At 39.6% G+C, this 144,179-nt stretch overlaps 3 protein-coding genes across 4 annotated transcripts; all 3 read left to right on the plus strand.

The window, feature by feature from the left end:
• Positions 1 to 926: 926 nt before the first annotated feature.
• On the plus strand, positions 927 to 14,302 carry scrn2 (secernin 2). The gene is made up of 8 exons (XM_052098956.1): positions 927 to 1,026; positions 4,286 to 4,448; positions 4,651 to 4,832; positions 6,239 to 6,438; positions 8,364 to 8,579; positions 9,894 to 10,059; positions 13,076 to 13,244; positions 13,656 to 14,302. The coding sequence occupies exons 2-8, from the start codon at positions 4,287 to 4,289 to the stop codon at positions 13,806 to 13,808; spliced, it is 1,248 nt and encodes a 415-aa protein (XP_051954916.1). The 5' UTR covers positions 927 to 1,026; position 4,286; the 3' UTR covers positions 13,809 to 14,302.
• A 1,299-nt stretch (positions 14,303 to 15,601) lies between these two features.
• On the plus strand, positions 15,602 to 27,088 carry mysm1 (Myb-like, SWIRM and MPN domains 1). The gene is made up of 20 exons (XM_052098765.1): positions 15,602 to 15,727; positions 16,114 to 16,186; positions 16,330 to 16,400; positions 16,520 to 16,585; positions 16,698 to 16,770; positions 16,889 to 16,987; positions 19,314 to 19,788; positions 19,886 to 20,105; positions 21,750 to 21,880; positions 22,822 to 22,925; positions 23,087 to 23,164; positions 23,333 to 23,418; positions 23,524 to 23,578; positions 23,700 to 23,750; positions 23,874 to 23,948; positions 24,110 to 24,298; positions 24,427 to 24,559; positions 25,745 to 25,850; positions 25,960 to 26,017; positions 26,501 to 27,088. Exons 1-20 carry the CDS (start codon positions 15,669 to 15,671, stop codon positions 26,795 to 26,797), a joined length of 2,499 nt encoding a protein of 832 aa, XP_051954725.1. The 5' UTR covers positions 15,602 to 15,668; the 3' UTR covers positions 26,798 to 27,088.
• Positions 27,089 to 29,764: 2,676 nt separating this feature from the next.
• On the plus strand, positions 29,765 to 52,268 carry oma1 (OMA1 zinc metallopeptidase). 2 transcript variants are annotated; one of them, XM_052098952.1, is made up of 8 exons: positions 29,765 to 30,292; positions 32,386 to 32,614; positions 33,295 to 33,468; positions 34,494 to 34,601; positions 37,888 to 38,016; positions 39,810 to 39,884; positions 43,937 to 44,086; positions 50,709 to 52,267. In XM_052098952.1, exons 1-8 carry the CDS (start codon positions 29,922 to 29,924, stop codon positions 50,955 to 50,957), a joined length of 1,485 nt encoding a protein of 494 aa, XP_051954912.1. In that variant the 5' UTR covers positions 29,765 to 29,921; the 3' UTR covers positions 50,958 to 52,267. The 2 variants fall into 2 exon arrangements, with proteins under 2 accessions (XP_051954912.1, XP_051954913.1); XM_052098953.1 differs by lacking the exons at positions 37,888 to 38,016; positions 39,810 to 39,884 and having other exon boundaries at positions 50,709 to 52,268.
• Positions 52,269 to 144,179: the final 91,911 nt, after the last annotated feature.

Raw genomic sequence — 144,179 nt, forward strand, 5'->3', positions numbered from 1 at the left:
TATTACTCCTAATTAAAACCTCTCAGCTATCCTTCTCCTTTTTAGCTTTACGTTTTGTGGCTCCGCTGCTCCACCGTTTTTTATCCATTTTGTTTGTTTTTTCGATGTCCTCAACTCTCTGTTTTTCACACTATCTTCTACCGCCTGTTTTGCCGCTATCAACAGTTTCCGCGGTAACCTGACTCGTCATCATCCGACACAGCCGAAAAACTGATCATGATACTTTTTTGCGTGTAAATAAATTATTGTTAACACACATACGCACAATTACACACGCATTCATGAATTTTAATTTAATTTATTACTAATAAAAAAATTACAAAAAAGGATGAGGCCACACAGTTAGTGGGGTCTTGGAGGCCCCCTAGAGGTCGGAGGCCCCCGGGCACCGGCCCAATCGGCCCGGTGGTAAATCCGGCCTTGGGCAGACGCTTTTATCCAAAGTGAATTACAGAGCCCTTATTACAGAGACAATCCCCCTGGAGCAACCTGGAGTTAAGTGCCTTGCTCATGGACACAATGTCGGTGGCTGTGGGGATTGAACCAGTAACCTTCTGAATACCAGTTATGTGCTTTAGCCTACTACGCCACCACCACTCTAACTCCTCCACTCTTGTAGCTGGGCGTAGCAACAATCAGCACAGAATCTGGGCAAATTCATATATTCAATATTAGCCAGATAAACACGTTTGTTTAATATATATTTATATTCCTGCACAATGGGCACATGAGTTATTTTCCTTAGTGTTTTTCCGTTAAAATGTTGCGTCAAATTTCTCTGTTGCAAGATTTCGGGTTAATATACAGTATAGAAACCCCTGTCAGTTCAGTGGGTTCAGAGGACTTTTATTTTGAAGTGTCTCTGCCCGTCGGTTCAGCAGATTGTGCCCCGCCTGTCTCGCTGTCAGATCAATCTTCGTGTATCGGTTTATTGTGGGAAGGGGACTTTTCTTTTGAAGTGTAGCAGGTTGCTCAACCTCAGCCCTGCCTCTTAAAGTCTTGCAGACAGATCTGGAGCTTATAAAGGTAATAACATCATCAAATCCACTCGATCACGCGCTCGAAAATCAGAGTAACGCTTTAAAAAATACATTTAAAGCATGCTCGTGGATGTCACGCGTTCATTTTCATGCATGACATAGATAGTTAAATTCATATTAGTGATCCGCTCTCAGACACAGGCAAGACAAGACTAAAGGATGTAAAAAAATAAAATAAAACATCTCTTCTAAAAACATTTATGATTGTTTAAAGTGTAGATTGTTTTCTGATGTGCATGCAACTGAATATCGGAGCTGAAGAATGGAGGTCAGGCGATAAGCCGCATGTACCTGTCCAGCACAGCAATCCGCGTCACTGCATGACATTTAACTACATCTACTCAAACAAGAAGGTTTATGATAGATTTTAATATATATATATATATATATATATAGAAATATAGGTGTTGGTAGAAACATAACATTTCTACCAACACCTATATTTCTTATATTTCACTTACTGCATCCAAAAAATAAATGAACAAGTAATGAATAAATAAATACTGCATCCTTTGTCAAATATCCTGTAGGAATACAGCTTATTGTTTGATTCTTGAAAAATTGTGTATTGCATATAGACTATATTATTATTTTTTATTTTATCTTTAAATATTAAAACGTAATCCAATTGAGGATTACCACTTTATGTTATTTTATTCAATAACATTATTGAATATATTATTTGATATTGTGGAATTCTTTACAGAACCCTTCTTTTATTGTAGTGGAATAATTAAAGGAAATTTCATGGGATTTTAAAAAATTGAAAATAATTTCTTTACATTTATTTTGATATCAGGGTCATTTATCCCATTGGTAGTCATAATACTCCCATTGGGAACTGTAATTTATTCAGGGGTTTTCAAACTGGGGTCCAGCTAGCCCCGAAAGGAGATTAAATGCGAAAGGGGCTGCTGGGGTGTCGCGATTATTTAAACAATCGTCTGATCGCGGTTATTTTCTCTAAATGGTTATTTGAGAGAACTGCGAGTATTGTGCTCTTCAGTCCAATCACATTTTAATGCCCAAATAAGGGAATGTTAAGCTAAATTATAAATGCCATCAACGGCACATTTGTTTGTCATTCAGTTGAACTCCGAGTGTCTCTGGGCTGCACTGCGGATGTTAAGTGCTCATTAAGTGCTTCTCAAGCGCTTTGATTCGCGTGCTGTCAGTAGAGGCTTGCGCCAAACTCCCATGAAAATTTAAACTAAGAAATACAAACTTTGAGAGTGAATGTAAAGCACTCTGGCTTCACTTTAGATGATCGTATAAGGCCAAACTGGGTAATTGTATATATAGGAGTGTGTGTGTATGTATATATATATATATATATATATATATATATATATATATATATATATATATATATATATATATATATATATATATATATATACTCAAATGTTCCTGGTCATAACGGATTAACGTATGCCATGTTAATGACACACATGTGACACAGGAGGAGACGCAGTGATAAATGATGAAACAAAATTTCAAAGGTTTTGTTTCATGAGAAGGTTTGGTGGTTTTAATCAAATGATGTGTGAGAGTGAAGAAATTAGGACTGAAATATTTTTTATTGCTTAATATAAAATAATAGTATGTAATATAAATAATAATACAAATATCTATTTTATATTATATACATTTTGTATTAAAATATAATTGTTTAATGATTTCCAAAAACAGCATTGTAAATGTTAAAATTTACCAAAACTTAAATTGACCAAATAGATTACATGTTTTTAGGTTTTAGAAATCATATACCTCAATTTTATTATTTGACTATTATATTTGGATATATGTAAAAAATACCAGCTGTATGAAGTACAATTGAACAAGAAATATGACCATTAACAGTATTTGACAATTAATTGTGAATGTCCTAAAAGAGAAAAATAATCGTTATAACCTTCAATTAAACAGACAATTAATCATCATAATCGCAATTTTTTGTTTGACAATTAATCGTTATACCCTTAAAACATACAATTAATCATCATAATCACAATGATTTGTTTGACAAGTAATCGCTATAGCCTTAAAACAGGCAAGTAATCGGCATAACTGTAAATATTTGTTTGACAGCTAATCGCTATAGCCTTAAAACAGACAATCAATCAGCATAATCGCAATTAGTTGTTTGACAATTAACCACTACAGACGAAAAACAGACAATCAAGCGGCATAATCGCAATTATTTGTTTGACAATTAATCGCTATAGCCTTAAAACAGGCAATTAATCGCAATAATTGTAAATATTTGTTTGACAAATAATCGTTATAGCCGTAAAACAAACAATTAATCGTCATAATTGTAATTATTAGTTTGACAATTAATCGGCGTAGCTTCAAAACAGACAAATAATCGTCATAATCGCAATTATTAGTTTGACAATTAATTGTTTTAGCCCTAACACAGACAAGTAATCGTCATAATCGCAATTATTAGTTTGACAATTAATCGCTATAGCCTTTAAACAAACAAGCAATCGGCATAATCGCAATTATTTGTTCGACAACTAATCGGTATAGCCGAAAACAGTCAATAAATCGACATAATCGCAATTATTAGTTTGACAATTAACCGTTATAGCCTTAAAACAGACAATTAATCGTCATAATCATAATTATTTGTTTTATAATTAATCATCAGTCAGTTGTCATAATTATGACAGCCCTAGGTGTCAGTGAAAAAATGTAAAGATAATTTTTGTTGTTATTATTACTTCCATTCTGAAACAATGATATTAATCCTAATTATTTTATTCTAATAACAGCCATAGTTTAAACCATATGCAATAAAATCAAATCTGCATAAGTCATACATTAGAGATAAAAAGCATTTCTTATTTGTAAGAAATAACAGTTGTACTTCACTATTCTCTTTAAGATTGCATAAAAACAATAATATTATTGTATTATATTTATTGTGAAAAGTGCTATAAAAATTTATTTGAACTGAATAGAATATGTTTGTCTTTAGGTTTAATCAGGGGGTCCTTCACAAGGGGATCATGATATTTTGGGGTGCTTGGTATAAAAAAAGTTTGAAAACCATGTTCTAAATGTTGTAAATTTAGTTTTGTGTTTGACTGTGTCAAAGATTTTATTTAGCCGTCTATGCCTTTTTTCAGTCCTTAATTTGTCCATCCTGTATTACATCAAGTATGGGCCGGTATGTCCATGTATCATTTCGAAATGATCCACTGCATTGATCCCTGTGTTTTGATTTGCTATAGGATGGCTGAACCACCTCGGTCATGTGATTGTTTTGTATCTCTGCCTCCGGGTTCAAAAGAAGATTATGTGATATTTGGTAAGAACTCTGACCGCCCGAGAGATGAGGTACAGGAGGTGGTGTATTACCCTGCGAATTCACATGCTTCTGGGTCTAGAGTCCAGGTAATACACCCCAACAGCTTCCTTTATGTACCCATGCTTACACATATGTTTAATGCCAAAATAAGTGGTGATCCTAGTGGTCCTTTGTGATTTTCAATTTGACTGATGTCTCATGGCTTTTCATGACCAATTGTAATATAATGTAAAATGGTGTTATGGCCAAACCATAAGGAATTTACAGAGGATTTCCTTTTGCATGTAGTGCACATACATTTCCATCCCTCAAGTAGAGCACACCCTTGCAGTTGTACTGAGCAGACCTGCATGGCTCTGGGGGGCTGAGATGGGGGCTAATGAACACGGGGTGTGTATTGGAAATGAGGCAGTTTGGACCAAGGAGCCCGTGAGTCCAGAAGAAGCTCTACTTGGAATGGACCTGGTTCGGTGAGCACAAAACAACTGATTGTCTTTTTTTTGTTTTCTAGCCTTAAAGGGGAAGTGTGTAATATTTTTAGCTGTTACAACAATACCTCCTGCAATCCCAGCATTAAGGAATATTCCAGGTTCAATACAAGTTAAAATGTTGAATGCTAAAATACTCACTGTTAAACAAGTATAGCCACAAGATATTAACAATATGCATGTTAACAGGATTTTAGTGTGATTAAATCACTTACACACCTTTTCTGTGTAAAGTTGTAGCCAGTTTTACAACTTTGTAGCTCTAAAACACTAAATGGATTTTAAAAATGATTTAATCAATTTAACAGCTTAAATAATACACAAGTTTTTACAGAAGAATTAATGTTAGTGCTTTTATAAAATGATAAGCTTCACATTTTTGCTTATAAATCTAGAAAATTGGCCACATTCACTTCTATAGTAAGTGCCTCACTGTAACCTCGATATTTGCTTTTTTTAAGAAAAGGAGGGACAAATTAAATAAATTTTTATGGTAATCAACATTATCCCACAAATGCTGTCAATTAAGCTTAACTTGTATTGAACCTGGAACAATCCTTTAAAATGCTGAGACTGTACTGTATGTAAGCCTTTTGTAGGTTGATTTAACCGGAAAATGTAAACACTATGGTGCTATCAAAACTCTCCTTTTTTATTTATTTGAGTATCCTGACCAACTCGACACAGCAACATTGGCTCAACCAATAGTGTGAGTTGGGGGCGGGACTATCAGTTTGTTGCCCAATGGCATTTGTGAAATGGTCTTTATTTATGCATTTCGTTTGGTTGCGCAGAAATGGCATACATTTCCTTCAAATATTGACCATCACTGGTAATTTATAACTATACAACAATTCATTTCTGTGCTCGAATTTGATTGGCCTGTAGGCGTTACAAGAGTGCTGATATTTTATAGAACATCATTGGGATGCATCACTATTGGTATCACTATGTTTGTCTGTGTTTGCTGCTTTTCAAACGGTTGAGATGATTTTGATTCATCCCAGTGACTCTTTTGAATCCATTTACCAAAAAAAGATTCATTCAGATTCGTTCACTGTTACCATTTCTGCAGAATACATCTTTACGCCAATAGGTGGCAACAAACGAGCATCTTTTATGTTTTGAGTGAGTACTGACCCATGACCCGAATATATTACTTAATAACAACAGCCGAGATAATAACTAGCTCTGGTTTTGTTTCTTTTGGACCAATTTTCACTGGCGCAGAGGAAAACGAACTGGCCTGTTTTTATCTGAAACACATGTTATTCTATAATTTTGTTAAATATTTACGTGCTTGTTGAACTGTTGTATAAAAGCAATATGGCACTTGCAGTCATGTTGTTGTTCTGAACATCAGAAGCAGGTGTTGTGTGTGTATTCAGGCTGGGTCTTGAGCGGGGGGTCAGCGCGTGGGCCGCTCTGAATATCATCACAGGCCTACTGGGGCAGCACGGTCAGGGCGGAGCCTGCAGGGAGACCACCGAACCCTTTAGTTACCATAACACCTTCTTACTGGTGGACCGACAGGAAGCTTGGGTCCTAGAGACTGCTGGGAAACTGTGGGCTGCACAGAAAGTCACAGGTGAGGGAGAGAGGTGCTCCGGATTAAACATTATCATCAACTGTGAGTGGCGTTTAAGTTGCACAGGTTTGATTTGATGCATAGTGTGTATTTTGTATCTGAGAATTCCAAATCAAGTGCGTTTATGTTTTATTCTGATCACGCATTTGAGCATAAATGATATGCATTTGGGGTCCAAAAGTCCAAGACCACTTGTGAAAATGCTTCCATTTTGCATTTTTCTAATTGAATAACATTTTTTATATTACAATTGATATTATTAGCATAGCCGTTTGAGTGAAAAAGTATTTAAAAATGTATATGAATTTAGGTCGTCACGCTTTTGCTTCAATGACAGCCTGCACTCAAGCTGGCATGAACTCCACAAGTTTCGCAAAAACTGATGATCCATGTTGTCCTAGCAGGATTTGAAAATGTGCATCTTGTGTGCTTCAATCGATACAAGGAAATATGACCTTTTGTACAAAGGAGTTAACATGCTCACAAATTTGCTTACATTTGATAATTTACCTAGAAATTGAGTAGAATCTTAAATATTTCTTCTTCGTTTTACATCAACTTTTATTTCTTTAAGAATTCTCCAGGTTTTCAATGTGGTCTCAGACTTTTGGATCCCACTGTATTTATTTAATATATACAGTAAATGTATTCTAGGACTGTCAATCAATTAACATTTTTAATCAAATTAATTATTTAATATGCAGATTAATTAATTGAATCAAATATATCAATATTTGTAGAGAAAATTTAATATATAATGATTAAATAATTATAAATAATTGTATTTAAATAATTATAAATATAATATGCATGAAAAAAATAATCAAAAAGCATTATATTATTGTTGTAGACGAGTAAAGCATTGACTAGTAAATACAAAAGCAATATAGTGTTTATTTTAATTTCATTGAACAATGGGCTACAGTTCACAGCAATTCATTTTGCAATTTATTTCATGAATCTGTCCGAGGTAGACTTATTAAAAGGGCTTTTCTAAAGACACCTCTATGTACACATTCTTCCAACTGATGCTTTTGGAGCATCTCACTTTGGTTGCGTTGCATCGTAAACAGTGTTTCAGGATGCTGTATTCAGTTAAAGGTGCGCTCAATAATTTTCTCATATAATCTTGGGCTTACAGTGACACCTAGTGGTGTGGATGCAGCATCATTCAAAATGAATTGTTTTCAGTTACAATTCATTTCAGTTATTGTAGAAATTCGCTTTTCACAATCAGCCATGATTCATTTAATCCAAGAGTGAAAGTGTCCAATAACAAGATGGTTAGTAGTATTTAGCTGGTCATGTGATGCTAAAATGCTAGCCCTCATGAGGGCACCCCTGCCCCATATAGAATAAAACAGCTTTTATAAGGTTACCGATATGACTACAGTCCTCATCTCAGGAGAGTGCTCATGATTTTATATATGTTACAAAATTACAATAAATTTCTTTAGGAGTAAAAAGTTTTAATGGGGAAAATACTGAGTGCACCTTTAAACATAGTTTGAAAAACACATCTCAAGAAAGGTACGTGCATTTTGGAGTTGCGCTCCATCTAGCTGTGTTCGAACGCAAAAATGCATCCTCAGCTTGTGCTGTCTGCGGTCAGTAGTGTGGCTTTTTGCCTGTTCAGATGGAGTTGCACTTACTGCCCCCTGCTGATAGGGACTCGTAAAAACAAAGGTGGGACTTCAAGCTTGAATTTCTCAGATGGCTGGACAATTCTTTATTTATATTGCTTAATTTTTTTTATAGAATTAATCACATTGAATTAATCCTTAAATCGACAGCCCTAATTTATTCTCAAACTATATCAAAATATATAGGATAAATGTTTCATTGTGATGTAGTGGGCTTGTCTTGTGTTAAAAAAGCTAATAATCTGCCTCTAAAAATAAACTTGGGTTTATTTATTTTGTCAGAGGGAGTCAAGAACATTTCTAACCAGCTGACGATAGGCACAGAGATCTCTGCAGAGCATCCGGAGCTACGCAGTGTGGCTCAGTCTCAGGGCTGGTGGAGTGGTGAGGGGGAGTTCAGCTTCACTGCTGTCTTCAGCCCTGACAATCCCCCTGCTAGGATGGAACTGGCGAAGCAGCGCTATGAGGGTGGCACAGCCCTGCTCCAAGAATGTGACGGTAGATGTACTTCACTCTGCCATCATGACTAAGGTGTCACTGAGGGGTTACATGAAAAATAATGAGCTTGAATGTTCTATTTGGGTTCCCGAAATCATTATTATATTTTTAAAGTTAAGTTGGTGTGATTCTGAGGACGATGCAGAGGATTTTATTATCCCCAGTCTTGCGGTCCAGCATTGGATTTTGTTACTTTGAAGAGTCTTTTTATTAAAGGCGTTGAACAGCATCATCCAGTGTTTGGATCACTACACTTACAATCACTGCTGTTTGGTTTTGGCAAATAAATTAGTGTGCATAAGCTAATCTGGGAAAGAATTACTAAAGGAAACATGAAATAAATAAATCAGTGAAATTTTTTACATTTAAAACATGACTGTGGTTTAGATGGGGAAGGAGGACCCGAGAACCGGCTTGACAATATAAATAATAGTTTTAATATAAAACTGAACAAAAAGACACAAACACACACATGACGGTCAACTGACCGTAAACGATCTCTCATCGCACCACCATCCGCAGTCGGACTTTATCCCTCTCGGAGGCTTAAATAGCCTGATAATGGACCGGGTGTGTATGATCACTACCAGGCCTGCCCTCCGCCCTGTCACAGTGACATTCGCTGGTGACATTAATTTCTTAAGGATATAATAAATTAATGAACTGTTACTCTGAATCCCACCAAGAGGAACTTTTTTCCTGTCTGGTTTAACAGTTTGGTTTTCACTTTTTTATGCCATTGGCATGTGGTGTAACACATTAAAAATGATCTGATTCACCAGTTCATACTTACATTTCTGGTTTGAAATATTTCAGCTCTGTAGGTACTTACAATGCAATTGAAAGGTGGCTAGAACTTTTAAGATAAAACAAAGAATATAAATGCAGTATAAAAGTAATCCATAAGACTCAAGTGGTTAAATCCATGTCTTCAGAAGTGATATGATAGGTGTGGGTAAGAAACAGATCAATATTCAAGTCCTTTTTTACTATAAATCTCCACTTTCACATTTACTTTCCCATTCGTCTCACAATGTGCGAGATTTTCTGAAATGTCAGAATAGGTCACAAGAATAGAGCAAGTGGTGTTCATTTGTTTGATTTTACATCATAACTTTTCTTTGTTTTATTTACATTTCATCAAAATCCTAAAACGTTTTTATTTCAAGATTTCAATGGGATTTCAAATGTATTTTATTCTTTATTTGTTTGATGTAACGCTGCTAAAACTCGGTGTATCCACTATATTACAGATTAATAATTCCATGCCCATTGTTCTCCTTTCCTGACCTCTGACCCCTACCGCTCATACAGGCTCTGTGACTGCAGAGGTGATGATGAGCATCCTGAGGGACAAGGGCAGTGTGATCTGTATGGACTCCGAGGGCTTCCGTACCACAGGCAGCATGGTGTCAATCCTTCCACGCAACCCAGACGTGCCCTGCGTTCACTTCCTCACTGCCACACCCGACCCCTCCAGGTGTGACCCTGACTGCCACAGCTGTGCCCTAAAGATACATCTGCTCTGCACTAGATCAGTTACTTAAAACATGAAATATAAAACGGATAGTTCCAGCTCTATAATATGATTGGAATAGCTGCATTTGAAATCTTTGTGAAATAGCCGATATACGCACATTTGTGACCACACATCATTTGAATTATATTTTAAGTTAAGCTCAATTAAAAATGTATTATGAATCGAGGTTAAAGTGAGTCACTTACAATGGAAGTGAATGTGGCAAATGTGAATGAGGGTTTAAAGGTACAAAATTGTAAAATTGTTTATAACTTTACACAGAAAGGTTTAGTAAGTAATTTTATCACACTAAAATCATGTTGACATTCATATTGTCTTGTGGTTATACTTTTGAAACTGTTTTTAAACCCAGTTTGAGGAGGGGTAAGTAAAAAAATGTTTTTGTGGTAATCAATATTTTGCCACAAATGCTGTCGATTGAACTTAACTTGTATTGAACCTGGAATATTCCTTTAATTTAGCAAAACGGTATAAAAGGCTGTGCATCATGAAAATAGTCACAAATGAAGGGTGTTGTTAGGCACAGTGTGAAGCAGAGTATCTGCAACCCCTTCAGATGTGACTAAATTAATACTATAGCGGCCTTGAGGTGCTTATGTTTTTATAAAAAAGTTACTACAACTCCAGTTCTGAAAAAGATGGGACATTATGGAAAATGCTTATAAAAACAAAAAGGAGTGATTTGATCAATCCTATTCACCCTGTGCTGTTTTGGAAGCACTACAAAAACACCTTATTTTATGTTTTACCTTGTGAATGCCATTGTTTTTTTTTATATAAAGTACACTAATTTCAAATATGATGATTGCAACACACTCCAAAAAAGTTGGGACAGTCAAGTGCTTACCACTCTGCAATATCGCGATGGGAGAAAGGTGCCATCTGTTGTTCTCGCAGGCTACTCCGCCTTACAGGCTCCATATGGTTAGGATTAGGGTGGGGGCGGGGTTAGGGTATCTTCTGTCTGCCAGGAACAAACTGTGGTCACTATGTACAATGTGCGTCATCATTCTTCTATTGAGACTTAAGCGTTTAGGCATTGAAGACACCAGTTTTTTAAGTTTAGCAAGCAGAATCCCATTCATCCATTATGCAGGTCTTCAGCTGTGCGGGGCCTACAATACAGATGCCATATTGTGCGCTTCATAATGTGCCACACATTCTCAGTTGGAATGGTCAGGACTGCAGGCAGGTCAATCTAGCACTCTCACTCTCTGCTTACACAGTCATGCACTTGTAATCTGGCAGTATGTGGTTTTGCGTTGTCCTGCTGGAAAACCTCTTCCGAATGAGTGTGATCTCCGATCCCTCAGACGTAACTCTCTTAAAAACCGTCATTTGTCTGTAATGGATATCATGACATGAGCTTGGTAATACTTCTGTAAACATTTGTCAATCAACATAATGTGCCGCTGCATCCACAGATGCAAGTTAAGGCTTTACTATGTAAAGCAGAAGCCATACATCAACACTGTCCAGAAGCGCGCCATCTTCTCTGGGCTCAGTCTCATCTGAGATGGTAAGTAGAACAGTGAAATCTTGTTTCGTCATCCAACGAGTTTTTAGAAAAAACACAGTCTTGAACTGTGGTGTAAATTTTGCTTCTTAAACTTTACAAACTTGTACCTTCAGTGCCCAAATGATTAACAAGTGTTAGAAGAAATGATGATGTTATACAACTTTCCCAACTTTTTTGGAGCTTGTTACAATGATGTGATTTGAAATTAGTGTATATTGAAAAAAACAACAAACAATGAAATTCACAAGGTAAAACGTCAACTATTGTGTTGTTGTACTGTAGTGCAATAGCCGCTTTTCCACCATTGGCCCAGACAGTCCTCATTGCAAAAGCGTACCGATCCGGGCAAGCTGGCACTGTTAAGGTTTAATTCCACTGTGGTACGTACCAGATCCATCTTTTGGCAAAGCACTAAGAAGTAAACATGGAGGGAGTCCAGCACGCTATGGAGGATGATCGCATATTCCGTTTTTAGGACTGATTTTTTCCCTGGTTTTACTCTGCTAACAAAACAGCAAAGACACGGACCATATCGCAAAAAGGAAAGTAAAGAGAAAAAGGCGAGAGGTTTACCATTATTTGCTGAAGGGTTGGTTGTGTTTACCACCAGACACGAACATGCAGAAAAATTTATTGACAAAATGTTATATACTAATTATATGAAAATTGTTTATGAGAACATATTGATGTATTTTGAGTTTAAATGAGCTATTAATCTACTTTCCTGACAAAAAAAGTGTAGAAAAATAAATGTAGTCTGCAATACTACTTAATCTATCAAAAAAAAAAAAAAAATCATGAAGATACACTAAACGAGTCGTCACGTACTAAAGCCATTCTACCAGCACGCTTGAGAACAGTTGAGTACGGTTAGCTAACCATGCAGAGAATTGCGAGCCAAGAACGGTTTATAATCGCACCGTGCTGAACCTGAAGTGGAAATGCTAATGTAACCGTTCCGTACCATGCTCAGAACCATTTGGCCCTATGGTGGTATACATAAAAATATTATGGACAAATATTCAATAAAACTGTTATTTCAGTAAACAAATTCATTAAGTGCCATCTTTCAGCCAGATGTTACAATCCCTAAAATGTAAATTAACTTTAATAGTTGGCCTCTCTGGGTGTTGAGCAGTGATATATACAGTTGTGTTTTATTATACCTGTATTTTGTATTTAACTCTTGATTAAGCAATCGGCATCCAGGACTGGAGCTATCTGTTTTATATTACTTGTCAAAAAAAGGGTTTATTACATTTATTATATATTTAATAATAAATGTAACTTTTTCATGGTTTTTAGCGGCATTCTATAAAAGCTTTGTGCCTAAGAACACTCCTTACCCATTGACTTTACTGTGGTAAAAGCCTCAAGTGGCTTATTTCATCGTTCTCATAGCAGACACATCACACTTTCATTATTCTTTACTTGCAGGTCTGTATTCAAGCCTTTCATCTTCTCGGAGAGCATGAGGCCCGTCAGCATGGTGATGTCACCACAGTATGGGCCTGATGATCCTGTCAGGACGCAGCCTCGATTCCAGCACCAGGTGGACCGCAAACATGAGCTGTACAAAGCCCACCAGAGTGCCGTAAGCAATCCTGTAAGTCTGAGAACAAACAGACTTTAAAGCATTTGCATTTAGAACACAAAGCATCTGTTTTAAAGCCGTTTCTTGCTAGTGGTGATCCTAAAATAATATTTGGTCTGCATTTTTCAGCTTTAGGATGTTCAATGCATAGTTTACCATTTACTCACTCTTGTGTTGTTCCAAACCTGTATGAGTTTCTGTCATCTTTGGAACACAAAAGATGTTAGCCTCAGTCACTATTCACTTTCATTGCATCATTTTTCAATTCAATTAAAGTGAATGGTGACTGAGGCTAACATTCTGCATAATTTGAAGAAAGAAAGTCATGCGGGTTAGGAACAACATGAGGGTGAGAAAGTGATGAGAGGATTGTCACTTTTGGATGAGCTCTTCATTTAACGTATTTATATGTGTGTGTATCAGGATGCTGGAGGCTCTCTACAGGAGACTATGAGACACCTGGAGTATCAATGTCTTGAGGAGATAGAGGCCATGCTTAGGGGAGAGATACAGGGCCAGGAGCTCGGTGACCTGTTCTTCGACTGCGTGGACGCAGAGATCAAATTCTACCAGTGAGACAGAGAAGATAAACTCTCAGTTAAACATGCAGCATATTGGGAACCATGTTCCTGCCTGATCTGATCTCTGACTTCAGTCTTTTTCTGTCTGATATTGCCTGTAACTTGTGGCTGTTTTGCAGTTTGTCATTGCGAATGTCGGTAGTGCTTTCTGATCTGCCTGGAGAGAGAGAGAGAGATAGAGAGACAGTCCTGAGTGCACAGGTTCCTGCCTGCTCAAATCCTGCTCTCCTAGTCACCTGACGCCATGCCAAACTAATTGTGATATCCATGCCACACTAACTGTACATTTTGAAGACATGCTAGATGTTCATTTGAGTAATTGTCACACAGTGCACTCATATATGCATAACATTAACCAGTTAGATTACGAAAGCATGTATATGTAGATGTGTGAGAGAAGAGATGTTAGTGAAATTCCATTCAGTCATTCCAGTAAGTAAAAGGGATCAGCTACCAGACTGACCCTCTGAGGAGAAATACAATAAAATGTCAATGATTGAACACGTCTGTGTTATTTAATATTACTGAAACTAGGTATTTCAAGTATGTCTGGAAAGGCAGTGTTTTATTGTATCTAGTACATTATTGGAGTAAATGAGAGGATTATAAGCCACAAGGAAAAAACGGGCATGCTCCTGAAATATACCCCATTAGTGGTCTGAAATGATAATTCAAATAGCTTTCCTAATGACAAAAATGCTCTGCAAGAATCTGATAAGGACAAACTACAACATTACATTGTTTATGTTGAAACTTCAATTGCCACTTAAAGAACCACTTAAAGGAATATTATGGGTTCAACACAAGTTAAGCACAATTGACAGCATTTGTGGCATATTGCAAAAATATGGCATAAATAAAGTTTAAATCTGGATTACAGTGAGGAAGTGAATGGGGCCAATCCGTAAACGTTCAAATAAACAGTTTCAAATGTATAGTCACAAGTCAGGAACAATATGCAAGTTTACATGATTTTAGTGTGATAATATCACTTACTAACCTTTTCTATGTGAAGTTATATCCAATTCGATCCAATCCAACTATGTTGCCATGACGATGTAACCACATAAACCCTAAAACAACCATAAACACGACAATGTAAACAACGTTACAGCTCAAATAATACTTGAGTTTTAACAACAGAATGAATGGAATTGCTTTATAAAATGATAAGCTTCACATTTCTGCCTTTTAAACCCTCCAAATATTGGCCCCCATACACTTCCATTGTTAAGTGCCTAACTGGAACCTCGATTGAACCAAGAATATTCCTTTAACCAGCAATACTGCAAACGCATCACTACACCAAGCACCAAAATGCTTCAAAATGTCAAACAGCCCCACTAGCCAATGTAAAAAAAACTTGTGAAACAGTACTTGTGATTCTGAAAAATAAGTGAAACAAATATAAGATTAAAAATAAGAAATATTCTGGTAATTGGTTATATGACTGAACAAAATGCTAAATTAAATCTGACAACAATGGGATCATAAATTGTTATCCTTTACCTAAAATAACAAAAAATTCTGTTTTTCATGCTGATTAATCTAATGCGCACGCGCGTTCTCGAGTTAACTGACAGGCGATATCTGTATCTGAAAGGTGAGTGGCTATTTTATCTGTAAGGCGGGACTTACTTTTCTACATCCGCCATATTTGGCGTACCAATTTGTCCCATTCGTTTTAATACAAGTGGTCCGTCTAGTCTAAACAGTCGTTGTTATTTTGCACTCACGCTTATGTGCCAGCAAGATGCAGCAGTGGTAGCAGTAGCATCATCCGGCCAGTGGGAGCGCTGTGAGAAACACACTCCTCTAAGTGTCTCCTCTCGTCTCTCTCATATCCCTAACAAATATGGCAGATGAGTGTGATGTTGTTGACATCGAGGGAGATGAATGTGATGAAAGAGTCGGGTAGGACTTTATTGACGCATATCCATCTTTCTGGAGAATATTATGGGACATGAGTGAAAGAAAAGAGACAGGCAGAAGGATTACGAGATCTTCTGCTGAGATGAACATATTTACTCTAGATTAACATGAGCAAAGAAACTTCCAGCAAAGATACAAGCTGCCAATATACACTATTAGCATGTACTATGGATTTCTAATACGATCAAACTAATTTGACTGTAATGCACTTACTGTACAATGGAAGTCTATGGGCCAAGGCATTACACCGGAATAGGCGTGATAAAATTGCTAGCTAAATTTGTTCAGAGTTAAATACATTTTTTAAACGCCTGTCATGGCCATGTAAAGCCAGTAAACCAGCAACTGGATTTTTGCTCTCTTTATAGTGACCTGAGCAGTGCTGAGATTCTCCAGGATCAATACCTGCAGTCTGCATGGAAGACGAACAGCAGCGTACTGGTACAGCAACATTATATCCGTAGACTGTTGTTATCTAATTAAACTATTAAAGAATATGACGCAATCAAAACATCATAACTGGTCGTGGATATGTATGTTGAGTATCTGAGAAGGTCATATTGTTTGTGTGTGTTTGTAATCAGCCGTGGATGCTGGACAGCTCCATCACTGATGAGAACAGACAGGCCATTGAGAGCATGCTGATGGAGGAACAGTATCCTTCACTCTTCTAAACATCACTCAGATGCTTGTTTTGTTCACATAATCTAATGGACATTTTAATGGATGCAATCATTCACTAAAAGCATGTGGTTGTTTTCTTAATAAATTAAGGTATTATTTTGCCAGTAAGAAAGCACCAAAGGTGGCCTGGAGCAATGAGAAGACTAAAGTCAAAAAGTGAGCTAAGATCCCTCATTCTCATTTTATTCCTTTATGTTCATTATATTTAAACAAATCAAAATGAATGAATTGGAAACTGGTATAGTTTTTTCTTTCAATTTCTTTCCAGGTCATTGGTGAAGAGTTCTGGGGCACCAACTCGTTGGGCTGAAGAAGAAAAGGATCTCTTTGAGAAAGGACTGGTATGTTTTTGAAAAATTGTTTTTTTAAACTAGCGAAGGTATGAGAAAAAAATAATGTTCACTCTCATGAAAGGAATCTCATGAAAGGAATCAACATCACCTATTTTATGGTTTCTAGGCTCAATATGGCCACAGGTGGACCAAGATCGCCATGCTAATCGGTACTAGGACGGTTCTACAGGTGAAAAGCTATGCACGGCAGTACTTCAAAAATAAGGTATGAGGTCTTTAGCCCAAATGACCATATGAAAAGTCATATGCCCTTAGTTCGAATGGTTGAAGCATCTGTGTTTGTTGCTATATAATTAAAGCAGTTGATGCATAAATAATAGGGCTGGGCAATTTTAAGCATTCATTTCTGCGATTAAACGCATTCAAAAAATGTACGCAATTAATGCAATATCTGTTTTTTTTTTTTACTTCGTGAAACTTAACGTGATAGGAGAAAGGTGCCCCAAATTGTTCCTGCCAATTTTCAGGAGGTACTCGCTTGACTCAACTGCACATACTCGCACAGAAACTGATTGTGTAAAACACTGCACGCTTATTCATTACGCGCAATGCATGCCCCGGCATAGTAAACACGGGAGCGGATTTACTGTACGGAGAATGAAGGCTTCATCCGCAAGCGGGCGAGTGATATGGGCAATCTACTGTATCTTTTCTTTGCATCTCACGAAAAAATCACTGACTTTCGTCTGAATACTGTTACATAAAGCGAAACTACCAGAAAGAGTCCCAGCATGTGCATGAGAAGCACCTGGCTATTCAGCAAGCTGCAGCCAGGTTTACTTGTAGAGACTGAATGACAGCCAGAGAAAATAATAGTTTTGAGATTTTAAACTTCAGCATTCAATATGTTTTATATCTGTATAGTGTCTAAAATGCATTGACAATGTACACTTAATTTTCTCTTGCCAAAAAAGATTGATATGAATTTAATCTGCCCATTTGATCCTATTATTTAAAAAGTCCATTGGAAAATGCCAGAAGATTTTGCCCAAATTGTAATTAACATGTCCACTGATTTTATGGCATGTACACACATAATTGTATCAAAGATGAATACCTGTAAAAAAAAAAGTTGAACATGTACATAATTAAATCATTAATATAAATGATTACTAACAAATGTCCTGCATGTTCTTTGAGACAAAGAATGAAGTAAATATTTGTAATGTTTGTTGTAGTTTTTACCATAATTTAATCTTGATTAATCAGAGAAAATAATGCAAGTTATTAGTTAATTTTGTTTTAGCAATTCACAGCCCTAATAAATAGCTGAACAGTTTCATGTAGAGGTCGACCGATATATATCGGGTTATACTGATTAATCGGTCCCAATAGTTCCATCAGTTATCGGCAAAAATCTATGCATATTTTGTTTTTAGAATTAGATAATCAAAAAGTGAAGTGTGGGCATGTAAAGAAAAATGCAACTGCATACTTCAGCACATATATTGTGTCTCCATCTTGTGAATAATAATAATAATAAAATAAAAAACTATATATATATATGGCTTTAAAAAGCTTATTTTTGTAAATAATAATTCCTTACATTTATATAGTGCTTTTCTAGGCGCTTAAAGCGCTTTACATAACATAGGGGGAATCTTCTCAACTGCAACCAGTGTGCAGCATCCACCTGGATGATGCAACGGCAGCCATTGTGCACCAGAACGCCCACCACACATCAGCTATTGGTGGAAAGGAGAGAGTAGAGTGATGTAGCCAATTCAGGGATGGAGATTAATACGAGGCCATGATAGATAGGGGCCAATGGGGGGGAATTTGGCCAGGACACCGGGGTTACACCCCTACTCTTTATGAGAAGTGTTCTGGGATTTTTAATGACCACAGAGAGTCAGGACCTCGGTTTAACATCCCATCTGAAGGACTGTGTCTTTTTACAGTATAGTGTCCCCATCACTATGCTGGGGCATTAGGACCCACACAGACCGTGGGGTGAGCACCCCATTCTGGCCTCCCTAATACCACTTCCAGCAGCATCCTTGTTTTTCCCTGGGAGGTCTCCCTTCCGGGTACTGGCTAGGCTCAACCCTGCTTAGCTTTAGTGGGCAACCAAGCAAGAGCTGCAGGGTGATATGGCTGCCGATTAGCCACTATATTTAAATACTTAAATATTGACTTTAGAGCATTGTAACGAAGTACCCGGTGAATTTCAGGCTTTAATTTAATGCTCTAAATCTTCATTTTTTTCATAGCAGGGAAACACTTTTTAAAAAATAATAATGAAAGACTAAGAGAGTTTTTTAACATATAAACGTTTTTAAACTGTTGGCCGATTAATCGGTTACCTGCCTTTCCCACCACCTTAGTTATCGATCAACCTTTAGTTTCTAGTATATAGAATACAACTGATGTGTGATCACAGGTGTTTGTACATCATCTAATGTACAATGGCTCTAAAAGTGACTTATCCAATATGAAGCTGTTTTTGAGATATACGATTATAATATAAGATTTTGGCAGCTCCACTCACCCCTATTCAATAGCAATTTTATCCTGTGTTTCCCCTGTAGACTAAAACGGATGGACCTGCTGAAGTGTCCTCCACTAAAGTTACTTCAGACTCAACATTCCCCTCTACAGCTATAGTTTCCTCTGTTCAGCCTCATTTCTCAGCACTGACCAATGCTGTGCGCATCGAACAACTCTCTGACGACGAGGATGTCGACATCACAGATGACTTCTGCGACGATGGGCTTCAGCTTGAAAATCAATTAGAGCCTTTGGGTACACATAAAGGATCATTAGATTGTGATGGCCAAGGTGAGCTCAGTACATTGCCACCTACAACCGACAGATCCTTCAACCCTCCATCTGATTCAGATTCCATAGCTTCTGATGGACCAGATGATCTAGACACAAATGGGAATTCTGGCATCTCTCACACAATTGGTCCAGAACCAGAAGAGGAAAGTGTGACCCAACTCTCTCAATCAGGCAGCTCTAGCAAACACAGCCTGTCTGGGGATGAGGGCACTGAAGAAGCAGGTACATGCATCAGTACCATTCATTTTTTTTACCCTGTAACATTAGCGACACTTCAGCGTTAGCAGAATAATGGATGATTCATCTTTTTGTACCCCAGAAAAGACTGAATTTGGTGAATGTCCTGAGGAGGAGGATGAGGAGGTGGAGGAAGACCAGGAGGATGAGGAGGAGCTCAGAGCTCCAGAGCAGGAAGTCATAATGGATTTTAACACAGTCACAGAGGAGGAGAAGCAGGCCATCCCTGAATTCTTTGAGGGTCGTCCATCCAAAACCCCTGAGAGATATCTGAAAATCCGCAATTACATCCTGGAACAGTGGTGAGGATTTAATGCACACTGGAGGAGTAGGTCAGTTAGGCGCTGTTTATACGTGGTATTAATAGGTGACCAGACGAGACACATCCATCAAGTGCTCTCTCATTAATATGCACTCATTTACAGATGCACAGTACAGAGTGGCCAGTTTTCTTAAAGAGACAGTACCAGTTTTTTTTTTAATGCAAATGAACAAATTAATGCAAATACTTGTAAATGGTACAAATTATGGAATTTACTTATTAACACGTAACAAATTATAAAATACTGTATGCAATATAATTTCATATTTATTGATTTAATACATAATACATTTGTTCATTTTTAACAATTAAAAAAATGTAGTTTTAGTATTATTAGTCAAAATGTAATTTTCAGAATGTTACTAGTTAGAAGGTCCCCTGTATAATTAACTGCATTAGCTGGGAGAGAATTTCTTTCAAATGTAAGCAAAAGGCTTTTAAAGCCTCAGGAAACCGGCAAAGTTTAAAACTCTTGATTTATTGCAGTGCTTGAAAATCGCAGTTTGATTGAAAAGTGTGATTGCTGTCCTTTGCTGTTATTTCAACATTTTGGACCACATTTAGACCTGTATTCATTGTCTTCCCATTTCAAAGAGATTGCTCCAAGTGGATGTTAATACTAGAGGTTGATTGATAGTGTATTTTGCTGATACCGATAACCAAAATGCCAAAAGCTGATTAATCGTCCGATTTATAGAACATTAAAAAAGAAAAATCTTAGTCTTTTCTTACTATAATGGTCACAGACACATAGTCTACAAGAGTTAATAAAATCCCAGATGTAGTTTACAATTCAACCAAAATCCCAATAATAATCAGACAAAATTATTTTGTGCATTACATGCAACTTTTAACTATAAACAAGCCTGAAAAACACCATGGACATTTATTTTGAAATGATGGAGTCTTGGCTCCATTACAAAGCTTTTAAAGCTCATATATTGTCCAGATTAAGGATTTTGAGTGTATATACCTCACAAAATGAGGTTTAATGAAGAATAAGATTATTATTCACAAGTTATGAAGTTGGGGACACAATGTTTGTGCTGACGAGATGTTTCCATACCGTCACATTTTAGCATGCCCACACAATTTAGAACACTTAATTATTTAATCAAAAGATGCAATGAAGTAAGGATAATAATATGGATGATTAATGTCATTTAGATACAGTAAATCCTCACAAGGTGTCAGAGATTGTTTTTTTTTTTTTACTTCTAGAGTCTGCTATTATATTGCAGAACCAAGCTGTTTTAACTGTAGAATCTTTCAGGGCCAGAACACAAGAATAAATAAAAAAAGGAAGAGAAGAACTATCAGCAACTATTGACATAGATTTTTGCAGATAACTAATTAATTGTTAAAAGCGATATATTGTTCTACATCTTGTTAATACCAGGTGTAAATGGGGCCTTAGATATAGAAAAAAGTTTCTAGACCTTCTTCTTGGGGACTTGTTGAACATTTTACAGAATTTTTCTTTGCATTTAAAGCAATGGAACAGTGAATTATCTCACAACTATCCAAGTTGGGATGTTTTTATTGTTGTTGCATCATATTTAGACTTTAGATGTTTAAAAACATAATCTTTTCTTAAAAACGATCTTCTCAAATGTCTGTTTAGGGGGAGAAGTAAACCCAAGTACCTGAACAAGACATCAGTGCGTCCAGGCTTGAAGAACTGTGGGGATGTAAACTGCATCGGTCGAATACACACCTACTTGGAGCTCATTGGAGCAATCAACTTCAAATGTGGTAATGTTTATTTCTTTGTCTGTTTTTCGAATGTTCATTGAATTTTAGATAAAAATGCACAGTTGAATGTAAAATGAGCATTTGAATATTGGAGGCAGACTGATATATTCATTTTACTGATTAATCGGTGCTGATAGTTTATTTTTTTTGGAGCTTTTAGTTATCGGCAAAAAAATCAATGCAGATACTTGCCTATAGTTCTTTTTTTTTTTTTATTCCACCGTGCGACTACATAGAAATGTGCCCCGTCATCGTATACATCATGTCTCAAACTGAATATCTTCTGAATAATAATAACCTCATCTGGTGAAAAATTATATAAATGTATAATATACAAAACCTTCCGTCAGGTGAATATAGGCTATAAAAAGCTTAATTTGGTAAATACTTAAATATAGAGCATTTTAACAGAGCCTAGTCTGTCATTTCAAAATAAGAGTCCCGAAATAAGTAAGTGTATTTTGGGCTTGTTCATAGTCCTATTTTATACTCAAAATCTTTTTTATGATTACTGGGATTTAGGGTGCTCCTTTAACTGCATCTGAGAATTTTTTTTTATTTTGGACATTTGTAGCCTCTTTGTCTGTGCCTGTCAAAGTAATGAAATGCAAAAATCCTTTCTTAACATTCAATAAATCGATTTTAAATCGAATTCAGGGGTAAATTGGCCATCGGGAGAACCGGAACTAAGATGAAATGAGCTGCCAATTTTGGTAGCATTTCAGTTTGAAATTTGAATTGAATTTATCAGCTCTGTTGACAGCCCTAGTTCTCACATACCTGTTTTGTAGGTGTAGATTTTATTTTGGTGTAGGCTCAGAAACCTCATAGCCTGGACATTATCCTGCACACTTTCAATATGGACACTTTCACTAATGGAAAAAACAAGAGTACCTTTTCCTCAAACTTTTCTTTCTTTCTTTCTCATACTTCCTCTGTAGATCAGGCAATTTATAACCGTCCGCGGCTAGTTGATCGGTCTCAGTTAAAAGAAAGCAAAGACAGCCTGGAGGCTTATCATCTTGCCCAGAGACTGCAGTCTATGGTAAGAGAGAATGGATTGGAATGAGCTGAATCAGCTTAGTTCCCTACCGGTTACAGTTCTCATCATCATTATCTGCTTTTGATTATTCATAGGGGCATAAGCTTTGTTTGTATGGCCCATTTTATGATCGATCTAATGTATTTTGGTGTGTTGAGTTGCAGCGCACAAGGAAGCGTCGAATTCGGGACGTGTGGGGAAACTGGCGTGATGCTAAAGATCTGGAGGGCCAGACGTACGAGGTATAGTATCTCCAAAAATGCTTTGGATCTTCATGGAATTGAAATGTAGTATATAGACAAGATTCAGTTTATGGCCCGCTACAGCCAATGGTTACGTGTCAAGATAGTTGTGCATTGAAGATGCAATTACATTGTTTTAAAAAAAAACAACAACAATGTGTTCTTCAGCATCTGAGCGCAGAGGAGCTGGCCATCAGAAGAGAAGAAAGGAAGAAGAAAGGACCAAAAGTATCTAAACTCCCCAAGCGAAGAGGGTAAACCCACAACTCATATCTGTATCGTCTGGAACTGATCATTAATACAGCAGCAAAGAATTGAGTTGAATACTCTTTCTATATAATTCCTTTTTTTTTTTGCAGCTCTTTTGATCCATTTCAGCTTATTCCATGCAAGGCATTTGGAGAGGGAATACAGGTAATATTGAAAAAAGCAAAAATAAAAATCGTAATTCAGTCCAAATTTATACTGCAGTGCTATTTGTTGACGTTCTGCATTAGGTCACATTTATTTTGTCTCTTGTTTCTTGTTCTGTCAGGAACCATACAGAGTGATAGTTTGTGCTGAGGCTTTAATTGTCATGGATATAGTAAGTGAGAAGTGTTGTTGGTTATGAAATATTGACCTCAATTTACTAAATTGAACCTCCCATTCATTCCTCAGTATTTGGTCATTCTGTTCTGCTAAACTGAACTTTACCCAATTTTACCAGCATGCTCATGTGTCTATGGGAGAAGTGATTGGCCTTTTAGGAGGGACATATGAAGAGGAAGAGAAGGTGTTAAAGGTAAGTGAATACATGGGCTGATTGGTTCAGTTTGATCTGACACCCAGACATCAGTTCCCTCTTTCATTGTTTCTTTGGCTGTGCGTTTAATGTAGGTATCGTAGGACACTCGATTCAGTAAATACATAACCGTTGAGCATTTGTAATGTTGCTGTGTGTAGATCTCTGTAGCAGAACCATGTAACAGCCTGAGCACCGGTCTGCAGTGTGAGATGGACCCTGTCTCTCAGACTCAGGCCTCTGAGCTGCTTGGGGTCAAAGGTCACAGTGTGGTGGGTTGGTACCATTCTCATCCGGCCTTTGACCCCAACCCCTCCCTCAGAGACATTGACACTCAGGCCAAATACCAGGTAACAGATCTTTGTATTGTAGTTAGACTGCCACAGTGGAGGTTTTTTTTGGGGGGGGGGTTGGGGGGCGGTTGTTGGATGATGTCTTTGTTTTTATCTCATATTCTGTCTATCTGTCTTGTTTGTAGAGTTATTTCTCTCGAGGAGGCGCTCCATTCATTGGGGTGATTGTCAGTCCGTATAACCCTAGTAACCCCTCCCCCTTCTCTCAGACCACCTGTCTGCTTGTACAGGAAGAGATTGGACCCACTGGACCTCAGAGTATGTTATAGCATCTCTACAGCATGTGCCTATTGAATGCAGTTAGAGGGATAGTGCACCCAGATTCTCATAATTTATTCATCATCATCCCAGATGTGTATGACTTCTGACTCTTTTGCTGAACACAAATGATGATTTTTAGAAGAAAATTTCAGCTCTGTTGGTCCATACAAAGCAATTGAATGGTGACCAAAACTGTGAAGCTCCAAATATCACACACATTCACCTTAAAAGTAATCCATAAGACTTTTCAGATGAAATGTGATAGTGTGGGTGAGAAACAGATCAATATCTTTTTATTGATCTATATCTTTTTTATACCATCAGTGTCCACTTTCACATTATTCTTCTTTTCTTTTTGGCTGTTCATATTCTTCATGTATATCACCCCCTACTGGGCAGGGTGGAGAATTTATAATAGTATAAAAGGACTTTAATATTGTTTTATCTGTTTCTCACCCACAACTATCATAGCACTTCTGAATATATGGATTTACCACTGGCGTCTTATGGATTACCTTCATGTGGCAGCTTTTTATAAATGATGAGAGAATTTTCATTTGTAGGTGAACTATTCCTTTAAAGGTGCTTTTAAGAAATTTCAGCTTTTTGGCTAACTTTTGCTAGACTTGGCCACTTAATTAGGCTGCCCACACGCCCTCGTTCCAAAACCCTGCTCTCCAAAGACATTGTCAACAAATCTTAACATATGATTAACAGTCAAAGAGCATTTATTGTTATTAATTTTTGCTATTTGCAGGTGTAATTTTCTCAAAGAGACATATTTCAGTGATAACTGTCAGGTGTTAGGGACATTTTATGTATGGTATTAAAAAATATGCTTACAGCAGCAACAGCACCCCTAACTGTAGGTCATCTGTATTAAAGGAATATTCCAGGTTCAGTACAAGTGAAGCTCAGTCAAAAGCATTTGTGACACAATGTTGATAACCACAAAAAAACAACTTGTATTGAACCCGGAATATTCCTTTAATAAATGTGTGTTCTGTAAATGTTTAATGGTCTTAGACATGAGTGAGATTCTTAACTGTAAAAGAATAAATGAACCGAGGTGTAAATGATCAAAAATAGCAACAGCTCAATCTAAGTCTGACCCATCTGGTGATTGAATCTGAACTCTCTCTCTTTAAAAATATGTGAAAAAGTGTATTGTTTGTGCTTTAGAGCTTCCATATCGGTTTGATATCCAAAATTCATCTGAGCTTCCTGATTGGTCAGAGGTGATGAGGAGAGCAGAATGGGTGGTGTTCAAGTACATGCACAGTCATGGGTGAGTGGTGTGTTTCATGCGTGTGTTTATGTGTTGGCAACCTTCTCTTTGGCTAGAAGAGGAAAGAACAAATTATAAATGTAATTTTGTGATTGTGATTTTCTTTCAGGAGAGTACCAATAGACAGACTTTTCCGTAGAGACTCTTCTCTCACTTGTCTGGAAAAGGTAATACATTTCATTGAAACAACCTCTAAATATAATGTCTCAGCCTCGTGTGGCAAGGCCCACAGACCCTTGACTGACCGTCTGAGCTCAACAATGACAAAAGCTTGCCAAACTAGCTAATCCCATTTCTTGGTTGCCACACACTTTCCGGGAGTCATGGTGCACAGGTTTTTATCAGTGTGCTTGAAAACAAAGTTGTGTTTCCAAGTTCCCAGGCTGCTACAATGGCAGAATAAACTGCAAAGTGGACCAGACTTAATGCCTGTAATCAGAAGTCTGGCTCTGCGATTTACTGATGATAATCTAGATGTAATATTTCTGAAACAGCAAATTATGTCTTTGAAACATTGGGACAGTTTCACAGTTATGCCAAACAAAGGGTTCACAGTGTGTAGAATGGTGTAGCTGTCTGTTAATTAATTTAGCATGTAAATGTTTTATTAAATAGTAAATGATGCATCTATCTCATCTGTCTTTCCATAGATGCTTGCATCAGTCCGGAAATCTTTGGAGCAGGTCTCAGAGGTTGACATAGAGACTTACCTGGTGCAGATTGAAACCTTGTTTCAAACACATTTTCTCCCTGAGACTGGCTCCTCCTCGTCTCATTTTCATGAACCAATAACACAGCACCATTTACTGTCATTCTCCACCTCTGATCCAATTAACAGCAGCCAAGTGATGGATGAGATGTGTATTATTGAAGAGCAGTGCATTGTTGAGTCTGACAACCAAGATGAATTGTACTCTACAGGAAAGGTCAACCATATTATAAGCTGAAATGAAGAAGAGGATGCATCTGTTACACAGTTTGTCAGCGCAGAAGTGGTGTAAATAATTCCAATGAATTTGGCAACCTGAATGGAAGGACTTACAGTAAAGAAATCTGCTATTGCAGAAGATGAATAGAATTGGTTTATGTATACACACTGTACAGAACTAATATTACAAAACTGTGTATGTAACATTGCTTTCATGTAGATTTGTATACTATAATAGAAAAAGTGTTATCTAGTTTTTGTGAATGTTGAGTATTTAAAACATATTAGTCTGAATAAAGACAATGGTTATAAACGGTTTAATCACAAAGCTGTATTTAATGTACCATACATTTTTGATAAAAGTCCTGTTTTTTATTTTTAAGTGAAACAAATAGATTTTAATTCTTAAAAACTAAAATGTATTTAATGATATAAGATATTTGTAATTGTTTTCAGAGTAATTTAATAAAATGTAGGAACTTTTATGCTTAGAACACTAAAGGAAAAAAACTTAAATCAAAGAGAAAACAAGTTTATTTTTCTTACCCCATTTGCAAATAGTTTTTCGTGTTTAAAAATAAGGAAATTAGGCACTAATATTTGGAAAGATTATTTTAGATGCACTGGGTTTGTTTTGATCAAGTCGTCTTTGACTTACACTGACACCTAGTGTTGTGGATGCAGCATCAGTCAAACGCAATAGTTTTCAGTTACTGATGCCGTTCTTCAAATTTGCAATTCACAGTCTGTAATGATAATTTAATCCATGGGTGAAAGTGTCCAATTTAACAGCGTGGTTATATCATTATGCGAGTAGTATTCGGCTGGTCATGTGATTTGAACATGAGCCTTCATGAGTTGGACCCTCTCCTTGCAGAAACAAAAACAGCTTTTATAGGGTTACTGATATGACTGAAGTCGTCATCTCATGTGAGCAATCTTGAATATATACACTTGTTTTAAAGTACTAATTTTTTTATAAGGAAAAATTGTCGAGTATACCTTTAAACATTTTGATTGCATTTATGTAGGTTGATTTTTTATGTACAAGAAAGAGCATATGGAAGTTGGGTAATAAAACAATATCACACGAGCAAGAGAGCTGTATGGCCCTCACAGCCATGCTGATTTAGAGCCATACAGTACAACAATTCAAATAACTACAGTATATTTCGCGGTAGCGGTGCGGAGGGGCAAAGTCTTTATATCAAGTCAGTCCGCTGTCGTTCATCTTTGGAACGCTTCCGGGAGGATATTTCCAGTAATGACAGTGCTTCTCCTATCTACTTGAATGGGGGAATCGAAATCTCAAAAATGGTTGGTCATGATTACGATAAAAGAGCATGTTAAATCAGCAGTACAATCTAACAAAGTTATTCTTTACTTCAAATTATGCTAAAATAACTACATTCCCGGCTTGTATAGCTTCTCGAATTGATTGACAGGCGATGTCTGTATCTAAAAAGTGATTGGCTATTTTAACTGTAAGGCGTGACTTCCTTTCTACATCCGTTGGGCACACAGAGCTCCTTGGTTGGGCGTTCGAATTTCTCCCATTTCTTTGAATAGAAGTGACCCATCTCTGCAAATTTTCTCTGGCAAGTGTCGTTGTATCAAAAATATTGATTCCAAAAAATAAATAAATAAATAAATAAATAAATAAATAAATAAATATATATATATATATATATATATATATATATATATATTATTTGGTTACCATTAATATGAACAATAATCATAAGCTTAAAAGTTAAATAATGTGAAGCTTCGGCTATATTAGCAAATAAAAAAGAGAAGTCTAATAATTTTCTCTTAAGGCTCACAAATTAAAAAAAAAATATATGACGAATTATGACTCAAAATAATATTTTAAATGACCCTTTTTATCCTAAGAAATCAAAATTTATGAATAGAAGTACCATATTGTTTTCGGCAGCGACTGTATTGGACATGCAATTATTGGTGTCGTATTGAAAAGAAAGTAAGTGGTATCGAAATGGCCAGCAAAGTCATAGGAAGCCCCTTAACTAACCATTTCCCTAAACCTAACTGTCTGTGGAGGTGTCGCCTCCTTTTGGAGTTTGAGCAACCCCCTTGTGGATAAACCACGCCTTAGTTTGAACCACGCTGGTTGCCAGGTTGAGGACACGCAACAGCAATGAGCAAACAGACAATGTCAAACGACGAGCCTTACACTGTAAGTTGATCAGCTAATGTATACGTTTGCATTGCATTGTTTTTATTGTTTGCAAACCAACTCATGTGGATTTTTATAACTCTGTCAATGTTATCTAGATGTATTGCTGCTTTCATTGCTGCATCGCGCTACGTTTGCCCACTAACATGTTTCAAATCTGGCAACACGGGTGTAGAAATACTATTGGTGAGTGGGCAGTGGACGGGATCAAACAGACCAAAACACAAACTCCGGCCCAGAATGGACATTTCAAAGTAGAATATACTGGCTGTAACATTGTCACAGGAGAAGCCAGTATTTTAACTTAATGTTTCCTAAATCTCTGATAACATATTATGATAATTTTATGCTTTAGTACAGTAAACATATTGCACCTTTAAGTTTAGAAAGCCACGAACACAAGCGGAGTGATACACACAGTGAAGAGTCGGAGTGCTGATGTGTCAGACATCAGCACTCATGGAACGTCTCTCGTCCAATCAGATTCGAGGAAAGTGTTGTATAACACTTTATAAAAGCTTGGGTTATTACAAATCAATTACAAACATGCAATGTTTTGTAGCTGTAGTTCAAGGACATTCGATTAGGAGAATGCTGTTTATTAATAAAATTCACATGAACAATGTAATAATTTGAATGTACATTAATTATAACTCTTATTAATTAAAGTTGTTTTAAAAGATGTACCACTACAGCATATCAGTTGTTCTGACATGACTGCGGAGCGGAACTGTGGTTAAGGGTTGTTGTTTGCAGGGGGAGTGTTTTATCCGTCGCAGAGAAGAAAGTAGAGGAGGGTTTAACAGACAGTTGTGGCGATCCGGCTAAAGTTTAATACCTCTGGATCATCACACCACAGTGATATGGACTTCCTACTTCGCTTTTAGACAGGGGACCTTAAAATAATTTGGAGTAATTTATATATTAAATATATTGTATAAGAATGGAGCGGATGTGTATTCGCCTGGCCAAACTCGACATGTCTTTGACTTTAACTACATTAAAAGTGATCAGATGGTGTGGACAGAGACACTTTCACTCCCGTCCATCTGTGTCTGTCCCTGCTCGTGCTGATCTGATGAGGACATACTCCTTATCCTCTCTGAAACCAAGAGGATCTGTCACTGTTTTTCCTTCAACTGTTTGTCTAAGATCAAGATCTGGACTGCTCAACACACGTTTAACTGCATTCAAACCTGCAGTTCAACCCGCACATGAGTTTCACACGTCAGGCCGACTGAGAGCTGTCCCTGCGCCCTTCGTCTGGCTGCTGCTGAAGCCCCTGCAGAAGCTCGTGGCCATCATACTGGGCAGGTGAGAGAAAACTTCATCACACATACAAACACGCTGTCAAGAATAAATGAAATTGGGTCAATTAACATTTTGGTTCATAATAATAAAATTGAATTTATCTAATAAATGTATTTTAATTATTATTTAAATGTTTGTTTTATTATTATTGTTTTTATGTTAAGTCCATTAACTGACTTGGCTATTATTATAAATATTTTTGTTAAACGGTGGTATGAAAAACCGATTTTGCATTTATAATTAATTATTTACATGACACATTTAAGTTGACAATATATATATTTTTCTGTTTAATATAAAGAAACGCCTATAAATAAATAAATTTGATAAAGCATTATGAATATGCATAAAAATGATTTATCATAATGTGTAATAATATACATTCTTAAATTATTTTTCTTGTATCTATCTTTTATTATAGCTCTCTTGCCATGTGTTCAACAGATCCAAATGTTCAATGGAAACTATTTATTATGATAAAATAGCTTTTTGCGCTAATTTGTACATTTTTAAAATCATAATTCCTTAACCAAGCAGTGATCTGAGGGCAAAATAATGTACGTTGGCAAATTATCGGTATTGGCTAAATGCTTTTTGTTCAAATAGGTATTTTGTTGCATTCCTAGTTATGGTCGATAACCGCTATAACAAGCAGGGACTGAAAACTAAATGTTATTCATTTTGTTTTGATCTGAGCAGAAACAGAATTTTTTTTGTTCCGGTTCCGGCATTCCGCTGCCTTCTTTCCAAAACGTAACTAACTGGTTAGAACGAAATAAAAAAAAATTGGTCCAGAACCCCTTTTTAAAATGACAGTATCTGTGCAAAGGGTGGGTGATATTTCACTAGAGAAACAAGGCACCTGTTTTGGAAAAACAAACTTAAAATTAGGTGCTTGCCTCACCCAAAATTAGCCAAAAAAGCGATTCTTTTTTTTTTCTCCATGTGGGCAAATTTTCAGGACAGAAATCATAACATGCATAGTATACAGCAGCCTATATAAAGTAACATCTTTTCAAAAAATGTTTTCTTAATAGTAAATATATCCCCCAAAATATTTCCAATATTTTAAGTATTAATTTGGCCACCTAAAATCAATTAATAGCCTAAATCTCTCTCTCCAGCATGCACACACACACACACACACACACACACACACACACACACACACTGCGTGGGCACGTTTAGACTTAACGTTACTTTTTGCGGGCTGAATAATTTACATTTTTTTTACATCGTTGTTTTAAACTAGCTGTGTTCTTCAGAATCAAAGCACATGCTTGTTATTTTCTACTAAAAAAAACAAAGCCTCAGTTTTTCAGGCAACATGAAGTGGTGTAATTCAGAAAATTTACTGTGATAAATCCTTTGGTCTCATGAAAAAAAGATCAGAACAGAATTAACTGGTTATAAAGCAGTCACTAGCATTTAAAGCTAATGTTTTATTTAAAAAAAATTTGAAGGGATTTTATTCCTGTTTTTGGTTAAATTCTGCCAAAAATTGCATTTATTTTAATTTTTGTCTCTGATGAGCATAGCTTAAATGTTTACTGCTTAAAAAAAATAAAAATCAGGTTCCAATATTATTATTATTACTCAGTCACCAGGGGGCAGTTAGCACAACTGTAGCTGTACAGGTAACAAACCACACAGACAGCACAAGATGAGGACACATTCTTGCATTCAATCACAGATGGACGGTGCGTTACTACAAATGCTGGGATCTCAAGATGTGTTTTGTTTTAAACTACATTTAACTTTACACAGCGCCCTAAAACACAGTGTTTATGACACACTGATTAATTAATCAGCATATCATGCAATTCATTTTAATACAAATTGTAATTGATTGACAGCCCTATTTATAATGTCAAGTAGATATAGAAGAACAGATGGATAGCCTGGCACTTGGCGGGGTCTGGGGCGGGACTCTGTTAAGAAAAGCACTTAGTTCCTATACACATTTAAAAACAAACAAATTATACACAACCTGATGCACTTATCACTAATTAGACAACATTTTAAAGGTGGGTAAATGGTGACAACATTTTAATTTTTGGTTAACTACGTGAACTTAATTGTCCCTCTGTTATCAGGAGCATCAGAAAGTGGTGGTTGGCCCTACCACCCAATAAAAAACAGTTGTTTCGTGAATGGACTTGGCGTAGACGCTGGCACTTGGCGGGGTCTGGGGCGGGACTGCTGTTCTTCATCTGTCTCTTCTTCCTCACCCACCTGGACGAGTCTCCAGTTACAGGAAGGACCAGGCTGCTGGTGTTCAGCAGGGAGAACTTTATGGAACTGGCTCAGTTCACTTCAGAAGGGGTACGACTACAGCCTTTGAGTCATGAACTCTCTTAGTCAATTTACAGTTACAGTTACTTTTTGTTTGTCAGCAAGTCTGAAAACACTCTGTAAAAGCTGTTGTTGATCATAGGCATGTGAGTTAAGTTTAATAGTGTATGTAAATGTCTGCAATCAAATAACAATTCAAGCTCTGTTCTAAAACCTAGTGAGCTGCCTTGCTATCTACTGCATTATAAGGCAGCATCCTAACTGGGATTGAACCTAATAAGTGCCTGAACTGGAATGCTCTACATATGTAGTCACATTACGTAGTATGTGCACCACACAAACAGTTCTCCACACAAGGAGGGCATGGAGACTTGACAAAAAAAACTAGGCTTGGCAAATGCATTGTCAATGTCAATTGACCTTTGAACCAGCCTTTGCTTAGGGGGAACTCATATGATGTCTTAATATGCTGTTTAGGTAAGCAGCTCACTAGGTTTTTAGCAGTTATTTAAATATTTTTTTGGTTTTGGTTTTATTTTTTATTTATACTGTTTGACAATGTAAAAATTGAAACATTGCATATCATTCCTTTAATTGTTTAATTTGATTTAATTTAATTTCATGGGCCTAATGCTTATAGAGCTTAAGCCTAAAATAAACCTTGCTGTCCTCCTCCCTCTCTTGCTCTTCTCCTTCATTCTCTCTGTCAGTATTTGGAGGAGTTTAAGGAGGCTCTGATCCCTGCATCGGACCCCAGGCACCAGGTGGTGGAACGAGTGGTTCAGCATTTGGCACAGAGGAACCAAGACATTGCTGAGATTTCCTCTGTCACCTGGACTGTTCATGTAGTGGACGGCCCCACCATCAACGCATTTGTTTTGCCTGTGAGTCATATCTGACAACGACCATATCTGAGGCTTTGTCTAATAAATGAATCTATTCTATTTAGTTCTTAAAAGGCATCATATCATAATTTTTTATGATTTTTTTTTTTTAAAGCTGGTTAATTTTTGTGGTACCAAAAAAACAGTTGTATTCACAGAAGTTTCACTAGTTGCTATATTCTCCATTATTTACAATTGTTTTGCCAGATCACTATTGCTGCCAGTAACTCCGACCCTTCCGTTATATAAGGAAAGCCACGCACGAATGCACAAAGTGTCCAACATTCCACACTCGGTTTTGACGGTTGAAAAAGTGCATCATCCGGGTACTCGTAGTACACTTCATTTTGTTGCATTTTCAGTGTAAACATCGCACTAACACTAAAAAATTACAACCTACAAAGCTGAAATATTCTTCTAAAAACTTCATTTGTGTTCTGTAGAAGAAAGTCAAGCACATCTGGGATGGCATGAGGGTGAGTAAATTATAAGAGAATTAAAATGTTTGGGTGAACTATCCCTTTAAGACTTTTAATTAAACGCCCTCTTAGCACATTAAATGAGCAAGATGAACTCAAGATGAGGACGAGTTCTTGCGTTCAGACACAGCTGGATGGAGTGCAACTTCATATGCAGGGGTCTAGAAATGTGCTTTATGTTTCAAACTATGATTAACTTGACACAGCATCCTAAAAACACTGTTTATGATGCAACGAATCTAAAGTGAGATGCTTCAAAACCGCCTGACAGATGCACATATACGTGGCCTTAGAAAAGCTGTTACAATAAATCTGTTTCGGACAGATTGATGAATTCAATTGCAAAATGGATATCTGTTTCACTGTAGGCCAATGATAGGCTTATGTTCAATAATATGGCAATGAACAATATATTGTATTCTAAAGCAAATTTTTGTATGGTATGTTATTTAATATGTCATTTAACATCTACAGTGGAATGATTAGTGTGTGTGTGTGTGTGTGTGTGTGTGTGTGTGTGTGTGTGTGTGTGTGTGTGTGTGTCAGAATGGGGAGGTTTTTATCTTTACAGGTATGCTGGAGGCTGTAGCAGACATCCATCAGCTGACCTTTATAATGGGGCATGAGATGGCTCACGCTCTGATTGGTCATGCAGTAAGTCCCGCCCCTAGACTGTCAGATCAATACACAGAAACATCCTATTGAACCTTATTTTTGTCATTTTATCAGAATCTATTTATTTAATCCAGTAATTAACTATGCTGGAAATTACATAACCAAGAACATACTATTTAATGTCTTGCTAGTTTTTCTTGAAGTTTGTGCAATCTCTACCTTTGGGCCAATTTGGTATAAATGTAAATGTATTTGAGCAGTACATGGTCTGCTATCAGTACCCTGTGCCATATTGTTGTAGCCTTTATAGTTTAAATCAAATTAAATTTGTACTTTAGCTTTCGCGTCGCTCTCAGCTTTTTTTTTTCTTTCTGGAAGTAAAGCGCCATTCATTGATTCAAGTGCTCAATTTATCTCACTTTTGCATGTGTCATGTTTTACTTTCATCTCTTCTCTTGGTTTAAATGTAGAGGAGGAGGCATACTGTCTCAGAGGCACTAAGCGCTGTTAAGGGTCCATTTAAAGAGGTGTTTTTAGTTTCAGAGCAGTTGCATCAGTGCATGGTTGTAGGTCTTGTGAGGGTGGAGGAATAGAGAGATTAATGTTGGCAGTGCTATTGCATTGCACTGATATTTTGTCTAACATAATACGGCTGTAACTGACTGTTTCAAATTGATTCAATATTTTTTTCAAATGATAAACATTGGGTGTAAGCAAAGTCCCTTTAAGCCAAGTCAGTTCACTCTGCCACCATTTTCCATGTAGGCAATAATAGGGCTGGGTAATAAAGCTAAAAATGATATCTCCGTATTTTAACAATAAAGATAGACAATATACATCTCAAAATTTATATATTTGCTCTGAACATTTTTATTTCACTCAGAGAAACCATCATTTCAACAAAGCAGCCATTGTTGCAAAATAAATATAAAGGGCTCTAGTTTTGAGAGCATACTAGCATTACAAACCTTGCACTTCGTTTTATCTACTTTTTGTGAAAGCAGAAATTTTAAGTGCAATTTTTATGCCAGCGCAAAGCACAAGTGCCTGTTGGTGGGAGTGTTAGCGCAAGTGCCTGTTGGTGGGAGTGTTAGCGCAAGTGCCTGTTGGTGGGAGTGTTAGCGCAAGTGCATGTGGGTGGGAGTGTTAGCGCAAGTGCATGTGGGTGGGAGTGTTAGCGCAAGTGCATGTGGGTGGGAGTGTTAGCGCAAGTGCATGTGGGTGGGAGTGTTACCGCAAGTGCATGTGGGTGGGAGTGTTAGCGCAAGTGCATGTGGGTGGGAGTGTTACCGCAAGTGCATGTGGGTGGGAGTGTTACCGCAAGTGCATGTGGGTGGGAGTGTTAGCACAAGTGCATGTGGGTGGGAGTGTTAGCGCAAGTGCATGTGGGTGGGAGTGTTAGCGCAAGTGCCTGTTGGTGGGAGTGTTAGCGCAAGTGCCTGTTGGTGGGAGTGTTAGCGCAAGTGCCTGTTGGTGGGAGTGTTAGCGCAAGTGCCTGTTGGTGGGAGTGTTAGCGCAAGTGCCTGTTGGTGGGAGTGTTAGCGCAAGTGCCTGTTGGTGGGAGTGTTAGCATGTGCGTGTGGGTGTATTGCATGAAGTTGCGCAAAGTGCAATATTCCTGAGAAATAGGTCATTGTGCTAAGATGTTTCAGTAGCACCTCTGTTTTCAGCCCAAAGTCTAAAATCAGTCCCAGCATTTTCAGTTAGGAGATTTTTTTCACTAAATGAACACAAGGAAGAATTATATTTAATCATCTTCATTTGTACATTATTAACTGATATAACATAACATACCTTTAGAACAATGTTCATGCTGTGCTTTTTACATGGAAAAAGAGGCTCAGTGGCTATCAAGCTCCAAAACAGACAAAAAGTACCACAAAGGCAGTCTATGTGAATTGTGTGCTACATTCCAAGTCTTTTGAAGTGGCACAATAGCTTTTTTCCCCCCACTTTTTCTCCACACTTTGGAATGTCCAATTCCCAATGCACTCTAAGTCCTCATGGTGGCGTAGTGACTCACCTCAATCCGGGTGGTGGAAGATGAATCTCAATTGCCTCTGCATCTGAGACAGTCAATCCGTGCATCTTATCACGTGGCTGGTTAAGCGTGTTACCTTGGAGACATAGCGCATGTGGAGGCTTCATGCTATTCTCTGCAGCATCCATGCACAACTCACCATGCGTGAGAGTGAGAACCACATTATAGCGACCACGAGGAGGTTACCCCATGTGACTCTACGCTCCTTAGCAAACGGGCCAATTTGGTTGCTTAGGAGACCTGGCTGGAGTCACTCAGCACACCCTGGATTCAATCTCGTGACTCCAGGGGTGCTAGTCAGCATCTACTCACTGAGATACCCAGGCCCTAGCTTTTTTAAATACTGAATAATTAAAGTTAATTATTCACTATTCACTCAGTTGTTAAAATTGTACATAAAAGAGGAGCTTGGATATTTAGCTAAACATCTCCTTTTGTTTTCTGTAAAAGAAAAGGAAAAAATCAGATGGGTTTGGAGATGAAGATAAAATGAGACTAAATAGTTGATGACATAATTTTGTGTGGAGTCATACCAAGGGTGCACATACATCAACAAAAGTGACTTCCTGTCTCACGTGTCTCTATAAGCTTATTACTAAAGTGTTCAATGCATATAGAAGGCCTTATCAACTCAAGCAAAAAATTATTCAAATTTAACTTTTTCAAACATCACATATAACTTAATTGTGAAGTAATTTCTGGGCCACTACTGTCACCAATTATAATTGCAAAAAGTAATGACATCTACCAATGTGCTACAAATAGTTATTTATAGTCTCTGCATATTAAACGGAGACAGGAAGATGATATTTATTTTTTGAATAAAGAAATTATAGACCTCACCTTTAACATTTATGACCATAAAACTGGCATAAATACTCAACAAATTTGCATTGCTGCATCTACTCGTCCACTCATGGACATGTGTTGTGGCGTATCCATTTCTCTTTATCAGACGAATGTGTATTGCAACAATAATTCAGTGTGATTCTTTATGTCTCTCTTTGTTAAATTGCTTTTCTACATTGTTCCTAATTAGGCATGCTGTGTCAACGTCTGGGCTGCTGAAGAAGTGTACAAAAAATCTCTCTTAACAGCACCAAATGCAAACAAATTAGCATAAAAGATAAACTATGAAATCAACAAAGAAGCAAACCCATAATGAATCTCTGCCTTTTTAGGCAACAGTTACTTTAGTCATTTACTCCCCTCATCTCTCTCTCTCTCATTTCTCTCTCTCTCTCTCTCTCTCTCTCTATATATATATCTCTCTAATTTTCACAGGCAGAGCAGGCCAGTTTGTCTCATGTGGTGGAGCTCTTGTCTCTTATTCTTCTAACGGCGATCTGGGCAATCTGTCCTCGGGACAGCCTGGCTGTGCTGGGCCATTGGATTCAGGGAAAACTAGTGCAGGTGACAGCTGACCTGAAAGTCTCTCTCATACCCTTTTTTCAGACACCGTGCAAATGCCCAATTTGACTCTGTTCCACGTCTTTGCACCAAAGAAAAAGTGGTTCAGGCTAGAATATTGTCTCTGAACCAGACCTTTGATTCCCATTTAATTTCGATTTCTTATTTTTAAATGAATTTGAAGAAGAAATGAGAAAGGAAATTGTGTTTGTTCAGAATTAAGCACAAGACGCTGATGGGAGTCAGTTCAGTATGCGTTTGTCTATTAGCAAGGCAAACACTTCTGTAATATTGATTATAGTCTGTGTCTCGTTTGGAAGGCTGCGTCCTCCGGAGGTCACATTTTTCAGCCGCATACGTCATCGAGGCCATCTCGTTTCAGAAAAGCAAGTAGGACACTCCGAATGCAGCCTTCGGATGCAACCTTCTTTCATGGGAATTCGGAGGATGCCTGAGGTGTATCGTTCGTGGACACCAACAACCCACAATTCTTTGCTTCATTGGAAATATAAAAATAAATGATGCCAATTTGCCCATAAATATGATGTTAAAATGCAAGTAATGTTAATTCCCAAGTTGAAGTACCTCAGTAGATGGGGGCAGAGTATAAAATATGTATAATTATATGAATATATAATTAAAATAAATTATTATAGATTATAAGTACACCTGTAAAATCTATTTTCTTTTCTCTTGCAACCATGTTATGTTCTGTTTCCATTTGTCTTACGAAGGCCGTCTTGTTTAAATGAGACTTGTTTAAAGGAGGATGCTTGGTATACTGCAGCCTTCAAAGGACGCATCCTAGCTAGTACACAGGCTTCGAAACGAGACACAGCTGTAGAATCCCCTAAAGGACCCTTGAAATGTAAGTTATACTGTTCCACTAAAGCTCAAAGAAGTCTTATCAAATGCTCTCTCGTCACCATTGTAAAACACGCTTCTGACAATATCAATATCTCACTGGAGATTCTTTAGTATTTTCCTGTCTAAGGACTTCAATTTGAGGTTTGTTAAAAGTCACTTCAGCTACTTTTATTTGTCTCCTAAATGGATATTGAATTAGCTTTTTTTCTTATTTTTAAACCCTTTTCTCCCAATTTGGAATGCCCAATTCTACTACTTAGTAGGTCCTCGTGTTGGCACGGTTACTCACCTCAATCAGAGTGGTGGAGGACAAGTCTCACTTGCCTCCACTTCTGAGACTGTCAATCCATGCATCTTATCATGTGGCTTGTTGTGCATGACACTGCAGAGACTGACAGCATGTGACGACCATGAGGAGGTTACCCCATGTGACTACCCTCCCTAGCAACCGTGCCAATTAGTTTTTTTAGGAGGCCTGGCTGGAGTCACTCAGCACGCCCTGGATTCGATCTTGTGACTCCAGGGGTGTTTGTCAGCGTCAATACTTGCTGAGCTACCCATGCCCCCGAATTAGCCTTTTTGTTACGCACTGTGTGGCATGAAAAAAGGCTCCCTTTCAATGTTATTGTTCTTCAGATGTTTTATATTGTTTTCCTACTTATGTAAGATGAACTCCTTTGTTCTGCTTTTTAATGTGGATCTTTTAACCTTTTCTTTCTTTACTTGTCCTCTTCTTTCTCTATTAGATTTAAAATAAATTACATTTCAATGGTTTTGCTTTTTATCTCCTACTCATTTTGTTCTCCAAATCTACGTTTTCTCCTGATCTGTCCATCTTCCTCTGTTAGCCAAATATAACTCCTGTGTGCTCTGTTTGAACAGCTCGTTTAACTGAATATTTTTTCACTTTCTGCTTGTCTGTGCTGTAGTTCTTATTTGACCGACCCTTCAGTCGCAAGTTGGAGGCAGAGGCGGACCAAGTCGGATTGCAATTGGCTGCCAAGGTACCACAGATATTATCTTACACAGTTACTGATAAATGTCTCTTTCAAGATTCAGTATTGCTTACTTGACTTATTACAGTACCAGTCAAAAGTTTGGACACAACTGACTGAATTTATTTTCTTCATGATCTTAAAAACCTTTTGATTTAAAGGCTCATGCTTAAATGCTTGGAATTCGTTTTGTAGATAATTTTTTTTATGTATGGATTTCTTTCCAAAATTGGTTTAATTAAAACATAAAAAGTACATTAATGAGTTAGTATCATTCATGTTTTTGAAATGGGCTTTTTATATTAGAATTACCATGCAATTTCTATTTAAATACTTCAAGTAGAGGGAACCTAACTGAATCAAGTAAACCCAACAAAATGTAACATGTCAAAATAACTCAAATGAAACTCTGTTAGTGATATGGTACCTAGTGACAGGAAATGTTATGGTTAACACAGCAGTTGCTCAATGGATAAAGCAATATGCCGAAAAAAATTTTGGTCCACATCCAAGGCTCAAATTCCACTCTTCACCATGATGGTAACCTCCAAAACTACAACATGATCTCAACATAATCTCTACATAATAAAACATTAAACTCTAATAAGTTTCCTCCTTTATATTCATCTTGCACAAAGACACGTAAAATAACACATAGTTTTAATATTTACTTCTCCTGTTGAGTCCTATGCAAAGCAAGCTGGGAACTAGAAATCCTCTGCCCAGTTTCAGTTAACCAGCCAAAAAATATTAACGTTGTTCCAACGCAAATTGATTAAGTAAAGCTGGCACGATTTTTTTTTAGTTGAATCAACTCACAGTTTTTCTTGGTTACAGTTTTTTGAACAGTATGAACATGGAAAGATTAAGTAAAGCTGACTATAGTGAAAGTTACTTTTTTGTGTGTAGCTAACATTTTATGTATCCTAAATACAATTAAATTATATTTTCACACTTTTTGCAAAATGTTTGTAAATAACACCTTGATTGGAATTGTTCCCCTATAAAAATGTTCTGCTCACAAGTTATATTTACTTGATTTTTCTTGATTTTCTTTAAACATCACTCCTATGTAATTTCAAGCATGGTCTTCACTGACACTTTTGTCGTCTTTTTAACAAGTAAACGTAATTTTGAAAAAAGGGAAAGTTGTTTGGTGTGGTGGAAATGGCGACACAACTGTGGGACTGTTTGATTTTATAGAAATAATTTTTACACAATAAATAGTTTTTTTTGGTGTTTTTTTCACTCTGTTGTCATAGTTTTAAATGTAATAATTTCAGAAAAAGTCTATAGATAAAACTCATTTTAAAAGTAGGAAACTTTTGTATAACAAAAATACATAAGTTGAAATCTGTTTAATAAAATCCAACCCCTGGAATATGAAATTGCCCCACATTTAAGAAACACCCAATAATAAAGAATGGAGGTAGATCCAAACCTTTGACTGGTAGTCAAATAGACCTGAATAATCACATTATTTACGGTACTTGCCGTACAGAGACCCGTTTTTCTTTTTTTTCTTTTTCTGAATTCCATATCAACAGTTTATTTCAGTTTTATCATTAAAATTCTGTCTAAATGAACGAATTCATTAAAACTTTTATCAAATGAAAATGATTAGTTTTAACATAATGTTGTATTATTTTTTACAGTTTATACAGAAACTCACAGCACAATTTAAAATACAACATTGGAGTTATTTTTGTCAAATTAAGTGCTACATAACAGAGCATCACAGATGTGAGATATTGCTTAAATATAATACAATTACTTTTGCTCTATTACTACTAGTAGTAGTAGTGGCATTACAGAGAATGTTATATAGCTACACAGTAGTGATATATTTCTGTTGTACTTTTTTCCATTTAAATTAAGCTTTTATTTTGGCGGAAGCTTTTTGTTTGAATTGAAGCCATATCCATTTCTGTGTGTTTTGGATGGTAGCTTCTCACCTCTGGAAAAGCCGGTCACTATGTGACCCAATGGCTGCAAAAGACTGCTATTTTATTAAATAAATTTGTAGTCTGTATGTGCCTTGTTCTATAAAGTGACTTAGCACTGTGCTTGCTGTCATTTACTACAAACAGAGCATGAGATGCTCATGATGGTGTTTTCTGTGTATGAGGAGCTCTAAAAGAAACAGCCGGCATCTGCACAACACCGGCTCAACACATTCACAAGCGCTCACATTTTAAGTGCACAGCACATGCATATATACTGGATATTTTTCTCATTAAATCGCAGCCTTTGTGGTTTAATAACTGAACTGAAGACATTACATGATTTTAATTTGAATGCTGAATGTTTACGAAATGACATTATTACGTCAGATGGTATGTTTTTGGTATCGGAGCATTTTTACAAACATGAGTACAAGTACATGAGCACGGTATCGGACCTGATACCAGTATCGGTATCAAGACATCCCTTCCCTAGACAGCTATAAAACAAAAAATGTATAGAAAACCAAAGCACACAGAGAAAGATTAGAAGAATCCCACTGAGTGGTGGAGAAACTGTCTAGTCATTTATAGTCGCTGTATCCTACAGGACCTCTAGAGGGCATTGTGTCTTTACAAACAGCTTGGGATTCTCCTGATCCCATACTTGCTTGGCACAATTATGGAGAAACACAGTCAGTTCTTCTCCATAACTTATTGTAGTAATAACAGGATGCCTGCTGCTCGAAAACGGGCACAGATCCTACCTGACTGCCATAACCCGCCCAGTGAAGGACACTGGCACGGTGCTGCCATAACAGTGAAAATGTCATGAGTCATGCTTTCTGTGGGCCGGCCTGCTCTCAGCTTCAGTTCCAGTTAATGACGACGTCCAGAGCTCTAAGCGACCGTGAGGTTGTGTGTGTGGTGTTATCTCTGTTTGATTCCTTTGATGATGGCAGGGCTTTAAAAGGTTAAAGAGTTCAAACAACATGAAAACATTATTTTCCTCAACCTCATGTTCCAAACCCATATGCCTTTTTGTTTTTTTGTAAAACACAAAAGGAGAATTTTTGAAGAATGACCTAGCTACTCTTTTACAGATAATGAAAGTGAATGGGGACTGGGGCTGCACCATAAAAGCAGTTTATACGACTACTTAAAAGATACTTCAATGGTGCTTTTTTTGTCATTTTGAACTTGGTAACCCCTTAGAGTTTCCTTAGACTTGTTAAGACTTCCACAAAAGATGGAAAGTCATATAGTTATGGAATGACATAAGGATGAATAAATGATGACTGAATGTTTTAAACTATTTTTCAGTTTGTTTCGGTGGTTCATAACCGCTCGCCAGGGAAACCTTTCAGGCCATTGGTCCACGTCATCAGTAGATGTGACCTATAGCTCCACATACAGCAAATCCCCTTTTTATCAGTTAAGATCAGTCAACATGAACACGCCATTGTGTATAGTCATTAGTTAACTGGTGCAACTTTACCCAAATCTGTAGGATCGTTTGTGTTGAGACATTTTCCAAGAACATGTAATGCAATTTTTTCTGTTTAATTAGTATATAAAATAATTAAAATCTACTCAAATGCTCCTAAGTGCACATTCACTCAATGTTTGAAATGCTGCTTTACTCATGTCGTCTGCATCCTAAAGCCATTCACACATCTGCCTAAAGTAAAATATGCCTCTTATCATCATTCGTTTGTCTGTATTATGACCATTAACACTCTTTTATACTCCCATCTTTGCAGTAGTATCAATGTCATTATAAATGACATTAACAGAGTGAAATCGGTGCATTTTATGGCTGCGTATATTGTTTTAGTGCATTAGCACCATGAATTCAGAATGTAAACAAGTCAAATTATGATTTGTTTTACTCCATATATATATAGTTGATGTTTTACATATAGTCTTGAGTGTCCTTATATTTAAATGCTCATCTAAATGCCTCCCACAGCAGTGTGGTCTGTGTCTGAATGTTCGCAAACAGTATGCCATTGCTCAGCTTTTTCTGAACGAAGAACGAACAAGAACCTCACTGTAAATGTGCTGGGGCATTTAACATGCAGGTGTTTATACAGAGATTTACGTGTGTTTCTGCAGGCATGTGCTGATGTGAGGGCGGGGCCAGTGTTTTGGCAGCAGATGGAGATTTCTGATCAGCTGAGAGGGGAGCCCACCATCCCAGAGTGGCTGTCTACACACCCCTCCCACAAAAACCGTGTCAGACAGCTGGATCGCCTCGTCCCTGAGGTGAAACACACACACACACACACACACACACACACACACACACACACACACACACACACACACACACACACACACACATCATTAGAGACAAATTGAACACAATCTTTTCACACACACTAAACCATAACATTTATGTCACAAATGTAATGAGGATTTTACGGTGTTAACAGAATTGAACAAAGGAAACAATCATCTACGACTCACAGTTCTATTCCAATACGGAGGGTGGGGGTAGCACGGTGTTTTACACTACAGCTATGTGAGGCCAATTAGGGCAAAATATATTGAAACATTAAAAGTTATTTTGGATAATAGAAATTGTTGTATTGATCAAGTCGGGGGGTGTGGCTCTATTTTTCGGTTGCGACTCAAGTCTCAGTGTGCGCACGTGTGTGTGTGTGTGAGAGAGCGTTTGCAAGTGTGGGGGAGACGAGGTATATTTGATATATATGATATTTTTATGTGGTAGCCTGTAGGGCTCTTTGAAATAATTTGCCAAATTGATTTAGAACCGTTATGCGGTCAAGACCTGGATCTACTTCATAGCCGTGTGTTTCCTTGAAAAATAATTGCACACCATAGAACGTCCATGAACCAGTCAGAATCAAGCATTCAATAGATCCGTGGAATAAATATATTTATATATACTGTATATGGATTCATGTGCATTTTTGCATGTTTACTTTGTATGGACGTATATATATATATATATTGTAGCGTATTTAATTTAATTGAGTTTCAATGTAAGTTCGCTAACTAGTTCGTTTAGCGGTGTTGTGTTATGCTATTAGCTTAGTTGTCCTGTGTTTACAATATGGCGTCGGCAGGTTGCGCGTGCGTGGTAAATTGCCCCAGAAGGGTCTTCGTCGCCATAGCAACCAACACCAGTGATTGGTGATCTGAGTCAACACTAGTGAAAACAGTTTCATCGATGCATATGAACGTCAGCGCGTTCCACAGTGCACAAACAAACAGTAATCAGTTAAAGTGCCCAGATTCTCACACCAATATATGTAGCGAATTTGGTATGATAAATGTTCACTGCACGGGTTAAAGTGTCGTGTACATTACCTTTATTTGTAAGGGAAACAGTATGTGTGAGCTAGGAATGAACTTAAACTGTCCTATTTCTACATTACTATGTAAGGACATTTATAATGGAATCAGTCGCATTTGACAACCGTTATAATTTAGATAAATGACAAATAACTAGATTATTTGTCTGAATAAAATTCTCCACCAGTTGGTCTGATGCTACAATATACACAACAGTTAGTTCCGGTCCTCAGACCGGATGTATCACTCCGTTTGTGTTTGTGCCATTTTAAACTAAAGTGTAAGAGCAGTGCAGATGTGCAGATGTGTCTCTTCAAATTTAATTTTGTGACATTACATATTTTATTACAAAGCTGACAAACACACTACAGCATCATCAACAGGGGATCGCACACACTCGCACACACAATCTCTCTCTCTCTCTCTCTCACACACACACACACACACACACACACACACACACACACGTAGTGTTTCCATGTTTTATGGGGACTTTCCATAGACATAATGGTTTTTATACTGTACAAACTTTATATTCTATTCCCTAAACCTAACACAACCCCCAAACCTAACCCTCACAGAAAACTTTCTGCATTTTTACATTTTCAAAAAACATAATTTAGTATGATTTATAAGCTGTTTTCCTCATGGGGACCGACAAAATGTCCCCACAAGGTCAAAAATTTCTATCCTTATGGGGACATTTGGTCCCCACAAAGTGATAAATACACGCTCACACACACACACACACACACACACACACACACACACACACACACACACACACACACACACACACGTTGGTCTACCTATCATTATGAGGACTTTCCATAGACATAATGATTTTTATACTGTACAAACTATAGATTATATCCCCTAAACCTAACACAACCCCCAAACCTAACCCTCACAGAAAACTTCATTTTTACATTGTCAATAAAAAATAATTTTAAATGTTTTTTTAAGCTATTTAAATTATGGGGACACTAGAAATGTCCTCATAAACTACATTTATAGCATAATACCCTTGTAATTACCAGTTTGTAACCTAAAAATGTCCTCTAGACCACATAAACATGCACACACACACACACACACACACACAGTATGTATATATAAGTAAACATACAAAAATTCCCATCAATCCATATGTTGTTTGGAAATTCTATAGTAATCTGATACTTTGGAATGCATATTAGTGGAAAATAAATCAGATTTATATGCAGTTTAAACAAAGCCAAAGTGCAGCCCAAATAGACTGTTTTTGAATTAATGTAACTCGATGGATGGCTAAGAAAGCCCAAGAGGTCATAGTTCAGCTATGAAATAATACCAGCATGTCCAATACCACTAACCCTAAAGCTCTTTGTCAAGGACGGACTGTGGTTTTTGTATAGAAATTGAGGAAAATATCCTGGGTACTTTCTATTCTTGATTTTAAAAGAGTACCCATCAGAAACACACACCGTAGGGCTTGCAACCGTGTCTGAAATCCAGACTACACTACAGCTAACGAGACGTCTAGAGACCTTCATGTTCTTCAGCAAACCCTGCCATCTACACACATGCCTGAGACCACATTCAGTGTGGAATCTAACAGATAAATGCTCTTCTGCAGGCAGGAATAGACAAAACACAAGGGCCATGAAAAGCCTGGCGGATCTGTGAAGAGCAGCGATGTGAACGCATTCAATGGGAATGTGGTGGAATCCTTAGATCAGTAGCTGAGAGGTTAGCCAATCAACAGCAACCACAAGAGAGACCCTTCTTAAGTGATTGAGACTAAATAATTCACCATTAGAGTCCAAATGTGGCATATATAGTAGTGAAATGCGCGACAGTGATTTGTCAGTGCGTGCATCAGTAATATGCATGAAGTTAGCTCCATCAAGCACTTTTTTTATGACGCTAGGGCTGTGCCCTTAATGCTTTCCTGTATGGAGCTATTTACACCAGTGACGAATATTCGCCCAACGACTAAATCTGAACAACCACAATTTCCCCTCTTATGCAATGACTGTGTTCATGACTGCAGTGAAAAAAATCATTATATAAACAGGAGTAAGCAATCAAGGATTTCAATATTACGGTGTGTGATAGTTTGTTTGATAAATTGTGTGTGTGAGAGAAAGAGGGTTTTTCTAATTTGATTTTGGATTACTTTTATGCTGCCTTTATGTCCTGTTTAGAAGTTCAAAGTTTTGGACCCTTTTCACTTACATTGTACAGACAAAAACTTTATACATAAACATTAAACATCCTTTAGAAAATCTTTGTTTGTGTTTCGCATAAGAAAGAAAGTCAGATGAGTTTGAGATGGCATGAGGGGAAATAAATGATCAACTTATCCCTATAACTATAAATTATTAATAATGTCTAAACCTGTCTAAATTATACCTTAGACAGACAATTATTATTTTCTTAATTTTATAATCTATCATTAATAATCATCCATTAGACATAACTTTTTAAAACTATTTGCAATTGGTGTGAAACATACTGTATTAATGAGGTATATTATGTTATTATGTTATGGATTTTAATAATTTTTAATTTTTTTAGAGCATCTAATAAATGTTTACATTTACAGTTAATACCAATGTTTTTTTTTTTAACATTCACTTTTAAATTTTTTAAATTAAATATGAATATTTATTTAATTAATACATTTTTGTTAAATGAGAATGTATCTTGACATATTATAGACAATGTCTATAAAAATTTGGAAAAATGTCTTGATCGTGTTTACAATAATTTCAGACATCCCTTCTTTTGTTCCAAAAGTATGAAATGAACAGAAATGTAAAAAAACATTATAAATTGAAAAACAGATCTGCACTGCTCTTACACTTCAGTTTAGAATGGCATGAACACGAGCGGAGTGATACACACTCACAGTGAAGCATCGAAGTGCTGATGATGTCAGACCATCAGTGCTCATGGAACATCTGTTGTCCAATCAGATTAGAGGACCGGAACTAACTGTTGTGTGTGTGTATATATATATGTATATATATCGTATATAAAATGCAACCATGAGAGCCATTATATCAAAACCAGAACAGTTACCGAACTACCAGCAGCCTATTAAACAACCTACTAGGCACACCCCAACATAAACGATGCACTTAGTAATGTCAATGCCATAAACTACTAAAAGCACATAATCAAACAAACAACCACATTGGCACGGCTGCCCAATAGGATTTTAACATATAGCAAACAGACATAATAAATGTGAAATTAAACCACATACTCATTTTAGCTGCACTTTCCGGGCCTTCTTTTCAGCAAACTCTTCCACAATGTCCTTTTTGTTTAGTTTGCAGCTTCTTATACTCCCAATGGATAGAATGGCTAGTGATGGGAGTCTGCCATGACCCATGGTGCCCCTCAAATATTTTTTTATTAGCTTCAACTTTGAAAATGAGTGCTCCGATGAAGCCATAGTGACATGGATGGTAAGAAAGAGAAATAAAACTTTACAGATTTCACTGAAGTTAGGAGCGATACTGTTGTTCTTGACTATCAAAATATATCTGGCCAGATCTTGAACTGATCTTGCATCTTGAAGTGAGTATCCAGCTCTGGTCTCTTCATAGACCACAAAGTTCTAAACCTGTTTGACTGTCTTTCTGCGGAACACTATAGATGTTTTTAATTTTTTATTGAGAGTGCAGACTGTAGACTATAGAGCAGTATGGACAGCCATCAACATGAACATGTTCTCTCCACCGTCACACTCGAGTTGCTCCACAAAATAACATAATACATCATCTAATATACGATGCAAAGTGTTGGAAGTGGCATGGAACGGTAGCAGAAGAGTGCACGTGAATGAGTGGATTTTAGTGGCATGCAGGGACTTAATTAACCTTGAACTTGAACTCTTAGCAGTGTTTAATGGAGTACTGCCTGCTCGCACACTCCAAACTGAAGGATGGTCAACACAATAATTGTCCATCAACTGTAACGCATGTATGTTTCTCTGCACGCATTTCTGAGTGGTGGGTATTACTTCTTTGGGAAGTTACTTTAAAACACCCTCCATCTCTCCTTCTATTCTCACCCTCACTCAACCTGAGCCAGTGGAAAGTCATTCACCATACTGGAATGTGCACACCCCCCTGTCTCCTGCTGCTTAAAGTGGAATTTGAAGAGGTTGCCATCGCATGAAGTCTATTCTGCAGATGAGAGTGACTTTTCTGGCTTCACTGTCAGTGTAGTTCAGATCGGGATTGTGTTTTGCCTGTGGTGGCTGAGAGAAGAACAGTGTGAATGGGGTTAAAAGACTCTACAAACACCAACATTGGTGTTTTGTAGCTTTTAGTCCATGTCTGTTAGTTTTGAGGCCATTTCTATGGTAGTGCACACAATTGCGTGTGTACTTTATGTAGAAATGTTATTTCGTCTGTGTAGTCTCATGTGTTTCTGTGTTTGTCCTATGTTGTTTTATGTAGCACCATGGTCCTGGAGGAATGTTGTCTCGTTTCGCTGTGTACTGTACTAACCGTATATGGTTGAATGATAATAAACAACAATAAAAACCACCTGACCTGACTAAAAGTTGACAATTATTTTTTGGCAGAGAATTCCCCTCTTGCTTGTACTACATGCCAATGCCAATGCATATAGCAATGAAAATGTTTGATAGCTATGATGTAAACTAAAGACTGTTGGCTATTTTGAAAGAACAAGGACAAATCTTTTGATATGTTCTGCTCTAACTTACTGTTACAATTGGAAAACGTCAACACAGGAAAGAAAACTGTGCTCATCAAGCCATTTCATTGGGTCTTTAAAGGAATATTCTGGAATATGAATATCATTGCACAGCAGTTTATATATGTGGTGTCAGCTTTTTAAGGTTTAGTTGCCCATAAATGCATTGTAAAAACAAAGCAAACTGTAATTTGTCACTGAATCTGATTTGTTCTCCTCTGGGAAGATGGTTCTACATAATAATTTTAGAAACTAGAAAATGCTTTTGCTAAGTGTCTTATGGCTGAACCTGGTCTTTGAGTTCATGCTCTCACAAAAAATTATTGATCCAGTATTGTGATGGCTGTTTCTCCATCCCCCCCAATGGAGATCAGAGGTCATAGTTCAGGGGGTCACAGAAGAAGTGAACCTGTCAAATCAGTGTTTGTAAAAGCATCTGGATGTCTTAAATGTAGAAGAATATCTTTGTCTTAACCAACCTTAGACCCAGGGGCATTTCATATCCATCCATCCATCCATCCATCCATCCATCCATCCATCCATCCATCCATCCATCCATCCATCCATCCATCCATCCATCCATCCATCCATCCATCCATCCATCCATCCATCCATCCATCCATCCATCCATCCATCCATCCATCCATCCATCCATCCATCCATCCATCCATCCATCCATCCATCCATCCATCCATCCATCCATCCATCCATCCATCCATCCATCCATCCATCCATCCATCCATCCATCCATCCATCCATCCATCCATCAAGAAAGAAGAAATGTAACATACACAGGTCAGAGTTCACATCCTTCTGCACTAATTTATGTCCTCTTATGTTGTAGGCTTTGGAGCTCCGTGCACACTGCGACTGTCCCGCCCTTCCCACAGCAGACCCCCGTATCATTTTCTCCCAGAGTGTTCGACTACTGCTGGAAAATGCCAAAAAACAAGAGATAATAGAGGAAAAGAAAGAGAAAGAGAACGCTCGAGTTATTTTACCCCTCCCTCCTCTCCCAACTCAGGGGTCTCAGCCTCAGCTTGGGGGAGTGCTGGTCACATCCACTCTGCCACAGACTCTGCTTAATAAATGAGACTTGATGAAACATGACTGCCAGAGACAAATTCAAGTTTTCCTGTTCAGTTCTCGCTTTCCAGTCCAGTAGCCCTGAAACAAGGCCTGAGTGTATTGGCAGATAGAAATGGACACCTGTTCTTGATGCAATACATTTGTTGTCACTTTGATAGCCACAAGTCTGCTAATGTGTTGTTAGTCAGAAAGTGTGTGTATGTATTTCATTTGTGTGTGAAGTTTAATGGGAAAGTTCAGCCAGAAATGAAAACTCTGTCATCATTTACAATACTCATATTGCAAAACAAAACTGACTGACTTTCATTTGTGGAATACAAAAGGAGATGTTAGGCGGTATGTTAATCTCAGTCAATCTTTACTTGCATTGCATCTTTTTTCCATACAATTAAAGTGAAGGGTGACTGAGGCCATAATTCTGCCTAACAAATCCTTTTGTGTTCTACAGAATAAATAAATTCATACTGGTTTTAGTCGACATCCGTGTAAGTGCAATCAAATAATGGAGGAATTCTAAATGGACTTTTCATTAGTTTTAATTATGTTATTCTGACCCCTGTGAAGTTGGATGTACCTTGGTGTACATTATACATCAAAGATCTGCCTCTACTTTATTGTCCTCTATAGGTTCCAGGCTGTCATGTAACTCTGCTGTATAGAGTAGCTGCATATGTCAGTGGGTTTAAAACTATGTAGCTCTGGGCTTTCTACATTATTTATTAACAGGGACAGCTGGCATCAAATGAGCCCAACGTTAATATTTTTGAAAAGCAAGACTAGGGAGGTAAGTACACACAAGATAAATAAAGCTTTTACATGATTTGTGTTCACCCTTTTAAATCTGTAAAAGGGTGTAAAAAAGAAAAGCTTCTAGAAAAGCTTTACTGTGTGACTGTGCGATGAGACTGATATTTTATTTAATTATACAATCCTATGCAATTGCTGTGGACATATTTTCAGTCTATCCAGTGTTTTAGCTGGCAACAAAAATCTTTTTGAAGATTCTTATTGTTTTTGAGAGATTAATATCCTAAAAAAGGGCTTTCTTACATTGTGGTGTTTTCCTTTATTATTCTATTCTTCTTCAAGTCCACTCAAAATGGCAATTTGATCTCATTTTACTTAATGTAACATAGTTTATTTTTGAGGTAAACAGAATATTCAACAAGAAAAAAAAAAAGTAAAGGACATTGGACACCATGTGTGTGTTTGTCTATCTGTCTATCTATATACTGTATATATATATATATTTCTAATCATTTCTATTTGCCATAATATTGATTACTAGGTAAACATTCAATTAAATTAAAAAGAAAAACATGTTTGTCATGGGAATAACATACACTATTAAAATGTATTATAATGATTAAATTCTCTGATCATTTACTCACCCATATGCGGTCTCAAACTCGTATGACTTTCTGTCGTCTGCGAGACACAAAGATATTTTTATGCAGATATGATGTGAATATATCCACACAATGCAAGTCAATGGGGTCCAACTCTTCCAAGCTCCAAATGAACATAAAGGTGACATTGTATAACGTCTACTCTGCAGATGAGAGTGACTATTCTAGCTTCACTGTCAATGTAGTTCAGATTTCCATTGGCAGGTTGACATGTGTAACATCGGGATTGTGTGGTGGATGAGAGAAGAACAATGTGTTCTTAATCCATGTGATAAAATGATAAATACGATAAAAGTGATTAAATCTGTGTCTTCTGAGGTGATATGATTGGTTTTTGGGGAGAAATAGACCAAAATGGAAATCCTTTTTCACCACAAATGACATCTGAAGTCTCTTTGGTGCGATCATGATTTGAAACTTTATTACACATCCTAAAGCATGCGCAGAGTGCTGTACATGTCCTTTTTGGATCTTGTAAGTGATATATTTACATCATATTTCCATCAGAATATCTGTTTTTGTTGGAGATGTCTAAAGGCGTAGTTACAAATATCTTTGCATGGCAAAATTCTGTTGTCGAAACAAGGTCATCTCAATGGGAATCCACGCAATCGTGAAAGAGGTCAGGTCAATATCATCTGAAAAAAACCTACATGTTTGGATGGAGAGAGGCACCATCTGAGGTGGGTAGTAACACGTTACATTTACTCTGTTACATATACACATATAATATTTTTTGGATAAAATTAATTTTTAAGAATGGATTTAAACTTGGGTATTTTTCTCACAAGTACATTTCTAATGATTTATTTAATTTTTTTTAACTTTTACTTCATTACAATGGGCAATGTTCCTTGCGCTGCATTACTGGTTTTAATTAAATACGTTTTAAAAAACGTGTCATTTATTTAGAGATTTTTGAATGGGACTTTTACCTTTAACTTTAAAGTTGCGCTCTGTCACTCCAGAGTTCATGAGTTCATGACTGCAGCAGCATGTGCTCAAAACAAACACTTTTTTCTGAATTTAAATAAGATTAACACATATCCGTGTCATTATATATGATTGGGCCTGTGGAATATTGTTCACATTTGTCACCGTAATAATTACTAGCAACTGGTTTCCAAACTTCTATTCTAATTTACAGATTTTTCCAAATCTGACAACCATCCTTAAAGTGATAGTTCAGCCATAAATTAATATTCTGTCATCATTTCCCCACCGATATGTTGTTCCAAATCTGTGTGACTTTCTGTATTTTGTAGAACCCAAAAGACGTTAGAGACTGACAGCCTCAGTCACCATTCCCTTTAAAATATGGAGGATAAAAAAACATGCATTAAAAGTAAATAGTGACTGAGGATAGCATTCGGTCTGCCATCTCCTTAACTGTGTTGCATTGACGAAAGAAAGTCATACAGGTTTGGAACAACATAATGCTGAATGATGAAAGAATTAACAACAATAAAAAATATTATTAAATTATTATTAGTAGTAACAATATTCTGTAATACATGTTGCATTTATTTTATGTAATGGAATATTGGAGATTAAACATTCATTATGTTACATATGAAGGTAACTAGTTACTTAAGTATTCTTTTAATTGGTTACTTTTTTACTCTTTTTTTATTAACATCATTACTTTTACTTGAGTAATTACTTTTTTCAAGTAATTGTTCTTTTACTTGAGTACAGTTTTGGCTATTCTACCCACCATTGGGCACCATGGTAGGCCAAAGGTTCCCCTTTCCCTTTTCTGGACTAGTTAATTTAGTAATTTACCTCCTCAACCTTGCCAAAATCCACAGAGAAGGGATGCAGAACCTCATTACCAGATGTAAAATTGCATAAGAAACACCAAGATGCTCCCCGTCAATCATAGATCCAATTAAAATTGAACAAGAGAGCAAGACCAGAGGATCTGCAGGGAGTGCAGAGAAAAGGAATTGGTTCAGCATCTTACAGCTTCCGAATGAAATAATGACTAAAGCAAACACTGTCATTGCCGGTAAAAGTCTGATTTGTTTGGTTTGTGTCCAGAGCACATCTTTCAAAGCCTCTAGATTGAGAGTGAAAATGTCTGCATGTTTAGAGAAGACAGTAGCTAGAAGGCTAAGCTAACGTCAACATTAGCCATAACCACCATGTAATTTTGAGGCCAGTATAGCTATATTAATCTTTGCTTTGCAATTTTCATCGGTCAAAGAACACAAGGGTTGAAAGAACATTTTCAGCATATTTTGTCAACGGTCAATACATTCCTCATCAAATGTATTACTATGACAGTACGAGAGTTCAAGCATGTTTGCTCGGAAAATGAGTAAATGTTTGTTTGCTATAGCCTATTCATCTTCAATCATCTCTGTAGATTTGATTTCACATGTAGCATATCTACAATTTCATTGATGCTTGAATTCAAAGGCATAGAATAAAACATCTAAACCAGCAGACAAAAAGCCTGATAACCGAATCTGCTGCCCAGTGATCAGTTTCCTCCCCTAGAGGAGCCAATTGTTATTGAGTGATGGGCCCATAAAGAGTGCCACATGTTTCTGGCTGTCAGACAAATGTGATGCTGCACTCTGGGCCTCTCACAAAGGAAAATGGAGGAGGGTGATGGATTTGCTCTTTGTGGGAGGATTTTCCAGCAGACAGCTACCCACCAACCATTTCTATGGCAACAGAGGAAGACCCCTTTGCTGAGAGGTGTCACGGTCCTCAGAATTAAGACTGTGTGCATGTGTGTCTGTGTTTACGACTCACTGTATATGTAGGTCTTCTTCATGTTATTCACTTTTGGGCAAGTTGTAGTTCATTTCCACAGCAGAAGAGCCACTGAAACCACACATAGCAAGTGTGAATGTGTGGGCAGGGAGAAAGGTCTCCCAAAATTGAAATGAAGAATAAAAGTTTCCTTGTTCTTTTGATATATAACAGTTCAATGAACTATAAAAACTCACTGTAAGTTTCAGAACTCACAACTTCCTCCTCACTGTAAAATGAGCATTTGTTGAAAACAAGCTGCCAAAACGAATTGTTCTTTACTTCCTCCACATTGTGATGTCACACTGTGGTAGACATTGGCATCTGATCGTCTCCACAACAACACATCACTGCCTATTTTACTGTATCACTTCTGTAACCCTGCCCAGAGGCATCATGCCCAATTAGAGTACCCTCAGATTTTTTAGCCAAGAGAATTTTGATTTGATAATTAAATAGAATATTGCATTTACAAACGAATATGGCAGAAATCTTTATTCACATGTTTAGATTTTGTCTTTGTTTGATCGGTCGTTGTTCATTTACTTAGGTGTTGAAATACATTTGGCAGGTTTTGTGCCGTCTTTACGTTCTCTTAATGTTTAAAGAATGCAGCAGCTTATTATCTTGTTTCAGTATGAATCCTCTCCTTTTCAGTCATGATAAAAACTTTAAATAACAAAAGTTGGTTTTACATGGTTCCTCGGTATCAGCATGTTCCATATTTTCAATGGGAGAAAGGCCACGTGTGTGGCTGAATGGATTGAAGCAGCAGTGCTGGTGTTCACAAGACATCAGGCACGGTTTCATGACTGCTTACAGCACACACTGTGCAAGACAAAAAATATTTATCTTTCCGCTGCTGCTGCGTGTCATTGACCACTCAGACACACATGACTTTAATGAGCTGGCCTTAAGCTTTTAGTCCGTTCCTGAACAGTCTGATCAATCGCTCCCTATTCCCTATATATTTACTTTTGGGATTATCATGAGAAACTAAGATAATGAGTATATTATTAATTGCATAATTATACTGGGCTTGCTAATATTTTTTATACATAAAGCTAAATTTATAAAGACCCAATCTGTTTTCAATATTTTTTTGAATGAAGTACATTTGTCTTTTAGCTCATTGAAATGTATTAAGAAGAATACCACTAAATTATTTAATTTATTGCTTTGCCATTATTTTGTTGCCTGCTCGGCTTAGATGAGATGTTTGATGTAAAGTTTGGTGCCTTTTATTTTTGGCATTAAAGAAGCAACCACATCAGAAAATCCCAATATGCATTATGTGGCCATATTTAAGACTTTTAAGACCATATTCGTGGATAAAATATGTTATTGAGAAATAACACGCTCTTAGAGAAATGCAAACCATTTTATTTAGTTAACCAAATGCAACCATTAATAACTTTGGTCCTGGAGTCATATAAGGGAGACATCAAAAGTGTGCATTGTTGGGGATACTCCAAACCGGGATTGGGGAAAAACAGCTCTAATCCACTATGAACAAGCAACAAACAGGCTTCCATGTTCTATAACCTTCCACCATATCAAACTAGTATGACGAAGCTGATATGGCCTATTTTTTCCAACAGGGCTTTGACCAAGATGGTCTACCACCACAGCCAGGTCCCTACTCAACCACCTAAACCATGTTCCAAACAATGGATAAAACCTTTAGGTGTTTTCAGGTGGACATTCCTGTAGGTTATGGCTGCACCCGAATGCCTTGATGCTTCACTACCCAGTACGTCAATGACTTCACAGGCATCGATTAGCGTATGAAGGCACCTCATAAGTAAGATGGTCTTGGACAGCCTTACAATTCATCAATTTACAACTTTCGGCTGCAGCCAACATCTTAGGGTACCATGGCAGTAGCATGTCCACACAACTGAGTTGTTTACTTCTGAACTGAAGTTCAGGCCTTTGTTTGTGGAAAAGAAAACAGAAAATATTTTGATCAAAAACACCATCAGACACAGCAATCAGTGACTCATCTAGTATTGGGGTTGACATAATTATCTGTGTCTTCCTCCAAGCCCACTTCAGTTCTCTGAGTGTAAGCTTTAGCATGCCTCTTTCTGATCGTAAGTAGGACACGTCGGTAGTTTTGCTGCACTTACAATAATTATTGTGTTTTGTTCTCAGCACTTACTGTCCTGTTTATGTCTCTTTGTATATCTCTTGCTTTGACCCACTTAATCTTACAATATGAGTATCCTTTACTGGTGAAAGAGCACCTAGTGGATGGTTTTGGTGCAGTGGCATTTGTTTGTGTTACCTATACAAATGTCTCAGCATGGCCCCTGGGGCAGGATTCTGACCCACTTAGAAAAAAATACATAATCTAAAACCTCTCCCCTGATGGAGGAGCCCTTTGAAGGTGCAGGGGAGAAAGTGTGTCTGTTTAATATTGGCAGCTGTTGCCATGGTTTTGTGACCTAAGCAGCCTATATTCAAATTGGAAGCAAGCTCAACGGGATGCTGAAAGAGTGTTAAAACACCACAAACAAACAAAAAATAAAAGTGCTGAAAAATATTCTTATTTCACCCTCTTTTGTCTACCTGAATGTGGTATATTGTACTTTGTTCTAAATCCTGATATATATTGATGTCACAATTACTAAAAGTAACTTTCCAGTAACTTATTTTTTGGAAAGAAAATTACAAATACAAATAGTATGGTCTTTTGTAATCTTTCTTTTTACTTATATGATGACACAAGTGTCACTGCATTTAAAGTGTGTAACAGCTTCTTCCCCCAAGCCATCAGACTCCTCAATACTCAGAAATTAGACTAACACACACACCCGTGTCCTGAGTTGCACTTTAGCTATTGTCACTTTATACCTGGCTGCTACCTCAATAACTGCTATGTGCAAAGTATGTTTTATTTACATTTGGCATTTTAAGAAAGTGTCATTTTTTTGCACTACTGTGTACTGGTCGGCGCTGCACTGTCTCTCACTCTGCCTATTGTCCTGTTATTAATGTATTGTACTGTCCCGTACTTTTTGCACACATTTGCACGTGCACTTTATATAGGTATGTTATTTAGTCTGTGTAGTCTCATGTGGTCCTGTGTTTGTCCTATGTCATTTTTATGTACCACCATCCTGGAGGAACTTTGTCTCGTTTTGCTGTGTACTGTACTAACTGTATATGGTTGAATGACAATAAAAAACACTTGTCTAGAAAATGGGTAATATCATTAAAATTGTTTTTTCCTTGATATTCTGATTATTTCGATGTACTATTAAAACCTACTATAATTTTCATTATAGTTACCTTCCCAGTCAAAAAACAATGTCTCGTTTTGTACTTCTTCAACTTTCTGGAAAAAGATACCAATGTTTAAAACGAGTGGCTCCACCAACACAGCAACATTAAGCGTTGCATCTGTTCAATAGCAGTCTTAAAAAAACTTGCCGAACATTACAAGAATTTACAAATATATACATTGGCAGCCAAAAGTTTGGAATAATTTACAGATTTTGCTCTTATGGAAAGAAATAGATACTTTTATTCACCAAAGGGCATTCAACTGATCACAATGTATATTCAGGACATTAATAACTTCTTAAACTACTTCAAAGAGTCAAAAATCAAAAAATCCTCCACGTGCAGTAATGTCATCTTTGCAGATCCTTGTCATTCTAGCTGTCAGTTTGTCCAGATACACAGGTGGCATTTCACCCCACACTTCCTGTAGCTATTGCCGGGCACTTCTCACGCACCTTAAAGTCTAGCTGATCCCACAAAAGCTCAATGGGGTTAAGATCCATAACACTCTTTTCCAATTATCTGTTGTCCAATGTCTGTGTTTCTTTCCCCACTCTAACCTTTTCTTTCTGTTTCAAAAGTGGCTTTCTTGACATTTCACCCCACACTTGCGCACTTGTCATAGATGTGACTGTCTTGTCGGGCACTTCTCACACACCTTACAGTCTAGCTGATCCCCCAAATACTCAATGGGGTTAAGATCCATAACACTCTTTTCAAATTATCTGTTGTCCAATGTCTGGTTTCTTTGCCCACTCTAACCTTTTCTTTTTTTTAATCTCTTTCAAAAGTGTCTTTTTCTTTGCAATTCTTCCCGTAAGGCCTGAACCCCTGAGTCTTCTCTTTACTGTTGTACATGAAACTGGTGTGCAGGTAGAATTCATGAAGCTGTCAGCTGAGGACATGTGAGGCGTCTATTTCTCAAACTAGAGACTCTGATGTACTTATCCTGTTGTTTATTTGTACATCTGGCCTTCCACATCTCTTTCTGTCCTTGTTAGAGCCAGTTGTCCTTTGTCTTTGAAGACTGTAGTGTACAACTTTGTATGAAATCTTCAGTTTTTTGGCAAAAACAATGACTGACTTGCCATTTTTGACCTAATATTGACCCTAAGACATGCCAGTCTATTGCAGACTGTGGCAACTCAAAAACAAACACAAATACAATGTTAAGCTTCATTAAATGACCCACATACGGTAACTCAGATAACCCCTGTACAATTATAGTGAGCAGAATAGCATCTCAGAATGCACAACATGTCAAACCTTGAGGTGAATGGGCTACAACAATAGAAGACCACTTCAGGTTCCACTTCTGTCAGCAAAAACAGAAAGCTGTGGCTGCAATAGGCACAGGCTCACCAAAACTGGACAGTCGAAGACTGGAAAATCGTTGCTTGGCTTGATAATTCTTGATTTCTGCTGAGGCGCACAGATGGTAGGGTCAGAATTTGGCACCAACTTCATGAATCCATGGACCCAACCTGCCTTGAGTCAACAGTCCAGGCTAGTGGTTGTGGTGTAATGGTGTGGGGAATGTTTTCTTGGCACACTTTGGGCCCATTAATACCAATCAATCATCACTTGAATGCCATAGCCTATTGGAGTATTGTTGCTGATCATGTGCCTCCCTTCATGGCCACAATTTACCCATCTTCTACTGGCTACTTCCAGCATGATAATACACCATGTCACAAAGCAAAAGTTGTCTCAATCTGGTTTCATGAACATGACAATGAGTTCGCTCTTTTTCAGTGGCCTTCCCAGTCAACAGATCTGAATCCAATAGAACACCTTTGGGAGGTGGTTGAATGGGAGATGCGCAGTGTGAATGTGGAGCTGACAAACCTGCAGAAATTGTGTGATGCAATCATAACAACATAGACCGGAACCTGCCATGAGGAATTGAGGCTGTTTTGAGAGCAAAGGGAGGCCCTAACTTGCATTAGTATAGTGTTCCTAATAAAGTGCTCAGTGATTTTATATATTAAAGTAATTTCACTCGAGCAAGATTGCTGTATGGCCTTACAGGGGATATTTAGGGCAATACAGCACTATTGCGAGTGTGACATTGCTTTTATACAACAGTTCAAAGAACAAGTAAATAAAAACAATTAGGAAAAACTAAGGACTATCACAAAAAATGCATTTGCACATGGAACTACTTTCTTACGCCACGGATCTGGATCTTCCATTGCTGGTTCAATAGATGTCCACAAGCCTCTGTTACATCACTTCAGAACTATTAATGATGGCTTGGACTGTTTCTAACACGTTTTTGGAGAAACAAGGATGTGTGTGTGTGTTTGAGAGAGAGAGAGCGATTGAGTTTGTGCGATTATCTGCATCTGTCGCAACTTCCAAGCAGTGGTGTAGTGTTAGTCAGCTTGCTGAAGAATATGGACATTTGATCAAATACATCCTATTTTCTCTGAGTAAAAATAGCCGTACAAGCAGGGGTCCCACCTGAATATTTCACAGTAGCTGGTGCGCAAATGTCATTCACTGTAGAAATCCATTCTCTCCTCCGCCATGTTGAAGACATCTCCTCACAATGCGGAAACTCGTGTATCAGGTAAGCACCAACAAGTCTCTACAGTAGAGTTTACTCAGAATGGTAATGTGTGATTACCAGATGTGTCTCTCAGCTGTGATAAACCTTAATGCTGAAGCTGTTCCCAGGTGTAGTGTACTAGTAATCCGAGCGTTTATGGAGTGAGAGACAATGACAATAACTAAAAAGAAAATAGTCTTTAATAACACATAAAAATAGTCTTTTGTTACAACCTGCTGGCTAAAACTTTTAATGTCACAGGGAAACATAAGAAGACACACATCTAGCTGTTTTACTCATCTACCCTGCTCTTACACTTTAGTTTAGATTGCCACGAACCCAAGAAACAAACAGCAAATAGTGCATCAATACTTGTGGAGCATCTCCACAAGTATTGATGCTACTCTCTTATATATATATATATATATATATATATATATATATATATATATATATATATATATATATATATGTATAATATATATATATATATATATATTATACATAAAAATAGATTATGACCCCTTTAAGCTGTGTTGAAACATTGTCCAGACAGCTAAGAGATCACCAATAATTTTTAGTGGGCTTTGTGTGATAAGTTTAACCACCAGGGTGCACTATTTGTATATCCTGCTATAACACATTCTTTGAGACAACAATCTTCAATTTTGAATGTTCCATTTTTGCCGCATATTATAAATGTCCATCTCTAATATTTCTTATCAGTCCCCAAAACTGCACAGCTTACAGCGGTTATCTATTTTGCATATATCTATTATCTCATATGAGTTTCTTGATTGTGATTTCCCCCATTCCATTACAGATAAAAGCAAGAAATGTAAGTGTGTTTAGCCATTGTGCAGAGATTAGGGATGCTATGCCAATATGCATTTGGCTCTATGAAAGAACATAGTTTTCTTTTTCCTTTTTTAAAAAAGAAAAATCCATGTCCATGCACGTTTTCATGCATGTTTGATGAGTCTTTGAAAATCTGTTTCTAATATGCTCCGATTATACAAAGATGCCTGTGGGTTTACAGTGCAGGGACATAGCAAGGACCCTCCTGATATGCTTGAACGGTTTGTGTTTTCAAACATAAAGCTCATGTCTGGTTGGAAGCGAGTGTTTATGGATGATGATTTTAAAGGAATATTTTGCCCAAAAATTTAAATTCGGTCACATATATACACACTCACCAAAAGGATTATTAGGAACACCATACTAATACTGTGTTTGACCCCCTTTCGCCTTCAGAACTGCCTTAATTCTACGTGGCATTGATTCAACAAGGTGCTGAAAGCATTCTTTATAAATGTTGGCCCATATTGATAGGATAGCATCTTGCAGTTGATGGAGATTTGTGGGATGCACATCCAGGGCACGAAGCTCCCGTTCCACCACATCCCAAAGATGCTCTACTGGGTTGAGATCTGGTGACTGTGGGGGCCATTTTAGTACAGTGAACTCATTGTCATGTTCAAGAAACCAATTTGAAATGATTCGAGCTTTGTGACATGGTGCATTATCCTGCTGGAAGTAGCCATCAGAGGATGGGTACATGGTGGCCATAAAGGGATGGACATGGTCAGAAACATTGCTCAGGTAGGCCGTGGCATTTAAACGATGCCCAATTGGCACTAAGGGGCCTAAAGTGTGCCAAGAAAACATCCCCCACACCATTACACCACCACCACCAGCCTGCACAGTGGTAACAAGGCATGATGGATCCATGTTCTCATTCTGTTTACGCCAAATTCTGACTCTACCATCTGAATGTCTCAACAGAAATCGAGACTCATCAGACCAGGCAACATTTAAATTTTGGTGAGCTCTTGCTAATTGTAACCTCTTTTTCCTATTTGTAGTGGAGATGAGTGGTACCCGGTGGGGTCTTCTGCTGTTGTAGCCCATCCGCCTCAAGGTTGTGCGTGTTGTGGCTTCACAAATGCTTTGCTGCATACCTCGGTTGTAACGAGTGGTTATTTCAGGCAAAGTTGCTCTTCTATCAGCTTGAATCAGTCGGCCCATTCTCCTCTGACCTCTAGCATCAACAAGGCATTTTCGCCCACAGGACTGCCGCATACTGGATGTTTTTCCCTTTTCACACCATTCTTTGTAAACCCTAGAAATGGTTGTGCGTGAAAATCCCAGTAACTGAGCAGATTGTGAAATACTCAGACCGGCCCGTCTGACACCAACAACCATGCCACGCTCAAAATTGCTTAAATCACCTTTCTTTCCCATTCTGACTTTCAGTTTGGAGTTCAGGAGATTGTCTTGACCTGGACCACACCCCTAAATGCATTGAAGCAACTGCCATGTGATTGGTTGATTAGATAATTGCATTAATGAGAAATTGAACAGCTGTTCCTAATAATCCTTTAGGTGAGTGTATATATATATATATATATATATATATATATATATATATATATATATATAAAATAATAGGCAATATAAAGTGTATACTTAACAGTACTGAGTTGTCTGTAAGCTTGTACCATATTCCATTCTGATCATAGTCTAAATTATTTAAGATGCACAGACAAATCTTAAAATGTGTTAAAGTAAATAGGATCAATTCGGATTCCATATTGACTTTAAAGCTGAGATGGTGGAAACACTGGAAAGAGAAAAAGAAGGCAGGAGAGGTAAAACTGGAGTGGATCACTGCCGGACAGTCTATTTTCTTTCTTATTCAGTTTGTGTGATTCTCCATGCTCACCAGAGCAGTGAAATGGTGCAGCAAACTTCAGACCATACTGCTTCTACAGAGTAGTGTTATGAAGGGCATGTGAGAACACAGGGACACGTACACACACATACACAGGCCGACACATGACACATAGACACGGGTCACTGGTGCATGTTTACAGCTCAGAACGCCTCATTTCTCCTGCAGCCATGAGAGTGGGGAGCTTCAGACCAAAATCTCATTCGATGGTATGACTTTATTCTTATTATTTATCTAATACTACTGGAATTGTATTCTAATATGCCTGTACATTTTATTCCAAAGTCGATTGGCCCTCTCTATGTATAAGCCCACTTAGTATTTTGGTATATATTTACTTACAAGGTTATTTTAAGAAAATAAGGATAGTTATCATATGAAAATGTGGTGTGTATAGATTGGATTCTGGATCTGGTTGTTGCCGTCTTAGCCAGGCCTCTTTGTTAAAGATTGAAGGCTTTTTAATAATAATAAAACATTTTAATGCATATAGTTTTTAGGCTTAGCTATTGGCTGAAAAAAGGTTGAGCCCTTCAAAATGTCCTGCCCACCTTCATATGCCATTAGGAAATGCGTCAAACCATTTCATAAGGTCTAAATCTGAAAAACAAAGAAGTGTCAACTCAGCCTTGTCCTCAAACTTTTTTCTGTTTATCTTTTCAGATCACTCCCCTCTCTTCTCTCTATGGGGCAGTTCCTCTGTGAAGCACGCTTTGCGAATGGATTTTATGCACACTCACTTCATCAAAGTGTTGTCTGCTCTCTCTATATCGAATAATAATCATTCTCCAGTCATTCCTCCATTCAGGGCTCAGTAATCACTTCATGTTTTCATTTGCTCACTTTGCTTATTTCTCCCTCCCTTTTTCTGTGTTCCTCGCTTCAAAATGTCGCTGAACTGCAGAAATAAAGCCTGATAAAATGTGACTGCATTCGAGGGGCACCAAACTCCTTACCGTCAATTGTACCAGGGCAAGGCGGGATTTAAATATGATGAATACATTTGAATAATTTCACATTAACCTCATGAACACTTGTTTCGGAACACACATTCTAATAGTAACATCACAATTCAAAGCCTTGTAGAACAACCACTGCGTGCGGTAATGTCAAATCCCACCCTCACTCTGGCTTTGCCGATGTCAGGGATGTCAAACGTGGGTCTGATAAAATTCTGTTTTATTTCATAATTTTTTTTCTCACTTAGGTGCAGAGCAAATCTGTATGCTGAATAGGGTTTGTTTTGTATATGTGTAGTTGATGTGAAATACTTGTGACCTGTCCTGCGGTGTGACTTGCTGTACTCCATCTAAAACTATTTTAACAGCATTTTGCTAATTATTTTATAATTATTATGCATGCAGTTTTTATGACATATTAATTGAGAGCCTTAATTAAACATTTGCACTTTTAAAAAAGATTTGTCACACCACAGGATAATTTAAAATAACGCCAAAAGGTGATTAAACGCTCTGATGAATGCATGAATTATTAAATCACATTACACATCTGTCCATTACAATAGAAGATAAAGAATTACATGATAATTTATAGATTTACATGGTGCATCACCACTTTGTTGCTATGTTGAATTATGTTGTAATATAAAAATAACGACATATAAAGAGGTCAGTCATATGGAAGTTTCAAAGGTAATCAATCGCTCATGATGGTTTGGATTGTTAAAATGGCTTTTAAAGATGTGTCCACTGTGGTGAACACCATGAAAGAGGGTTAAAAGTGGTGGCCAGTCACAGCTCCTAAAACATATACTCTCCCTTAACTTACTTACTGATGCTGATTAAAATAATAGATACAGTATATAAAATATTATGCATCAAATATCTCCTTGGCTATAAACACTGGAGAGGAAATGTACCTGTTTGCATTCGTTTAATCTTTAATTGCAGCATAAAGCTGTGCTCATTAATCCACAATGTGAGCAGGAGCTTGACTTCTTCAGAAATCCCCGCTCTGTGTCTTAGTACCACACTCTACACACTCACACAGCACAAAGAACAGGGCCAGCCATTCACACACACTCTCAGCAGCTGTGTGCATGAATCCTTACCGATCGTTCAAAACCCAGGAGTTTAGAAAACAGCTTGTTTAACAAATTATTGATCATTTATCAGATCAATCAGAAAGCTGTCACACATCAGTACATCCCTAAAAATAGCACATGGCTAGTTAAGCTGGTGGATCAATTAGTTGCCAGAATGATCAGAAATCAGTATGTGAGTGACGAGAGAGGAAACTGCTGTCTCAGGACCTGTTAGTGGCCTATGGTGGGTTTAATGTGTTGATTGGTTGTCTCAAATAAAGGAAACTTAAAGCAATATAGTTCAATATAAATTAGCAGCATTTGTAGCATAATGTTGATCACCACAAACAAGTATTTTGCTATCCTTACTTTTCTTGGGGAAAAAAAGAAGAGAGAAAAAAATATAAAATTACAGTGAGGCACTTACAATGGAATTGAATGGGCCAATTTTTGGAGGGTTTAATGGCTGAATTGTGAATCTAATAATTTAATAAACCACCTGTGTATTATTTGAGGCTGTTAAGTTGTTTAAATTATAATATTTATGGTTGTTTTACACACTGGCGTAGAATTGGGGGAGATGGGGGCACGTGTTCCCCCAATGCAGTGAAGGGGTGATTTGTCCTCCCCAATCATGCATCTGTCCTTGTTTATATATTTTTATGAACACTTGCAATTGCGTGGCTGTGAGTCTGACATATTGAGACAAAAAAACTGAAGTCCCTCCTCCGTTGTACGAGTTGGTATCGTCCTACTAGACGGCAGTGTCACATGGTACCTGTAACTTTTCTCAGCATTGGCTAGGATGCATGAACTCACATTAGTTTATTACTACTGGGTGAGGATTTTTAAAAATGCTTTTATAGATAATGCTGAGGCGAATTTCATTAACATGTATGAATCATTGCAATTATTAGTTTTTATTAAAAAATAACTATCCTGTGTAAAATGTCTCCAAATTGATATAAAGCATTCTTAGATTTAAATGTGGATGAATGGAGGATTCGGTTTTGAAGGGTCAAGCGCCCCCTGCAGGAATAAAATACCTAAGACAGTCTGTGGCTAACAACGTGCAATTTCGGTCTGTAGGTCTGTAATCCACACAAAACTTTCACATGAATTTAGAAAACATGAAATACATCACAAGAGTCATATGTGGAGTAGATGTTAAAGGCTTCCATATAAATGGTCAGTTGTTTTTCATGGTGAGAAGAGCATGAATGATCAGAATGATCGACCTGCTGGGCCTGGACACCTCCCTCTGCAACTGGATCCTGGACTTCCTGACTGGGAGACCTCAGTCAGTCCGGATCGGGAACAGCATCTCCACCACCACCACACTGAGCACTGGGGCCCCCCAGGGCTGTGTGCTCAGTCCACTGCTGTTCACTCTGCTGACTCACGACTGTTCAGTAATGCACAGCTCAAACCACATCGTCATGTTCGCAGATGACACGACCGTGGTGGGTCTCATCAGCAAGAACGACGAGTCAGCATACAGAGAGGAGGTGCAGTGGCTAACGGACTGGTGTAGAGCCAACAATCTGTCTCTGAATGTCGACAAAACAAAAGAGATGGTTGTTGACTTTAGGAGAGCACAGAGTGATCACTCTCCACTGAACATCGACGGCTCCTCTGTAGAGATCGTCAAGAGCACCAAATTCCTTTTTGTTCACCTGCCGGAAAACCTCACCTGGTCCCTCAACACCAGCTCTATTACCAAGAAAGCCCAGCAGCGTCTATACTTTCTTCGAACACACACACACACACACACACACACACACACACACACACACACACACACACACACACACACACACACACACACACACACACACGTGTCCTGAGTTGCACTAGAACACTATCTCTATTAGTATGTTATGTTATGTCTGCCCAACTCAATGAAAGAATGTGCACAACACACGTCTGACTGTTCTTCATGTTCAAGTCATCCTAGTAAGCGTGCACCTGTTTATTTAGTGACTGTCTGAACCATCTATTTTCAAATCGTGGTTGGCTTAACAGGTGACACCATAACCATCATGTTTTTAATATGTGTGTTAAGTTGATGATCAGTTTTGAAGATGCTGCATTTTTTTCCATTTAGCTGCACTCTGTCTAGCTGTTTGAAACACTCTCCTGCTGTTTATGCGCTGCTTCAGTGTGTTGAGTCCACTTCCACATGCCTGGTGTCTGTGTGTGTGTGTGTCTCCCCAAGTGTTCGCTCCTGTGGGGAAAGCCGCAATGCTCCATATTGTTGTTGCTGTGATGATTCATGAAGCATTTAATTTACCTCGGAGAGTCAGAATTTCCACCTTTCAATTGGGGAAAGTGCAAAGGAATGACACGTTATGTCGGACTTCTAACTTAGAAACTTACAGAAATCTTCAACTCTCATTTCATCGAGATGCAGGTGTGTATTACATCACACAAACATTTCAGCACCCAGGGCAGGGAGGTTTACAGTCTGTGACAAACATTCACTTTTATTAAATAAACTGCATGCCCAATTATTAAACAAGTGAATATTCTGATCTTATCATTATTGCCATGACCATTTTCCAACTCCAAACCATATAAACTTGAATGCATATTGGATTCAATAATCTTCAGGTGGTATATATTTGTGTAATGAGGGAGGGTGTGGCGAAAGTCACCTTATATCAAGGTTTGCATAATTATTAGGCACCTTCATTTCCTCATGTAAAATTGACAAAAAAGAGATTTAACTGGCACTGAAAAGTAAAATATTGTAAAATGACTTTCAGATGGATGCAACACCCTTGAAATAGCTAAATCATTGATGCATGACCACCGGACAATTATACGTTTCGTTACGAATAGTCAACGGGGGCGCAAAAAACTCATGGAGAAGAAAAGGTGCAAATTAACTGCAAAAGACATGAGAAGAATTAAACGTTAAGCTACCAGGAACCCATTATCCTCCAGTACCACCATATTCCAGAACTGCAACCTTCCTGGTGTGTCCAAGTGCTCAGAGACATGGCCAAGGTCAAGAAGGCTGAAACACGACCAACACTGAATATATTCACAAGCTGAAGAGTCAAGATTGGGCAAAGAAATACCTGAAGACAGATTTTTCAAAGGTTTTATGGACAAATTAAATGAGAGTGACCCTTGATGGACCAGATGGATGGACCTGTGGCTGGATCACTAATGGACACAGGGCACCACTTCGAGTCAGGTGCCAGCAAGGTGGAGGAGGGGTACTGGTGTGGGCTGCTGTCATTAAGGATGAGGTAGTTGGACCTTTTCGAGTTGAAGATGGACTGAAACTCAACTCCCAAACCTAATACCAGTTTCTGAAAAGTACATTCTTCAAGCAGTGGTACAGGGTACAGTGGTACCGTCCTCAGCATTCAAGAAGGTCATGATCTTTATGCAGGACAATGCTCCATCACATGCATCCAAGTACTCCACTGCTTGGCTAGCCAGTAAGAGCCTCAAAGATGCCCAAATAATGACTTGGCCCCCTTCCTCACCTGATTTAAATCCTACTGAGAACTTGTGGGCCCTTATCAAACGTGAGATTTACAGTGAGGGAAGACAATACACCTATTTGAACAGTATTTGGGAGGTTGTGGTTGCTGCTTTGAAGATCAAGAAAGTTGATCAAGAAACTCCATGATTGGAAGGCTCATGGCAGTTATTGAAAAGAAGGATGGCTATATTGGTCATATATTTGTTGCACCTACTCTAAAAATTGAGAATAAACAATTGAGTTGGGAGAAATTATTTTTGTAATTTAGTTACACTAATAGTTGCCTAATAATTGTGCACAATTACATATTCCCCTGTGAAAGACAAAATCCTGAGGAATGCAATTTGCCTAATAATTGGGCATGCAGTGTAATATCCATTAATGAGTCAACGTTCTTACATTTAAATGTTAATAAAACATGTTTAGCAAACGTTTTGCAGAGACAGGTAATCAAAACATGGTTAATTACGCGCTTTTGATGATCGTAACGATTGCATTGCAGCATCGTATATCAGTTTGGTTGCTATGAGACATCTCTGACAATCAGTGTAACCCTCAAAATCACAATGTTATTGTGACTGGGTGGAGGGCGGGCCGGGGTTGTGATTCTACACACCTGGTCCCTTATCAGGCTAATCAAGCCTCCGAGAGGGATAAAGGCCAACTGCGGACGGTGGTGCTGTAGAGAGAAAGTGTTTACGGGGAGCAGTTGGCCTTTATCCCTCTCGGAGGCTTGATTAGCCTGATAAGGGACCAGGTGTGTAGAATCACGACACGGCCCCACCCTGATCGGATTTTAAATTGCCTGCTGTAAGCAATGTTCCATTATTATTCATAGTCCAAAGGTTTATTTAAAGTGTTGTAGACAGTATTTAGAGTCTATTGCCGATTCTTTTTGTTGGGGTGTCTGACAGACAATGGATTGCTTTAATAAACTGATGCAGAAGAAAAAACGTTTTAATGCCATGAACTACAATGCGCACCCACAATAATCTTACATTATCGCACTTTTGAAGCACTCTGTTTACACTTCAGCACATCACTATGCTCGGGATGCGCATAAGCGTTGTTGTGCCCTAGATTGGAGCATCTCTACCCTTTTTTTTGTGTGTGTATTTATCAGTTTTCTTATTATAGGGCTTCCCTTAGCATCCAAATATCCACCAGATATACATCCACTTGGACGTTTAGACAAATGTTATATGATATGCAGTTTTTGCATCTGTGCTGTAGCATAAGTAAATGTGCAAATAATCATAAATCTAGTTAACCGTGATTTCTTTTCTCAGACGGTAATCTAACCTTTCAAAAAGTCACACTGCAGCATCCCTACATTGAATATACTTTTTTATTTATCTGTGCATTAATTTGAACTGTTATTATACATTGTGTAATGTGTTGTAATGAATCATAACACTTCCCAAACCAACCCCCCCCCCAACCCACATTCGATCCCCCCAATATTCATCCTTAAAAAAAAGAGGAATAAGTTGAAATACCAATTTTGTGATAGTCAAAATTATGCCACAATTGCTATTGATTGAGCTTAGCTTGTAATGAACCCTAAATATATCTTCAAGGAATAGTTCACGTGAAAATGTAAACATATATTTTTTGCTTTCATCAACAAGACAACATGTTCTGGTCTGCTGAAATTGACAATTACTGACAAGCGGCATTTAAATCAGACATTTGTGCATCAATGGCGCTACTGAAGTCACATTGCTTGAGCAACCTCCAAAACATGGGTTCTGGTCACAATGTTGAGCGGGATTCAGAGGTAAACTTTTTCCTCTGAAATGATATTTTTACTCCACTGAGGGTTAGGTTTAGGTTTGGGTTAGGAAATAGGGTTTATGAAACATGCATGTTGACTGTACATTATCTAAAACAACTTGCTTTTGGTGCCACTCTCTGGACATTTCATCTGTAAACTGGAGCTGAGCTCACAATTCGGCCACTGGGGGCAGTGATTCATATTTCAATTAGCACAGACTATCATCAGCAGTAGAACTTTCAAAATACTGTTGCCAAATTCACAGTATGATCAGTCTGGCTTTTATGGTGCTATTTTGGTGCTATTTTTGTATTTTGGGTGGACTTGACAGCCCCTGGTTAATACATGTTTTAATCCATGGAAAAGAGAAGCATGGACATTCTTCAAAATAACTTATTTTGTGTTTCACATGAGAAAGGAAATCATACAGCATTGGAATGATGTGAGAGTGAGTAGATTATATTAGATGATGAAAAACAAATGTTTCTTCTGAGGTGAAGACCTGGTTCTTGGTTTGGGGTCCACCACAGTAATTGGATTCAACACACAAAATTAACTAGGATCAACAATAAAACTGATCGTACTGCAGACAGTTGTTATTTTCAGTTTGCATGAGTAGTTTCATGGTACAAATTTCTTTACATTCTCTTGTCAGATTTCTTAACATTCCCTAAAGCGCATGTTTTACCATTGCCGTTTCAAAGATAGCAGTGTGAAAGATCTGTTTGTACTTAAAACAGTTTAAGGCTGATTCTCTTTCATTCTTAATGTGAATATTATGGCTTATAAGACTATCTTAAATCTTATCTGTATTCTCTGAAATGCGGCAACCCGATGATGTGCACGGATGCAGTTATATGCAGCACATACACATACTGGCCTCCGTCACTCTGTGTTACCTGGTCTCGTTGCCATAGTTTCCATTATGCACAATGTGTTTGTGATGTGAAGGACAAAGCAATGATAATTGCTGTTAGGAGCTCTCATTCTCTCTATCTGTCTCACTGTCCTCCACCCACTCATCATCTCTGAAATGTCAGTGGGACCTCAGTTGATGTAGGCACTGTTACAACAGAAGAAAGGTCTTCTGCAAGAGTTATGACTGCAGATCTGCCTGCTTTGTATGTGTATGTTCAAGAAGGATCTTTTTTAAAGGAACAGTTCACACACACAGTAAAATTCTGTCATTATTCACTCACAGGGCCATAAAAGGTACTCAGAAATTATACTTAAGTGAAAGTATGGATAATGAGTGAAAAATCAATTCAAATCCAAGTATCTAGCCAAAAATATACTTTAGTGAAAGTAAAAAAGTATTCACATTAAATTGCACTTAAGTATTAAAAAAGTACATTTTCGCCAAGTTAGAAAATCAAGAGAGGAGATGATGTGAGAGAAGATGTTGTTAAATTAGATTGGTTTGTTATATTGCCTTTTTACTGTCTCTGATGCCTGTCATATTTCTACCCCAGTTGGCATTAGCAATCTTTCAAAGAATTATTTTACATTTTTACAAAATGTTTTTTATGTGGCCTATTGTATGTAACATGGAAATTTCCTGGGGGAATGAACACTAGAGGCACTAAAACAGCAATACTTTTATCCCCTTTCACTCAATTTCACGAGTAAAACAGCAGATTATCAGTTCTTAAACACTTTTCGGGATCCGCACCTGGGAGATTATTTTGAAGAGTGCCTCCGCAACACTGCGTGCTGAGATGTTGCTCAGATATCATGTTGCATAGTCTACTGGGACCAATGCAAAGCGATGCCCACGTGCTGACCGCTCTAATGGCCCGACTAGGTCTATTCCAATTCTTTCGAAGGGGACCTCGATTAACGCAACGGTGCTTTTAGGGTGGCAGGTGGGTTACCATCTGACATTCACAGCCGCACACCACCTGCGGACATCGCTTGCAATAAAAACGGGCTATTAGACGGTTAAGTGACAAGTCATGGGATTATAATGAGCCGTCTGGAACACCATTTCCAAACGGCTCCGTGTTATCAAGAGCTGTGTTGTATTTTCTTTTGTTTGAGCGTTCTGCATCACTCTACACAACCGCTCATTTATAATTGCAAAATAGGGGATTGAAAAGGTGATGTCTGGCTGGAGTTGTTTACCATCGATCACTGGCAACTGCTCCAAAGGGAAATCCCCCTCAGAGAGTTCCCTGAGAAGGGGAGGGGCTGCAGCCAGTCCAGTAATATTAATTAAATGATCTGCAAAAATGTAATGCATACTTTTCAAGTTTAAATAAAATTGTAAGGAGTAATAATTACTACTTTTTTGCTTTGGAAATGTAATTAAAACTACAAGTATTCTGTTTAAATTGCACTCGAGTAAAGTACAAATCTAAAAATCTTAACTGTTAGCATAAGTATGCATAAGTATTTTTACTCAATTACTATACACCCCTGTTTAATCACCATCATGTTGTTCCAAACAAGATCTTCTTTCTTTCAAAGAACACATATGAAGAAATTCCTGCCCACTCTTTCATATAATTAATGTGAATGGGGACTGGGGCTGTCAAGCTCCAAAATTATACAAAAAAGCACCATAAAAGAAACCTAAAGAGGTCCTCTCATGCTCTATATTCTAAGTCTTCTGAAGCCATTTGATAGCTTTGAGTGAGGAACAGAACAGAAGTTTTTGCTCACTTGAAATATACTCCTCCCTGTAGCTCTCAAACAAAATATGGCACTACTAGGTGCCATGGACATCACGGATAAGTCGGATTGACACATTTTATGATACATTAATGGTGCTTCTTTGTCACTTTGGAGCTTGACAGCCCCAGTACCCATTCACTTACATTGTATAAAAAAGAGTGGCCAGTATATTCTTCAAAAACTCACCACAAAAGTTGGTAATTAATTTAAGTTTGTAACAACTTGAGGGTGAATAAATGATAACAGAATTTTCATTTATGAGTGAATTATGGGTGAACTGGGTGAAAAGTTCCTTTGAGAAAGAACAGACTGACAATACATGAGAGCAGATTTTGAGAATTTCCAAGCTCAAAACAGCCTGTAGAGATATATAGAGAGAACAAAAACCAGTGTGTGGTGTAAGGAGCAAGTGTGTGTGCATGTACACTATGTGTGCCAGATACAAGCTGACTCAGATCGCTGGCTCTCTGGCAGTTCACAGCTGGGTGTTTGAGCTGAGTGATGTCCTAGTCTGCACCCTGATGTCATCAGATCAGAGACTCGCTCACTCTTTCTCTCTATTTCCAGTACAATTCATCCCCCCAAAATTTTAGGTCACTACCTGCAGTGCTAGCACACCTGCTTAATCAGTCTAGACACACACACACACACACACACACACACACACACACACACACACACACACACACACACACACACACACACACACACACACACACACACACACATGTTGTATTTCCATGTTTTATGGGGACTTTCCATAGACATAATGGTTTTTATACTGTACAAACTTTATATTCTATCCCCTAAACCTAACCCTACCCCTAAACCTAACCCTCACAGAAAACTTTCTGCATTTTTACATTTTCAAAAAAATAATTTAGTATGATTTATAAGCTGTTTTTCCTCATGGGGACCGACAAAATGTCCCCACAAGGTCAAACATTTCGGGTTTTACTATCCTTATGGGGACATTTGGTCCCCACAAAGTGATAAATACACGCTCACACATACACACACACACACACACACACACACACACACACACACACACACTTTCTTTTTATCTACAATGTGGCCAGATTCACATGTGATCAATATAAAATTGCCAGTTTGTTGGATGGTCTCTGTTTGACAGGTCACAAATCTTTCCTTGCATCCGCATTTCTCATCCAGTATTATTCCCCACCAGCTGTCCCCCCGGCCAAATCCTGTTCTCTTCTTCCTAACCTTTTCTATTCCAAAAACCTTGTTCCAGACGCCCTGTCTCCAAATAGTTTGCCCGTCCTGTGAAAGTGCAGTGTTTGTGTGTTTGGAGTGAAGGTAATGAGTATGCTCTGGACACATTGATTCTGCTTGATTTTCTGGCTCAGTCTCTTCCACGGCCCATCATGGAGGGACAATTGTTTTTCATTACAGTGAGTCAGAGAGGAGCAGGGGTCAGAAACCTTGACTGACATAAAGTGTCACCAGTTGGATGCACTATTACAAATTACATGGGAGGAGGAGATCTGGGGATGCTGATTTGGAGTTAAAGGGAACACTTTTTGAGAATTTTTGAGATTTCTTCAGAGGCAAAGATGTTTTGCACCCAAACAACACACAAAGCATGTGGGCATTTGAACAATACCATCCCAGTAAACTGCTAACACCAGAAATCGAACTCTATGCAGGTGTAGCGTATACAGTATATGCAGGGTTAAAACATGAGCAATTAATTTAGAGAATACTCTGGAGAGTATTATATATTTTTTGGTTATTTCACTTAAAATAGAAACCAATTATTGCAATGGTTCTATTTCGACTTTTGTTAAAAAATATTGTAACATACAAATATAAATATATATATACACCGATCAGCCACAACATTAAAACCACCTGCCTAATATTGTGTAGGTACCCCTTGTGCCACCAAACAGCACCAACCCCCATCTCAGAATAGCATTCTGAGATGGTATTCTTCTCACCACAATTGTACAGAGTAGTTATCTGAGTTACCGTAGACTTTGTCAGTTCAAACCAGTCTGGCCATTCACTGTTGACCTCTCTCATCAACAAGGCATTTCCATCTGAAGAACTGCCGCTCACTGGATATTTTTTTGTTTTTGGCACCATTCTGAGTAAATTCTAGAGACTGTTGTCTGTGAAAATCCCAGGAGATCAGCAGTTACAGAAATACTCAAACCAGCCCATCTGGCACCAACAATCACCACGGTCCAAATCACTGAGATCAAATTTTTCCCCATTCTGATGGTTGATGTGAACATTAACTGAAGCTCCTGACCCGGATCTGCAAGAATTTATGCACTGCACTGCTGCCACACGATTGGCTGATTAGATAATCGCATGGATGTTTGTTGGTATATGTGAGCTATAAAACTTTTTTTTTACATATATGGAGTTTTTTTTTACATTCATGCATTTGTGTTCTCACTTTTCCCAACAAAAGAAGAGGAGAAAATCTGTTATAATTTTTTCATATTGAAGCCTTGGTTACTTTTAAAGTGCTCTTTACAGCTCTTTCCTTTCTGGCTCTATTCGCTCCTCTGTAGTACTCCACTCTCCATCTCTCTGCCCTGTTGGTTTATTATCTGTTCTCTCCTGATGAGGTAAGTGTTATTCAATGCAGTGAATGTGCTGTGAGGGAAGCTCATGTATTGTTTTTTAATTCCGGTCATGTTAAATGAACAGGAGGATGCTGGGTAATATTGCACTGCACTTTTCCTTATTTTTCACCATTTACTCTGGAGAAGAACAGATTAGAGAAGGAAAATGTTGGTGGATCTAATCAGCTTTTTTATATTTAGCTTCAACAATACTTTATTATTTAATTCAAACCAGCTGTTCATTCTAAGGCTTTTAAACAAGAACTAAGACTATGTTCTCTGACACAAAGTTCGGCTAAAACCAGCTTCTGATCGTACTTTGTTTACATGGTTTCAGCTGGCTGAAGCTATTTATATGGTCATTACAGGGTCAAAGCTCGTCAAGATGAGCAGGTCTGAGTTTGACATGGTTAGACCACCTGGGCCAAGCTGGTAAAAAACATGTTGACCCAGTTGTGGATCTACATCATTTTAACTGGGCAGGTCAGGGAGGGGTCAGGTGTGATTTTATGGGGGTAATTGTGTTATACCATAAATATCCTGTTGACTAGTATAAAACACATGCACAGAAGTTCAACCAAAGATTGTCCAAATTAAAAATAGCCTTAGAGGAATAATTCACCCAAAAATGAAAATTCTCTCATAATTTCCTCCTAATGCCATCTCAGATGTGGATACTTTCTTTCTTCTGCTGAATAAAAATAAATATTACAGGGTAGGTGTAAAATCAATGATGGGGATGCTGTTTAAGAAATGTAAAATTCCTTTGATCTAATGTCGTAATGTCCTATCTAATGTCACTTAGAATTTTTTTTATAATTGTTTTAATGTTCCTGAACAGAATATTGTACATGTTGAAAATGGCAAGGCCAAGGATATATTTCAAATGGCAAAACTTTTCTGTGGCATAAAAGAAAGGAAAGGTCCTGGTCCTGATGGTATTGGAGGTCATATTCTTAAAAATTGTGCCGAACAGTTGGCAGATATACTCTGCCAACTATATACAGTTTTATCTTTAAGTTTTCACTCCACCTACATAGGGCTCCTTGTCTTTTGTCCATCATCCTACCTGTGCCAAAAAATAATGTTCCAAAGTCACCCAATGACTACAGGCCTGTAGCACTTAGCTCCCTTATTATGAAATAATTTGAGAAGATTGTGAAGAATGCTCTTCTAAATACAGTGCAGGCAAATTTGGGCTCGTTCCAATTTGCCAACAGATCAGGCATGATGTGTTGACGATTCAACGGGCACCCTATTAAATATGATTCAATCACACCTTGAGGGTGTACAATTAGTTTTTATTGATTTCGCCCAGCTTTTAATTGGATCCAGTCTCATATCTTAGCAGATAGGCTAAGCAACATTGATCTTCTCCTGATATGTTGGCTGATGGATTTTTTTAACTGGAAGGTTGCAGTGTGTGAAGGTAAATGGTGTTGTATCAGATGTTATTTTCTCCTCCACCTGATCACCCCAGGGGTGCGTCCTCTCGCCTCTTTTATTTGTGCTATGCACTAACGAGTGCCAAAGCCAATATGTGAGGCGTCATCGCATTAAGTTTGCCGATGTTTCGGTGATCGTGTCTCTCCTCAGTAGTGATGATCATGGCCCTGTAGTGAAAGAATTCAAAAACTAAAGAGATGACCATAGATTTTAGAAGGATTCCAACGGTTATATCCCCTGTAGTGTTTAATGATCAGGCTGTTGAGTTTGTGCGGCAGTACAAATATCTTGGCACTGTCATTGATGACACATTCACCGAGTATCAGGTGGATGCTTTGTGTAGAAAAGCCCATATGTACTTTTATCGTAAGCTTCGAAGATTTAATGTTGATAATACTTCTATGAAAATGTTTTATGTCTTCTGAAGCGATCCAAATGGTTTTGGGTGAGATCAGACTAAAATATAACCCCCCCTTTCACTACAAATCTTGTCATCAGAAATCTTGGCAATCATGATTTCAAGCTCAAGCACACTTGCTAGCGCAATAGAAAGCTCTGCACATGCTTCAAGTGTTGAGCTGGAAATCATGATCATGCCTAGAGACTGCAATGGAAAGATGTGCTGTGAAATCAATTATATTTTGGTCTGTTTAGTCCAAAACCATTTGGATCACTTCAGAAGACATGTGTTAAACCACTGGAGTCGTATGGATTAATTCTATGCTGCTTTAATGTACTTTTTTGGAGCTTCAAAGTTTTGGTCACCATTCACTTGCATTGAATGGATCGGATAGGTTGCATTGACCTACAGAGCTCATTTGTGTTCTGCAGAAGAAAGAAAGTCGTACAAATCTAGGATGGCATGAGGGTGAGTGAAGTATTCCTTTAAATAGAGGCTTATGCAAATGCTTAAATCAATATAACTGATCATCCTACTTTGCCATTTTCTTACACACTATATCCTCGCTATATTGTTCTTTAGAATGGCAATAAAAACAGAACATGAACATTCAACAAACTTTTAATTGTAGCTTGACTAAACTTTGAAAGAACTGTACAAAAAAAAAATCCTTGAAGTTTATATAGTTCTTCTGCACTGTGAATAAAAATCTATTGTAGAGAGAGATTAAGACAACATGTTAGAGACCATGGCTAGGCTCCGTTCACAAAGTAATAAGAATGAGACCGTAAATCCCAAACAATGACTGTGTGAACGTAGCCTGATGATAATTTACCTGAAATTGTTAGGTTATATGCAGCCACCCTTGTGTTGCGCTGGTTAGTATGTTTCAAACCACAGCTTGGACTGGTTGAACAGCAAGCAAACGTAAGATAGTATGACCTGATTTTTCTAGTGAAGCAGTCTTGTTTGGCAGGGACAGAAGGAGCAGGAGAAGAAAGAATGAGGGATAGGGGACATGATGAAGATTAAAAGATTGTTTAAATGAGAGAGAGAGAGAATAAAAAAAAACTTTATTACAATAGATTTAAACACAATCAGTCTATAAACAATGGTTCACAATAAATAGGGTGATAAATTCAAAATAGTTAAAAAACAAACAATGTGCAAAAATAAGTTAATAATTCACAACAGTGCACAAAGCTTCTCTGTGACACCATATACCCTCAAAGAATATATGATTGTTCATTGTTTTATAAAAACAAAAATCAACAAAAATTCTGGATTTTATCATAGCAGTAATGATCACCTCTCTGTTCAATATGCTTCTTTCTACTGATATATATATATAGACATTTTTGCTTTACCCAAAATGATTTTAACATTTAACATTCTCCTCGTCTTTCAACATATTTAAAACCCAAAATAAATATTTGCATTGAAAAATCTTTATTAAAACAATAAAAATACTATTTAAAATGTAAAACAAAGGCATAAACCTAAAACAGTGCATAAAACAATGGAAAACAAAAATAATATTCTTGGCTTATACCAGGATTTAATACTGTAAAATCCAATAAATTAACCTTAATCTTAGTAAATGTACTTATTTGGCAGTAAATGTACTTATGTGGCTCAAGTAAAGTGAACTAGGAATAGTCCTTTTACTAGATTTTTTAAGACAATTTTTGTCCTCACTTTATTTTAACTAAAGTCATCTTATTACATTTTACAGTGCAGAGATAAAAGCCTTTACAGAAATTATCCTACGTAAAACCCTCCACAGAATATCAGCCGATCTTTTTGTTAATGGTGGTTTATATAGTACTCTCCACTCTGATCTGACATCCTTACTTAATCCCAATACAGCACGCCATGGTGTATCAATTCTATAGTGTAACACTTTTTTACACAAGCCACGTACAAGGGTTTACCATTGACATTATTAAAATCTAAACATATGTTTATAGATTCCCCAAAAATTCCTGAATGATCATTTAGATTTGGAGATAGAAACAGTGTAGGAAAGGGTCCTTATCATTGGGAAAGCTATTTCCCTCACAGTAATCAATGAGCATACCAGTTTCCACTGTTGTGATAGCAGATTGCAAACTCTGTAATATTTGAATGACAGCTTGTACAGATTTAATTATTAAGTGTGTAGCCACTTCAACATTTCTGAATCCAGACCTGATAAATTAATCATCCTTTATAAAGCTGTAATTGCAGATTTTAGGAAGGGTCCAGTCAGTGCTTTACTCGCACTCACTATATCTAGAGGTGGACCATTTATCAGTGGTTCTTCCAACAACCAAAATACAGTGTCTTTGATCTCAGTCCTATTTACATAAAACAGCTCTTTACTTTAAGAAGGTTGTAATAAAAAATCAGGTAAGCCAGAAGTGTTAATGTTATTGGGGTCCATCAAAAAGAAGGTTATGTCCAAATCCATCCCTTGAAAAGACTTCAAAATAACACTGGTTACATCCTCTGGACCCGGAAGGAATCTTTGCAGAAATTGCAAATGAAAGGCAGCAGTTCTGCTTTGCAAGTGTACAAGGCCCTGCCCCCCAAGGCCCTGCCCCCCAGTTTACCCCCCAAAAACTCAATAAATAGGATGGCGGGTCAACACAAGTCAAACGATGCCTCAAGAAAGATGCCACAATGTTATTTAGGATGATTGTACAACCTCTGTATGACATCGTTGGTACAAACCAATTCCATCTGTCTAAACACCCTTTTATTTTCTCAAGTGTTTGTGATGAGGATGAGGGCCGTGACTACGCATACCCAGCGCCCAATCGGTGCAGCGTATTGTGGCAGTTCCCACCCGCAGCTGACAAAACGAGCAGTCACGTTCATCCGCTGGGGGACGGAGGAGTCGCTGCCAGCCTCCTGGACGCGAAGGAACAGTCGGCATCCGCGAGGGGAGGAGGGGCTCGCTGCCAGCCACCTGGAGCAGTGGAGCCACTGCCAGAGATGGAGGGACTTGGAGGACGTTGGAGGACTTGCTCCGGTCCGCCCGGGGTCGTCCGCCAGAGGGTGGATGAGTGATCGAGGACCAGGCGACGGCGTTTCTTGGAACCGACGAACAAGTTTTTTTTCTCTCTCTCTCTCCTCTCTCTAGGCTAGCACTTTCGAAAGTAATTTATAATCGCAGCAAAGCAAAGACATGTGTCGCCAACTTTTTATATCAGTTAAGTCACCCTTTTTTGGCAAAAGAGTGAGTAATGCTCTTCGACAACTCAATGGTGAACACCCTTCAAATAAACTACTATTAAGGACTGCCAGCAGATCCTCACCTATGATGGTCCAATAAGCCTTATAGGACTCAACTTGAAGTCCATCAATTCCAGGGACTTTTCCACACTCCATGTTTTGAAGAGCTTATGTAACTCTCCCAGGACTATATGTTTATTAAGCGCTGCATTCAAGTTTTCAGAAATTTTAGGTAATCCTCTAAAAAAAGATTGTTCAACAAAATCATCTTCTTTGGACTCACTCTTGTATCGTGATCTTATCAGTGCTCCCTGTGCCTTCAAACCCAGCAGGTCAGATAAAGCAGAGTTTTTGGACATAAAAGTGTCAATATGGGTGTAACGTAGTTCAATGGAAAGGAGGAGGCGAGAACCGGCTTGATAATATAAATATTAGTTTAATATAAAACTGAAACATTAGACAAACACACACATGACGGACTTCTCCGTAAACGATCTCTCTCTTGTCACACCACTGTCTGCCATCGGCCTTTATCCCTCTCGGAGGCTTAATTAGCCTGATAAGGGACCGGGTGTGTATAATCACAATCCGGCCCCGCCCTCCGCCCTGCCACATTGGGCTTTATTTCCACTGGAATGTGCCAAATCCTGGAGTCTCGTAATTTCAACCTCTAAAAATCATGTAGATCTTACTAATTCGATGGTCACATTATGAGTGCATTTTTGACACAAAAGTTTTATTTGTGTTTGCCCCGAGAAACGATATATTCTCTTTCAAATTATTTTGCATTCTCTTGCAAAACTTGTGCTCTCATATGTGCATTCCCGCTCCTCCTGAATGCTCTGCAGGCTATTGCATTTATGAGAGATAAGTCGAGATGACAGGTGCCAGTGCCTACTTTTTGTGGAAAACTGTATTTTGAAAACATGTAAAGAGTAAGAAGATACAGTCACTCCTTTCTGTATTGCATCATTACATCATCCATAAATCTGATATATGGCATAAACAAAAAACTGAAAATATATTATTTTAATGCTATTCAAAAAAAAAAAACCATTTGAATATATGTAGCATGTTACAGCAACTACAACTATAGGTCTAATGGAATTTTATTATCATATGCTGAAATATCAACTATTATTTTATATGTACCATATGTTTATGTGGCCATTTATCATGCACAAACAGATGGCAACAACTGTGTTATGAGTGAGTCAATCATTCAACACTGACATGTAACAAACCGCATAAATGATGCCTCCACAGGGCACTCCGAAGGGAGAGCAATCATAGTGGCTAAACTAAAGGATTGTTCCAAACACAAACACGAGTGATTTAAAAGTGAGTTACGAATTGCAGTTACTTTAAAGCCTAAAACCTTCAGTCACCACACATAATGAAGCATTTATTGCTTTATTAATGGAGAGTGAAACACAATCACAACAACAACAAAAACAAATAATAATTTGCGATTCAATTGTGCGCCACAGCAATCCATTTCAATTAGACCACTCCCATTTATTGTAATTTTAACTGTGTTGTCTTTTTCATGCATTCATAAATTGAAGATTATGATTTGTGCAAGTATTGTCTTTTGTGCTTCACTCTTTCATTGCACTGGCTTTCTCTTCTTGTTGAACTCAAAAGCTGGAATACTCACATTTTGCGAGAGAACACAACATATTTAGCAAGAGAATGCTAAAGTTTTGCAAGAGAACCAAAAATCCACGGGGGAATACGGTGTTTTGCGAGAGAATGAAAAAGCATTTGCATATTTCTTTTCCCCCACCCAAATAATTTCCCCCCACTACCTTTACCCTTTAGGGGCTCAGTACTATTTGGTTTAATAGAGTTAAAAGTAATTTTGCACCCTATACACACTTGCGAATTGCATTGGTAAAGTTGGGGCATAAACACACATAAGCAAAACAAAAACAAACACAAACAAAAGAAGTCTTCCTTTTAGGACCTCCATTTTAACTGTCAAGGAACAACATTTTTAGCAAACAAAATAGCAACACCTCCACTAAGGGATGTGTTATGGCTTACGAATGATAAACCGTCCTATTCTTTAATTCACTCAGCAGCATTCTTTTCTCATTAACTATTTATATATGTGGAGCGGAGGGGGGCGGGGCCTGTCGGAATATCGCGCGCCCGGTCCCCAATCGGCCTGATGAGGCGCGCGAGGGATAAAGGCGGCCGGTGACGATGGTTCGAGAGAGAAAGAATTACGGGCATGTCTGTCGTGTGTGTTTGTGTATGCTTTTGGTTTAAGTTCTCATTAAATATAATTTATATTGACAAGCTGGTTCTCGCCTCCTCCTTGCCCATCCTTTAACTGTTTTACAATATATTTCTACTCTTTTTTTTTTTTTTTTTACTCCATTCACATTTAGAGAAGCAATGCAAATTTCTTACATTTTATAGAAAGAAATTAACCATAAAACACAGAAGAAGAAGACTATAAACTAAACTGCCTCACTATCATTGTTACTCAGTTGGTTTTGTACCTTGGTGACAATATTCTTTAGACGATACACTGTAATGCATTGGCAGAACAGGAGCAGACGAAGATGAGATGAGACAAGATGACATAGATAATGTAGAACCCATGTGCAGTTTATTTACAAGGAGACGGCAGAGACTTCAGGCGCTGACTCTGGGAAGGCCGAGGCCCCTTCGGGTGCTGGTTCTGGGACGGCTGAGTCTTCAGGTGCTGGCTCTGGGATGGCAGAGGCCCCTTCGGGCTTACTCTGGGACCATGGCAGGCATAGTCACTACCTCGTGGACCATGGCAGGTGTGGCATCCATGATGGGGAACTCAGATGTGGCGGCCATAATGGGGAACACAGATGTGGCAGCCATGATGGTGGACGACCCTGGCGTGGCGGCCATGGTGACTGGATTGAATTCTCTGTGGGAGTGTAAACTTTCTTTTATGAACCTCCAACAGTGAAGGCCGAACCACTCAACAATAGGGCATAATCTATATACTCTGCCAAAGTCCAATGAATTTTGCCACCATGCATCAGGGAATTTAAGCCAAAACTATAAAAGTAATTGAGGGCGACATCATTGAAAGCTACCCGTTCACATATTCCACAAAAATCAACTCCCTTGATGCAATGGTACAACTCCCTTGATGCAAGTTCAAAAGTTGTACTGCTGGGTCCATAATTGGTCAAGTATTCTGTAACATTTTGGCAAAGCAGGAGCAGACTATGATGAGATGAGAAAGATGTAGAAACCAAATGCAGTTTATTTTCAAGGTACAATCCAAGACGTGAAACATAAACATGATAAATAAACAGGAACTTGACAATGAAATAAAACAGTAAACTAGAACAAGGAAAAAACATGAAACACAACGTTACCACAAACAATACTTGACAAAGGACAATGGCAAACATGAGGGCTTAAATACACAGACAGGGGTAACATGACAACCAATGGAAAAACAGAACTAATAACAAGATATCTAGACAATAGAACAAGAATCAATGATTAAACAGAACTGATAACAATATAATAAGACTCCAGCAGCGGGGGAGAGGAGAGCTTGCCCCTCGTGGAGAAAGCAGCAGAGGGGTGCCCCTCCTTCTTATTTATATATATATATATTTGTCCTTTTTTCATTCTGCTTATGTTGATGTTTCCAGTAAGCTCATTTGGTATCTTGGAGTATGGGTTGGAAGAATCCAACGGCTAATCCAACGATTCGGCTTGTGGAAATTCTAGTATGGCTAAAATGAATTTCTTAGTGAATTGAGGTGACTCATCGGGAAGTAGTATATCCTTTGATAGGGGGTGGTAGCATGTGTAATTAATCTGTTCTGATTATGTATGGGGAGAGAAGTTTGCATGCGAATGGAGTCTAACGTGAGTCCTAGGAATTCCTTGGTTTCTCTTCCTACAGGGGAATGCCGAATTTATTGAAAGTCTCTTTAAAACCCTGTGAAATCAGAATGAAGTTTTGCTGCTTTTAAGTCCATATCTATTAGCTTTAGGGTCATCTACACTACTGGTCAAAAGTTTTAAGTCACTTACTCATTCTTTATTATTATTATTTTTCACATTTAAGGATAATAGTAAAGTCATCCAAACTATGGAAGACCAGAAATGGAACTATAGGAATTGTGTTGTGAAACATCCAAATATATCAAAACTATGTTATACTTTAGCATCTTCAATGTAGCCACCCTTTGCACAGACTTTGTAGACATGTACTCTTGACAGTTTCTCAACCAGTATCTGATGCATCACCCTGGGATGCATTTTAAACAGTATTGAAGGAGTTCCCATCAATACTGGGCACATATTAGCTACTTTTCTTTATTATTCGGTCCAAGTCATCCATTTCAGAACTGTTTTTTTTTTTTAAATAAAATTTTAGTTTTGTAATTAAATAAATTAATATGGTGGCACAATTATATTTTTGCCTACAAACTAATTTAATATATTTAAGCCTATGCCTTCAAATCAAAAGGTTTATAAGATTAAGAGAAACATTTCAGTCAAGTGACCCCAAATTTTTCATGACGGTCCCTCTGTGACAATCCAAGCAGGCATTCCAGGCTATTTAAACTGTCAGCAGAATGGTGTTCACGCTGGATCCACACGAGCGCGTGAATGCAACTTCACAAGCGCTCCATGTGTGCTATAATTAAATGTGTTATTCACTATGCACTGTATGTACAATTGGTTTAATTCTATATTTTTTTGAGAAAATGCGATTGCTAATGTGGACAATAGGGAGGGGCATGAGTACTCGAGGACTCAGGTACTTGGACATGGCAGCAATGATCGATCATGAAAACGATGATCGATAGTGATTACACATCATTGACTTTTCACTTAATTCGAAATCCAGTGACAATTACCTGACAACTAAACACAAATGTGTAGAAGAGGGAGCTTATTTTAAATTTTGAGATTGATTACGTTGTGACTTTGAGGGGTAAATTGATTATCAGAGACTTCTCATGACAAACGATGCTGCAATCCTATCGTTACAATAATCAAAACAAAGAGAGTGTAATTAACCGTGTTTAGATAAACACCTGTCTCTGTAAAACCTCTTGAGGAATTCCTTGAAGATGGAAGGTTCCTCAAACATCTCCAGGCTATCCATCATGAAGGAAGTAAGTTAAGGCAAGCTAAATGTGATGGGTGCATGCCGTGGTGAGCCATATTGAGCAAAGCTTTGTTGTCAAGTGCTTGGCTAGAAGATATGGCTGTAATTAATCTATATATAGCCACCCTTGATAGAGAGACTACTACTGGGGTTGGAGGAAGTAGGCCGTCTTGGTGTCAGCTGATGCTGAGCTGTGCCTATCGTGGCCTGCCTGAACTATCACTATGCTTTATTTGCCTTTTCTACAATGCTTAAGAACAAAACAATTGCATTGTTCATTATTGAGGCAGCAAAACCTTAATGGCTGACCACATCTCCAACAGCTATAGTGCATTTATCTTAATACAATGCCGACATGTGAGCGAATCCAAACCACCACCTGCACTCTGCCATGCTGCCATGCTCTCCAGTAAACACTGGTTATTAGCGCTCTAATCTCTGATAATCTTTGTTCCACCCAACTATAGTGTACAAAAGTTATTAACAATAATGTTAGAAAAAAGAAGCCACAGTGGGCACAATTCACTTGCACTGACAACATGCTCTGCTCATTTGTTGGTCTACCTATCATTATGAGGACTTTCCATAGACATAATGATTTTTATACTGTTCAAACTATAGATTCTGTCCCTTAAACCTAACACAACCCCTAAACCTAACCCTCACAGAAAACTTTCGGCATTTTTACATTTTCAATAAAACATAATTTAATATGATTTTTTAAGCTATTGAAATTATGGGGACACTAGAAATGTCCTCATAAACAACATTTATAGCATAATACCCTTGTAATTACCAGTTTGTAACCTAAAAAATTGTCTTCGTAAACCACATAAACACACACACACACACACACACACACACACACACACACACACACACACACACACACCAGGCGAGTGTTTGAAACAGCTAGACTGAGCGCAGTTAAATGGAACACAGTGCAGCATTTTCAAAACTGAACTTCAACTTAACACGCATATTAAAACGTAATGGTTATGGCATCTCCTGTTATTTGAAAATATACTGTTCAGTCACTCCATTACCTTTCCATCGAACCAAACAAAGGTCTCATTTATCTTGCATATATTTCCCTACATTAGGTGGTCAAATGTGGCTTGTACGTCTTTGATTTTATTTACTATAGTCAGTTACATCAAACAGGGTCAGACTATCATTCTTAAAATTCAAATTAAACTATGTATAATGTTGCAGGTCCTACTAAAGTTATCAGCCATCTGGTAAGTAACTTTTATTATAACCAATTTTTTCTTGCTTTTGATGCTTGGAGAGTGTTTGGACCCTGTGTGTGTAACATGTTTAGGTCATAATATTTATAAACTTCAATAAGAATGTAATTCCTGCAGCATATCTATGCATATCTATACACATAAGTGTGTATATTTTAACCTCAGCCACTCTGTGACTTCAGACTTGAGAATTACAGGAAACAGTGGTTGTGGGAATGGATGTCATGGCTCTTTAAAAAAGCTGCTAGTTTGTATAGCGTAAATGGGATTTAGTGCATATTCTATTTTCAGCGTTTATCTCATTGGATTGCCCCTGCTTCAGTGGCCTGCTGCTCACACTTTTAGGAATTAGCTGGAACTCCACAACTGGTCTTATCTGACGTCCTCACAGCTAGATGCATCAGCTCAGGGATTTATCCTCACTTTGATTTTTTCTCTTTTCACTTTCCTTCACCATCTTTTGCTTTCTCTTTCCGTCTCCCTTTTCAGCCCTCTCTATATTCCCTTCCACTCTTAATCCATGACCACAGTGCAGTCGAGGCTCAATCCTTTGTCATGTTGAGCCTCTTTGTGAGGTTCTTACTGGGACTCCTCAACTTTTAATATCAGTGGCTTAATAACTCCAACGGATTGCTTTGGTGTTGCAGTTCAACAGAACTCCATATAATCTCATCTTGAAAATATGTTCCCACTGTTTTATGTTCTTACTCTCTGTTAGTTATACATACACACAAACTTTTTCTTTCTCTCTTTCTCCATGTTGTATTGTCTCTGATAAAATAATCCTCAAAAACATCTTGTCGGTGGCTTCATTTTGACACTGTGATTTCCTAATTGAAATAAGACTAAATCTATTGGGAGATCATTTCACAAATGCTATAAAGTCACACCTAAAATTTATTATTTCCAATGCATAAAATTACAAAATATACAACTGAATGGCATAATATGGCAATAAATGTTGGAAATGATTTTGTCAATGTGATTTTCAGTGCATGTATCAATTACCCTCAAGCTATTCCTGCAAGACAGTTCCACTCAATTTCCCACAGGTGTCTTTTCAGAGTAACGCAGGTGTAGTTCCCTTTCAAGACAGTCACTCGACGTTACGTCAATGAACTGACCCAAGGGTTCACTCCTGAGAGACCCAATCTCTCTGAATGGATTTCCATCACACCAGATTCATTGGCAGATGTCTTTCGAAGTCCGGCCTTCCATGCTCAGCGAGCATATAAAAGCCGGATCAGTAGACATCCTGCTCAAAAATTCTTCAGAGGCATGTACGGATCTCTCCCTCTGTGGATCACGTGAGTTCAGCGGACAGAGACATCTTCCCTTCCCTTTTTCATCTAAGATGTTCAGCAGAAGACCTTCTGACCCCTTGGTGTCCGATGAAGTGTATCCTTTTTTTTACAAAAGAGGAATGAGGTTTTGCCCCAAGTGAAGGAGTTCAAGTACCTCGGGGTCTTGTTCACAAGTGAGGGGACAATGGAGCGGGAGGTTGGCCGGAGAATCGGGGCAGCGAGGGCGGTATTGCACTCGCTCTATCGCACTGTTGTCACGAATAGAGAGCTGAGCCGAAAGGCAAATCTACCGGTCAATTTTTGTTCCTACCCTCACCTATGGTCATGAAGGTTGGGTCATGACCGAAAGAACTAGGTCGTGAGTACAAGCGGCCGAAATGGGCTTCCTCAGAAGGGTGGCGGGCTTCTCCCTTAGAGATAGGGTGAGGAGCTCAGTCATCCGTGAGCTCGGAGTAGAGCCGCTGCTCCTCTGTGTTGAAAGGAGTCAGTTGAGGTGGTTTGGGCCTCTGGTAAGGATGCTCCCTGGCCGCCTCCCTAGGGAGGTGTTTCAGGCACGTCCAGCTGGGAGGAGGCCTCGGGGAAGACCCAGGACTAGGTGGAGAGATTACATCTCCACACTGGCCTGGGAACGCCTCGGGGTCCCCCAGTCAGAGCTGGTTAATGTGGCTCGGGATAGGGAAGTTTGGGGCCCCCTGCTGGAGCAGCTGCCTCCGCGACCCGACTTCGGATAAGCGGTTGAAGATGGATGGCTGGATGGATGGATTGGTATCCCTCTTGATAAAATACTGTTTTGTGTGATCTTTTCATTGGCATACTAAACAAACAGATGCAAACTTGTGTTGTAAACATCCTTTTCAGGACGGAATAATCGCAGGTGTATTTCCTGAACAACTGCTGTCTTTTATGCTAAGGCAGCCCCCACGCTGAAGAGACATTCAATGATGCACTATGTATTCTCTGCAAATGCATGAGCATTAAGACCCTTTGTTCATGGTAGGTGTTCTTTTTGAAGAACGCTGCCATGTCTACAGTTTCCTACAACAACTTCTCTGTGGAACTCAGACGGGTGTTGCATGAGGCTCAAACATGGAGTGTGGAGAATTCAAGAAGGTACCATGTGCTTTTTGCACTCCATTCATAGCATTTTTGCAGTGGTATGTGCCAACAAAATTTGATGGATGATTCAGTTTAATTTGGCATATCCCCAGACGATTATGTGGTTTCTATGTGGTTTTCTAGCTCCAGGTGTCTTCTCAATCTGAGTCCGAACACTCTCAATTGGGATAATGTATCTGAACAAGCGGCATCAAGCTGCTCTCTAGCGTAAAAGTGCCATTCTTCATGGAGCTGTACGCCCTACTCGGCTCGCACACTCATTTTAGGAGTGAACGCCTCTACCGCACTGAAACATGCATGAAGGGCTTCAGGAAGTAACACCTTTCACGTCCCTCCAAGCCATGCATACTTACGTCCGCTCTCATGGCTAAATCTTACACGGCCCCAGGACAAGCCACATCATACCTGCACACCATGCAGTTTTGCAGGTCTTTCAGGCAAAATCCTGGAGGACATGGATGAGTGAATACTGAACTTCGTGCTTTTCAAAGAGCTGCGCAACGCACCTCGCATTGTGCGCAACTGAGATGATTGTCCAGACAATCGGAGGATTGCTGGAGAGTTTGGTGGTACTCAAGAAGCATCTCTGGGTTTCAGAGATGCACAAGGCAATCAAGGTAAGGTTTTCCTGACACTCTGGTGTCATGGCTGAGCTTGTTCGGAGATGTGAATATGCTTTCTCTGAAAAACTCCAAGATGCAAAGAAGCACTCGCAGACTATGAAACTATGAAATTTCCTACTATTTGTGCTACAGCCACTGAAAAGCTGCTTCACTCACGATTTTCATCATGGGCACACCCTTACAAAACCAATGCTCCTCCAACTTCAGCCCCATCATGCGATGCCATGCTGGTAGTGAGACTATAGCGCTCATGATCAAGATGCAAAGCGTCGTGGCCAGGCTTGTGCCACGGTGTGGAAAACCCACCAGGCAAGCCGAAGTTCTCCTGACTATGTCAAATCGCCATAGGACACCAGAGCTCCAACCATTGTTTGTTAGCTGTTTTTCTTTTCGACAAAACAGTCGAACACACATTAATCAAGTGATTAATTCCTGATAACTGTCTATCGTAAGTAAAAGCAGCTCCCCCACGGGTGAGCCCTTTTATTACTACCTTAGCTGTTTTCCCTTCATGGCAAAAACTTTTATTATGATCATTTGTCTAGTGATTTATAGACTCCACACAGGAAGTTCTCTCTTCCTGTTTCTCATATTTAAATGCACTCACCCATGGGTGAGCTTTTTCTTATCACCTTAATTGCTTCACAATATTGGTAAAACAGTTATTGTGGTTATTAATCTAGCGATTTACTCCTAGATTCCATATAGGAAGATTCAGTATGTTCCTCAGGTTGGTTTAGGGTGCCCCCGTTGGCAGCCTTCTTTTATAACAGCAGTGAAAAGGACTGTGGATCCAGTCCTCCCTCCAAACAGTTCATCGCCTCACCTGACAAGTTTTTTTGGAGAAAACTGGCTACCCTTGTTGTGCATTGTAATAAAGAACAAGGCAGATATCAGTCAGTACATCTCTGTATTCACTTTAGTTAAACAACTCTGCACTTCATACATTCTTCTTCAGTACACCTCTGCATATGTCACAAGGTAACCAGTGTAACAGCGACCCCTAATGGTTGGAAATATATTTCAGTACACCACAACCCTCAAACTATTATCTTGACTCATTTAATGCAAAATATGTATATACGTTTTATTCAATGTCACTCACTGTCCCGGGCTCTCCCCCACTTAGTTGTGGAAGCAGACTTTCTTCAAAACTTTCTACCACACTTCTGGTAGCTATCACAGCCAAATCAATATTGTGGCGCTGTGATATTCGGACACCTAGCATCAGTTCACTGAAGTAACAATTTAGTGACTGACTTGAAAGGGAACGTCTAGGTTACTATGATAACCCCGGTGTCCTGAAAGGAGAGAATGAGAGGTTATGTAGCTTTGCCACAATATTTGCCACAACCACGCTGAAAAGGTTGAAGAAAGCGGGACTTCGAAAAACATCTGCCAATGAAATTGCCATGAAGGAAAACCATTCAGATTTTGGGGCTCTCTGGAGCAACATTTCACTGATGTAACTGTCATGTTCATTGTTGTCCTTTGTTCTTTTGTGTACTTTTATTTTGAAAATTCCTGTTCAGTTCCTAGTTTTGTCACATCCTGTTTTCCCTCCATGTTTTGTATCTGGGTTTTATTGGTTCATTGGTTGATTACCTTGATTCAGTTCTTGTTTGTCATTGGTTTTAGTTAATTATCTCGTTATCCTGTTTCAGAGTTCTGTTTGTTGATTGGCCTTGTTACCCTTGTCCTTGTGTATTTAAACCCTGTTTGTTCCTTCATTCCCTTGTTGGTCGTTAAATGTTGTTGTACGTGAATGTTATGGTTGTTTCTCCTGCCTGTGGATGTTTTTCATGTTCATGTTCATGTTCATGTTCATGTTCATGTTCATGTTCATGTTCATGTTCATGTTCATGTTCATGTTCATGTTCATGTTCATGTTCATGTTCATGTTCATGTTGTTTTCCCCTCGTGGATATTTCTTTGTTCCTGTTGGTTTGCCCTCACTTTGATTTATAATAAAGAACCTGCTTTTGGATCCGCACCTCCTCGTCTGCCTTCACTCCTACATTCGTTACAGAACGACCGACCACACTATGGATCCAACGGTTCAGCAAGCGAACTACCAGCTGCTTTGCCTAAAGCAAGAGGACCGACCGATGGAGGACCACATCCGTGACTTCCTTGAGCTGGCAAACATCTCCGACTTCCCGGACTCGGCCTTGGTAGTTTTCTTCTGGGGTAACCTGAACCCCTCACTGAAGGAGCGGTTGCCACCGGCGACACGCGGCTGGACGCTCTGTGATTTTGTGGCGGAGACTCTGCTGGTATGCGGCTCGCCACTTACTGTGGATGAGGATCCTGCCTCCCCTCCCACGGCGGTGACTCTCCAGTCGTCCCTAGCTCTCCCTGTCACGCCAGCCCCTACGGTCAGTGTGCAAACCCCCACGCCTGTTGCCGTCATCGAGCCTGCATGGTCCACTTCGTCTGCCCGGAGGAGGGTGAGAAGACTGGCTTCTGCCTCCCGGTTCGCGACGGGCTTCTGCCTCCCGGTTCGCGCCTGCCCCGGTCTGCGAGCCAGAGCCCACGCATGTCACGGTGAGCGAGCCAGAGCCCACGCATGTCACGGTGAGCGAGCCAGAGCCCGCGCATGTCACGGTGAGCGAGCCAGAGCCCACGCATGTCACGGTGAGCGAGCCAGAGCCCACGCATGTCACGGTGAGCGAGCCAGAGCCCACGCATGTCACGGTGAGCGAGCCAGAGCCCACGCATGTCACGGTGAGCGAGCCAGAGCCCACGCATGTCACGGTGAGCGATCCTGAGTCCTCGTCAGCCACAGTCAGTGAACCCAAGCCAGCGCATGCCTCGGTCACCCAGCCACTACCTGTCGCCTCAGAAGTCAGTGAGATAGTGCCGATCGCCTCAAACGTCAATGAGCCAGCGCCTGTAGCCTCAGATATCCCTGAGCCAGTGCCTGTAGCCTCAGATATCCCTGAGCCAGCGCCTGTAGCCTCGACCGTCCCAGAGCCAGCGCCTGTAGCCTCGACCGTCCCAGAGCCAGCCGTAGCCTCGACGCCCAGAGCCAGCCAGCAGCCATGACCGTCCAAGAGCCAGCGCCTCCCGAGCCTTCCAGGGCTCCTCCTCCCAAGTCTCTCGAGTCTTCCAGGGCTCCGCCACTCGAGCCTCCCAGGGCTCCCCCTCTCAAGTCTCTCGAGTCTTCTAGGGCTCCTCCTCCCGAGCTTTCCAGAGCTCCGCCTACTGAGTTTCCAGAGCGCCGCCTTCCGAGTTTCCCAAGCTTTCCAGAGCGCCGCCTTCCGAGTTTCCCGAGCTTTCCAGAGCGCCGCCTTCCGAGTTTCCCGAGCTTTCCAGAGCTCCGCCTTCCGAGTTTCCCGAGCTTTCCAGAGCTCCGACTTCTGAGCTTTCCAGAGCCCCGCCTACCGAGCATCCTGAGCTTCCCAGAGCTCCGCCTCCCGAGCTTCCCAGAGCTCCACCTCTCGAGCCTTCCAGGGCTCCTCCCCCCCGAGCCTTCCAGGGCTCCGCCTCCCGAGCCTCCTAGGGCTCCGCCTCTCAAGCCTTCCAGGGCTCCTCCTCCCGAGCCTTCCAGGGCTCCTCCTCCCGAGCCTTCCAGGGCTCCGCCTCTCAAGCCTTCCAGGGCTCCTCCTCCCGAGCCTCCTAGGGCTCCGCCTCTCAAGTCTCTCGAGTCTTCCAGGGCTCCTCCTCCCGAGCCTCCTAGGGCTCCGCCTCTCAAGTCTCTCGAGTCTTCCAGGGCTCCGTCTCAAGTCTCCCGAGCTTTCCAGAGCCGCTCCTCTCGAGCTTTCCAGGGCTCCGCCCCTCAAGCTTCTCGAGCCTTCCAGGGCTCCGCCCCTCAAGCTTCTCGAGCCTACCAGGGCACCGCCCCTCAAGCTTCTCGAGCCTACCAGGGCACCGCCTCTCAAGCCTTCCAGGGCTCCGCCTCCTATGGCTCAGCCTCCTACGGCTCCACCTCCCGAGCCTCCTAGGGCTCCGCCTCCTGAGGCTCCGCCCCCCGAGCCTCCTACGGCTACGCCTCCCGAGCCTCCTACGGCTCCGCCTCCCACGGCTCTGCCTCTCCAGTCTCCTACGGCTCCACCTTCCTCGGCTCCACCTCCGAAGACTTCCAGCTCACCACCTGAAGAGCCTCCTACGGCGCCACCTCCCTCGGCTCCGCCTCCTAAGCCCCCCACGGTCCTGCCTACTCCTCCTTCGACGCAGCCTCCCAAGTCTTCTACTGCTCCGCCTCCGAAGTCCTCCTTGGCTCCGCCTCACGCAGCTCCACCGGTCCCTATCTGGCGGCGGCCACCACCCAGGTCCCCCAAACCTATCCACATCCCGTGGTCAACCCCCAGGCCTCCTGAACCTATCCTTGCCCTGTGGCCAGCTCCCAGACCTCCTGAACCGGTCCTTGCCCCATGGCCATCTCCTAGGCCACCTAGAGCGGCCTCTATCCTGTGGCCTCCTCCTAGGCCCCCTGAGCTGGCCCTTGCCTTATGGCCAGCCCCCGGGCCATCTAAACCTGTCCCTGTCCTGTGGCCTCCTCCCAGGCCTCCTAGACCTGTTCCCGTCCTGTGGCCTCCTCCCAGGCCTCCTGACCCTGTTCCCATCCTGTGGCCGCCTCCCAGGCCTCCTGACCTGGTCTCAGTACTGTGGCCTCCTCCCAGGCCTCCTGACCCGGCCCCTATCCTGGGGCCTCCTCCCGGGCCCCCTGACCCAGTCCCTGTCCTGTGGCCTCCTCCCAGGCCTCCTGAACCTGCCCCTGTCCGGGGGCCTCCTCCCAGGGCCCCTGACCCTGTTCCTAACCTGTGGCCTCTTCCCAGGCCCCCTAACCCTGTCCCTTTGTGCCCCCCGGGGCTGCCTAATGGGCCCCGTGGACTGTCTCATCTCCATTTGTGCCCCCGTGGACTGTCTCATTTCCCCCTTGGACTTCCTGTCTGCCCCTTGCACCTCCGTGACCTGCCTGTCTTGCCCTCTGCGCCCCCCTGGACTTCCAGCCTGCCCATTGTGCCCCCCTGGTCTGTCTGTCTGCCCATGTGCCCACTTGGACTGTCTGTTTGCCCCTGGTGCCCTTATGTTGTTTTTGTGGGTTTTTGTCTTTTGTTTTTTGTTTCAGGATCGTCTGGAATCTGATCCTTTTGAGGGGGGGAGTCTGTCATGTTCATTGTTGTCCTTTGTTCTTTTGTGTACTTTTATTTTGAAAATTCCTGTTCAGTTCCTAGTTTTGTCACATCCTGTTTTCCCTCCATGTTTTGTATCTGGGTTTTATTGGTTCATTGATTGATTACCTTGATTCAGTTCTTGTTTGTCATTGGTTTTAGTTAATTATCTCGTTATCCTGTTTCAGAGTTCTGTTTGTTGATTGGCCTTGTTACCCTTGTCCTTGTGTATTTAAACCCTGTTTGTTCCTTCATTCCCTTGTCGGTCGTTGAATGTTGTTGTACGTGAATGTTATGGTTGTTTCTCCTGCCTGTGGATGTTTTTCATGTTCATGTTTTTTCCCCTCGTGGATATTTCTTTGTTCCTGTTGGTTTGCCCTCACTCTGATTTATAATAAAGAACCTGCTTTTGGATCCGCACCTCCTCGTCTGCCTTCACTCCTACATTCGTTACAGTAACGTCCCGTTACCTCCTTTCAGGGAACCGGGGTTACAATAGTAACCTAGATGTTCACTTTCCATTAACTATGGTCACGTTGCACTAAATTGAATTACTAGAATGTGACCAAATACTTTTGTCTTAATTTCAAACAATATACTGTAAATATAGTTGACATAAACTTGTTTATTTAAAGTATGTAAAATGTTTTTCTTGAAATGTTGTGCTATTTTTCTTTAAAATCAATGCCACTTGTTTGGATATTTTGCTATATTATGCAATTATATTCATACAGTTTGAAGTGTTGCTAAGTGCCCCCCCCCCCCAAAAAAATGTTGGGGGCACTGCAAATGATTTAAATGCATCTATTTTTATTTAAACTTATTCTAGGCTACTAGGGAGCATCAGTTTCCCATATCTGCCACACACACACACACACACACACACACACACACACACACACACACACGATCATGTCTTGTAGACCTGCTGTGATAAGATAAGTGTACATATACTGGTAAGCCTCCAGGAGTATTGCATAATAATAAGGTATCGAATTCTGCCAGGTTTCAGTTGAATGTGTAGTGTAATGTTTAATTTTGAATGCCAAAGAGACTTTCCTTGCCGAAATGAGATACCTGCTCACCAGCATATGGTGTGTTTTAGATGTGCATGGAATATTGGCTAACAGCATGACTTCCTTGGTCAACCAGCTTCCAGAAAGACCATGCTGGTCAGCCTTATAAATAGAATGGCTGGGCTGTTCAGCTGGACATTCACCTGCTTACCTTGCCCAAGTCAGGTGTCTTAAACAAAGGGTCTGCCAATTATTGTTTTATATTTTTAAACAAAAATGGAATATTAAAATAATATTGACCAAAGCTAAAGTTGATCTATGTATATTTACATTGTCCCTCCCACATGAAAATGTATTAAAGGGATATTTAACACCAAAATGAAAATTCTCAAATAATTTACTCATGCCATCCTAAATGTATATGATTTTCTGTGTTCTGCTAAACACAAAGAGATTTTTAGAAGAATATCTATGGTGACCAGAAATTTGAAGCTCTAAAACCACATTAAAGGCAGTATAAAAGTAATCAATACAATTCAAGTAGTTTAATCCATGTCATCAGAAGTGATATGATAGGTGTGGTTGAGAAACAGATCAATAAAAACTGGTCCTTATTTACTGTAAATTCTCCTCCCTATCCAGAAGGTGGTAATATGCACGAAGAATGTGAATCACCAAAAACAAAATTAGAATGTGAAAATGAAAGTGGAGAATTATAGTAAAAAAAAAAAAGGAATTAAATGTTGATATGTTTTTCACTCAAACCTATCGTATCAAAATTATTTGTGTATGTTTTTGTGCAGGGAGGTTGTTGTTTTAGGGGTGCTTGTTGAAAAGGCCAGCATTGCTGGTCACCTGCATATGTTGTGTTTTATTATGTTGGTATTTTCCTTCAGGCCAGCAAGACATCCTTGTTAAACCAGCTTCAAAAGAAAATCCATGCTGTTTGACCAGCATTTTTTGCTAGTGAACAGCATGGTCAAAGCTGGTCTTTTCAGAAGGGATGGCAGAATTTAGCAGCTTTTTGCTAGTGGGTTTGTCTATCAGTAAATGTGGGTAGTAGTCCATACTTTAGATCATATGATATCTCAATCAGATTTTTCACAGTAGTGGGATTTTGTAATGTTGTACATTATTCCTCCCTCAATGCCCTTAAGACTGTGGGAGAAAAGTTAAATATGTCTATTTAATATGGCATTATTCTATTAGAACTGGTTCGGCCATCCGTGTATGAGCAGTTGTACTTTTTCCTTGTCTCTTTGGCCTACTTAGATGTGGTGTAAGTAGCACAGTCCTCACTCTGTCTCTCTCTGTAGAGCAGGGTTGAATAATTGACTGAGTGTGGGCTGGTTTGGTAAAATCCTTGTGGACATCTTGCCTGTCTGCTCTTTGTAATGATACTCATTATTCGTGCTCTCAGGGACAGGGCATGCCATGTTGTATGAGAGGGAAGAGAATGGGAGCGCCCGTTCAGAGAAATAAAAACAGAAAGATTATTTGCTCAGTCTCTCCACCAGAAGTCTCAGTCCATGATACGTCTCCTCCACAGGGACTCAGGATAGGACTGACAAAGATCCCTATTATAGTCTGTGTACTGTGTGTGTGTGTGTGTGTGTGTGTGTGTGTGTGTGTGTGTGTGTGTGTGTGTGAGTGTGTGTGTTTGAGAGAAAGTCTAACGTTTGGGTCAGTCTCACAGGGACTCCAGACCAAGGGTGTACGTTTGGTTTTAAAGTTGGTAGGGACATATTGCAAGCATAATATTAAAAATATTGGTATTAAGAAAATAAGAGTAATATAGGCTCATATATCATCAAAAATTATTACCTCATATAACAAGTCTCATTTCTTTTTTCTCTGCCCCACCATATTAAATGTAAGCCTATTTTTTTTAATTAAAGAATTTGTAAAGAATAAACTAATTAAGAACTGACCACCAGGGATGCATGGTAAGGAGGAAAACTATGATGTGTGATAAACTTGGATAAACTGACAGCTCAATGTGCTAAACTTAAGATTAATGGGTCAAAACCAAATGTTATCTTTTTAAAAAAGATGTACCTCGAGAAAATGATATCCAAGAGACATGAAGTGACATTATATAAAATGTTTTACCTAGCATTAAATAAACGGAATTCTAAACAAAGGGTAGGTTAAATGAACAATTTACATGTGCAAAATAACATCACAAGATAAACAAATTATTGGGAGAATGGAGAATTGACATTTTTCCCCATTTTCTGCTTTCCAACTCCCCTCCCACATAATCTTAATTTATATTGCTTATTTAAATTAACTTTTCTTTTTTTTTTATCTAAAAAAGTAGGCCTCCTGAGCATAACAGGCATTAGGCTTAACCTAGATTTATTGACTTTTCTGATTAAAAATGCCTTATTTTATTGACAAAAAATTATATTTTTAATCTGTCTCGATGTGGAAAATAAAACATTTATTGGGAGTTACACTGGCACATTAAAATCCTGCACCTCTAAAACTATCGTTCAAGTTTTAAAGGGGTCACGAATTGGAAAAATCAAACTTACCATGGTATATTGACATATAAGAGGTCATAGCACTATAAAAACATACTGTCAATTTCAGAACCGAAAACTTCTTCGTTAGTCCAAAAAAAGGCTTTATTGAAATCAAAGTGCCAAAATGACTTGTTCTCTACTTCCTCCTCACTAATTCGTAATAGTGAGGTATCACATCAGTACAGGCCAGCCTCTGCAAAAACAGATCAACGCCTACTTTATCGTCAACACTGCTTAGGCCCGCCTACCGGTCTTAGGGTTAGAGTAGAGCGGTGAGATTATTTTTGGAGCAACAGGAGGTGTCACGATGGCCACGAAGATGTCAAGATGTTGTGCAGTGCCAGTTTGTGAGGAAACTAGATTTCTTGCATTTGCTTCGCAAGGATCTCAACATTAAGAAAGAGTGGCTGACGTTTATTTTTGAAGTTCCGGCTCACGTCTGTAAGAACGTGTTTGTTTGCTCGCTTCATTTTTCCGATGATTCTATCACAAACAAGACTTAGTTTGAAACAGGCTTTGCAGAGTGACTTAAATTAAAAGTCGATGCAGTGCCATCTAGATTGGACCTGAAAGTGATGTCGCAACAAACAAGTGTGAGATGAAGGAAGTCCCCAGAAGCACAAGCTCATCCCACTTGATGGTGACTGAAAGACTTCCTCAACCCTCTCCAGGCACACAAGGTCTTATGGGCTCACTCAAACCAGCCTTAAAAGCTTGCATGACTGTGGCCGAAGCCAAAAGATAGCACCAAAAACTCCATTGTATAATCCCTCACTGACATCCTCCCCTGCTGAAGCTCAAAGAGCCTTTCACCCTGCATGGCTCCAAGTCGTGGAGGGGAAGTTAGGACACAACAAAAAAGAAAAAAATTTAATTCCTGCTGGGTCCAGTTCTGGTCAGATCATTATATCACAAACTGATTATGTGAGTGTGGACCTAAATGCAGGAATAAGATAAATATTTATTTAACAAAACAGGAGGTACAGGAGGAGAAGTACATGAGGTGGATTTAGTTTCCAAGTCTTTAAAGACCTGAGGTATGCGTTTAAGGGTTAATGTACTAAGCTGACATATTTGATGATGATATACAATCATGACAAATCAAAAACTTCAACTTGGTTTAACTAGCCTACTATAGGAGATGTTACAACATATGTGTTTGCATTTTAATAGTGTAATTCCCAGATCAAGAAACTGTGCTGCACATTTCTGCCAACTCTTCCGTGTCACATTTGTTTGTTTAGCTGAATAGCATAATAGCCCTAGATTTATGGATTAGTTGATCATCACACAAAGGCATATATATATATATATATATATATATATATATATATATATATATATATATATATATACTCACCTAAAGGATTATTAGGAACACCATACTAATACTGTGTTTGACCCTCTTTCAGCCTTCAGAACTGCCTTAATTCTACGTGGCATTTATTCAACAAGGTGCTGAAAGCATTCTTGAGAAATGTTGGCCCATATTGATAGGATAGCATCTTGCAGTTGATGGAGATTTGTGGGATGCACATCCAGGGCACGAAGCTCCTGTTCCACCACATCCCAAAGATGCTCTATTGGGTTGAGATCTGGTGACTGTGGGGGCCATTTTAGTACAGTGAACTCATTGTCATGTTCAAGAAACCAATTTGAAATGATTCGAGCTTTGTGACATGGTGCATTATCCTGCTGGATGTAGCCATCAGAGGATGGGTACATGGTGGCCATAAAGGGATGGACATGGGCAGAAACATTACTCAGGTAGGCCGTGGCATTTAAACGATGCCCAATTGGCACTAAGGGGCCTAAAGTGTGCCAAGAAAACATCCCCCACACCATTACACCACCACCACCAGCCTGCACAGTGGTAACAAGGCATGATGGATCCATGTTCTCATTCTGTTTACGCCAAATTCTGACTCTACCATCTGAATGTCTCAACAGAAATCGAGACTCATCAGACCAGGCAACATTTAAATTTTGGTGAGCTCTTGCTAATTGTAGCCTCTTTTTCCTATTTGTAGTGGAGATGAGTGGTAACCGGTGGGGTTTCTGCTGTTGTAGCCCATCCGCCTCAAGGTTGTGCATGTTGTGGCTTCACAAATGCTTTGCTGCATACCTCGGTTGTAACGAGTGGTTATTTCAGGCAAAGTTGCTCTTCTATCAGCTTGAATCAGTCAGCCCATTCTCCTCTGACCTCTAGCATCAACAAGGCATTTTCGGCCCACAGACTGCCGCATACTGGATGATTTTCCCTTTTCACACCATTCTTTGTAAACCCTAGAAATGGTTGTGCGTGAAAATCCCAGTAACTGAGCAGATTGTGAAATACTCAGACCGCCCGTCTGGCACCAACAACCATGCCACGCTCAAAATTGCTTAAATCACCATTCTTTCCCATTCTGACATTCAGTTTGGAGTTCAGGAGATTGTCTTGACCAGGACCACACCCCTAAATGCATTGAAGCAACTGCCATGTGATTGGTTGATTAGATAATTGCATTAATGAGAAATTGAACAGGTGTTCCTAATAATCCTTTAGGTGAGTGTATATATATATATATATATATATATGATTGGAAACGTCTCGATTTTTAGTCTCTCAGCCAACACAACAGTCCCACTCTCTCATTGTTCTAAACGGCGGAAGTTTATCTTAGTAAGGAGACAATAGCCAGGGTTCACAGTTTTATGCCTTTTAGGCCTATATAGCTGGCATCAAAGTCATAGATTTATTTATGCTTATTTAATTATTTTCCCCAATATTTTGTATTTAAGAAATATTATGACTTTAATTTGTAAGGTGAAACCCAATTAGGAAGGAACTGTTCAAGCAGGACTTTTATTATGACACAGAAACATGGAGATAGACACAAGAATGATGGCAGTTCCACATGGGGTTTTAGAGAGAGTGTGCTTTAGTTTTAAAACTGTTTATTAAGATTAACCAGCTTATCTGAAGTTGCAGAAGTCACAAGATTCAAGATTAAGTTCTCCCTTTGTAATAAGCAACCAATGAAGTAAGTTTGGATTTATTCCTACTGTTGCAACCTTAATATTTGTTAATGTGGTTGTAAATGCTTCTTATCTGAATAAGTCTTACGATGCGTAAACAATTGCATTGTTTTGTGTATCATTTCATGTATATGCTTAATACATTGTGAAGAGTAAAATCTAAACAAAGAGTATAGTAATACTGTTAAGGTGAATTTAACTCTGTGAAGACGTTTTACAAAGACATTTATTTTGTATATTTGTTTTGTTTTGCCCTTTTAATATTCTGTGTTTTATTGTACATTTATATATTGTCTATATTTTAGTTCTCACAGCATCTCGCGTTGGATGGTGATCCAATGGTGAACCTTTCAATAAATTGCCAATTGTATGATTCTTTAGTCAGGCATGTTTGTAAATCATTTTTGCTTTTTAATTTAGGATTGGTTTTGTTGCATCCCTAAAGACTGATAAAGTACCAACTACATAGTTATAGTGTTGAGTATGAGTTTTGTGTGTGTGAGGGGAATGTAGAAAACAGAAACAAAATTAAATAAATGCTGACAATATGCTGGAATGACTGAAGTACAGTACATGATGTTTTTAATAACAAACGCTCAGTGGCAGTCTACAGTGGCTTTTGTTAAAGTTTTAAAAACACCCAGTATGTTGTCAAAATAGACTTAAAACTGTACATAGTAACTAGTTAAATTTAAATATTACTTGCACCTGACTAACCTAGCTTAATATGCATACTCAATGATATTAGTACGCAACTTATAGGTTGATTTCCTCAAAGGTTGTGTCTCTGTGGCATTATGAGTAGTGCTCTGTTTAAGCATGCGACTGCCAAACACCGCAACATTGACTCAATGCTGTGAGTTTGGGCAGGACTATCTGCTTCTTTCGATCAACTTTAGATGGGAAGTATTCAGGAAAACTTGTTTGAAAACAGTGTCGGTAGTACTATATGCATTCCTGATTTTAATGCGAGCTCTTCTTGTGTCTGTATTTATGGACAAATGTGGATTTAGATGATGCTGGATGTGTGCCAGCCTATTTCATTCCCAGTGTTCTTAGTTAAACTTTATTTATTTGTATCTGTCTCATCTTCTGTTTGAACAGTTCCGTGATGGCAGCTCATAGATTCATGTCCAGTCTGTTCAAACTCAAGAGGCATGTAAAGGTCAGCCTATCAGACAGAGCAATTTTTAGACAGAGGAAAGAAAGAAACAAGGAGGGAGAGATAAAAGCTAATGGGACATAAAAGTCTCTCCTGAGGTATTAGTGTTCAAATTTTGGATTGAAGGCCTCTCCAGGTCTCAGACTAACCATTAGATGACTAGGTGAAGGATCGGTGATGATCTGGGGGTGCTTCTGCAAGGCTGGAGTCAGGCAGATTGTGAAGGACACATTAATCAAGCCAGGTACAAATTTATCTTGGAAGAAAACTTGCTTCCTTCTGCTCTGACAATGTTCCCCAACTCTGAGGATTGTTTTGTCCAGCAGGACAATGCTCCATGCTACACAGCCAGGTCAATCAAGGTGTGGATGGAGGAGCACCATATCAAGACCCTGTCATGACCAGCCCAATATCCAGACCTGAACCCCATTGAAAACCTCTATAATGTGATCAAGAGGAAGCTGGATGGCCACAAGCCATCAAACAAAGCTGAGCTGCTTGAAGTTTTGCGCCAGGAGTGGCATAAAGTCACCCAACAGCAGAGAGCATGAAAGCTGTGATTGAAATTCAGGATTATTCCACCAAATATTGATTTCTGAACTATTCCTAAGTTAAAACATGAAAATTGTGTTTAAAATGTATATGAACTTGTTTTCTTTGAATTATTCAAGGTCTGAAAACGCTGCATCTTTTTAAAAAAAAATGTTGAACAGTTGACATTTTATGCAAATAAATGACAATATTTGGAATTTGGGAGAAATGTTGTCAGTATTTCATAGAATAAAACAAAAATTTTCATTTTACTCAAACACATACATATAAATAGTAAATCCAGAGAAACATATAATTTTGAATCATATAATTCAGTGGTGTCTTAATTTTTTCCAGAGCTCTGTGTGTACTGGTGGCAAACACCTTAACCTTGAGTAATCATGATAAAGTGCTAATTTGGTACTAGACAATCACTTGCCATTATATCAAACACATTTGAAAGCTATTTGGTTCATTAAATGAAGCTTAACATTGTCTTTGTGTTTGTTTTTGAGATGCCACAGTATGAATAGACTGGCATGTCTTAAGGTCAATATTAGGTCATAAATAGCAAAAAAAGAAACCGCTTTCTCCAGAAACTCATCAGTCAATCATTGTTTTGAGGAATGAATGCTGTACAATGATTGAAATGGCCAAAAAACTGTAGATTTCATACAAATGTGTATACTACACTCTTCAAAGACAAAAGACAACTGGCTCTAACAAGGACAGAAAGAGATGTGGAAGGCCAGATGTACAACTAAACAAGAGGATAAGTACATCAGAGTCTCTAGTTTGAGAAATAGACGCCTCACATGTCCTCAGCTGACAGCTTCATTGAATTCTACCCGATCAACACCAGTTTCATGTACAACAGTAAAGAGAAGACTCAGGGGTTCAGGCCTTATGGGAAGAATTGCAAAGAAAAAGCCACTTTTGAAACGGAAAAAGAAAAGGTTGGAGTGGGTAAAGAAACACAGACATTAGACAACAGATATTTGGAAAAGAGTGTTACGGATCTTAACCCCATTGAGCTTTTGTGGGATCAGCTAGACTGTGAGGTGCGTGAGAAGTGGCAGACACATCTATGACAAGTGCTACAGGAAGTGTGGGGTGAAATGTCACCCGAGTATCTGGACAAACTAAAAGCTAGAATGACAAGGATCTGCAAATCTGTCATTGCTGCACATGGAGGATTTTTTGAAGTGGTTCAATTTTTTCAAATTGTAATAACAATTTTTCACGTTATTAACGTCCTGACTATACACTGTTATGGTCAGTTGAATGCCACTTTCGTGAACAAAAGTACAAAATTTTTCCATAAGAGCAAAATCTGTACATTAATCCAAACGTTTGGCCACCTGTGTGCATGTATATATGTGTGTGTGTGTATGTATGTATGTATATATATATATATATATATATATATATATATATATGTATATATATATATGTGTAAAGAAGTCAATGGAAAGGAGGAGGCGAGAACTGGCTTGTCAATATAAATAATATTTTAATGATAAACTTAACAGACAAACACACACATGACGGACATGTCCATAAACTATCTCTCTCTCTCGCACAATCCTCCGCGAGTTGGCCTTTATCCCTCTCGGAGGCTTGATTAGCCTGATAAGGGACCGGGTGTGTATGATCACGACCGGCCTCGACCTCCGCCCTGCCACTATATATATATATATATATATATATATATATATATATATATATATATGCCGTTTGCTTTTATCTCAGGGCTGTTTTCATATAACGGCTTCTAAGGATCAACATTTGCGTAGACCCTTGATGTACCCACTTGTTCTGTTGCTTCAAAAGTCCATAATCTACTGTCATATGTTTCCCGTTAACTGTATTGGATGCCGTTTTGTGAAACTGTAGATTCTTTGTTGTAATTGGTGTATTATCAATTTAATTCTGGCATTCTCTGCTCCTGACAACCATTGTCGCTGCCATCATCGACTGAGGGAATTTATGAGAACCTAATTTTCATCCATTTTTCACACAGTTTTTTTAAGTGAAAATGCATAAATTTTTTGGGCAAAATTTGCCGGCTTCTGCCTGTTTCCATTCAAATGTTTTTTTATCGATAAAAATGGTGTATATAAAAACTCTTTGTCACATAAGTTTTGGTTTATCACAAAATAAATCTACCTTTAAGCCATTTCCATACAGAAACCTTTTGCTCCCAGATGTCCCTAAGAGACAATTCATTGAAATTAGCCAGTTTACTGTCATTTTAATTTCACAAATATATTCAATCAGAAGATGAGGAATTGCAATCAAAAGGGAGCAGTTGCCCTTCTGATAGGACTGTAATATTGGTCCTGATGTTGCGCCTATCACAGTTTGCTTCCGGTTCCAACCCGAAAGTGAATCATTATGTCCCATTCAACTGAACATGATTGTCATCTAAAATTTATTTTAGTGTTATAATGCAATTTACATTTTCTGAAGAAGCTCAGCAAATGTGATTGAGGTAAAGAGGTAAAGATTTAAAATATTTAAAAGTTTTAAAATTGGTAGCTCAGCAAGTACTGATGCTGACTACCACCTCTGGAGTCACGAGTTCGAATCCAGGGTGTGCTGAATGACTCCAGCCAGGTCTCCTAAGCAACCAAATTGACCCTATTGCTAGGGAGGGTAGTCACATTGGGTAACCTTCTCGTGGTCGCTAAAATGTGTGGTTCTCGCTCTCGGTGGGGCACATGGTGAGTTGTGTGTGGATGCCAAAGAGAATAGCGTGGGCCTCCACGGTAACACGCTCATCAAGCCGTGTGATCGGATACGGGGATTGACGTCTCGGGCAGAGGCAACTGAGATTTGTCCTCCGTCACCCGGATTGAGGCGGGTCACTATGCCACCACAAAGATTTAAAGCGAACTGGGCATTCCAAATTGGGGAGAAAAAAAAAGTTTTGAAATGTGCATAAGCAAATTTTCTGAAAGTTAACTCCACTTTGGACAAATAGTTCTAATAGTTTATATTCTTAAAAAAAAAGTGTAGAACATTCTGAGAATGTCATTCAGGTGACTTTGTTTTTGTCTACAGAACAGGGTTAGGATAATTTAAGTTTGTGTAAAGAAAAGGCAATTCTGTTGACCTAACATTATTATTTTTTCATTAATTTAATGCTTTATTTATTTGGTAATGTATTTAATTGAATACAGGGTATTTTGTTAGTGTTTTTTCAAAAGTAAGCTAAACAAAAATGTTATAAATTTGGGCTATATGTTAGTGTTACAAAAAAGCTTACTTTTCTCCAAGGAGAAATGTTTTATTTAAAACATTGTGCACAGAAATGATGTTTTGTGGGCTAATTTCATGACTAATTCCATCTATTAGTTTGAATGGTGTGGAAAAGCAATTTTATTAAATATACGGATGGCTACCATGATTAAATTAATTGCAAAGTGTGGCCATTAATTTGTTCTCAGGTGCATGAGAGATATTTGTTGGCACTCCTGGAAGTGTCATGACGCAGATGTGTTTGCAGCATCGGATCTGTGCAAGTATGCCATTTAGACCAATCCATAATAGTGTGAGTAATGCTTCATGTACAATACATTTGCTTTTAAGGATGTATACCTTGTCATTATGATTAACACAGTCTAACGATTGAGGTAAATTCATGTGACACTATATTTTGCCGTTAATGCCTATTTTCTCCAAAAAAAGTGTTTCCAAACAATTTTTTTTACGACATTTGAAGAATCGACTCAATAGAATTTATGCGCTAGAGTTAAATGGAAAACTATTATGTCAACACTTGTGAAATTTTAGCAATAATTTGTGTTTCCATCAGCTATATCGGTAACATTTTTGATACGCTACACTTTTTTGTAGTGAAAAAAAAAAAAAAACCTTGGATGGAAACGTAGTGGAGAGAGTCACCCTCAAGCTGAAGCAGTATCAGGTCAAATTATTTAACCAAATATGCAGAATGTCCTGTAAAATAAGGAACCATAATTAAGGGAAAAAATTGCCTTCCGTATAAAATCCATACACGATGCCGTTTGTCCCGTGTTTTAGCATCACACACCCAAACTACTGAGAATGTTTCACAAATCGAGAGAAATTGACCTGAAACACACACACTTTTGTGTGAGTTGTGTGAGATATCGGCTGTTGCTTTACATGGAAGATCAGTGACAATCAGCTCGTGTTTTCTGTATATCTGTGTATAGCATTTGAGTGCATGTTAATTGTTTTCCACCTTTTGGATTTTAAAACACCTGTAAACGCACCTATTCATGGAATTTCATTTTATTGCATATGTCAGAGCTCGTTCTGGTAGAGAGAGAGAGGTAAGAAAAACGGCATAACTGCATTAATTCAAAATAATAGTACAGTGGTACAGGGGTAGTTAAAACACCAAATGTGATTTTCTAACATTTACCTTTTGATCAACACTATTTACTGCCAAAACAATGACACTAATCCAAGGAGAAATGCACTATTTTCATGTTAAGCCTTTTCTCTCCCTTTCTCTCTTCCTGGTAGTTGTATTAAAGCATTTTTAATTTTTAGTTTAGTCGGGGACGTTCGCACTGAACGCGTATTGCATCCATTCGAGCTGTTTTTCAATGTAAAGCAGCATCTCACACAGTAACGACTCTAAATATGGGTCATTCCTACAATTCTGTGTCATTTAAGTCCCCATTACAAGTGTGTGTGGTATTTATATTGTTTAATTTCACCTGATTACAATTTTGATAGGCTTGTTACAAAGAATAGACTTTTTATAACGTTACACACATCTGTGGGCTTAAAAGTTACATTTTAAATAATTGAAATCCTTATCTATTGCACCGTGTCACTTCCTCATGTCCCAAAATCTGCCCGTCAAACATCTTTGACAAAAATAAATGCTAAATCATTGGAAACATGAAGAAACTTGTAAAAGTGTGTTTTATTTTTCAAAAGATTCAAAGCCAGAATGTGAATTGTAGAAAACCCATTTACGATATGTACAGAGTTGTAGTTCAGCAGCTCTCTATATGCAGATTACGCAGTCTACAGTAACCGTAAAGTACGATCTACAGTAACATCGCCCTCATGTTGTTGCAAACCCGAATTATCTTTTTTCACAAAAGGTGATATTAGGCAGATAATGCTAGAGACTGACAGCCTCAATCTCATTTACTTTCAAAATATGGAGGAAAAAAGTGCATTGAGTTTGGAACAACATGAGGGCGATGTTACTGTAAATGATAACAGAACTTTCATTTTAGGTGAACTATTCCTTTAACTCTACATCTTTACACAAACTGTTCTGTCTTTCCCGAGTCGGCCGTTGTCCCCCTTTCCCCTCTGTCTCCTACACACACATTAGTATTCAGCACAGAGCGATGGTTGCTGTATTTACATACTGTATTTGTAACGACTCTCGCCGGCCCTGTAATTAATGGCGCCTGCTGATGCGAAGCAAAACCTGATAGCATTTTTCCGCTGAGATGCCATGGCTTCTCACTCCCGCTGTGACACCATGACGACTGGAGACATGAGTGTTAACGGCTTGCTTGAGCGTCAGGACTTCATCACTTTGTCATAGTCACAGTGAAATAACAGGATTTTTCCATCCATTCATTCATCCATCAGCACCTCCATCCATCCCTGTTGCTACATCCTGAAACCTCCTGTGCTAGGTCTTAATGTAACCACAGGTACTACTCTGCCATTAAACTCTTTGATGCATGGTGTCCATAGAGGACAGATAAAAAGGACAAGCCATTTTAACCTTTCCAATTTCAATTCTGTTGAAACAGTCCAATCTATTCAAGTTTTTGTTAAAAATCGATTCATCATCGATTCCTAAGAAACACTGTTTTTATTCGAACTCAAATGCCAAGTAAAACACATCTCTCAGTGCTTTTTTGGAAGCTCTGCCATCAAATTATTATAATATTTATTTTTTAATCTATGTTCATCTGACCTTTTTCTCTTGGTCTGTTTCTCAGCCATTTGTCCTCAGAGTTTAGAAAGTTCACATCAGCCAGATTTGCCGTCACTCTTCAAATGAATTTCCCTCTCGCTCAGCCCCCACTCCCAACCTGTGCATGCTCAAGAACCCCCTGTTGCCGATTGGCTGGAGAAGTGTTGTGTGGATCAGTCCGATCCACTTTGTTTTTGTCCCATTTACAGAGCCAGGGCTGTGCTTTAGCCTTCATATGTATCTAATTAAATTACAGCTTTTGCGCTTTAATAAACTCACTAGGACATAACCTGATTTTAATTTGTGCACTGAATGTTTACACAATAACATTGTACGTCAGAGAATCTGAGCATTTTTATGAGCACGAGTACAAGTTTATGAGCACGTTATCGGACCCGATTCCGATATTGGTATTGGGACATCCCTAGTATTGTTTTGGTTTGTGCAGGGATGCCATTGTCATTGCGATTGCTTTAAAAAATGGCACAAGGATGTGTAATAGAACAGGGCCTCAGGGCATTTTAATTATAACTTTACAGCACTTGGCAGCCCCTTTAAGAGATCGCATTAAACTCGAATGATGATGCCCAAGAGCAGCACTGCAGTTGCGCCTGACTGAGAAGAGGAAGAATTACACATCTCACAGTCCAGATGCACTCTAAACTTTCCAAACAGCTTAAGGTGAATTATACACAAACACCAAATAAGTAAATAAAGAAGCACTCTTGTTGTGAAATAAGCGGAGCCAGAGCTCTTTAAATGAAACATCCCGGCGTTACATCTTAAATGCAGTTATATTTAATGCATTATAGCTTTATTAAAGTTCAAATAATATGAAGCAGATCATGTAAATAACTACAAACTCTGAAACTGGCATTTCTTTGTGCGGTCAGTGCCTCTTATATGAGTTGTGTGAAGTGTCACAATCTAAGGGGGAGAGTTTGAAACTGTACCCGTCTGATGCACACCCCTTGTGGGGACGCTCATCCCTCAAGCACGAGCGCTTGCTGCAGTTAGATTATAACACGATGGCTCGTGACTTATTGAATCATAATGTCACTGAACCTTTCTTATCGTGAAGAAAATTGTCAATACGCAGCTTTATTAATACGAGAGAGTTTGTTTTTTGTGAGGTAAAGATGGATTGAAGTGAACAATTGAAGTGAGAGAGGGTAGTCTTCGCCCCATTATACACTGCAACAAAATATGTTTTTGATTTGGCTTGTTTTCCAATATTAATATTTAAAACTCCTTTAAAACAACATACATTTAGCAGCTATACGGAAGAAGAAAAAATTGTTATCTGAGAATGTTGAATATAATATACAAAATACTAATATTTTCTAAAATCCTAAAAATCCTTTAAAAAAAGATGCATTCACCTGAGAAGCAGCATATAAGATATTTAGACTTACTTTTAGAGAATAGATCATGAATACAAGTATATTTTGTCTTTACTGCACTCGCAGAAGTATAACCAAGTTTAAAATACATTCTCCTAAAGCAAGTCTAAATATCTTATATGTTGCTTCTCAAGTAAATGTTTCTTGTTTTAAGGATTTTTAGACATTTTTTAATGGAAAACAAGACAAAAACTCTTGATAACAATATAATTTTTTTTAATTCCTTACTGAATTTAATTTATAAAAAGTGTTTGTTTCCCCTTTAATTCAGTGAATGCAATTTAGAGGTATTTCTGAAAGATTATTTTGTTTCCTTTCTCGTTAGTAAGCACTTTAATACATTTTAAGTCAGGACACAAGCAGAATGATCAGTTCCGAGCTAATGATTAATTGTTGCAATAATCGCAGAATAGTTTAATAATCGTTAGATTAATCCATTATCAAAATAATCGTTAGTTGCAGCACTAGTTTACACCGGTCTCTTAAATGCATCTCCTGTCCTGTCACCACTTGTGTTCGGATTTCGAGGGGAGGGTCTCTGATCTCATGACTGCATACATCAATCTCTATGTCAGTGTGTTACTGCATGATAATAAACTGCAAAAAAGTCATTAAAGATTATTAAGTGCTAAAAAACCGTTGTGCTGTTTCTCCCAGATGCAGTTGAAATTCAATCTAATCACAAACGCAACATTTCGAGCAGTATGTTCAGTTGTTTTAGTGGAGTACCTCAGCTTCAAATGTGTGTTCTTGTCCTCTGTGTCCTTGCATGTTAATGTCAGACACACTGAAGAAGTTCCATGTGCTTGTGTATGTATTTGCTTTTTCAAATTTTCTGTTCGAATGGTTATATCTTTTTAAAGCTGCTCATAACCAGCAAAGTTTTAACTCTTGTTAAAACTTTTTTCTAATAAGACATGAAGCGTAGCTGTTATACTACAGCTGTATAAATGATACCATCTTTTTTGTTGAAGATATTCAAACGTACAGTGTGATTATAACAGATTAATGGCATAAATAAAGAAAGGAAAATATAAAGGAGAAACCTTTTTTAAACCTTTTAACAACTCAATTATTTAAAAGATTGTTTAATTTTCATGGTAATTATGAATAAAATCATACAAACAACATCTCTTTTTAAGAGAAAATAAGGCTTGGACTTCATAGTTTTACATTTGTTCTCATCTTCTAATGACTTGAGAGACTTCCGAAGATGATGTCTTTTCCGGTAAGGGAACATGGTGAGCAACGATGCTCCCTAGTTTTTACGGTGCATTGTGGGATTTTTTTAGGGAGCAAACGTAACATTGATTTTGCAATTCAGACAGCCCTAAAAATATTTGATTCTCTGATCAGTGCCCTGAATACTGAACTAGGGAGCTGATTGAGACACACCCATAGCCTCTACATGGTAGCTATAACCATAAATCACTAATGATTGCTTTGTGTTATTAGACCATAGTTGTTACACTTTGTAAATCCACCAGCCTAATATTGTGTAGGTCCCGCTTGTGCCATGAAACGGCACCATGATTTTCTTCTCACCACAATTGTACAGAGCGGTTATCTGAGTTACCACAGACTGTGTCAGTTCAAACCATTCTGGCCATTCTCTGTTGTCGTCTCTCATCAACAAGGCATTTCCATCCACAGAACTGCCCCTCACTGGATGTTTTTGACACCATTCGGAATAAATTCTAGAGACTGTGTGAAAATCCCAGGAGATCAGCAGTTACTGAAATGCTCAAACTAGCCCGTCTGGCACCAACAATCATGCCACACTCCAAATCCAGATCACATTTTCCCACATTCTGGTGGTTGATGTGAACATTAACTGAAGCTCCTGACCCATATCTGAATGATTTTATGCACTGTACTGCTGCCACATGATTGGCTGATTAGATAATCTCATAGATGATTGTTGGTGATTGTTAGGCTGGTTTGAGTATTTCTGTAGCTGCTGATAACATAAAATAGTCTGCGTAATAGAGAGAAAAAGAAGTATTTATGAAGTCATAATCAGCCATTAAAGTCATGATTTGAGTGAAAGTGAATAAAACACACAGTTGTTGTAGTGCCTCTAGTGTTCATTTATCCTGGAAACTGCTTGGAATTGTACCTGGAGACGCATATAACAAGTTTAGCAAAAATGTATATTCAGTTACATTTTCACTATGAGCCCGGTTTGGCTTTGCTGCTGTATGGGACACTGTGGCAGGGCGGAGGGCGGCCTGATTCTACACACCCGGTCCCTTATCAGGCTAATCAAGCCTCCAAGAGGGATAAAAGCCGACTGCTTAAGTTAACAATTAAAATATAATTTATATTGCCAAGCCGGTTCTCGCCTCCTCCTTTCCATTGTACTGCTTTACACTCTCTCTCCCGCACTATCCTCCGCAGTCGGCCTTTATCCCTCTTGGAGGCTTAATTAGCCTGATAAGGGACCAGGTGTGTAGAATCACAACCCGGCCCCGCCCTCCGCCCTGCCACAGACACATTCAGGACAGATTAGATTTTGATTTCCTCTGAATGTGGTTTTTGTGATTCGATCACAAAATGTTTTACACCCCATTTACACCTGTATGTAACGCTGAGCACTACATCCAAAACACAATCTTAATACCAGGTGTAAACAGGGTCATGTATACTTGCACAGACAGATGAACTCTATAGCTTGACTATTCAAAAACCTGCTGTAGTTGGATTATAACTGAGTGTCTTAATTAACAGGCAGAAAGATAAAAAATGACATGAAAATGCAAATACTATTTACTTGTATGTTATAGCCTATAATTTAGTGAAGATGTTTTGTGATATGGAGTCTGCCTTTACATAGCTCATCGATAACTGGCCCACAGCCATAATTCAGAAGAATAAAGCACATTTCAGCACTCTCTTCTCCTCTCTTCTTCCTCTTCTCCTTTTTTCTCTATCCTCACCTACTCCTCTCATGTCTGAAGAGGAAAGAATGGGACGGAATATGAAATAGGCCTAGCGTATGGCATGCGCTTTTACATTAAAGACCTGAGATCCTTGAGACCATTTGCAAACACCTCTGAAGACTGTTCATTGGTCCGTCATGATTTTATTTTACCATCTGAAGCAGTGTTTTGCTTGCAGTGTGACCTTTAATTAGAGAACTTAACAGAGATGGCACTGCTCAGGCTACATCTATCCTCATATGATCTACCACTTATATTTGGGCTTTGAGTTAATTTGACCAGAGAATCCAGAAATATGTTATAATTTTCATTAGATCCAGTAATTTCTAATAATGTTTTTAATGAAAGAGCTACTTTTTTTCGGGACATGGTGTGGTATTACCGATAGAGACCAAAGCCATACTTTGTGGACAACACTGAAGGATGTTCCCAGAAGTTGGCTTAATCTGAGGTCCTCAAAGGGAAAAGTGGGTAAAAAATAAACTGAATAATGTTTTTTATTCTAAAAATGATTCAAAGAATAGAAGCCTGTGATCATGATTTCGGCACAGCCATTGATCAGGAAAAAATAAAAGGCACTCCATGTCAAAAATGTTGCCGACCCCTGGTGTACAGTGTGTTTGTGTTTACTTAAGGGAAAACATTTGGGGAGTTCAATTTGGGGCATTTGCCAACGTCCTCAATTGGAAAATTAATTCATAAATGGAGCTTACATTTTTTTTAATTCAGGGGACAGGCTTTAGCATTTAAAATTTGCTTCGTATAAACACAATAGAAGTCAGTGGTATGTCCCCATTTAGAAGTAAACGTGTGTGTGTGTGTGTGTGTGTGTGTGTGTGTGTGTGTGTGTGTGTGTGTGTGTGTGTGAAGGTGTATTTTGCATTATGTTATTCTTGGTTTGTGGGTATTCATGGGTCTCGTGAGATTTGAAACCCTTTGTGTGTATAAACCCATGTGAAATGTCTGTTTGTTGTTAAACATATGAATGTCTACGTAAGTCTGTGTATATGTGTGTGTATGTATCAGCACTTTGATTCAATCTGGCCCTTGGGAAAGCTGACTGTCTCAGCTGTAGGGTTGTGATCTCAGTGTGTGGGTGGGTGAGTACCCTGGCAGTCACTCACAGTTCATGTCAATATCACAGATAAATATTGCAGAGGCCTTTTATCTGGGCCCCATGAATTATGAATGTGGCCATTTTGGCTCTAATTGCCTGTTGTCTTGCCAGGCATGTGTGAGCACACCTCCCTGTTTCTGTCTCTCTCCCAGTCTCTCTCCATCTGTGGAGCAGTGTTTTCATAAACTTCTCATTATAAAGTGACCTGTTCGAGAGGGATCAGAGTGAATCATAACTCTTCTGTAAGAGTGTGTGTGTTGATTTATTGCTAAATCTCAGTAGAGAGTGACCTGGGATAGGCTCAGATCTCTGTGGATCCTCTGCAAGACTACAGACAAGCAAATGAACAAAACCTCCTTATTGCATCACATTAGAATGTTTAAAGCTCCAAGCAGCACATCTGATGCTTCTGTCTGCAGGATAAAGGGCAGCATGAAGTCTTGGGCTTGTACAACCTTTTCAGTTTCTGTTTCCATCTCAGTGTTCTGTGCAATGTTTCACAATGCAGTGGAAATCCACTAGAGTATATTTTAGAGTTGTTGAAAAAAGGTGAAGCAGCAGCCAAGCAGGTACAAAGTATAAAGAAAAATATCCAGTTGTTACCTTAAAGAATGATTTCCAACTGATCCAATCATTTAAAATGACTTTCCTTTATGCAAGCTAATGTAGTCAGGTTGATTCAGTCATATTAACAAATATGTTGCCTTCAACATAACCAGTTAATTTAGATGTTAACATATGAAGCTATTTTTTATACTGCAAAGGGTTCAAAGTTTCACTGGTTAGGATTGCACTTTTAGCTCCTGCTGGTAGATGCTGTAACTACACCATTTTGGGGGCAAAAAGCATAATTTTCCATTTGCGGCCATTCAAAAATTGTAAGCAACATATAAATTACAAACATTTATTATAGTAGATATTTTGCCAGATGTTTTTGTTGTGTTTTTTATTTGTATATATTTTCCCAATCTGCAGCCTTTCATGTCACAGTTAAGGATAGATGCTAGCGAAGGGCTTGAGACTGTGCACTTCATGTGGTGCCATCAGTCAATCAGGGATGTCATTTTCCTCACATGACAGTCACATGACATTTACAAATCAGGTGATTGGCACAAACATTTCTCTGATTCAATGAGCAAAAGCAGCAGGTTTCAAGTTGCTTTCTTTCTTGAGATCTTGTGCCAGCCGTGCAACTGAGACGAATAAGTATGTTAATGGATAGAAGGCAGGTAAAAGTGGTTCAGTTCTTTCCTTGTAATAATTTATGCCATTTTGAAAAACAAAAAGTACTTTTACAAAAGTGTCCAAGCTTCATGGGTCTGATTCTACCAAAATTTGTCATGTATGATCTAGAGCAGTGGTCCTCGTTTTTTTCAAGGTTGAATTTTTGATTGACTTGAAATAAAGAACGATTCCCTCTCCCTCGCACAATCAGTTTTGAAGTAGTGATGCCACACTTGTGTGGCAACAAAGCTCAAAGGCCAATAGTGCCGCTGGCCAATCCAGACTCTATAAGCTGGACAACATTTGTGTAAATCACCCCATGAAGGGGTCTGTCGTTATCACCTTGCAGCGACACCTGTCGCTTCCATGCCACTCTGAAGGGACGAAGCACATGCGTCAGTAGTGCAAGTCCCTTTGTGGACTTCAACCAGCACTGAAAAGGTATTGCAATCTTCAATCGACAATGCCTTAAGAACCATTTATCCTTCTTTGAGTTTACATCGATTTGCTATCAGATTGCCCAAAGTATTTAACTAATACACCAGCACTTTGAGCAAAGTGTAGAGTTGTACTTGTGTGTCTTTTGTGTTTCCTTGCATTCTTTGTGTTTCTTGGTTCTTGACTCTTAGTAGAAAGTTTGGACCTCTGTAAGATCTGATTAGTTATTGTCTGTATGAATGATGAGGTTGGCTTTGAAGCAAGGCCTTCTCTGAACCATAGAGAGTTAGGGGCTTCCTCAGGACTTCGAGTCCCGAGATTCTTTGGACCTCACATGGCATGGACCTGGTTCCGAAGAGATCCAGAGAAGACCAAGAGGGAAGAGTCAGAGCAAAGTCTGAGCAGTCAGAAGAGCAGAAGAAGAAGATGAAGAGAGAAGAGAGCGTGTTCTTCCTGTTTGGAAACATTTGAACTGAAATTGGCTGCATCCCCAAAGGTGTCCTGCACCAATCAGAAGTGACATTTTAAAAAACAAAAATTGTCTTTTCTGACAATTGATTTTATGGTCCTTTGTTTCAGATTCGTACAAATCTCCCGCTCAAAAATAGTGCATATTTAAACATGAACTTTTATATCTTGAGAATGTTACAAGAGACATGATATTCGTTGTCATCAGCTTCCTCTATGTAACCAAGCGAGCATTTGCATACCAAACTTGACATTCTTTCATGAGTATTATACATGTAGGTAACAAAATATGAAAATCCCTAGTTACAAATCATACTGGTTAATTCCTTGGTTATACAACATGGATAAAACATTACACACATTTTAAAGAGGTAGGGCTATAATCATTAATTTGTCAGTTATACAAGTTACCAAAGTTCAAAGCAATTGTCAGAATTACCTAGCAAGACTAGTTATTGTATAAATTGTGGATTTAATTGCATTCTGCACATTTTAGAAGGTTAAATCAGTAAAGTACTGTGACTTTGTGTAAAATGTTCCTGGATTAAGATGAAATGTGTTAGTATTTGAGTCGTGCAAATCTGATGGTCTTTTGGAAACCTTTCAAGGAAAAGTCTGCTTTAACTCTGTCTGGAAGTTCAAAAGGTCATGCTGAGGGGGCCTTGGTGACCAATGACCCTTTTTTGTTTGAATTACGGTGTTTAGAGTGTCTTGACCATTTTATTGTCCAAAGACAGGCCTTCACTAGGACTGTTGATGCTTGGTCCTTTAACTTATGATGTTGAGGAATTCCAGGATTACAAAGTTTGGGGTTTTCCTAGATTCAAATCATGTTGTTTCAATTCTTCTGCATGTATAATACTACACTTGTTTTGTTTATCAATAAAAATGTTAATATCAAATAAAACTGATGTACATTTTATTTTGTCAAATTGTGTTTCCTTATTTTGTAGGGGGGTCCAGGGGCACACTCCCCTGTGAGAAATAATTTATAAAACAGCACCAAAGCATGTGATTTTAGTAAGTTTGGGAACAGCATTTCCACATTATCTTGTGTAGCTTGTGTAGCTAGTATGTAAATATGGGATACAATGCATCTCTAGACTTAATGTTCAATGACCTCACTAGCTGAGGTTTCTCACATTGGCTTAAAAAAAAAAACAGTACTGTGGTAATGTTATGGTAATATTGCATGGTATTCTGATTTAAACTGTTATTTCACTGGAATCTGAAGTATTTCAGCACTCAGAGTTATTTTCTCATGACAAGCTATTAAGACATCACAATAGTGTGGGGAGTGTTTGCCTCCTTTCGCTGAAGCAGTGGCTGAGGTAGTGGTGTTGTGACTACCGACTCCCTTTGCCCTTGAACAGAGGATCAGAGTTGGTCTAGCTGGGCAGGCTTTGTGTGGTTTGATTGACAGTATGCTGCTAGAAAGGGCTGTGTGTGGGTTAGAAATAAGCTACCCCACTGGGTGGCTCAAAGGGTCTTGCATGGGCTGCAGAGTTAGAACTGCCTACCTGATAAAAGAGTACAGCTGCAGGGAGGACGAGGAGCAGCCAGAGATGAGTTGGTGACAGACAGACATCTGGATGACAGAATCATCTGTTCACTCAGAAAAGAGAGAGGCAGTGAAAGAAAAGTGAAGTGACAGCAGGTTGTGGATGTTGTTTCTCAGAGAACAAGGTGATTCATTGGGTTAATGAACATATACATGTGTATATATATATCCAGGCAGATTGGAATCTTGGTCTCCATGAGCACATCAGCTCCCAAGATGTTGAGCAGTGCACAAACCTCTGTGTGATGACTCAACAATATGTGAGAGGAGTCTGGGCAGAGCGAGGCCGGGAAGATATGTGGTGAATGAGCTCCACCTGTGTGCCACACCAGTCCTTGCTTTCCAGTGAGGGGCAGTTGGAGTATTTGAGGAGAGGAGACCGTGGCAGGCAAGAAAGAGAGTGCGTCTTGATATTTTTTTGTCTGTCGGGGACCGCTGAAATGCAAACCGGACCTGACTGTGTGTTATGGCTGAAAAGCCCTTTTGTGTGACATTGAAAAGTGTATATGTGTAATTAAAGTCTCATGTGGATTGTCAAGCCAGTTCCAGCTTCGTCCTTTGCCATCACTGAATCATTACAGACACAAACATATTGTCTGATTCGGTTCAATCAGCATACACACACTTCATATAACGTGTCCAGCACTGTTTGTGGCACATGTCTTCTGTGTAAAATATTTTTGAAGGCTAATTATATTGTCACAAGGTTTTGCTGTTGTATAACTGCCAAGCAACTGATAAATCTCTAGCTGAGTTAGAGTGGGGAAATAAAGTTTACTAACTAACTAACTAACTAACTAACTAACTAACTAAAAACTACAGCAAATGCAATGAAACTGACCACACATTAAATCTGTTAAAAGTCTATTGAATGTGAGTATACTGTTCTGCCGATCCTGGGTCAAATGTAATACTGAGGGGATTACTAAATGATATAATAGTGTTCTCACAATTTAAGTGAGAATGGCTTTTAAAATCCAATTCAATTCTTTAATTTGAATTTGAAATTAAAATTTGAATAAGAAATTAGAATTAAAGTGGAATGAGTTTAAAATAAAATCACATAACTGTGAGATGTTAGTGTTTTTAATAATCCATTTTATTTTTTAATATAAATGTAAAATGAAACATTGGATAATAATATAATAATCACTGTTTCAAATACCACACATACAAATCTGTTTTTAATTTATATTTCATTATAGTTAATAAAGTCTTTAAGTATTCAAAAGTCTCCAAAATGGTGCCAAACAACATGAAGCTGGCATATAAGGTGGAAACCTTAAAGGAATATTTAACCCAAAAATTGTAATTCTCCCATGGTTTACATACCCTCATGCAGCCTCAAACTCGTATGACTTTCTTTCTTATGAGAAACACAGAGACATTTTCTTTTGAAGAATATCTCAGCTGTGTTTGTCTAAACAATGTAAGTCAACTGAGTCCAAAATATTCAAGGTCTGGAAAGGCCACAAATGCAACATAAAAGTTATCCATTAGACTTGAGTGGTTTTATCCACTTCTTTTGAAGTAATAGGATAATTTTGGGTGAGAAACAAAGAAAAAGTTCAGTCCTTACTAAAAAAAAAAAAAAAAAAAGCTTCACTTCCACCCAGCTCTCTCATGCATGTTCATGAGAGAAGCTCATTCACAGGTCCTCGGGCTTGACTCACATGTGCGCTTGCATGTTATGGGGAAATAATCCCATATTAACATTATTCTGCTGTAGATCTTGAGCTTTTGTGACCATTTATAACACTATACCACTACATTCTGTTATTAGTCTATTTCTAGTTATTCACCTTGCAGCTAATTATGAAAGAACCGCTTGCTTTCTAGAGTGTTGCAAAATAAGGTGGATACTGCCGTCCACTTGATTTTTGTTGATTTGAACACATGAAACAGAACAGCAAAACATATATGCACAGAATCAACTTTTAACCCCCATTATTCCCCTTCCCCCTGCCAATCACCAATCACCAACCCCACCCTGACCCTCAACAAACATCCATGTGGTCAAAGCCAAATTACACACACAAAAAAACATTCCGCACACCCGGCCCCTAACTGTGCTGATTAGCCCGATAGAGATAAGGGCAGACTGGAGACGGCAGTGTGAGAGAGAGAGATTTACCTCACTCACCTGTTTGTTTGTGTATTTTGGTTGAGTTCTTCATTAAACTAGTGTAGTGCATTGAAACACTTGAGTGAAATGTTTCTCATGATCTTAAAAATCTTTTGATCTTAAGGCATATGCTTTAAATGTTTGAAATTAGTTTTGTAGACAATAATATAATTGTGCCAACATATTAATTTATTTAATTATAAAACTAAAATGTCATAAAAAAACAAAAGTTTTTTAAATTGATGACTTGGACCAAATAATAAAAAAAAGCAGCCAGTAAGTGCCCAAAATAGATGGCAACTCCTTCAATACTGTTTAAAAAGCATCTTGGGGTGATACCTCAAGAAGTTGGTTGAGAAAATGCCAAGAGTACATGTCTGCAAATTCTAGGCAAAATAGATGCTCAAATATAACACCGTTTTTATTTATTTTGGATTTTGTTTAGTTACAACATAATTCCCATAGTTCCATTTATGTTATTCCATAGTTTTGATTAATTTATTATTCTAAAATGTGAAGAAAAAATAAATAAGTATATATAATACGAATGAGTACGTTTTTGAAAACGTTTGACCAGTAATGTGTATATATATAAATAATAATAATCACACACATTCAAACTATAAATACCACTGCCACTCCCCGAGAGTCTTCCAAAAATGTCAGATAGCTGCCCTATTTCATATTAAACACCCCCAGGTTGTCTAGCCTTCTATCTCCTCAAATGCTGCCACCCAGCCCATCTCCGTGCACCACTCCTGAAATGAGGGCTCACATCCCCTCAGAATGATCTGTCTACCGATCATGACACTGGATAGGACTCATTTTCTTATGTATTTATCCCCTATACTAATGACCACCTCATCGCCTAAAATACAGTCTGGGGCAAAATGAAATTTGAGTGCCCAATACGTCACACATAAAACTCTGAACCCTCAACCAGAATTCTTGGATCTTAACACACCACCAAAAGAAAACATGGGTTGTGTCCCATCTTCTGATTGGCATCGCCAGCAGGTGGGTGTATCTTTAAGAAAAAGCCTATCCAATCTAGAGGGGGTCCAATAGAATCTATATAAAATCTTGAACTGCATAAGGTGCACCCTTGCATCTCTAGATGCAGACTTGATTTTTGAATCCTAGCCCACACTCCTCCAATACCAAGTTTAAATCTTTCTCCCATAATCTCTTGAGAGAAGTTAAAGCTCCATCCCCCAGACTCTGAATTAAGAATTAACAGGGAGTAATAACTTGATGCCTAATGGCCTTTTCCAAAAGCAGTTATCACCACTTCAAGAGTACCTGCTGATTTAGGGGGGTGTATGCTCATCCCACAAATAGTACAAAACAGGTGCCGCAGCTGAAAATACATAAAGAATTGAGACCTGGGAATCCCAAAATTTTGAACCAAATTTTCAAACGTCTCGAAGTTGATCTGTGATTCATTCTCTGCTTGATATGTCTCTTTTTTATTGTCAGTGTTGTGGCTCTGTATTGCAGTGGATAGAGCATTGACTTGTGGAACACAAAGGCATAGGTTCAAATCTATCCTGAGGTGATTTTAAATGTTTTGTGTGTTTGCTCTGTGTGTCATATGTGTTCTTTGGGTTGTGCTTCATATTGTGCAGTGGTTGCCATGTTGGTGCTTATCAAAGCAAATGTATAATTGTATAATTGTTTGTTGAAAAGTTACATGAAAATGAATTTGATTATGATGAGTGCTATGCTTGGATGTATTGCTCTAAGCTTGGTATGGCCCTTTGGTGACTGACAAAGTTATGCCTCTATGGTGCAGTGGATTGTTGCAGTGGCTTTTTCTCTGAACTGTAGACTGGAAAGTCTTGGTTTGAGTCCGTCCTGGGGTGACTTTTCATGGTGTTTGTTTGTTTTGTATATCATATGTGCTCTTTGGTTTCTGCTTAGTGTTGTGCAGTGGTTGCTGGTGCATGGCCATGTAATTGCAGTGTTCGGGATAATGCGTTATAAGTAACACTTTACAAATTTAGATGACTTTTTTGAGTAACAAGCAACATGATATTTTGTATTTTAGACCATAATATTTGAGTTACTTTGAAATGAATTAACACGTTGCTTTTATACACCTATCCTTTCCCCATATTGTGATAAATCAGGAGTAAGAGTGTGCAAACTTCGGATGTGACGCAGTGCATGATGGGCATTTTAGTTCTAGAGCGTGGAAGGCTTACCAGAGATGTACACTGAAGTTGTAGTATGTGTGCTCATGATGGGTATTATAGTTCTAGAGCATATGAGCCATGCTTATCAGTGATACGCAGAGCAAAATATGTCTTCTATTAGCCCACCCTGAGATTTATGTTTTAAAAACTGCTAAATATTGCAGATAAAGGAATGTAATTCTGAACATTTCAGTGGAATCCAGTTGTACTCATAAGCTGCAGTGGACAAAAAAATAAACCACTACAAATGATATGACAAGCCATCATAAACTTTGCTGTTGTTATGACAATCACAGCAAGAGTTAAGAATAAAGCAACATTTTGTAAAAATGTTTACATTCGGGTAAGTGAAACTTCGATTCTCATGATTGATGTAGGCTATATTTAAAAGTGTTTAAACACACATTTTCGTGGTATAATATAGCACAGGCAAAAGCTCTGAGAAGTCTTTCCATGGCCACGACATGAACATACAGTTACATACAACATGGAATGATTGCTGACTGTTTGTGCATCTGAATTGCTTTGTTTTAAAGCTGCCCATAACTACTTCTCTAGGATCTGCATCCAAACTGATCTGTGTTAAAGCATTTAATATTCAACATTTGAAAAAGTAAAACACGATTAATTCAGTTGTAAATATAATCTGCATTTAAAAAAATCAGTAAACGCGTTTAGGCAGAGGGATTATAAAAGTAGCCTTCCACTAGCCACGGCATGATACACAGTCACTCAATTCACTGACTTTTGCAGCCAAACTGCTCTGTGTTACGTCTCCCCGTAACTGGGAGCATGGGATGAGAAAGGCTGACTCTGGATCAGCGGCTGTGAGCAACATACAACATGGTTTGTTTATGCTGACAAAATGTATTAATTTCTTAAAATATCTAAAATTTTGTTTAATAATAAACAAGTAATGTGATTTGTGAAACAAACTGTTTTTATTACATTTTGGTAGCATTAAAAATTATTCCGTTCAAGTTGTATCAACATGCGTGTTTGCAGTAGGCTATCCGCAGTATGCACTGTGAATCAATTCAAAACAAGCTTGTACTGAGATGACTTAGGTGAAAAATAGTAATTTAATCATCAGACTTATTCCTTGAACATGTTAGGGTGGCATTCCCCACTGAATTTTATCCTGACTTCTGAAAAACATCTCAAGCTGACTCTGGCATTTTTGATGGGCACCACATATGATGCAAGTTCAGATGTTGAACTTTGTTGCATTTGGTAAGACAATGGTTATTCTTCATTATTCATGTTGGCTGCCATGTAGATAAAAAACAAATCATATTCCTGTTATTGAGTATTTTAAATATGACATGTAGACTTCCTAAAATCTGTTTGTTTAGTATGTTGTTTTTACATGCATGTTGTACAGTAGCTAGCATGACCTGTAATATCTCTTGTATGCAATGCATAGCATAGCAGAAAAGTAATGCAAAAGTAACGTAATGGTTTCCTTTCCTTAAAAAGTTACTTTTTAAGGAGTAATGCAATATTCTAACGAGTTACATTTAAAAGTAACGTTACCAACACTTGCATCTATATTTTTTATCTTTTGTTTGTTCATCACTTTTTTATAAATATTGATGGTGGGTAAAACAGTAGACCAGGTTTAGGAAGTGACATGAGCTGGATTCAAATTGCATTTACCGCATGAGCACTACAGCACACACAAAATATCAAAGAACAGGCGCTATCCACTGTAGTAGTTTAGTATAAACAGTGTGTGTATTGCAGTCTGGCCTTGAATGCATTATGATTGCATGTGTACCTTACTGGGAGTGCAGTTATTAAATCTCTGCTGATGCACTGTGGGAAATGGCCTGTTGTTAACGGAGGTCTCTGTGGTGACAGCTCTGTTGCTATAGTGCCAGTGGTTTAATGGTGTGGAGTACATTAGGACTGACTGATCTGTAAATATGTCTGCTTTCTGCTGCCGCAGCACCCCGTGACATCCACATGGATCAAACCGCTGCAATGCTTCCCTATGTATTCAATCACTCCCTCTCATTCTCTCTGTAACTTCTTCAATTCACAATCCCATTTTTTCTTTCTCTTTGCATGAAAAGATCCTTAGTTAATTTTGACGCAAAATATACGGTAACGCGCGGCAGGGACGTACTACTGCACCATTCACCTGGCTGAGAGTATATTTACATTTACATTTATGCATTTGGCAGATGCTTTTATCCAAAGCGACTTACAGTGCACGTATTACAGGGACAATCCCCCCGGAGCAACCTGGAGTTAAGTGCCTTGCTCAAGGGCCCAACAGTGGCATCTTGGTGGTGCTGGGGCTTGAACCCCTGACCTTCTGGTCAGTAACCCTGAGCCTCAACCACTGAGCCACCACTGCCCCATTTAATGGTGGCATTGGCATGAATGCCCTCAGAGTGTGTTTGAATTGAATGTGACAATCCAGGTACGTAAAAGTGCAGAAATATGGAGGACCATGTGGCCTTTCTCCCCCTGAGCGTTTGCACAAAGTGGATTTGCTAATGAAAAAGAGAGCACCTAGCTTTGTTATGTGTGAAATTCGGCCTTGCTCTGGGAATAAAGCAAATGAGAAAAAAACTGTTATGTAACTCTGCTTTTCTTTGGAGTTTATGAACCTGGTAAATGCTGTTTTTATTATGCTGGCTAAAGTAGACATTAGTTTCATTTAGATAATAGCCTTCAAAGTGTGCAATTCACTTCACTGGATAATGTACAGTTACACGGGATGCAGCCCTGGTGTTCTCTAGATCTTTGTTTTAAGGTATTAATAAAAAATTGCAGTTGATACACCCCAGATCAAACTCTTTTGTGCTCTTAATTACATGATGCCATATTGCACTTCACAATATTATTTGTTTGTTTTGATCCCACATTGTGTTCTAATGATCATATGATATTGATAATTTTTTTTTATTGCAAATCTACGACAAGATTGTTTACAGCCTTTGATGGCATATTCATGGACCACCCACAGTTTGTTCATTAGCTGTCTGATGCATATTGCACATCAGAAATAGCAAGGGCTGTCTGAAATGGCCGGTTCCAATCTGATTGGCTGGCATTATACAGCTTCTGGGAGTAAGGACACAGGATTTTCAGGGATAAGGTGCTCTACTCATGTATAAGTAAGAGGTTCTTTGCCAAAATAAATGACAAGAAGGACCAGACTTTATGCTGCATGTCATAAGGCTCCTTAAACAAGCCCATCAGTTCTTTAGGTCTTCAGCTCTGGATTTGAAAACGCTGATCTATAAACATTTGATCTTACAGCCACTGTTTGATCTATCGCTTAGTTGGATATGTTGGACAAGGGTAATTTAATGGGCTCTTCAGTCAATCTCTGGATGGTTAGTCTAGTTTGCTCCTGTTCTGAGTTGACTTCGGCCTGACCAGAGGTATTTATTTTATTATAGGGGAATTCCCAAATGCTTAGGCCTTTCTAAGATTCTGAGCTCAACTCAGCAGGTTACAGTGGACACACCAACACTGGCACAATCCCCTGTGAGAGCGGGCATCTATGTTTGCTGTGTGTGTGAGTGGGGTGAATGGGAGCAGAGAGTGGGAGTGCATTGAAAAGGTTAAGATTTGATTTGATAAGAATCCAGACTTTCCCCCTCCCATCACAAGTCTGCTTGTTGCACCAAGCTGTTATGGAAATTAACAGATAACCTTTAATGAGGCGTCAACCTCGTTAGGCCCTTAACGAGGAAAATGTCACCCCACTGTGGCATTCTAACAAGGAGGAGGACATTGTGGGGACATGTGGACTCAAGATGATGTCACTAGGGGTGACAGCGGAGGCACTGACTGAACTGTTATTGTCTAAATGCCATTTGACCACTGTGTCCAGCTTACCCAAGGCAAAAGGTGTTTTGAATCAGCCCTGTGGCTCATTAATGCTTGAGTTGCTTGTGGGTTCCAGTCAGGGAGGAAAATCTTTTAAGCTCTAACATGATTTAGAGTAATATATGCTATACAATATATACAGTGTGTGTGTGTGTGTGTGTGTGTGTGTGTGTGTATATATATATATATATATATATATATATATATATATACACACACACACACACACACACACACACACACACATATACACAGTATTCTTGGAGAACTCCACAGAGTTCATCTATGTGTTTAGGCTGTCTCAATTGCTTCTTTTGTACTCAAGATGGCGCAGAGTATGGCTGAGTAAGGCTGCTGCATTGCAAGCTCTGACACAACACTGCAGTTTGTTGTTTGTTTTGTTTACAGGTTTTTTTTTTTTTTGTCTTGGATGTTGTCTGCCTTATTGTATATGACAGACAAACGCTTTTTGACATTGGTTCTGCAATTACACACCGAAAATTGGACTTCAAATTCCTCAATGCCGACCCGCTGTTTACAAACACGCCAGCGGAGCCCTTTGTCTGGGCTGCCCGGCCACGGAAACACAGAAGGAAAAGGGGAAAAAGAGCCAGCGTGCTCATCAGAGTAAGACGTCGCGCAAATCGACCCCTGCTACCCAGTATGCTACTGGCAAATGTTCAGTCTCTGGACAACAAGCTCTGCGAGCTGAGAGCGCGGATCTCTTTCCAACGAGAGACGAGGGATTGCTGCGTTATTTGCCTTATGGAAATCTGGATGTCTGCGGAGATTCCAGACTCGGCCATCGAACCCACAGGGTTCTCCGTGCATCGAGCGGACAGAGCGAAAGACCTCTCAGGTAAAAGCAAAGGTGGTGGTGTATGTTTTATGATCAACAAATCATGGTGTGATCAGAGGAACGGACATTTTATCAAGTCTTTCTGCTCTCCTGATCTGGAATATCTCATGCTTCTGTGTCGACCATTCTGACTACCAAGGGAATTCACAGCGGTCATTATCACAGCTGTGTACACCCCCCCCCCCCACAAGACGACACAGACCGGGCACTCAAGGAACTGTATTGGAGCATAAGTGAGCAGGAAACCATGCACCCCGAGGCAGCATTAATTGTTACCGGGGACTTTAACAAAGCCAATTTTAAAACAATCGCACCAAAATACCACCAACACATCAGCTTCATCACACGTGGGGACCGGGTTTTGGACCATTGCTATTCTCCTTTGCGGGATGGCTACAAATCCCTCCCCCGCCCACAATTTGGCAAATCAGACCACTCTTCTGTTCTGCTTCTGCCCGCTTACAGGCAGAAACTGAAACGGGAAGCACCCACCCTCAGAATGATCCAGTGCTGGTCAGACCAATCAGACTCTATGATAAAAGACTGTTTTGATCACGTGGACTGGGAGATTTTACGGTCCGCCTCTGATGACGACATCAAGGTTTACACTGATAGCGTAACGGGTTTCATCAGGAAGTGCGTAGAGGACGTTGTTCCAACCAAAACAATACGGATCTACCCCAACCAGAAACCATGGGTTAATGGTGATGTTCGCATGGCACTTAATGTGCGGACCTCTGCTTTTAATTCTGGTAACGCATAAACAAGCCAGTTATGCCCTCCGTAACTCTATCAGAGCAGCCAAACGCCAGTACAGGCACAAAATTGAAGGTCAGTTCAACACCACCGACTCTAGAAGTTTGTGGCAGGGAATTAACATCAACACGGTCTACAAAGGGAATAAAAACTCTGCTGTGAACACCGCTGCCTCTCTCCCGGAGGAGCTTAATAAATGTTATGCTCGTTTCGATGACAATAACACCGCCCTCGTGGAGAGAGCACTCGCGGCCGACGCTACAGAGGTTGGTTCACTCTCCGTCTCCATTGCGAATTTAACCCGATCCTTCCGACGGGTGAACATCCGTAAAGCCGTGGGTCCAGACGGCATTCCAGGCCGTGTCGTCAGATGTGCGCGAACCAACTGGCTGGTGTTTTTACTGACATTTTCAACCTGTCCCTCTCCCTGTCTGTAGTCCCCATATGCTTCAAAATGTCCACCATTGTGCCTGTACAAAAGCAATCAAAAATCACTTGTTTAAATGACTGGCATCCTGTTGCTCTGACCCCCATCATCAGCAAATGCTTTGAGAGGCTAATCAGAGATCACATCTGCTCTATGCTGCCCACCTCTCTGGACCCATTGCAATTTGCATACCGCAACAACCGCTCCACTGATGATGCCATTTGCATCTACAATACACACTGCTCTCTCCCACCTGGAAAAAAGGAACACATATGTGAGAATGCTGTTTGTAGACTACAGCTCAGTATTCAACACCATAGTGCACTCCAAGCTTGATGTGAAACTCCGGGCTCTGGGCTTAAACAGCTCACTGTGCAGCTGGATCCTGGACTTCCTGTCAGGCAGACGTCAGGTGGTTAGAATGGGCAGCAACATCTCCTCATCACTGACCCTCCCCCCCCACAGGGCTGTGTTCTCAGCCCACTCCTGTATTCCCTGTACACACATGACTGTGTGGCATCACATAGCTCCAATGTCATCATTAAGTTTGCTGACGATACGACGTCATAGGTCTGATCACTAACAATGATGAAACAGCCTACAGAGAGGAGGTGCACACTCTGACACACTGGTGTCAGGAGCACAACCTCTCCCTCAACGTCAGTAAAACCAAGGAGCTTGTAGTAGACTTCAGGAAGAAAGTCAGAGAACACAGCCCCATCACCATTAATGGAGCACCGGTGGAGAGAGTCAGCAGCTTCAAGTTCCTCGGTGTCAACATTACTGAGGAACTCGCATTGTCTGTCCGTGGTGAAGAAGGCTCACCAGCGCCTCTTCTTCCTGAGACAGCTGAGGAAGTTTAGAATGAACCACCACATCCTCACACGGTTCTACACCAGTACTGTAGAGAGCATCCTGACTGGCTGCATCACCGCCTGGTACGGTAACAGCACCGCCCACAACCGCAAAGCCCTGCAAAGGGTGGTGCGAACTACCAGACACATCATCGGAGGTGATTCCCTCCAGAACATATATATCAGGCGGTGTGTGAAAAAAGCTCGGAGGATCATCATAGACTCCAGCCACCCGAGTCATGGGCTGCTCTCACTGCTACCATCAGGCAGCATTTGATTTGATTTTGATTCTGTCTGTTCATGTAATCCCAGATTGTCTCGATGCTGAGGTCCGGGCTCTGTGGGGTCCATACCATCTGCTATAGAGCCCCTTGTACTTCTTATATTCAATTCTGTTTGCAAAAGGAATGTTGAAATCTAAAATGTATATTTCCTAATGATGCACTAAAAGCAGAATTAAAAAAAATAACCATTTTAAGATTTGCTTATGTATTCCACTTTTGTAAGTCACTTTGGATAAAAGCATCTGCCAAATGAATAAATGTAAATGTAAATGTTTAAGACAAATATTTTTGATTAAAATATAATGTGCGTAAGATTTTGCACAGTGCTGTATAATTTTAGATATTAAATTATTAATCTACAGTATAATCTCCATGATATATGCTTGTTTTGAGAGTGAGTATTTGTAGTCATGTGGTGCATTCCATTATCGTAATTTCAGATCGCATCATACATGTGGCATATATTATATTTTTTATGTGATGCATAATTATTCTGCAGTTCAAAGTCATTTCAGTGCAACCACACTATATTTACTGGAGATTACCAGTACTCTAACATTCTATCTCATTAAGATACTCTAGATTCTTGACGGAGCTTGCAGATTTTATTTGCTGCTGTCTAGCTGCGGTCCCAGTGTTTCTGTTTTAAATGTGGGATAATGTGGAGCCTCTGGGCCTCATTTAGTTTGAGACCTCCTTTTTGGGTGATTGAGATTAATTAACCACAGTATGGCCTTTTTCAATGGTTGCTTGACTGTTAATTTATTCAAATCCCATTATTCAAATCTAAAACTACTAGTAACATTAGAATTAGCCTTTATAAACCTGATTTCCAATTAATCAAAATCTGTAGGTGTACGTTTAAGTGTTGCAATGACCGTTTATTAACAGCGTCTCATTTGTCAGTTTAAGGAGTGGATGGATGATCTGAAGCTATGAAGTTACGTTGATAATCATTAACGAGCCTACTTCAAGTTTTTGTTTTTGATAAAGATTTTTTTTTTTTTTTTTTTATAACATGAATCATTTAGAATAAAAACAGCAACATCCAATAAGACAAAAAGGATTTTCAACTTTGATTTCAGGGTGACACTAACTGCTGTCAGGTCAGTGTCAGTATATTTATAGAAATTCAATAGAATAATAACACATCCCGCAATAACGCACAATCCGCTTGTTCAACAAGGCCACACATTGGCAATGTGGTGGCCAAGAGCTCACATTTGCATTCACGTACTTGCCTATTGTATGTTTCTGGCTTTAATCTCACTGTGGAGCGGAGGGGGCCGGGGCCGGGTCCCCAATCAGCCTGATGAGGCGCGTGAGGGATAAAGGCGACAGGTGACGATGGTTCGAGAGAGAGAGAATTACGGGCATGTCCGTTGAGTGTGTGTTTGTTTATGTTTAAGTTTGCATTCAATTATGATTTATGTTGACAAGCGGTTCTCTCAGTGTTACGCTCACACTTCATAGAATCTGATCACACTGAAAAACATCCCTATCTAAAATGCAGCAGTAAGTTACTTAATATTAATGTCTTTTTAATAAAGCTGTTGTATAAAGCTGAGTCCCTATAGCATGACATCCTAAACCATTGCGCATATGCATTGTGAATCATTTTGCATGCTTAAAATCTACTGTGACCGCTCATTTTCTGAATAAATATCAACCTGTATATATGCACACTAGTGTGTTTGTTAGCCTGCAGCATCTCAGCACAAGTACAAGACACTGCTGAATGTGTACAGTAGTCTCTGGAGGGTGTGCAAAGAAGGGCAGTCTAGCTTCAACCACTGCTTTAACTGTTGTCGCTGCCCCTGGAGCTCAGCAACACAAAGAGCTGGACGAGGCTCAGTGTCTGCTCTCAAAGAAGGCCCGCAGAGGATGCCATGCCAGATAGACAATAAACTACAGCCTCCAGCTCTCTGTCTTGAGCATGTTGAAATTTCCACAGGGGGGCCTGTGTGGGTCTTTGATGCTGAGGTGATTGAGTCCTGCTCTCCTGCAGTGCATTCGGTCTGCTCAGTAGCTCAGCAGATGGGTGCCAATTTGGATTGAGGGAGTGCAATCAAGTGAACAGAGGAAAATGGAACTGCTGAGGGCAGAAGAGAGAAAGAGCAATGGAGAGGAAACGGGGGGATAAGATATGAATGTTTGTATGTGTAAGAGAGAGATGATTATGTGTCTGGGTGGCACTACCATTTATAGAACACCAGAGATTTGCATGGAGTCCTTTCTTTTTTCCTTTCTGTTGTTCTTCACACACACACACACACACACACACACACACACACACACACACACACACACAAACAGAGTTTGCTGTTTCGTAAAGAAATTGGTACTTTAATTCACCAAAGTGGCATTCAACTGATCACAAAGTATAGTCAGGAAATTACTGATGTAAAAAACAGCATCACTATTTGAAAAAAAAAGTCATTTTTGATCAAATCTAGACAGGCCGCATTTCCAGCAGCCATCACTCCAACACCTAATCCTTGTGTAATCATGCTAAATTGCTAATTTTGTAATAGAAAATTACTTGCCATTATATCAAACACATTAAAAAATGAAGCTTAACATTGTCTTTATTTTTGAGTTGCCACAGTGTGCAAGAGACTGGTATTTCTATTGCTATTAGGTAAAAATGGCAAAAAAGAAACCGCTTTCTCTAGAAACTTGCCAGTCAATAATTGTTTTGATGAATGAAGGCTATTTAATGCTATTTTTACCTCTTTTTTTTTTTCCTCCCCAATTTGGAATGCTCAATTCCCAATGTGCAAGTCCTCGTGGTGGCGTAGTGACCTGCCTCAATTCGGGTGGCGGAGGACGAATCTCAGTTGCCTCCGCGTCTGAGACTGTCAATCTGTGCATCTTATCACGTGGCTTGTTGAGCATGTATGGAGGCTTCACGCTATCCTCCGCGGCATCCACGCACAATGCACCCCACAGAGAGCGAGAACCACATTATAGTGACCACGAGGAGGTTACCCCATGTGACTCTACCCTCCCTAGCAACCGGGCCAATTTGGTTGCTTATGAGACCTGGCTGAAGTCACTCAGCACGCCCTGGATTCGAAATCGCGACTCCATGGGTGGTAGTCAGTGTCTATACTCACTGAGCTACCCAGGCACCCTCAAGCTATACAATGCTTGAAATTGCCAAAAAACTGAAGATTTCATACAAAGGTGTACACTACAGTCTTCAAAGACAAAGGACAACTGGCTCTAACAAGGACAGAAAGAGATGTGGAATTCCAGATGTAAAACTAAACAAGAGGATAAGTACATCAGAGTCTCTAGTTTGAGAAATAGACGCCTCACATGTCCTCAGCTGACAGCTTCATTGAATTCTACCCGATCAACACCAGTTTCATGTACAACAGTAAAGAGAAGTCTCAGGGGTGCAGGCCTTATGGGAAGAATTGCAAAGAAAAAGCCACTTTTGATACAGGAAATCAAAAAGAAAAGGTTGGAGTGGGCAAAGAAACACAGACATTGGACAACAGATATTTGGAAAAGAGTGTTATGAATCTTAACCCCATTGAGCTTTTGTGGGATCAGCTAGACTGTAAGGTGCGTAAGAAGTGGCAGACAAAACTTGAAATGTGGGGTGAAATGTCACCTGAGTATCTGGACAAACTGACAGCTATAATGACACGGATCTGCAAATCTGTCATTGTTGCATGTGCAGGATTTTTTTATGAGAACTCTTTGAAATAGTTTAAGAAGTAAATTATTCCAAAATTTTGGCCACCATTGTACATACATATTCAAAGACTTTTAGAAAGAGAGACTGTGAGAACACAAGGGAGAGTGAACATCACTCCATTACTTGCGTTACTATGAATTAATCCCAATTTGCACACCTGTACTACATATTGGGGCATGTGCATTTTCTCCCATGGTTCGGTTCGTATAGGTATATGTGCCATAGACAGCCATATCTCCGACTGAAGTGAGTGAGATCTCAGCAAAACGATTGCATATGTGACATTCTCAGCCAAAAGAGAGTTGATTAGAGCAGTGTTTCCAACAGAATTCAGCTTTTGCAGTGGGGAAATGCTCCACCACCCCTCCGCCAATTCGCTTTGGGGGAATACAATTTGTAATACTAAAACATCTGAAAATGAAACACAATGTCACCTAAATATCATGCAGGGTCTACTTTTCTCACTGTTTACCTCTATTTTTATTCAGATATCAATTTTCTTTTTTTTTCTTTCTTTTTTTAAGTATCCAGTCTACATTACACCCCTTCTCTTCAGGCACTTGTTTCCCAGCAAGATGTGATGCAATGATGTGCTGCTTACATTATGTTCTTTTTCTTGGCAGATACCTTTAACAAATATTTTAAAAAGTAGTTAGAGGGCAGCTCACCCATAAATTACATTTCTATGATTATTCACCTCAAGTCTGCATTACTTTACATACAATAAATGTGAATGGTGACTGAAACGAACATTCTCCCTAGCATCTCCTTTTATGTTCAACATGAAGAAAGTTCAAACAACTCAAAGATGAGTAAGTGATGACAGAATTTTCATTTTTCACTTTAAGAGTACAACTCAATACTCAACAGTTACATTCAAATGTCTGTTTAATGTTGACAAAATGAAATAAAATGTATTAATAATAAAAAGTTTAACAAAGTAAATCTCGAGAGAACCTTACATATATAATATGTATATTAAAGATACATTGATAATATTTTCTCATGTAGCCTATATTATTAATATTATAGTATTAATATTACTATATTGTTATTGTTTACATTTCATATTTATTCAAATTGCTCTAGAGAGATGAGAGATGTAGATTTATCTATCTCACTATTTCTGCCTTTTTCGTGCAGTATTATTATTATGGAGCACCACAATATGAAAGCCTGCAATACTAGATCGCCCCAACGGCGCGCGCTTGCAGTGTTGACTGCTTTGTTGATTATAAACAGGAGCAATAGTTTTAACACATTGTTCGCTTACAGATCTGTAACTACTTAAGTTGATATACACTTCATCACTGCACACGCTCACACTAAACTCAACATGTGTTTAATGAGCTGCAGAAAGCTGCACATGAGAGAGAGAGAGAGAGACGCAGAAGAGCTGAATTATTCATCCAGATTATGGAATTACAGTTTGATACAAAAACAAGATAATTTGATTTGTTCATCTGTATGTACTGGTTTACACATTTTCAGCTACATGTTAAATTGAATAAAATAGTGCAGAAGTTCCCACGTTATGAACGTGGAACATGCGGGATTGATTCAATACCCATCCCGTGCCGAATTTCAGGCCCTGATGATAATAAATATAATAATAATAATAATAATAATGGTTATTATAACTACATTAATAAAGCACAGAAATATATTAGTCGTACAATTGAATTATAAAAACTAAACTAAACAATAACAAAAAAAAAAAAACCTTGAAGCAATATTTACCTAATTGAGAAACTCTTCAAGGAAACAAGCAACTGTTTTAATTAATTATTTATATTTGACACTATTAACTTTGTTAAATAGACAAAAGATGTGTGTTCAATAGCACATTAACTTTTTTATTTTTTCCGAGAATTGCAATAGATTACAATTTTTAATCATGGTAAATCTCATAATTTTTAAAAATTAATCTAGATTAATCTCAGATTTTAAAAGTAGTAAAATTTGACTCTCTCTCCTTCACGCATCTATATATAATATATAATATATATTTACTTATTTCCTGTCATAAGGCATTTATTTATTTGAAAGAACAACACAATAGAACAAAACAATACAGTATGAAACAAAAATGCTTTATTAACATTTTCCAAACTGCGTTGAACTCCATATGAAAAGTGCGTCTTTTCTGCTTTTTGCGGTGACACTTCCAATGTAAAGATAATTTGTCCAAACTGTCCGGTGATCATAAGCTGACACTTCAAAAGCTTGGTGGCAACAGGTACAAAGTTGACATTTACAGTATATTACATTTCAGCGGTGCGTCAACAAGGAAAAAATCTAGCTGCACAGCAGGCGTGTTGCAATTGACATGCTTATGTGGTAAAATTCTGACTGACAAAAGAGGCATGAAGGACTCCAGTGAAGTCCCACAATGTCCCTTCAGCTTTAGTTTTATAAGAGGTTCGTTCTTCAGCATTTGACCATTGGCACGGACTTGCTGTTGTATGTTTGTTTTTAGTGTGTATATGAGTGTAATATCCCCACTAAACTCATCGCAAAGGCCCCACCCGCTAACAGTGTGTACAAGTCACACGCATAAATACACGCCTTTATCGCCTGTTATTTAAATGATCTATGTTCCCCTTTTCCAGGTAAGCCTCTCAATATCCTAATAATGGTGTTCATAAGAGTTTGAGTATATACAATGTTCATATAATAGTTATTTACCCATATTGTAAAAAAAGAGATGAGATTGAGTCGCACATGGCAAATCTTGTTTATTGTGTGTACTGGAAATGGATATAGTGTTTTATGACAATTGATGCTCATCTCTATTTGTTTTGTCAGCAAATACAATATGGGTCACTTTGTGTATAAAGAGAATACACTGTTGTTAAATGCATGTTGCTATGCGCTTCAAGATTATTTAGTTAAAGAATGTTCTTTTGCATTTTATAATACAGAGATCGAGGGAAACGCAACAAGTGTTTGTCTGTCGTGTCTGTTATTTAAATGATCTATGTTCCCCTTTTCCAGGGAGACTACATGGACACAGTTGTAGTATGTAGAAGACACTTTTGTCTTTATTTCCCAAGTTTCAGAATTAATATATATGTTCTTATTTTTTAAAGTTAGAGAAGCTGAAGTTTATAGTAATGGAAATATTTTGTGCTTAACATGTCTTAATAATCTAAAAAACAATAATAAAGTGCCAAGACAACCCAGAAATACAATGTTCTCAAAGCCACAAGTCTAAAGAAGTTATGTTTAAAATTTGATATGATCTAACAAAAAATTAGGTTCCTGCAAGCATTTTTCTCTGTAAAATCGCTGGAAGCGTACATTGTAAAATTAAGGCTCCGCCTTTCAAGACGACACAAAATCTGACTGCACTGCTTGGCTATTATGAATAAAACTATGCCCCATTTTTAAAAATAGACTTTGGAGACAGGCTCATTTTGTTTACGAGACTCTAATTGTAATGGTTGCAGGAGGAGGCAGACAAGGAATTTGGATCTACGTGCGGGTTTATTTAACAAGGTGAAAATAAACAGACAGGAACAAATGAAACATCCACGGGGAGAAACTGAAACTAAAACATGGAGACATCAAAGGAACACGGACTGGATAAACACGATAGGATAAACATGGCAAGACAGGCAGCAGAGCGAACATCAGAACACGGGAAACATTAACACAGTCAGAACAACGAACGACCAGGGAATGGAGGAACAAACAGGGTTTAAATACACAGACACAGGATGATCACAAACGACAATCAGGTGTGAACAATGACAGAGTGCTGAAGACCGGGAAACATGGTGACGGTGACACGGAAAACACGGGGCAGACAACCAGGGATCGTAACATAACCCCCCTCAAAGGATCAGATTCCAGACGATCCTCAGAAAACCAAAAAAAAGGAATACACAAAAAAAAACAGAAAACGTCCAAGGAGTGGGTGGGGGGGTGGGCAGGCAGGCCAAAGAGGGCATAAAGGGCAGACAGGAAGTCCAAGGGGGCACAGAGGGCAAGAGGGCAGTCCAAGGGGAGCACAAGATGGGGACTGGGTCAGGTGGCCTGGGAGGCGGCCACCGGACAGGGACCGGTTCGGGAGGCCTGGGAGGCGGCCACCGGACAGGGACCTGGTTCCACAGGACAGATTTGGGAGGTCTGGGAGTCGGCCTCAGAACCACCGCCATGGGGAACTCCGAGGGCAGAGCCGAGGTGGGCGGAGCCATGGAAGTCCTTGGAGGCGGAGCCGAGGGAGGCTCAGGAGACAGAGAGGTAGTAGGCGGAACCATCGAAGGCTCAGGAGGCGGAGCTGAGGGAGGTGGTGCCGTAGGAGGCTCTTGAGGCGGAGCCGAGGGAGGTGGCGCCGTAGGAGGCTCTTGAGGTAGAGCCCTGTGAGGCTCAGGAGGTGGAGCCGAGGGAGGTGGCACCGTAGGAGGCTCTTGAGGCGGAGCTGAGGGAGGTGGCGCCATAGGAGGCTCTTGAGGCGGTGCCGTAGGAGGCTCTAGAGGCGGAGCCCTGGAGGGCTCTGGAGGCGGCACCATAGGAGGCTCTAGAGGCGGAGCCCTGGAAGGCTCTGGAGGTGGAGCTGAGGGAGGTGGCGCCGTAGGAGGCTCTTGAGGTGGAGCCCTGGAAGGCTCTGGAGGTGGCACCGTAGGAGGCTCTAGAAGCGGAGCCGTGGAAGGCTCAGGAGGTGGAGCGAGAGGCGGAGCCCTGGGAGGCGCGAGAGGTGGTGGCTCTGGGACGGTCGAGGCTACAGGCGCTGGCTCTGGGACGGTCGAGGCTACAGGCGCTGGCTCAGGGACGGTAGGGGCCGCAGGCGCTGGCTCGCTGACTGTGGCAGGCGTAGGCACTGGCTCGCTGACCGTGGCTGGCGTAGGCACTGGCTCGCTGACCATGGCTGGCGTGGGCTCTGGCTCGCAGGCCGTGGCAGGCGTTGACTGGGGAGCAGAGGCCTTTCCTTTTCTCCTCCTCCTCCAGGCGGATGAGGCTCTTTGACCAAGGCAGTCGTGGGGGTTGGTTTGCTGACAGGCGGGGCAGGCGTGAAGGGACGAGCCATGGACGAATGGAGGGTTACCACTGTGGGAGGAGAGGCAGGGTTCTCCTCGACGACGCCCACAGTGAGCGGCGAGGTGCAGGCGAGCAGAGTCTCCTCAATATAATTGCGGAGCGTCCAACCGCTCCTTGAGCGCACTGTTCATGTTGGCCCGGAAGAAACCCACCAAGCAGGAGTCCGGGAAGTCCGTGGCACTCGCTAGTTCCAGGAAATCGCGGGTGTGGTCTTCCACAGGACAGTCCCCCTGAATGAGGCTGAGCAGCTGACAGTTGGCTCGTAGAACCGCTAGATCCATATTTGGTCGTTCGTTCTGTAATGGTTGCAGGAGGAGGCAGACAAGGAGTTTGGATCTATGTGCGGGTTTATTGAACAAGGTGAAAATAAACAGACAGGAACAAATGAAACATCCACGGGGGGGAAACTGAAACTAAAACATGGAGACATCAAAGGAACACGGACTGGATAAACACGATAGGATAAACATGGCAAGACAGGCAGCGGAGCGAACATCAGAACACGGGAAACATTAACACAGTCAGAACAACGAATGACCAGGGAATGGAGGAACAAACAGGGTTTAAATACACAGACACAGGATGATCACAAACGACAATCAGGTGTGAACAATGACAGAGTGCTGAAGACCGGGAAACATGGTGACGGTGACACGGAAAACACAGGGCAGACAACCAGGGATCGTAACACTAATAAATAAGATCATATACAGTTTTACAACATGAATGCTGCTCAGATTGCATAGTTTGTTGAAGAACAATGACTAAGCGTAATTCTTTCAGGCGAGATCTCATGTAAACAATGGAGAATATATCAATATTTATCAGATATATCACTTTTATGGACAAAAAGTGTTAGTGGATGTTGTTCAATGAACGCTTGTCATGGACAATTAACCCAAGTGTGGCAAATTGAATTCATCTGGCGATCACGTTTTCATAACAAAGGTATGAAGTCCCGTTTTGATATTGCATGTTTTCATTTGTACTCCTGGCACAAATAACTAAATTACTGTTCCCCTTCTGTCGCTCTCTTACGTTGTGTCAGAGAACGACACTAGGGGTCTCTCTTGAGCGCCGATATTCACCTCTGTACTATGAAAAAAGGCCAATGAGAGTTGGCAGCCAGTATTTGCATGTCCCGCCCCCGGACATACGGGTATTTAAGCGGCGCAAATACGGGCGTTCATTCAGAAAATTTCTTCGGAGCCGATGGTCGTGTTTGCAGTCTGCTGCGTTACTACACACCGAGTTCCTGCTATCCTCTGCTGCATGCTGTTGGATTCTGCGGCGCACAACAGTGGCTTTCTCCTGGTTGCACGGCTGTGCACTTCCTGCCCCTGAGCGCATCGACAGTTGCAGATAGAAAGATCTCTCACGAGTCTTTCATTCATAAAAGAGTGATTTTATTTAAAAGAGTAATTTCCTCTAAAAGAGCAAAAACACAGCGGCGTTGAAGGTCCTTTTCAGGACGCCGTCTTTTAAAGATGCCTTTCCGCCCCTGTGTTGTTTCTGGATGCGATAGAGTACTCTCCGCTTCCGACGGCCACAGGCGTTGTCTCGTGTGTCTGGGCAGCGATCACACCGAGGCTGCGTTTGTGGATGGTTCATGTTCTCATTGCGAGAACATGACCATGACAACGTTAGCGGTCACGGCTTGCTTACAACCGTAAGCAAGCCACTCCAGCCGCCCCGCGTCGCTCCTTCTTCCCATGGGATTGAGGACGATGCGGCTGGCGATGGAGGTGATTTGGGGATGGCAGCGGGTGCAGCTCGCCGGTACGCCCCTCGGACCACCAGCGCCCCAGCACGCTCGTTGACTCCGTCCCCGCTCGAGGTGGCGGCGACTCGCCTCACAGCCAGTCTGCCTACCCTCTTGCGATGGAAGCAGATGAGTTCGCCGCGACATCGGAGGGCGTGGGCTCTGACGCTGAGGGCTCCTCTGGGCTGCCGCCTGGGCTTGCACGCCCAGCAGGAGGCCGACGCGCAGATGTCCGATATGCTTTCCCGGCAGCCAATAGCGTGGGCCTGGATTGGAACCCTCCATCCTCCCCGCAGCCATCACGGCTAGACGATTGGTTTTTGAGCGTGGAGCCGCTCACAGCCTCGCCCCCAGTACCTTTCTTCCGGAGGTGCATGATGAGCTGACGTCTTCGTGGAGAGCACCCTCTCCACTCGTCGTGCCACCTGCTCATCCGCCCTCGCCACCCTCGTCGGCGGAGCGCGCCACGGGTACTGGAGATCCCCCAGGTGGATAGAGCTGTTGTGATCCATCTATGCCCCGGAAGCACTACCACCTGGCGGGGCCGCCCTGTACTCCCTTCCCGGTCCTGTAGAGCAACATCCTCGCTCACCGCGAAGGCCTACAGCGCTACTGGACGCGGCGCTTCCGCCCTGCATGCCATGGCTCTCCTGCAGGTCCACCAAGCCAAGGCACTCCACAACATGCACGGGGGTGGCCCTGATCCCGACACGCTGCAGGAACTGCACTCAGCGACCGACCTCGCCCTGAGAGCGACGAAGGTCACAGCGCAGGCACTCGGGCAGGCGATGGCCACTCTGGTGGTCCAGGAACGTCAGCAATGGCTGGACTTGGTTGAGATGCGTGAAGCCGACAAGACTCGCTTCCTCAACGCCCCTGTCTCCCAGTTCGGCCTCTTCGGCGACACCGTGGAGGACTTTGCCCAGCAGTTCTCCCTGGTGAAGAAGCAGACGGAGGCCATTTCTCACATCATGCCGCGCCGCAAGCCTGCCGCCACGGCCCAGGCCCCATCTGCTCGACGAGGGCGTCCTCCTGCGGCCAGAAGACCTTCTGCTCCGCCCCAACCTGGGCCCAGCTCTCAGCCCCAGCGTCGAGCCAACCGCAGGAAGCGTACGCCCCCTGCCTCACGGACCCCGTCGAGGACCCGGAAGGCTCCCAAACGTCCCTGAGACAGCGGACCCAGAGGACGAGAAGTTAGCTCCGGAGATGGTGAGACCGCTCCGTCCCCGGTGGAGGGCCGGGAGGAGAATCTTGTGTTTTCATTTGCGCATCCTGGCGGGGCTCGTACCAATTCTCAATAAAAGAGCTATTTCCTTTACCTCTGGGTCACATGGCCCGCAAATGCCGTTCTCACGGCACTTGTGTTTCAGGCCTCAACAGTCCCGGCGCCCAGGATGCGGTGCTCCGCCCTCAGCCCCACGACTGTTCCCCGGCCGGCCGGTTCAGACGAGTCCAGAGGACGCCGACATCAGACCTCCTCCTCTGTCACGAACCCGCCCCTGCCGGGTGCGCGGAACAAGGTAAGTGCTTTGAGCTTATTCTCAGCACCAGAGCCTCGGGACGCCACAGAGCCTCCCGACGCTGCGTTACCTGTTCCGCACCGCTGCGAAGCCCGCCCGAGTACGTCCAAAATACTTGTCCCCTTGGTGCCCCTAGCACAGAGCGCAGAGGCATGGCTTTCTCTGCCCAGCTCGTCATGCTGGCTGCACCGGACCATTCGACTTCGGTTACGCAATTCAGTTTGCCAGGTCTCCGCCCCCTTCCTGGGCGTTCGTTCCTCCGCGAGTGCATGGCGAACATGCCCTCTCCCTGCGCGAGGAAATCGCCTCCCTTCTAATCAAGGACGCGATAGAGCCTGTCCCTCCAACCGAAACGAAGAAGGGTTTCTACAGCCCTTACTCGTTGTACCCAAGAAAGGCGGTGGCATACGACCGATCTTGGACCTGCGAGTTTTCAATCGGACCCTGTCCAAACTCCCGTTCAAAATGCTCACCCAGAAACAAATTCTATCTGGCGTTCGGCATCTAGATTGGTTCGCAGTGGTAAACCTGAAGGACGCGTACTTTCACGTCTCAATTCGCCCTCAACACCGACCCTTTCTACGGTTCGCATTCGACGGCCAGGCGTATCAGTACAAGGTCCTCCCCTTCGGCCTGTCTCTGTCCCCTCGCGTCTTCACGAAGGTCGCAGAGGCAGCTCTTGCCCCGCTACGAGGAGCGGGCATACGCATACTCAATTACCTCGACGATTGGCTCATTCTGGCCCCCTCGCAGGAATTACTATGCGCACACAGAGACCAGGTGCTCGAGCACTTCCGCCGCTTGGGGCTTCAGGCCAACTGGGAGAAGAGCAAGCTCACCCCAGTCCAGAGCATCTCTTTTCTCGGTTTGGAGTTAGACTCAGTCTCAATGACAGCACGTCTCTCCAACGAACGTGCTCAGTCAGTGCTGGAATGCCTCGCTTCCTTCAAGCCAGGCACCGTGGTCCCGTTGAAACGTTTCCAACAGCTCCTGGGGCATATGGCATCCTCCGCGGCGGTCGCGCCACTGGGGTTGATGCATATGAGACCACTTCAGCACTGGCTCCAGACTTGAGTCCCGAGACGAGCATGGCGCCACGGCACGCACGGGCGTGGAAATTACCACTGCCTGCCTCCAAACCTTCAAACCCTGGACAGACCTCTGCTTTCTTCGGGCAGGGGTACCCTTGCAGCAGGTGTCCCGTCGCGTTCTGGTTACAACCGACGCCTCCAAATTGGGTTGGGCGCCGTGTGCAACGGGCGCGCAGCCGCAGGCCGGTGGAACCAAGGCCCACTGCGCTGGCACATCAACTGCCTAGAGCTGCTGGCCGTTCGTCTTGCCCTGAAGAAATTTCTTCCGATGATTCGTGGCAAACATGTCCTGGTCAGGACAGACAGCACCACGGTGGTGGCTTACATAAACCGCCAAGGCGGAGTACGCTCCCCCCACATGTCACAGCTCGCCCGTCGTCTCCTCCTTTGGAGTCAGCAGCGACTGGA

This window comes from Xyrauchen texanus, chromosome 30 (genome assembly GCF_025860055.1).
Source record: "Xyrauchen texanus isolate HMW12.3.18 chromosome 30, RBS_HiC_50CHRs, whole genome shotgun sequence".
Lineage (NCBI taxonomy): Eukaryota > Metazoa > Chordata > Actinopteri > Cypriniformes > Catostomidae > Xyrauchen > Xyrauchen texanus.

Bases quoted from the DNA above. Each gene is read 5' to 3' on its own strand.
- scrn2 (XM_052098956.1), top strand. From the start codon at position 4,287: ATGGCTGAACCACCTCGGTCATGTGATTGTTTTGTATCTCTGCCTCCG. The intron at 4,449-4,650 runs GTAATACACCCC...TTTTGCATGTAG, and splicing joins CTTCTGGGTCTAGAGTCCAG to TGCACATACATTTCCATCCC. The intron at 4,833-6,238 runs GTGAGCACAAAA...GTGTGTATTCAG, and splicing joins CTTGGAATGGACCTGGTTCG to GCTGGGTCTTGAGCGGGGGG.
- mysm1 (XM_052098765.1), top strand. From the start codon at position 15,669: ATGGCAGATGAGTGTGATGTTGTTGACATCGAGGGAGATGAATGTGAT. The intron at 23,165-23,332 runs GTATAGTATCTC...TGTGTTCTTCAG, and splicing joins TGGAGGGCCAGACGTACGAG to CATCTGAGCGCAGAGGAGCT. The intron at 24,560-25,744 runs GTATGTTATAGC...TTTGTGCTTTAG, and splicing joins TGGACCCACTGGACCTCAGA to AGCTTCCATATCGGTTTGAT.
- oma1 (XM_052098952.1), top strand. From the start codon at position 29,922: ATGGAGCGGATGTGTATTCGCCTGGCCAAACTCGACATGTCTTTGACT. The intron at 34,602-37,887 runs GTAAGTCCCGCC...TAATTTTCACAG, and splicing joins ACGCTCTGATTGGTCATGCA to GCAGAGCAGGCCAGTTTGTC. The intron at 38,017-39,809 runs GTGACAGCTGAC...TCTGTGCTGTAG, and splicing joins TTCAGGGAAAACTAGTGCAG to TTCTTATTTGACCGACCCTT.